Source organism: Drosophila albomicans, chromosome 2R, assembly GCF_009650485.2.
Source record: "Drosophila albomicans strain 15112-1751.03 chromosome 2R, ASM965048v2, whole genome shotgun sequence".
NCBI lineage: Eukaryota > Metazoa > Arthropoda > Insecta > Diptera > Drosophilidae > Drosophila > Drosophila albomicans.
This window is the reverse complement of record NC_047631.2, coordinates 2,129,350-2,269,965: the sequence shown is the minus strand read 5'-3', so window position 1 is coordinate 2,269,965 and position 140,616 is coordinate 2,129,350. Positions and strand designations below refer to the sequence as shown.

Below are 140,616 nucleotides of genomic sequence, written 5' to 3'. Positions count from 1 at the left end.
GTTTGTGTTTATACATATGTATACATGTGTACATATGTACTTAATAGTGTGTTTTTCGCGTATAGCTTTTGCTACGTCGCACGTGCCAACTAAAGAGCCCATATACAAATTAGTATATATGGTTGTATGTATATATGTACATATGCATGTATGTGTAAATCGACTTGCTGATTGTGTGATCAGAAATAGCAGCAAACAATAATAATACCCGTCGCACGAGTATGCATACATATGTACATATGTAAGCACAAATAATTTAAAAAATTAAAAACAACAACTGGAATGTACATACATATGTATGTATGTATGTATGTAACTTATGCAAACCGACTGAAGCGGCCAGCGCCCTATTTGCATTGCGCATTGGACTTAGGCATGTTTGTGACATTACCCGATCGTGCTAGGCAGTGACTTGTTGCTTTGATTTGTTGTGACCTTTGGTATAGTTATAAATAGCTTGTGTTTCTCTGTGTGACTTGAAACCGTGGGTATTCAAATATAATTAAATCTATGGAGAATAATTCAAACTAAAATGCCATATGTATGTACATACATATGTATATACTATGTATGTATGTTTGCCCACACGTAAAGTAAACAAAGAGCTGTGCTGATAGTCAAAACAGAAACACATACACTCTATACATACATACGCATGTATGTATGTATGTGCATATGGACATACTCACATCCATACACACAACTAAAGTATTTGCACAACACGTGACCAACAGCAAAACTGACATTTGTTTTATTATAAATATATACATATGTATGTATGTATGTACGTACACTCATACGACAATGTATGCATACTACATGTGTACTGTATGTGAGAGCCGTGAGCTTGTATGTTTGCGTGAAATGACAGACACGCTCTCGTCGCGTGAGATATTACGTCATGCGCTATGAATTTTTTGCGCTGCCCGTTTTCAACGTGCCTTGATTAAAAAGCTGCTCACGCTTATAATAGAGAGACAGACACAGAAACAGAGCCCAAGAGCGAACAAGAAAATACAAACGTACACTCATATGTACATATTTACAAGTATGTACATACATACATACATACATACATACGTATGTATGTGTAGGGAGAGCATTTTGGTGCGCCAGCAGCTCATGTTTATGATAAACCAACACAGCGTATGATTATTATTTCGATTAATAATACGAAAGCAACTGGGTTGCCGAGAATTATAAAAACAAAATGTCTGCCGACTTGAGTGCTTGCGTTTTGACGGTTTGTACGATTGTGTTGTATGTATGTATGTATGTATGTATGTTCGAATTGTATTTGTATGCTTGTGTTCGTTTTGATGAGACAATCATTTTGTTGCCAAGCAATGCTCTCGTCGCAATTCGCCGCTAAACGTCAACGTTGCGGCGCCGCCGCCCAATGTAACAGCTGCGAATCATTTTGGAATTTGTCACGTTCACGTGTTTTATTATGTGGTGCTACTGTCGCTTTTGCTGGTGACTGTTATTGTTTTTGTTTCGGTTTCTGTTTCTGTTTCCCTTGCCTTGGGTTTCTACGTCGTTTTCTTTTCGTATTTGCGCTTGTATTCAGCTAGAAAGCTGTCAGACAACCAAACACCAACAACTTTAAAGGCGACAAAAGCACGCAACGCACGCCCAAATGGCGACTAGAGCTGTAACAATAATCAGCATGTGTTATATACATATGTACATGTATGTATGAATTATGTACATATGTAGGTGCACGTTTAACACATATACAAATCAGCACTATAGAGTTACGTATTCATACATACATACATACATATGTACATACATATATTTCTTTCAAAGTTTTTTATATATGGATGTATTTATATTTTAATTTTTAGATCAATAAATTTCCTTTTATCAATTATAAATGACTAGAATATATGTATTTTTTAAACCAAAAACATTTTGATTATTTTAATTCAACTTTGTTGAGCTTCAACCACTGTGACAATCACGTTTACCGCGCACGAAATGCGATAACACATACGCAAGCACATTCAAAAGCGAACGCATACCAACACATGTAAGCCTCGACGATATAAATACGAACACAGACGCAACGTACATATGTACATACATACTATCAGCCGCAGCTCAACATGACTTGCCAAGAGGCTTCGTCAGAGAGTGAACCGGCGGGCAAGTTCATTATTGCTCTCTTTTGGCGTATACTTTTTCCTGCAGTGCTCTCTGACTGTCTCATGCACGTCATCAACTCTCACGGTTTGCAAACAGTGCTCAGTCTCGTGTTGTGTGTTCCCATACCCTTTCTAAAGATACCATTTGCAGTTGCATTACTTATAAATTAAGAATAATGAATGCTTAATTTTAATATTAAATAATAATTTCAGTTTGTTCACATTAGTTGCCGTCAATAATAAAAATGAAAAAATATACGCACGATAAAATTATTTTAATATAAATGTAAGTTGAAAAAGAACTAAAATAAATTGAATGAGAAGGGTACTTCAGCGTCGATGTTTCAAATTCAGATTTTTATACCCGATACCCATAGGGTAGATGGGTACTATAACTTTGTGCCGGCTGGAAATGTGTGTAACGGGCAGAAGGAACAATCTCTGATCCCAGAAAAGTATATATATTCTTGATCAGCGTCAACAGCCGATACGATATAGCCATATCGAAGATCTCAGAGAATACAAGAAATAGAGATATATTTTTTTCCGTCTGTACTTGTTATGTTTGACAAAAAAATTAATTACAAGTGTAAATGTCGAAGCTATTAAAGAAAAACTTTTGTATGCAATGTGGTCTTAATTTGCTTAGGCTGACAATAAGGTATATTTTTAATGTAATACTTTATCAATATACCTAAAATATCCTTTGGTATATTTTTAGTATTTTCGCGTTATATAAATTTGTTATGTTATAAAATAAATACCGCAATATCTTTCTTTTATTTAGAATGGATAGCGGGTATCTCACAGTCGAGCATATCGATTGTAGCTTTCTTACTTGTTTTTGTTTTAATTTTAGCACGTTCGTCGTGAATTTTTCATTCATTTCAATTCAGCCGTTCGAAGTGAGCAGTTGTGTTACCAACGTATCGGACTGCGCAAGTGCTTTTTTTTACAAAAATATATAAAAAAATAAAAAAATACATACAACAGCCGAGCAGTAGCAATAATAAATTGTATACACACATACAAATACGAATACGCATACGCATACAAATATACAAAATACAAGTGCTGTGTAGTGGAACGTTCGAATACAAATACAAATACATACTTAGGCATATAGGAGTGTAGTGTACACTCGAATGCTCGGCTGGTTGCTAGTAAAATTCCACTGTTGAGCGAAGGAAGTTGTGTATTAATAAAATAAATACAAAATTAAAAATAAATGGTCTTGCAAAACGTGTAAATCGCGGCCGTGTGACAGGAATCCAAATCACGTTTTAAACAATCAGCCTCATTTATTTTTGTGCTCTGTTGTGCGTGTGTATATTCTCTGAGAGTGGCCGAACCGAGGCGTGACTGCAAAGAAATTTCAAGGTTTCCATCAGTAGTAATATATAAAAAAAAGGAAAAAAAAGCGTGGGCGGTATTGAGTGAACCTATTGAAGTCAGAGAACTAGTCTTTTACAATTATACTTTGAGCCCAACGAATGTGTATGAAGATATATACATCTATAGGCGAATAGTGTGTATAGATAAGCAGTCGTCGTTGCTTCTTATCAACACTATCACATTCACAAACACAATCACAAAAACAAAAGGCAAAAGCTAACGCCACACTGCTGATAAGCCTATAAGAGTCATCACACAACTGTGACCGTAAAAGTGATAGTGATAGATTAATAAAAAAAAAATAAATACGAATACGATATGTTATGCTACACAAACATCGAATAAGAAGAGTGTTGCAGGAGGGCGAAGAGTATTGGATATTCACGTGTGATACAAATTGACAATCAACAGCAATCAAATATTCGAATGGCAAAATTTTTAAACATATACAAAAAGTGAACCCACCAGAAAATACCACCACTGTTGCCGACGCCGTCGCAAACACCATCGTCGTCAACGTCGTGTCTCCGTCTCAAGCAACAATAATTTCAATTCGCCGTATTTGATTTCGCCGTATTCGACAACCTGTTTGCTGACTCGCCCGCCGGCGTTTTATTTCTCTCTTTCGCTCGCTCCGCATTTTGTGCTTTGACGGCGAAAGCAACATCATCACCATTCCACCACAATTGCAAGCAACGTCGACGCAGCAGATTGAGAGGACCGAGCTACGTAGTGAAGCAGCCCTCACAATTTTACACAGGATCATTGTTTCCAGTAGCCAAAATCAAAATCATCACAGCAAAAGTTTAAACAACAGAATCAGCAGCAACAACAGCAATATGGAGCCTTATTGGAGCGAGGCAAATGGGCATGCCGCACATCCGGTTAAGTATGAGAGGTAGGTATAGATGGGAACTTTGCTTTTGGCTCTACCAGCTGCAAAGTATCGTTTACAAATAAAAGCCCAAACCCAATCCACTAAAACAGTGCAGCAGCACTAGAAGAAGAACAACAACGACAACAAGAACAACTACACACTCACTTTCACCTATGCGCATTATAGGTTATGCATATATCACTACTGTATATTTTTAGCCTAGTCTTTAAGTTCAACTTTAAGTTTTTGTTGATTTTGTAACTGCTTATTTTGTGTGTATTTTTCAAAAGAGAGTGCCAATATGTATGTGTGAGTGAATGTGTGTGTATGCAGCTACTTGAAGAACACCAAGATTAGTATTGGGCGTAGATCGAGAAGCTATATTTAGTAGCTGAGTGAGTTAAATAAGAAAATCAAATGAAAAATCGACAAATGAAAACGTGTTCAGGCAGACATTCGTTTGGCGTTTACCTCACGCCTTTAAATCTAAAAATAAAATGGATTTTTAGTTTATGTATTATTTATGCAAACATTTCGAAAAATAACACAAACAAAAATCCGAAACGCGATTAGGCAAACGTGACACTCAGTTTGCGGGGGTTTTTCCCCCGTTTTCTCACCGTATTATATTTGTATTTTGAACTTGAATTTTATTTATCGCGCGAAACCATTGAATTTGTCGACATGTATTATATAAACCAATTTAAATATTATATGTACATGAGTACATAATATGTGTGTAGTACACACTGTGTACATGTTTACTTATACTTATGATTCTGATTGTGGATATAAATACATATAAGAATGAAGTTGGGAGACCGGACTGATTGCTTTATATAAAGCCAGCTTATTCCTACTAAATGTCAACGGCCAAAAGCGTGGCTATAAATAGCAACAACAACAACAAAGTCAGCCAATTGGCTCAGCTCATTTGATTGGCTTTTGTGGGTGTGTTAGCGTGTGCTCACTCCCTATATAATCCCACACGCAGGAGATTGTACACATGTATGTGTATGTGTATGTGTGTGGGCCTATGCTTGCATGTTTCTTTCTATAAGTGTGTGCCAGTTTGTGTCCTTTTGAAGGTCAGCTGAGTTTTGTTGCTAATGGCTCGTCTATTTTCGAACTCGAAGCCATTTCTAATAAATATAAACTTATAAAAATAAAGACCAAATACATTATTTACTAATTAAACAATTAAAATAAGAATAATATATAAGTAATCATAAAATATATCATAGTATATAAGTAATTCAAATCAAGTTCATTGATGTAAATTGTTAATTTACAATCATCATCATTTTCGAGTATTATTGCATTAACTTAATGTTGGGTATTTTAATTTCTAATAACAATCTAATTCCACACATTTTGAACCTAATGCTACTGTAGGTTTACAAACCAATAACAAAAACACATAGTATGTTTTTTATGCGTCGCGTGAGCCATTAATTGAGCACGAGTAGCCCAAAGTGGATGCAATTTTAAAAGGCTTGAAAATGTGGGTTTGAACTTTAGTTACTTGTTGAGTTATAACACACATTTATTATTTGATTTTACTTGGGGATTACTAACAGTTTTAAATTAATTGACGTGTGAAAAGTGTAGAAGATTAGACCATTAGGTACTTAAATCTGGTCGTAAAGTATTACAAACATATTTCATGAATAAAGAATAAATGTTATATTCGAATGCAGACAGTTTTTTTTAAAACTAGATTTCATAGGCATTTTAATAGGCAGCGTCTTATCGGTTATCGTTATCGATAGCGTTATCGTTATCTATATTGTTTCCTTATTCGCGATCGTAGTACTTATTAATCTTTGGCATACCGTTGCCATTCGATTCACTTCTTTGCTCGCTCGTGAAGCAAACACGCGTTTGTTTATAATTTGCAGCTCTAGTAAAAATAAAAAGAAATGGTTGAACTGCAAACAACTCATCCATAAAAGAGATAAGAGCGAGCGATAAAAGCGACAGAGTAGTGACGCACATGTCAGATAACATTCGAGTAAGTTTCAGCAAATATAGTACTTAGTTATACAAATAAACAAGTAAGCATCTGCATATTCACATAATTACAAGTACATATGAATTATAATCGACCGTATTCTAATGATTATGAGTTAAGTAATTAGTTGGAAAGTTGGCTGTCAGAATACTTGTGAGATCTCGGGTTTAATACACGACTAGGCAGCTGTTGCTCCAAAGGCCTAAGATTGAAATGTGCAGTTGTCTGTCGTTGTTTTCGATTATGAGATCTTGACAACGACGTGACCCCAACAATTCCGTCCATGACCACCCAGTGATAAGAAAGTGTCTAATACATTGTGATTTCATTTTACTGATAATGCCGCTTGGGAGAAGTCTGAGAAAGTGTGTTTGTTTGCTGGGTACGTTTGTGTTACATGACGAAATCCGAACAGCTGCCGCAGGTTAGTCATGTATGTAAAGTAATTCACAAATGTTCAGCAAGACAACACGTCAAAGCAAGCCACAAATGATAGCAGATATACATAAACGCCCACACATTTATGTGTATATTTAAATTTAATTATGTATATAAGTTTATAAAATAGGCTATGTTCGTTTAAAACTATCCTTCGATACTTTTGTTGAAAACACAAATCTATGCATATGTACAAATAAGTGATTCTGATTCTGATTTCGATTCCTATTTCCAATTATTTTCGATGGTTTCTCGTGGATTTGTGCTGTCGTCATCGTCATCGTTCGTCCATTAGCATCATAAACGCGGGCACGTAGCCACGATCGTCGATTCCATGCACTTATACTAACAATTGTTTGTGTATTGTAAATATAAACGAGTCTTACATGTATGCAGCGTATTTATAAACATATACACTCTTATGTATAAGTGTGTCGGTGTGGATATGCTCGCTCTATAGAGGTCTACCAACCCCTCGTGCCGTTTGACAAACGTGATGCGAATATTGAGAAATTTAACCAACTTGAAAAACTGATGAGTGTGTGAGTGTCTGTGGGGGGAATCTTGTGTGTATTTCGTCTTTTCTTCGGTGTGATTAATGTACTGTGCCTCTCTGGCCCTGGGCTTTCGTGGAGACATATGAGTCAGTAACGTGTGTCAGTTGGGCACATTGCATTTGATTGCCGCTAAATGATTAAATGATGGACTTTTTTGTCTTTTGACCTAGTTATTAAAAGTGTTCCACTTGTGTGTGCAGGCAAATAGTGATTGTGAAATGTCGAATATTTGGACATTCCGAATTTATGGGCGCGATTGCCAGAGAATAGAAATTTGTTTTTTTTTCGGCTATTTTTACAGCAATAATTAAATGGGATTCAATTCGCTATAGTTCTCATTCAACATTTCGTTGCCACTGTACTCATAAATTGCACTTGCTACAGTTTTGTTTTTGCTGTTATGAACTTACATAAATGTGCACACAAATATATATGTGTATTTGTTGTGCTTGTGTTTGTTGAGTTTTAATATTGTTTGCCAGGTTGGTATTTTGTGGTCAGCTCGCTAATGTTGCTAAACGGACCATTCAACACGTGCCCAAGTCTTGCGTGGTCATCAGTTTGCGGTGTTGTTGCCCAACATAGAAGCTTTGTTAACATTGCTTCGATGGTTAAGTATTCACATTGTCACTCTTTGAACTGCTACGCTTCAGGTTGGCTTTGCCTCTGTCTCATTATATCACGTGTCCAGTTTGCACACTTTGAAATATTTTTAGCGAGAGCACCTACAGCCGGTTGTCGTCGAAATACCTCATTTTCTATACAAACACTTGAGAGAACTCGTTACAAAAAACCTCTCACGTGATCGCAGCTTGATTGTGTGAAACACTCGACACTCGTTTATATTTTCGTCGAGTGTGGTTTCCTAATAGCTTTCGGCAACTGTTTATGACTATTTGCTAACAAGAGTATTTGTTTATATGACATTTATCTTATCAGTAGCGTCGTTGACTGCAGGTGCAGTCAAGGTCATTCCGGCCAACGATCAGTCCAGTCATCAGGCATTATTCGTCAACCACGAAGCAGAATGTTTTAGCTTGTCTTCATTTTTTGTGTCGCAGAAGAACGCTTGTTTTTTTTTTTTTATTTTAGTCAACAAGACAATAATTTATTATATGTTGCTAATTTGTTTACGAAATTGCGTCACCGTTTTATTCAGCTCCCCAATGTGCTCATTTCACAATTTGCAGCACTTATTTCCATTGGCTAATTAAAACGATGCTGGAAATATGCATTTTGAAATTCTGTGAGGCATGGAAGAGTGTCTTTCTCTTCTTTGACTTGACATATGTACACGCATATGTACATATGTTTTGTAACGACACGTGGCGACATTGGAAGAATTGTTTCACAGTACTTACTGTATTTGTGGAGGATCACTTCCGAAAATATTTTAGTTGGAGCTGCCTTAGCGTCGGACAGACTTCATGTTTTGATTCGAGGCTCGATCTAGATAAGAGTAGTTTTAGTACTCGTGTCTAGTAGTCGTATCTGGTACGTATCTGTATGTGTGTGTACTCGTGCAATCTTTAATAAACGTAATCGGTTGTCTATCACGATCACCTGAATTCAACGTGGTTTTTTAGCTGTTGGGTCAAATAACAGGAGAATAACAGGAAACCATAAAGCTGACTGTACGAATTCATCACTGAAATGCGAATAAATTTAGGTTAATGCACGATATCATCTGTAAATAAACATTTGTATATAGTGACAGTACATATTTAGGTTTTTTGTGTGTGTGCTTTGCGAATGCTAGTTAATACGATGTCAAACGTGCGTTCAATGTATGAATGTCGATGTCCGTTCATGCTTTTGGCAAACAGCATACGGGTGATCAACAGTTGGCGTCATTTGGCTTTGTCAGACTGACGACAACCTGTGGCAAATTCGAGGACTCAGAAATACTCGCTCATCCAAATATTTGTGCATGTGAATATATTAGTGAGTATTTTAAGTATATGGTGGCGGTGAGCTGCTCATGTCTAAAATTACACGAACGGTGCTAGATGCCAATTACTTAATAGAACAAAAGTGCGACAACGGTCTGATACATCGCAAATTAGTTGTTCCTCAAATTCACCAAAAGAACAAAATAAAATAAAATAAAAACGGCAATTCGCCAAAGTGTTAGCAAAAGCATTTGCCAGTTAGGGCGGGCGCTAGGGGCGTGTCTTTTGGGTTCAAAGTTCTGTCTTGTTCGCGTCGATACTTCATGAATCAAGAGAGTGATTTGCTATATGACGCTCTTCAAAGAAAAATGTATGAAGAAGGTTGAACTGAAATCAGAATTCGACCGCAGGATTTTGCAAATAGAAATAATAGAATAAATGTTTACGATACCACTTTTTCAATTCAAATAAAGTTATTACGAATTATCCATATACATATGTATTTACGATTGTTATGATGCGATAGATCGAAGAGGTTGCAGATGTGATGTATATTCTAATAAGTACATACATATGTGAAGTGTAGGAATAAACAAATGTACATTGCTAATCTGCAGCGTAAACTCAAATATGTGCGAGCCATTTAAGAATTGTGTACGGCTTAAAAATAATGAAATAAACCGACAAATAGTGCTAAGAAACTGAAACTGTACTGAAAATGTCACCGTGCAAGCCAGTTGCCAGATTTCTCAGGTGATTGCTGGAGATCAATAAGTTGTCGGCGTCATGTAATGCTGTACTATACCACCTATGGCCACCTTCATATGTAGGCACATATCTTAATATATTGCTGTGTGTATATGACTATTAGTGAATACTTACGCAAACATATGTATATAAGCATTCGTAGCGTGTTATCGCTGGATCTACTCGATGCTCGAAGTAGCAAAATTTTTTTTTTTTAGCAATTTCTGCATCGGATTTCGTATTTTTCTTTCGTTGGCGCAATATTTGTTTTGGTCTTGATTCAATATTGTTGGGTATATTTCTGCACTCGTTGTCGAAATTTAATAAAATGGATTAATTCTGACCTATTATCAATGATTTACTGATTCTAAATTCTTTGGATTAGAAATACTTAGACTATCAAAGGTGTCCGAATTATTTTAATTTATTTTATTTAATTTTGACTCTTTCCACTTTCGTGATTTAACACTCGTATTAACGTTTGGTATAGCACGAGGGGGCTAAACAGACGCTTGGCGGAGCGAAGTGAATATTTTTTATTTTCAATTAATTGCAACTTAGCTTATTTCTGCATACAATTTGATTTGAAACAAAATAAAAAGCAATTAAACCAACTCATATCACTACATAATAAAAACTTGTTTAGTCTTAATTATTTATTTTAAGTCAGATTAAGTTATTCGGTCAATAAATGCATTACTAAAACAAAATGATTAAAAATATATACAAAACAACTTGAAAACTATTGAACACGATTTGGACTTATTTGTGTTTCTTATCCTTCCCACTTCTTTTTGCATATGAATCAAAACGCTACGAAATATAGCGAAGCAGCTGTCTCCAGTTTTCCTTATTGCACAGAATCTAGTTTAAATTTTTCAACATCGGCAACGGCATACAGCGAGGACGATGCTGAATATGCCACCGGAAGACGAAATAAAACATCGAGGGTAAATATTACAATTTTAGAGCGACACAAACTCGCGACAAAATCAACTAATCGAATTCGAAAACAAGATCAAAGGATCAAAAGAGAGAGCACCCGAGTTACATGATCAAAAAGATTTTACCCTGATTGATAACGGTTTATCGATTACTGGCAAAAACAATGGCAATGGATGTCGATGACCACGTCCACAAAACGATACGATTACACGGTAACACGCCTCACACAGAACGCCCAGCAGCCCGAGATGTCTCCGCTTTTGACCCTTTTTTATTGAAGTGATGAAGAGAAAGCAATAAGATTATTCATTGAATTGAAAATAAAAAAAAAAAAAAGACGAAATTTAATAAAGAATTTGAAAATCTCTGAATCATTATTTAGTATAATGGTGAATGAGCTCGATGATCTTTTACTTTAGTTGTTACTAAAGCCTTCCCGCAAGCAGTAATTAACCGAAACTCTTCATTTCATTATTCTACAGCAAGATCCATTGTCGCATCGCATCATTGAGAAGCGTCGGCGTGATCGCATGAATTCGTGCTTGGCAGATTTATCCCGCCTCATACCACCGCAATATCAACGCAAGGGACGTGGACGCATTGAGAAGACGGAAATCATTGAGATGGCTATCCGACATTTGAAACACTTGCAGAGTGAGTGCTTGCAAAAGGAGAGCGAGTATCGCAGTGGTTATATGGACTGCATGAAGGAAGCCGCCAAGTTCCTTTACGATAGCCAAATGCAAGACTTTTGCTATCGCCTTTTGGCCCGGCTGCAAGAGCACATTGATGAATTGTTCAAGGGTGAGTAGTATGATTCTATTATCCTTCGATTGTTGTTAGTAATATTAGTTACGCGCTCCTTTTCAGCTGACTGCTACAAGTCAACACGCAGCTGTCACATGCCTGACAATGTTAGTGCATCCAGCGGAAGTCCCCACCAGGCCTATCATCCGCCTTTGTGCCACTTGCGTGATATGCTAGGTGCCTCTGATGTAGAGCATAGCAATGACCACAACGATGTGAAAGACCTCAGTTTTCGCAATCATCTCAATCAGCTGCAGCGTAGCCAACAAGTTGCCGCTGCAGCAGTTGCTGCTGCTGCTGTCACCAATGCATCAAGCGCTTCAAATGCCAGCATCGAGGGCCAGAGCCCCAATAAGCTTGTGGTGGGTAATGGAAATGCCATTACCATTGCCAGTGCCAATGACAGTGTTAGTGATAATGTACCCACGAATTCAGTCGCATCCAACACAGGCAGTAGCAACGCAGCAAGCTCGACTACATCAACATCCTCATGTCTTACTTTGGCAAAGACCTCATCTGCCGCCGTTCCAATCACAGCCCATCCGCAGCCACATCAGGCGCCGGTGATTACTTCGACTGCTCCGCATCATCACACTGATAGCAGCCAGCCTGATTTTGACTCATCACGCGAGCCGATCCTCCATACGGATACTTCCAACATGCATTCGCCCCCGCCCCGCGATGCTTTACAACATCAGCACGCTCATCTCGCTCATAATCCTCACACGACAGATAGCTTGCTGTCTGTACGCATGCGCAACTACTCAGAGTCGTCGCATGAAATAGAGCATAACAATAATTACAAATATAAAAACCACATAAAGGAGCGTTTTGTGCATGAGCTTCACGATGAGGAGACAAGTAGCGAACACGCGCCGCACCTGCAGAACGAGCATTCTCACCTACATGCATTATCCGAGCACTCCAAGGATGGCACGGAACCTGAAATAGCGCCCATCATGGCAAAGAAACGCAAGCTGGCCGAGGCAGCAGCCGCGGCGGCAGCAGCGTGCAATGGCAATTTGCCATTGGACGTGCACAGCGAAGCCAGCAACACTAATCCACCACGATCCATGATGCTACTTCGTGATGATAAGCCCTCCTTTAGTTTTAGTGACATCAAGGATATCAAGTCGGAGATGCACAACTTTAACTCAAACTCTAGTCCGCTGTTAGCGAAGCTGAGCGCTGCTGGCGCTCAGTTAAGCACGCCAAGCAGCACAACAGCACCGATTCATCCGCGACATTCATTTTCCGTGCCAATTTTCGCATTGCACTGCCAAGGCAACTATTATGTGCCGTTAAACGTGGACTATAATGCGTTGGTGCCATATCTTAACGGTGTCGATCTCCTCGAGAAAAGCTATACGAGTATGCCTGTGGTTCATCCTATCAACATAAATGTCAATTTTATGACCAGCTCTACGTCAGCTTCACTACTGGCGGCAGCAGCTGCAGCTGCAACAGTTGCTGCCGGAAAGCAACAGAATGTAGTTGCCACCCACTCCGCAACGGTGGGTGCAAACTCGGCCGCTGCTCAGGATCTGTTAAGATCTGCAGCAGCTGTAACCAAGGCCAAACTAGAGCAAGCTATCAGTAACAGTTGGTAAACATAAGTGGAGTGAATGGCCCACCACAAAAACAAAATGGAAGAAAACAATTCTACCTCACTACTTCTGTGAATAATCATCAAATGATTGATTCCAAATATTGTGTGTAAAATTTATTGGCTGCAACATACAAAAAAATACACATTGTTCGAGTATACTCGAATACATATATTCTGAAAATAGGGGACAGTTTCTCGGATGTTGTCTTTAAGCCACATCCACAACTTCATTAATTAAATAATGGAACACAAATTATTTGTGTACAAGTACATTTATCAAAATGGTTCACATTGTGTGTATTTAGTATACTTATATTACTGTTTGGATAAATTAACATAAATCAATTAAGAGTGTATTGTGTTTTTTTTTTAAATTTTGCACAGTCAAACATGTAAATACATACAATATATGTATATATACATTTATCTACCAGATGTATAAACTTTCTAGTGTGTTGCCAAGGAACCAGCCGACGTTAACAAATCAAAGCAGATAACAATTGAAAGTAATCGTAAATTGTGCATTACTATAAGTATGTATTTTTAGATGAGTAAAAATGTTTTTCAATAGAAGTAATAGTTGTGGTTTCAAATTTACCTTCAAGTTAGTGTTTTATAAATTTATAAATCATTAGTCAAACTAAATATTAAATACTAGTTCATTTCAACCGAATGGTATTTCTGCGAAAAATCATATGTACATATTATTAATGAAATAAATTATACATAATATTATTTGTTACAAATTAAACGATTTAGTGACAAATTAGGATAGGTTTGTAGGGCTCGAGAATTTACAAATATATTGGGCAAATTATAAATACTATTACTACATGTATGAATTTTGAATTAATGTTTGTTAAAGTTTATACCAATTTTCATTTTCGAAATACGGTGTACTATTAAATGTGTAAAATGCATTGATTGACAACTTTGTTCTAAAGCTTAAACGTTGTGACCATGTATTTGATATTTAATCAACAATAATGTAAAAACAATAAAAAAAAACAACAATCCAAATTGTTTTTAAGTGTCTGCTGTTATGAACTAAAAGTTTAATGCACAAAATATTCATGTTGTATGGATTTTAATATGACGATTACGTTTACTACAGTACAATTAATGTAATATTACTGGTTAATATATTTTATATAAATATATATGTATTCTTATTTAATAAAGTTGATAAAATAATACTGATCCAACAAATGTTTTAGAAAGGCAAATCTTTAAAAATGCTTTTGGTGAACTTGACTTTGTGCAGCCGAAGTATAGTAGAACATATTGCTTTTCATACGGTGTAATAATAATATGCGTATTTAGAAACGCGTATAACAGAAAGATCATTGTCGACAAATACATTCTTCTGTCTTCCAATTTACTGTTTAAATCGCAAAAAAATCTATAGAAAACAAAAAAGAAAGAAAGCTTCAAATTGGAGGCCCCGACTGCAATGCACTTTACATTCATTTCGAGTATAAAATAAGCTAAACATTCTACAATATATCGAATGAACAAAAACCCATCCGAGAACATATCGGCGCATTTATACTGTGACAAATCTACTGTGATTTGTTTATTGTTTTAAAAAAAGGAGCTGAAAAGCGGAGCAAGGTTTTCCGTTCCAATCAAACCTGCAGATTTATCCATGCAGAATTCCGAAGAGCATTTCGAATTATTCAGTTTGGAGGATTGTGAAGGATTGCACAGGTTATGGGCTCAGTTCACTAAAATAATAAAAACCGAACATTTTAATCAAAATCATTTTTTTGTGTTTTCTCCTGCATATACGGCAAAGGCAAATCGCAATATAAAACTCTGGTGATGAGGAAATTTGGAATTCGTTCAATTATTTAGTTAAATGTCTTAAGGATGATTGATGAAGGAGAATAAAAGGAATTAGAAGCAGAAAGATGCGCAAACAGCACTCTAATTTAGATGCAATATAAATTATATATACAATTGCTTTCGGGTTGAAATTTGTATGTCTTTTAGATTTTGCATTGGGGGTGGAGGCTTTTTTAGCTGTATTTGTAGAATTATTTTTTTGCATTGTAAGTTGGAGATCATCTAGTCGCTCTGTGCTATTAATATGCAATGTGCGATAATATCTCCAGGTGCTTACTCTCCCCTGGGGTGATTTTTATTTGTTCTTATTATTGTGTTGTGGTTTCTATGTTGTTGTCAATCTATATTAATACGTTCCACAAACTGATTAGATACGATCCCTCGAGCTATTTTAAGTTGATCTGCTCTTGCTTTATGAGCCTAAGCAAGCCTGTTATATTTCTAAGGTTGACAATGTAATCCCTATTCCATATTTTCATATATTCCATACATATCATTTTTATTTGCAATATTTCATTGAGCTCAATATTGACAATCACATTATTTATAAGTATTGGTTTAATTAGGATATTTTCATATTGTTCTTCTTTTAAATTTGGAATTTTAATTACATGATTAAAAGTGTTTTGCAAAATAAAAACGTTCGAAAATTTTAAAATGTCTGCTGTTAAAAGGGATGCCATACGTCTGAATTTGAATATTTTATCTATTTCATATATTTAATTTTCTCCAAATAACAATGTAATTATTAAATTTAACTTGAATACTAATGGAAATCTCGTTACTGAATCTATTGTCCTTTTTTATAGCATTTGATGCTGTTAGTTATTTTCGTTAAATTATTAAATTGGTTATTTATGATAACTTGTCTATTGTTGTTAGAGTTTGCTTTATTAATGTGATTTTCTATTTGGATAATGTCGTCCTGACCGCGACGTGCTCCAGGCTGTTCCTAACCAACTTATGGATCTTGTGTTTCTTTTGTTAAAAGAAGAAGTTATTGTTTATTCTATTTCGTGGTGTATGGTGTGATATAGACTGTTATACTTTAAGTCTTGCTCTGTATGAAATTTGACTTTGTCTAGTATTACCTCAGTTAGGTTTAAGTCAATCATGTGAAATATTCTGGTCATGGACCTATTCCCTGATTTGTTTGAGTAGCTTGTTATGTCCAGTGATCCGTAATCTGCAATTAAATGTTTTTGATAAAACTTTTGTGCACCGTTCTGCTTTTGTAACGATAGTTCTGTGTTGATTTTTTCACAATCTCTCGTTTGTACATACCTATGTGATAGTTTTGATCCTAGACTGTTCAATAACAGACCAACCAGGAGACGAAATATTCGCCAAAAATTGCAGGACGGTGCACAAAAGTAATATAAAAAAAATTCGTCAAAATCAATCTTTGACGAATATTTCGTCTCCTGGTTGGAAGGTTTTGAGAGTTTTCCTGATTATACCCGCTACCCATAGGGTAGAAGCGTATTATAACTTTGTGCCGGCAGGAAATGTATTTAACAGGCAGAAGGAGGCATCTCAGACCCTATAAAGTATATATATTCTTGATCAGCGTCAACAGCCGAGACGATATAGCCATGTCCGTCTGTCCTTCTGTTTGTCTGTCCGTCTGCCCGTATGAACACCTAGATCTCAGAGACTATAAGAGATAGAGCTATCATTTTTTTTCGACAGCATTTGTTATGTTTGCACGCAGATCAAGTTTGTTTCAAATTTTTGCCACGCCCACTTCCGCCCCCGCAAATCAAAAGAATCGAATAACAAGCGTAAATTTAAAGCTAGAGTTGCGAATTATATATCGTATATATAATAATATAATATATAATCGTATATACTATAATTACTATAGTAGTTATGATTCCTGAAAATTTGGTTGCGAACAGATACAAATTGTGGAAGTTATTAAAGAAATACTTTCGTATGGGCAAAAACGCCTACTTACTAGGGGTCTGAGTTGCTTTGGCCGACAATCTGGTACATTGTGCCGTCTATGGTATATTTTGAATGGTGTGCTGTATCGATATACCAAACATACCATTTGGTATATTTTTAGTATTTTTTTTAGTATTTTCAGTATATTTTGAAAATAATACCGCAATATTTTGCTCTTATTAAAAATGGGTAGCGGGTATCTCACAGTCGAGCACACTCGACTGTAACTTTCTTACTTGTTTTCACTAACGTCGTATACAATCCGCTCTTGCACTCACGTCACGTCAATTATATACATATTACAAACTGACATGTGTGCAAGAGCGTTTTGTACACTACGCTACACAGTGGGCGATTTGGTCCCGCTAGCGGCATTTAATTCAAATTTTCAAATTTAAAAATCCGTTAATATTTTTTCACATATCGATAGCAGATGCTTTGATTAGATTTTTAAAAGCTTTTTGAAAGCTCTACGATCAGCTGATCATCAGCTGTGATCGGTCAAACACACCATATATGATTTCGCAAAGAGCTTTACACACAATTTTTTCTCTTTGCGCGCATGGAATTTGAGTTCCTCGGATATTTACAATTTTTGGTGAATTTGTTAGAAGTTTGGTTTTTTATTATATTCAAGGTATGTATTTTCAAAAAAATCAATGTTTGTGACCGGTCTATAAATGTGTAGCTCATAAAACGTAGTGGTAATTCAGTGTATTAACAACTAGCCCGGATTAGCGTACACCTGTCTTTCGTGGAGTAGAACTTAATTTATTCAACTAAGTTCAGTCTAACTCCTTTATTAGCCGAAAGTGTGAATCAGTGGCGTCCAAAATATGTAATATCAACTGCTATTATCTGCTAGCCTTGAAACTATGGTACTTTTTAGACACAGTGTTAGTACCAAAAAGGGATCTTTTTTTAGTATTGCACTCAGAAGTCATCCCATTTTTTTCCATCATCCCATAATTTTTTAGATAAAGTTTATATATGAAATATGTTAATTGAAGTTCAAATAAAATAAAAGTACAACAAAATTTTAAATTAAAAAAAAAAATTTTTTTAAATTAAAAATAAATTAAAAAAAAAATGTTTAACTTAAAATTCTATGATTTTTTTCTGATCAGTGAAAAAAACCCGACTGAAGATATCTATTTTAGTTTATAAGTTATTAATTAAATGCCGCTAGGGGGACCAAATCGCCCACTGTGCGCTAGTGAAAAATAGCCGAGAATCAACGCATAATCGAGTCGCACTTTGAACTGCAATAGTATCAGTACGATCTGTGGTCTATCATCTGACAACCCGTTACCCAGTTGCCCAGAATGAAGGACTGGTCTTGATGGGTCGTTTTTAATTAACTAAGATATCGACAGTCATTATTAAAACAACTTTTGGCACGGAGCACCATAAACTGAACGAGCAGTACGGATGGTAAAATACTTATATACTTCAGTATTATGACGGAAGAGCACCTCGTCGACAAGTTCTCGACGTTAACATGTCGACACCAGCCAAAACCGCCGACAGTACTTAGTTAATAAAGTGAACATAAGAACGCATAGACTAATAGCTACTAATAACTTCTCAAACTCATTTCAGTTGTGACCCAACCCTCCCAGAAAACCTGTCGATTTGTGCGAACTATTATACTCCCGTTTGAGCCTTCGCCGGGGTACCCTTGCGTTGTGGCTATATAATTACGCTTGGTCGACTTACCTAAGACGACGTGGTTGCATGAGATTATGCTTCCACAAAATATTGTTTTTGGTTTGGAATTTAGTATCTAGTAAATTAGTTTTGTTCCAAGTTCTTAGCAAATAGCACGCAAATAATATTTACTCCGACAAACTACGGTAGGGTAAGAAAATCTTTTGATTAAAAAACGGCCGTATAATAACTATCCAGCTAGCCCTACATATTCGAATTTCAATTTCAAGAATTTTATTATTATTATATTACCGCAACTACGATTGTCAAGATCAAGTATGCAGATAAATTTGTTTGAGATTTTTTACCGCGACACATAAAATTGAATTAAATTATTATTCGGGTCTTTGTGGCTTTGGTTGAGTAAATGGTATATTTTGAATTTTATAGCTTATTTCAAACGTCCATATACCAAATATAGTTTTCGGGACATTTCAATATTTTTTCTGTATATTAATTTAAGTTTTTAATACCTCTCTGTTTCGCTTTTATTAAAAATGGGTACGAGGACGGGGATGGGTGCATAACGGTGTGAGTTCTTGAACGAGATGGTTACAAAGAAAGCTTAATAAGGTATATTTGCTTGTGTTCGGATATAATATATCTCTAACTAGGCTGAATATTCAAAAATTCATTAGCATATATACGAAAAATAAATACATTTGCAGACGAAATTACGCTAAGTGTTGGGCTCCTATGTGGTTTTCTAACAACTATTGAAGGAATTGACTTTCTTTTGTATAACATATCAAAAAATTATAAAGCCTGTTTGTATAAAAAATGCATCACTAGAAAAATTTCAACAAAAGGCAACTGGGATTTAGTTTACATAATATACAGTATAAATGCAGACAACAAAGAGAAACACAACCAAGAAAACCAAATGCCCCATTCCGATACTTGGCGCTATGTCAGATGTTAAGACAAGAGTAAGAAATCAAGTGTCAAATATGAATCAATTACACTTGAAAGAGGAGAGCTCCTTAATTTCTTTTGGATATTTAAAAATTTGGTGCATAAAACCAATAGCAATAGAAAAATTCTTAATTCTTGTTGATCTTAATACGAAAGCACATCTGCATCGTCAGAGCGAGATCGCTGCATTGTACTATATTTACACACATACCGACCCGTGTTTTGCCATCATGATGATTTGTACATTCAATTATTTGACGCCTGAATTTTCAGATCATATTTTGAAAAGCTGCTTCTTAGTAAGGGCTAACGGAATTTACTTTAAATTAAATAGTGAAGGAGTAATCTTACTAACTTTTGGAGTTTGGGCTTCGCTTTGATGATCATTTTGTGAAGCCCTAATTTGTGCAAATAACTTTATATTATATAGCCTACAGTATTAAGAATTTTGTGTGCGTATGGTTCTGTTAAGAACCATATATCATATGTTAATAAAAAAGTAAAACATTAATTTTTAGAATTTTTAATGTAAATATAGAAATAATTACATTTGAGTGTGTTAAATTACTTTGGAATAATCCAATACTTATAACTAATTTATAATTTATAAAAACACATACGTAAGTAGAAATGTAAATTCAATTATGTATATTTATACCCGCTACCCATAGGATAGAAGGGTATTATAATTTTGTGCCGGCAGGAAATGTATGTAACAGGAAGAAGGAGGCATCTCCGACCCTATAAAGTATATATATTCTTGATCAGCGTCAACAGCCGAGACGATATAGCCATGTCCGTCTGTCCGTCTGTGTGTCTGTCCGTATGAACACCTAGATCTCAGAGACTATAAGAGACTATATTTGCTTTTCGACAGCATTTGTTATGTTTGCACGCAGATCAAGTTTATTTCAAATTTTTGCCACGCCCACTTCCGCCCCCGCAAATTAAAAAAAATCGAATAACAAGTGTAATTTTAAAGCTAGTAGCTACTGTAGTAGTTATGATTCCTGAAAAGTTGGTTGCGATCAGATAAAAATTGTGGAAGTTATTAAAGAAATACTTTTGTATGGGCAAAAACGCCTACTTACTAGAGGTCTGAGTTGCTTTGGCCGACAATCTGGCACATTGTGCCGTTTATGGTATATTTTGAATGGTGTACTATATCGATATACCAAATATACCATTTGGTATATTTTTAGTATTTTTTAGTATTTTCGGTATATTTTAAAAATGATACCGCGATATTTTGCCTTTATTAAAAATGGGTAGCGGGTATCTCACAGTCGAGCACACTCGACTGTAACTTTCTTACTTGTTATTCATTGCTGAGTTTCGCTCAATGACTTGAATTGAATGAAATTTTTGCGTATGAGCGGAATCAACAAAAATGCGAGTATTGGAGTTCTTTGGTTTGCATGCAGGTCAAGTTTGTTTCAAATTTTTGATACGCCCACTTCCGATCCCGCAAATTGACAAAAATCTAATAACAATCGTAATTTTAATGCTAGAGTAAATATACAATAATACCTATAGTTTTTGTGATCAGTTTGTAAGAGAACGAATAGAAACTAGTGATATTTATCTTAAGTATGTCTGCGTATACCCACAGAAAATAAACTTGCGGATGTCTTTACCAATAGCTAACTTTTTATATCTGCGTGGCAATTTTAGTCTCATAAATAATTGAAGAAGTCCAGCGAATGCTGAGTCATATTTTAAACTTCTCCAGATATGCATACAAACCGAATTGCAAATGTGAAATATAATTTAATCTTCTTATTCGTAATGCTATGTGTGAGAGGACGTGTTGAATTTATGGTAAGCTTGCAAAAATCGGTCTTACAAGTCAATTATAGATCGGTCTCTTCTTTTACAAACTTCGAACTGGCTAATTGTGTGCTCGTGCAGTTATATAAAATTATATGAAACAATTTCTATTTAAGTCGTTGTCTTTATACAGTTATGTTAGATGACTGGACATGATCAAGTTGCTAAACATACGCATTCAAATCTTCAAATACCTGATGATATATGTAAATTGGCAGCTACACAAATAATATGTAAGTTATAGTCGAGTGTGCTCGACGGTAAAAATATAGCCTACCCCTTAGAGTCTCTGAGATCTCCGTGTTCATGTGTATGGACGGAAGTGGCTTTTGACGATGATCAAAAAGATATGTAGTTATTGGGATCGGATATGTCCTTTCTGCTTATTACATGCATTTTCTGTAGGCACAAAGTTATAATATATATAGTAATTTATTCAAGAACCGTAAGTAGGACTGCTTATCCGACATTCTTTATGAAGTTTACATAGTAAGCGTAGCCACACTTCAATAGTATAGGAGAATTCTACAATGGAAATGTGCAGGTCCAGTACTACCCAAGCCATTTTAATATATGTACTTTTAATAAATTGTGACAAGTGTTTGATATATAAATAATAAATAAAGGCACCAACACCGATGTCGAAACCAACGACTATAATGAATATTAGAGTTAAATGGCAACGCTGATTAATGCTCATAACAGGATGTGTAAAATACCACCAATAAATTATAAGGGCGTTTTTATAAATATATAATTCCAATTGAGAAAAAAAACAACACATTTGAAATCAGTTCTTCCAATAATAGTAATTTCTACGCAAAAAGAGAAAAATATTAAATTGCATTAATCCTAATGAAAAAATAATTTATTCTTTGCATATATTACTATTAAAAATTAGGTTGTGTCTCATAGGCATCAAGTAAAATACACTTTTATGTACATGTGTACAATAAATATAAATGATATAGTATAGGTAATATAAATGTAATAAATATTTACTTAATGTGAAACATAAAGCAATTATTTGATTGTTGTCCAAGGAGGTAATACTTTATTCCATATGTACTTTGCGGTTTGAATATAAGTATATTTACATTTGAATACGAATGTATAAAACACTTCTACCCATAGGGTAGAAGGGTAGTATAACTTTGTGCCGGCAGCAAATGTATGTAGCAGGTAGAAGGAGGCATATCCGACCCTATAAAGTATATATATTCTTGATCAGCATCAACAGCCGAGACAATCTAGCCATGTCCGTCTGTCCGTCTGTGTGTCTGTCCGTCCGTCCGTATGAATACCTAAATCTCAGAGACTATAAGAGATAGGGCTATAATTTTTTTCGACAGCATTTGTTATGTTTGCACGCAGATCAAGTTTGTTTTAAAAGTTTTGCCACGCCCATTTCCGCCCCCGCAAATCAATATAATCGAATAACAAGCGTAATTTTCAAGCTACAGCTGCGAATTTTGGTGTATACAATAAATACTATAGTATTTCTGAAAATGTGATTGCGATAAAAATAGTGCAAGTTATTAAAGAAATACTTTTGTATGGGAAAACCCGTCTATGGTAAATTTTGAATGTGGTACTATATCGATATAAAAAATATACAGTTTGATATATTTTTAGTATATTTGAATTTTTGGTATATTTTTTAAAAAATACCGCAATATTTTTATTCAAAATGGGTAGTGGGTATCTCACAGTCGAGCACACTCGACTGTAACTTTCTTACTTGTTAAAAATAAAAGTGTGAGTAATCAATTTTGAAAAACTGTGGAATATTAAGTAAGTAAAGAATTGAATCTCAGTTTATTGTGTTACTTCAATGATTGCATATGGTACTAAAATACGTTGTGCTCACAAAACATTGAACAGTTTATTTCTTGTGGAATTTTGAAAGCTTATCTTCTGTGAAATGAAGAATGTGATACGGGCTTTTGTTATACTCAGTGTATTTATAGCTGAGACATTAGGGCGTATTGAAAAATGTGATTATTTGGATACCGTCGATCTGACATACAGCAGGAAATTTGAAAATGGGTCGTACCTATACGAAGATATAATAATACCAAAGGAAGAAACTGGAGAATACAACTACCAAATTCTATTTAATGGGAAAACTGAAATAATTCCCAACCACATAAGGGGCTGCATTTGCCACATAAAGACCTGCATTCGGTTTTGTTGTAACCCAAATCAAACTCTTGTGCAGGATAAACGAGAATGCGGAAATGTCGACCAGAATTTACATTACAACTCTTTCTTAAACATAACTTATAATGAAACTCAAATTAAACATGTTAATGTCTTGGAGTTTATGGTGCAACAACATCTTCCTGTACCTTGTGACGATCATTTACCCCTTAACCCTGACAATCCAAATCACGAGTGGACTTTGTTTGAGGTATAAGCTTAACAAACTAACTTTAAACCTTTATTTTAATAAGCAAATTTTTCATTAGGATGGCATTCTTCTGAGGCATTTCGATGGCGCTCAACTTTCAAAAGCGGATTATTGCTTACAGCCTCAAAAATTTCAGAATACTTACAGGCTTGTACCGCATCATTGCCTAATTCCCCCTGACCTTACTAACGCATATAGTAAGTATACAATTTATTATCTTTTCAAATGAACGAATTTTCTGTAATACATATGAAAAAAATTTCTTATAACTGAGCTGTCTTTAAAATTCTATTTTTTCCAGTCCAATCTGTATCGATATTCTTCTATATTATGGTTATATTTGTATATCTGCTATTGCCATGTTTTAAAGGTGTTTATCGACAATGCTGCTTATGTTATTTTGGGTGCCTGACTCTAACTTTTATACTTATTGTTATGATAAGATTTGATTGGATAAAGTCAAATCAAGTATTATTGTGCAAACTAACAGGTATGATTGAGGATGAATAATTTTTCATTAATTTAAAATTTTAACTATACCATTAATTTAAAATATTCACTATATCATAGGATATATTGGGTACTACATTACAATTTCCACGTTTCTCTGGCTTTTAATTATAAACTATGATTTATGGAAAACATTTAACAACATTGGGATAAGTCACGGGTCAAAATTTTACAAATATAACATCTTTGTTTGGGGCGTTGCAGCAGTACAACTTTTATTAACACTTTTTGCTGATTTTGTAATTGGAAATTCAAACTGGTCACCTAATGTCGGAGAATATTTTTGTTGGATTGACAGTAAGATACTAATTTAAAAATTGTTTAATTTTTACAATTTTGTTTGTATTAATTATATAGCCTCAGCTTGGTCGTCGATAATCTACTATTATGGTCCAATTAGTATTTACTTAACATTCAACACAACGCTATTTATTATTACCGCCTCTAAGATATTCTTTCAAAATAGGACCAATAGACGTCAGCTAACCCAATCGGACCGTCAACGAAATTTGAGGACTCTGACTAAGTACCCTATTTCTCTTGCTCTTAATTATACCATTCACTTTTTTTTACGTTAGTTTTGGAACATTTTTCCGGCTCTTTGTCATTATGGGCGTCTTCTGGATACTTGAAATCATTTCCTATTTTGGACAAATGTTCGACATATCAATGCAGATTATTGATGTGATTTCTTGTGGTCAAGGTATCATTTTATTTATAGCAACAATTTTGAAAAGAGATGTGTTGAAAGCGTTGGCTAATCGGTGAGTGTTTTTATTAAATGGAAAATGTTGAGTATAATACAATAATTATTTTTATTTTAGACTTCGTATCGGAAATACCAAAGTTAAAAAGTCACAAAGTGGTGTGTCCACAACATCAGCCAGAATGGAAATAGTTTTATCGTCACAACCAATTCTAACTAAAGGCATCGAAGAACCTCATTTATAAGAGAATATACATTGTTAGAAAATTTACTTATTATTTGTTTTATTAATTTTTTTTTTTGTTAATCACTTAATAAAAGAACGAGGCGGAAAATTATTATTTTTATATGCGAAAGAGCAAAAATATATGTATATATATATATAGAATTATAAAAATGATATAGTGCAACCGCTTTATCGGTTTTCTAAATTAGAGCTGAGTTTTATGGTGCAAGTCAGCTATGATATTCTAAAAGCTTAAACCAAAGACGCGATCATTATATTATATTGTATTATATGGTTAGTGGTCAAAGCTAAGGTATGAAATGAAATTATGTTTATGGGTTTGAATATACGCGAAAGAAGCTTTGTCGTAATAAAAATGACTTTCTAATTTATTGTAATTTCGGATAAGAATTCTGCATTTTATATTTGGAGTTCGGTGTTAATATTCTGTTATTAAATAATTTGTGAATTAGCTTTGTTTTTCATACAATAATTTAACAAATAATTTTTATCGAATAGAGTAAGTTCGTACTAATTCCAAAGTCATTAAAAGTAACATTGTGAGTTACTGTAAACCATCTTACTTTAATAGATTAATATTTTGGCACTTATATAGTTAAATCTAGTATAACATGGATTTGTTTATTAGTTAAGGTGGTTTTTGTACAACTTGTAAATATTTTGCTGGAGGTCTATACAACAATTAAAGAAAACAATTATTTTAATTATTTTCAACAAAAATAGTAACAATAATTGGGATATGGCTTTGGTTAATTTAAAATTATATAGCTCATGGTTGGATATTTTATAGGATTTCTAACTAAACCGTGGATTGTACATTTGGTCGAGATCCCTAATGACGCTTCCACAGCAAATTTACAGGCAAGAAGCGTTGCAGCTATTTTTTTATCATAACTTTAGCACTCAAAGGGCTGGCAAAAATCCTCTGCTGAACCCTCCCCGAGGGTGCTGGCTGGGTAGGATCTGTATTACCTCAGTGTCAACGGGTAGCAGATCTCTACTATACGTCGATATTTCAGGAACTGCAGATCCTAGCTGAGGACTCTGTTCCTTATCTTTCGGGCATCTGCCTGAAGATAAGTAGCAGAATCCATGGTACGAGGTGTCTGGCGGTCAGACTGAAAACGCTATGGGGGGCTCCCAAGAACAAAATTAGCCAACTATGGTCTCGGAATGGACTCTTTAAACTATTCAACTCGGGCTGGGATGTCAGCCCAAACGTCGGTGGAAGGCGTGACTGCTACCACCGGCGGGCACGGGGGGGAGAGATCCTCTCTGCGTGTCGCCAGCGGTCACACCTCTGAGGCGGCGGGAGCAGGCCGTATCAGTTGTAACAACACTGCCACCAAAAATTCGAGGTTGGTGCGCGCGGGTGCTGTGGTCTTAACCGACACGGACCAAAAGAGCGCTGCGCCAACTTCTACGGTGGAGGGGGAACGTCTTCCTCTTCAGTCACCCCTGCCTATCGCCAGCACCTCCAAGGTTGCGCAGCGGGGCACGGGGGGCTGAAGGAGAAGGCCAAAAATAGGGCGGCGACCCGTATTCACGCAAGGCTTAGTGGCGTAGCTAACCTGTCCGTCAAGGACCAGGAGAGGCTTGCCTGGGCCAACACGTGGATGCGGGAAAACCAACTTAGCCCCCTTCCAAAAGACAATAAAGTGCAGACCGGTTCTACCGGCCCTGCCAACAACAAGGTGGAGTCCATGGCAAGCAAGCGCCAACGGTCCGCTGAGAGTCCCAAGCAAGGGGCTCCAGTGAGCAAGAAGCTGCGAGCACCTGGCTCCACCAACACGGACTCGAACAGGACGAAACAGAGAGCAACGGTTGCTGAAACTGCCAGGCGGCATCTCGCCGTTGCTCTCATAGACAGAGGGGACCCTAACGGGAAAATGTCTGCAGAGCGGTGGCGGTTGACCCATAGTAAGCTGGTCGACGCACTGTTTGTCAGGATGGAGAATGTCCCAGACAGTCCAATGCCTACATTCGAAGGCACTGGCTGGCTGAATGGTGTCAAGATCCTGACATGCAAGGACGACCCAACATTGCAGTGGCTGCAAGCGACCGTACCCAAACTGGACGGGCTGTGGGAGGGGGCCAAGCTGGACGTGGTGGACAGGAATAATATTCCGTCCATGCCGAAGGCGAAAGTCCTTTTCCCAATAGTTGTCCAGGGAGAGCGGGCGCTTCAGCTGCTTAAAAAAAAGCAGAACCCGGCCATACCGACGAGTGATTTTGGTCCGTGCTGAAGGTTAATGAACCTTTACCCAGTGGTGGGCAGCACGTGATCATTCAGATCAACAAGGAGGCCGAGGATCTGCTATATAAACGCAATGGGAAGATGGCGTGGGGCTTAGGGAGCGTGTACCTTCGCCTCAAGAAACGTCATCCGAACGACAATGACACACACACGCTGAGGTCTGGGGAGGTTGAGGCAGATCTCGGTCTCGAGAGCGTGACCGACGCCACCCAGCACCTCAGCCTGACTGACAAGACGGAGGAGGTGGGGGAGGAACTGTCCATGGAGACGGGCCCCCCCGCGAGTTTGCTAACCTCTAATGAGTGTGCTGCAACTCAACCTCCATAAATCCAAAACGGCTTCGGCGGAGCTACTCCTTGCCCTGGAGGAAGTGTCCGCCTACGCGGCTTTGGTCCAAGAACCGTGGATAGCGTCGGGCAACACGGTGGCTGGACTGAAGTCGCCCAACTATGATTTATACGTCCCGACATTGGTAAGCAGATCGAGAACTGCCATCCTTGTAAAGAAGGGGCTAAAAGCTCATCTACTACCTAATTACAGCAACGACGATCTAACCGTGGTGGTGCTGGAGAGCCGTGAAGGATGTTTGCTGCTGGCATCCTGTTATATGGCCCACGACAAGCCGGCTCCACCTGACGAGCTGCGGAGGCTGGTGGACATGGTCTGCTCCTCCAATAAGCATATTATTATCGGAACGGACGCCAACGCCCACCATAGCGTCTGGGGAAGTCCCGACATCAACGACAGGGTTTCAACTGAGTGTACCAATGTTGAAGAGTGGAGGGTCCTGGACAGACCCTCCTTCTCGGACCATAAGTACATTCAATTTACCATTCCTTTTAACAGGGTACCTGCGGCTCAGCCGTTCAGAAATCCCCGTAACACGAACTGGGCGAAATTCTCTAGCCTTGTTTCCAAGTCTCTTGGTTCGCCGGGTAACATCAACTCGGTGCAGGACCTAGAAACTAATGTCAATGTCCTTTCTGCAGGACTACTTTCAGCGTTTCGCCAATCTTGTAGACTCTCAAGACCGACGAGAAGATTGAAGCCACCCTGGTGGAACCCAGATCTCTCATCGCTACGTGGAGAGCTTACTAGCATGTTTCAACTTGCTAAGAAGGCGGACAACGAATATGTCTGGGACGAGTATAGGTCTCTTCTGAAGTCGTACAAGAAGATGATCCGATCATCCAAAAGGTCTTCATGGAGAACCTTCTGCTCGGACCTGGATAACATCAAAGACACCTCCAGACTGAGGAAGCTGCTGTCCAAGCAGGCTTCCAGTCCTAGTCTGCTCAAGTCGGGCGATGGAGCGTGGACGGAGAGCAGTGCTGAAACTCTTGAAGCACTGCTCTCAACTCATTTCCCGGGATGTATTGGAATAGAGAATAGTGACTGGCAGCTCTTTCCTAGTCTCCCAGTTATGAGACTCCCTGCCAGTCTAATTACAGATAACAAAATAATTTGGGCTATCGACTCCTTTGCGAAGGTCAGGTCGCCCGGTCTCGATGGACTTTCGCCAGCAATGCTGCAAGCCAGCAAGCCCACGATTGTTCCGTGGTTATCGGGTATCTATTCGGCGTGCCTCGCATGGGGTCATATCCCCACTCTTTGGAGGACCTCGAAAGTCATTTTCCTGCCCAAGGCGGGCAAATGCAGTCATGTGGTCCCAAATGACTTTCGGCCTATCAGCCTAACCTCTTTCCTGCTAAAAACATTGGAAAAGCTACTTGATTTGCACATCAGAAGCAACTCAATGCATCTGTTGTCCCCAAATCAGCATGCGTATACAAAGGGCAAGTCCATTCAGACTGCTCTCCATGCTCTAGTAGCCTCCATAGAAAAAGCGGACCACTATAAAGAATATGCCTTGGGTGCATTTCTTGACATTTCAGGCGCCTTCAATAACGTCACCACTGATGCTATTATGAAGGGCCTTACCTCAATTAACACGGCACCAGCGATCCACAGATGGGTCAACCGCCTTCTTTGTGACAGGCGGGTGGTGGCTACGTGGGGCGATGCGGCCATTACAAAGGTAGTGCGAGGTGGCACTCCCCAGGGTGGGGTTCTCTCGCCTCTCCTTTGGAATTTGGTCGTAAATAGCCTACTTCTAAAATTTACTAGACGGGCCCCCAAGTTAATTGCCTATGCTGACGACATAAGCATTTTGATAACTGGGAAATGCCCAACCACCCTTAGTTCCGTAATGGAACTTACTTTGCGGGAAGTTAAAGCATGGGCCGAATCAGCCGGGCTCAGCATTAACGCGGATAAAACGGACCTTATCCTCTTCACGAAGAGGTATAAGGTACCTGCGTGGTCCCCCCCAAAAATAGGCTGCACTATGCTAAAGCCGAGCCTAGCAGTAAAATACCTAGGTGTGGTCCTGGACAGCAAACTGACATGGAAGCTCAATGTGTTAGAAAGGGTGAAGAAGGCCACCGGAGCCTTGTACATGGCGAAAAAGATGCTTAGTTGCACTTGGGGCCTCTCTCCTAATCTAATGCGGTGGATATACATCTCAGTTGTTCGCCCTATCCTCACCTACGGTGTTCTAGTGTGGTGGCAGGCCACTGAAAAAAGGACGTACCTATCCATCATGGAAAGGACACAGCGTCAAGCGCTACTGTGTATCACAGGCGCTCTCAGGTCGACGCCAACTAAAGCCCTCGAGGTTATAGCTGGTGTGGAACCATTACACCTATACGCGCAATCCATAGCCGCAAAATCGTCCCTACGGATTGCCGCAACTGGCAATTTGGGTCTGCTAGGCTATGGTCACAGCGCCATTGGTAGGGAGACTAGTAGAGACTTGGACTATACTATCCCCCTTACCAGTACTGACCATATTAACACTATATTCTTGGAACCGGAGTGCTGGCGGGAAGGGTTATGCATTCCCGAAGCCCTCAACCTCTTCACCGACGGTTCGAAGATGGATGATGGTGTCGGAGCGGCCGTATACTGCCCGGACCCGGTCTCCAAACAATCCTATAAACTCCCAGACCATTGCAGCATCTTCCAGGCGGAAGTTTTTGCCATTGGCAAGGCTGCCGAATTGGCTCGGGGTTTTACAGCGTGATCACACCTCTATTAACATCTTTGTTGACAGCCAGGCTGCAATAAGATCAATGCACTCTGATGTGGTCAAGTCCAAAGTTGTCCTGGACAGCAGAAGAGCAATAGAGTCGCTGAACGCATCTGCGGTCGTGCGAATCTATTGGATCCCAAGCCACCAGGGCATCGATGGCAACGAGATCGCAGATACTCTCGCCAAAGAGGGAGTGGGGCTCGATGTTGGCAACATGTGCAATGTTCCGATATCCCTGCGAACTCTAGGCAGTGAAATTGAGGTGCGCTCTAGACTTCAGTGGGACGCGAGCTGGCGTAATGCCAACTCGTGCAAAACTGCAAGGCTGATGTGTGCCTCTACTAACAAAAACTTAACCAAATTCGTCATGCAGCTTTCAAGGAAAGACTGCAGGCTAATGCTAGGCATTTTAACTGGCCACTGTATGTCAGCTGTCCATGCTGTAAAGATGGGCATCACGAACAGTGATCAGTGCAGGAAATGCAACGAACCCGGGGTTAAGGAAACACTTGAGCATCTTCTCTGTAGATGCCCAGCGTTATCCCGACTCCGGTTGAAATACCTTAATTCGCCGTGCCACAACGATCTTCGGGACGTCTCACGGCTATCTCCTAGGATGCTGCTGGCTTTTGCCAAAAATGCATCCATACTGCGCGATTTCTGAGACGTAGATAAGCTACCGGTTCAGCTACGGACCTCCACTGGTCTATGCTTTGCCCCGTACTGGGGCAGCCGGTCCTACCTAACCTAACCTTAGCACTCAAAGGTAAAAAACCACTGCTCATAATAACCAACAAACAAAGCGAACCGAGTCATCATTAGTGCAATTTATGTACATAGCTTTGCGCATGTGTTTACCGTCACATTGTTGAGTGGCGAGATTTGTTTGGGTCTCTACTCGAAAAACAACGCGTGACTAAAAAAAATATATTGAAAAATGTTGGTCGATATTTTCTCATTTCTTACGCATGTGAAAATATGTTGGTTTTTGTACTCACTATATTCTAACTTTGTGCTTCCAGAAAATGTATGTAACAGGCAGAGAGGCATCCTTTTGAAGTATATATATTCTTTATCAACGTCAACAGTCAAGACGATATAGTCATGTCTGTCTGTCCACCGGTATGAGCAGCTAGACGTAACAGAATATAAGAGATAACATAGAGATTTGATTTTTGATTTGAGTTTTTGATTTTATTTCAAATGGAATAACAAGCGTAATTTTAAAAGCTAAAGTCGATTTTTGGAAAATAAAATAATAACTATAATCTTTTAACTCATTTCTAATGCAATTTTATATGGGTTAATTGTGGTATTTCATATATATTGAGATCAGTATAAATGGAGAAATCCCAAATTTTTGGTGTTGACCCGGCGAACTTTGTTCCGACCTTATGACAATAAATAAGCAGATTGTGTTTTTTTTTTTATTATTTCATTCATTATTATTTCTGTATTTTAGGTTCACCTAAGTACCTTGTGATATATACATTTTTTGTTTTATTATTGTTTTATTAACAAACAACACAGATGGTTTTCCAACCCGAGAAGATGCCACGTATAATTGACCCTGGGAAAAACATGAATGTTCTAGATTTAAACCACAAACTTTTAAGGATTGGCCTTGTGATTTGTTGATGGTCATGGCAATGCAAGATGCAAGAAATTGAATTCTTTTAAATTCAAACGGCATATCGGTTGGGATTATCGGGATCCTCGGAATAAGAACTTCCTCACCTTTGAATTTTCCTATCATTATCGTAGCGTAAATTACTTTGTTCTAACCACCAAACGCGTACCGTTGCAAAGTTTTGGATGGTTGGTTTATGTTTTGAAGCATGATTACTACGGAGCCAACCTTTAGGCGTAAATTGTGCGGTGGTAAGTCAGGCACATACAAAGTGTGGGTTGGTGGCTTCGTCTTCATTTGTGACGCAGTCAATAGATTTGAATGAAAGCATTGTTTCAATGATCTTATTTTTAATTATGTAATTCAGGTCATATGTTATACATCTTTATTCTTAGCCGCTAAAATTGCACTCAACCATTCATAATTTTATTTTATTTTATTTTATTTTATTTTATTTTATTTATTTATATTATTTGTTGGGAAAGATTTGATCGTCTTGCTCGCGGCATTGCTCACTGTAGATAAATGTATAAATACATAATATCGTACATAAATGTATGATACGTTACGCTCACAGCCTACTTATGTTACTGTTATTTATTACTATAAGTGCAGCCATTTCGGTGGAGTATAATTCGCGCTGTCGAACGGGATAAAAAGTATCCTATGTCCGTCTCCTGGCTCTAAGCTACCTCCCTACCAATTTTCACTCAAAATATAACACGACTTTCTTTTAAATATATAGATTTTGAATATAGTATTTTGACATTTGTGAATTGTAATGTAAACAAAATTTAGGCAACGCAATGCTCCAAAACTTAAATATTTAGCGCTAACGTCAACACATTAACTTTTTTGGTACTTCAATTCAACGCTATTCGCTTGCACTCACGTCATGTCAATTATATACATATTACCAACTGACATGAGTATTGTATACTACATGAGTGAAAAATAGCCGAGAATCAACGCATAATCGAGTCGCACTTTGAACTGCAATAGTATCAGTACGATCTGTGGTCTATCATCTGACAACCCGTTACCCAGTTGCCCAGAATGAAGGACTGGTCTTGATGGGTCGTTTTTAATTAACTAAGATATCGACAGTCATTATTAAAACAACTTTTGGCACGGAGCACCATAAACTGAACGAGCAGTACGGATGGTAAAATACTTATATACTTCAGTATTATGACGGAAGAGCACTTCGTCGACAAGTTCTCGACGTTAACATGTCTACACCAGCCAAAACCGCCGACAGTACTTAGTTAATAAAGTGAACATAAGAACGCATAGACTAATAGCTACTAATAACTTCTCAAACTCATTTCAGTTGTGACCCAACCCTCCCAGAAAACCTGTCGATTTGAGCGAACTATTATACTCCCGTTTGAGCCTTCGCTGGGGTACCCTTGCGTTGTGGCAATATAATTACGCTTGGTCGACTTACCTAAGACGACGTGGTTGCATGAGATTATGCTTCCACAAAATATTGTTTTTGGTTTGGCTCTAAGAATTTAGTATCTAGTAAATTAGTTTTGTTCCAAGTTCTTAGCAAATAGCACGCAAATAATATTTACTCCGACAAACGGTAGTGTACCCATAGCATTTAATTCATCCTGCCGTAAAAAAAGTGTCAAACGGTAGGGTAAGAAAATCTTTTGATTAAAAAACGGCCGTATAATAACTATCACGCTTGTCCCACATATTCGAATTTCAATTTCAAGAATTTTATTATTATTATATTACCGCAACTACGATTGTCAAGATCAAGTATGCAGATAAATTTGTTTGAGATTTTTTACCACGACACAAAAAATTGAATTAAATTATTATTCGGGTCTTTGTGGCTTTGGTTGAGTAAATGGTATATTTTGAATTTTATAGCTTATTTCAAACGTCCATATACCAAATATAGTTTTCGGGACATTTCAATATTTTTTCTGTATATTAATTTAAGTTTTTAATACCTCTCTGTTTCGCTTTTATTAAAAATGGGTAACGGGTACGAAGACGGGGATGGGTACATAACGGTGTGAGTTCTTGAACGCGATGGTTACAAAGAAAGCTTAATAAGGTATATTTGCTTGTGTTCGGATATATTACATGTATATCTCTAACTAGGCTGAATATTCAAAGCTCTCTGTATGTTTTTGTTTTGAAGAAACAATGGTGCCCGGTGACAACATCTGTGACTTTGGTTTCTGGATTACATCAAAAGCATTTGCTATTTGTCGTTTCTTCTCAATTAGGAGCCGTCTTACTTAAACATTTTAGTATGCAGTTTTAGCGTTGAAAGGTCAATGGCGGTTTTCTTTTAATTTTAATTGTGTTCTCTTGGCTTTGATATGTCTGCGAAAACTGAGTTTTCCAACTACTTGTACTCAAAAATAAGACTTCACCATTGAGTTTGAGTGGAAACAGTGGACTTGTCATGCGTGCGCAGCAGGCTATACACATTTTAAGTTTGTTAAGATTTAACTTTGTTAAACAAGAAATTCATTAGCATATATACGAAAAATAAATACATTTGCAGACGAAATTACGCTAAGTGTTGGGCTCCTATGTGGTTTTCTAACAACTATTGAAGGAATTGACTTTCTTTTGTATAACATATCAAAAAATTATAAAGCCTGTTTGTATAAAAAATGCATCACTAGAAAAATTTCAACAAAAGGCAACTGGGATTTAGCAAACAACAAAGAGAAACACAACCAAGAAAACCAAATGCCCCATTCCGATACTTGGCGCTATGTCAGATGTTAAGACAAGAGTAAGAAATCAAGTGTCAAATATGAATCAATTACACTTGAAAGAGGAGAGCTCCTTAATTTCTTTTGGATATTTAAAAATTTGGTGCATAAAACCAATAGCAATAGAAAAATTCTTAATTCTTGTTGATCTTAATACGAAAGCACATCTGCATCGTCAGAGCGAGATCGCTGCATTGTACTATATTTACACACATACCGACCCGTGTTTTGCCATCATGATGATTTGTACATTCAATTATTTGACGCCTGAATTTTCAGATCATATTTTGAAAAGCTGCTTCTTAGTGAGCGCTAACGGAATTTACTTTAAATTAAATAGTGAAGGAGTAATCTTTCTAACTTTTGGAGTTTGGGCTTCGCTTTGATGATCATTTTGTGAAGCCCTAATTTGTGCAAAGAACTTTATATTATATAGCCTACAGTATTAAGAATTTTGTGTGTGTATGGTTCTGTTAAGAAAAAAAAAGTAAAACATTAATTTTTAGAATTTTTAATGTAAATAAATAAATAATTACATTTGAATGTGTTAAATTACTTTGGAATAATCCAATACTTATAACTAATTTATAATTTATAAACACACATACGTAAGTAGAAATGTAAATTCAATTATATTTTTATTTTAACAATGTCAATTGTTCCCACAACGTGAAGTATATAAATATAACTCAAATAATTTCTTAATAAATATTTATAATTTAACTTCTAGATAATGAGGAATCAATTAAGAGTCTTCCTTATATGCGGCATATTCCATATAATCAAGGGATGTGATTATTTCGATACCGTTGATCTGACAAACAGCATTAAATTTGAAAATGGATCATATCAGTATGAAGATGTATTGATACCAAAAGAAAAAACGCGGGAATACAATTACCAAATTTTATTTAATGGCTTTTACGAAACGGTCCCCAAACATATAAGGGGTTGTGTATGTCATTTAAAAACGTGTATACGATTTTGCTGTAATCCAAAACAATTACTATTGAACGGTAAACGGACTTGCGGAAATGTTGACGACAATGTACATTATAATACGTTATTAAACATAACATATAATGAACCACTAACGAAAAATATAAGCGACTTGGAATTCATGGTGCAACAGCATCTTCCTGTACCTTGTGATGATCATTTATCAATTGAACCTGACAATGCAAATCTCGTGTGGACTTTATATGAGGTGAGAGTTAAATAATTTAACTATAAATTTGATTTTTATGGCATAAACTATTCATCAGAATGGCACGCTTCTCAGACACAATGACAGCGCACTACTTACAAAACGGGATTATTGTCTACAGCCTCGCAAAATTCAGGATTTATACAAACTTGTTCCTCATCATTGTCCTATTCCTATAGATCGAAGTAACGCTTATAGTAAGTAAATATAATGATATATACAATAATAACAGAGTAATAATCTATAATTTTATAATAAATATTTAAATTGCATAATATTAAATTCCACCATTCTATTAAAGTATAAATCTAGCGCGAGCTCACTCAACTTTAAACATAACATATATCACAACTCTTCTAAAATTCCGTTCTCTTGCAGTTCAATCGGTATCGATATTCTTCATGCTTATGATCATATTTGTGTATTCAATTTTACCGAATTTTAAAGAAGATTATGGTCTATGCAGCCTATGCTATTTCGGTTGCTTGACTCTAAGTTTTATACTCATTATCATAGTAAGATTTGATTGGGTAAAGCCACATCAAATATTATTGTGTCACTTAACAGGTATGATACCAAAATCAAAAACAAAAATATATAGCTTTATTAAAAAATTTGTCGTGTTTCATAGGATATGTTGGTTACTACTCTACCATCGCCACATTTCTCTGGCTTTCGGTTATAAACTACGATTTATGGAAAAGATTTAACATTTTTAACGTTAGTCGCAAGAGAAGATTTTTTAAGTACAATATATTCGTTTGGAGTCTTTCAGCCGTACACCTTTTAATAACATATTTAATTGATTTAGTAATCATTGATTCGAAATGGGCACCTAAGCTCGGAATTACAGCTTGTTGGATTAACAGTATGATATTTATTCCATTTTTATCTTACTATATGCTTACTTTAATATATTTCTTTTATAAATTAAATAGCAACAGATATGTCGGCAATAATCTACTATTATGGTCCAATTTTAATTACCTTAACATACAACACAACACTTTTTGTTATTACCGCCTCTAAAATATTCGTCCAAAATAGGACAAATAGGCTTCAGTTAACCAAATCAGAAAGCCAACGATGTCTAAGGAGTCTGACTAAGTAAATTCTTTCACTTTTTTTATGTAATAAAACCTAATGGATTGTCAGTTTTAGCATGTTTTTCCGTCTTTTTATCATCATGGGCGTCATCTGGATTCTTGATATCATAAATTATATTGCTCAAATATACCAAATTAAAATTCAGATTTTTGATGTGATTACCTGTAGCCAAGGTGTCATATTATTTGTAGCAACCATTTTAAAGAAAGATATTCTCAAATCATTAGCTAATCGGTGAGTTTTTATTTTCGAGAAACTTTAAAGCATATTCATTAGTTTAATTTTAGATTTGGAATTGGAGTAAGAATAACACAAAATATTTAAAATTTCATCCTTGCGCCAATAATGGAAAATACTTATTCATCAACAACTTTGGCTAAAAAAAAGAAAGACCCCAATGATGAGACAATATTTCATATGTTTTAATGATACATCTAGGTAGGTGTATAATTGTCAATTAATTAATTAATTAGTGTCTTAACAAAACCAATAGAATGATCACTGGCAAAATTACCTTAATCGTGGCTCAAAAACAATAATAATGCAAATAAACAAGTAAGAAAGCTACAGTCGAGTGTGCTCGACTGTGAGATACCCGCTACCCATTTCAAAATATACCAAATAACTGCAAAAATACTACAAAAATATACCAAATGGTATATGTATATGGTATATCGATATAGTATCGCATTCAAAATATACCATAGAGGGCTCAATATACCAGATTTTAAGCCAAAGCAACTAAGACCCCTAGTAAGTAGGCGTAAGTAACAAATGCTGTCGAAAAAAAATTATAGCTCTATCTCTCGTAGTCTCTGAGATGTAGGTGTTCATACGGACAGACGGACAGACACACAGACGGACATGGCTAGATTATATTTAATATACTAGTAGCTTCAACATTCTATAAATCAAATAATGGATGGCCTTAATTATACCCGCTACCCAAAGATAATTTTGTGCCTCCAGGAAATGTACATATGGGTAATTCCATGGCGAAATTTGTCCCGTGCGAGACTTTTTACAGTGTACTGCAGTGAAAATAACATAAACTAAAACAATTTTAAAAATAATTGAATGTAATTCTTAAAGCTTTAGATAAGCACTATATTTAGAGCTAAGATTGATTTTAGGAACTTCTTCTGTTTTACGATAAAATAAATAAATTCGTTCAGTTTTTGGTTGTGCGTACGAATGTGTTAATTATTGCAATTATCACAACAGAAAACAAAACAGACAGAAAATTCCAAAACTATTCTTAGCTCTAATTAAAGTACTTATCTAGAGCTATAAAAATAAACTTTTCTTATTTTCAAAATTGTTTCAGTTTATATTATTTTCAATGTGAAGAGTCTCGCACGGAACAAATTCCGTCATGGAATTACCCATATGTAACAGGCAGATCGGAGCTTCTCCGACCTTATAAACTATATATATTATATAATCTTGATAAGCGTTAACAGAAAAGACGATATACACATAACCGTCTATCTGTCTGTCCGTCCAATTGCATAGACAAATATCTCTATAAGAGATAGAGATATAATTTTGTGTCGACAGCATTTGCAGATTAAGTTTGTTTTAAGATTGCAGATGCAGATTGCACGCAAGATCGTGTCGGCTGTTGACGCTGATCAAGAATATATATACTTTATAGGGTCGGAGATGCTTCCTTCTACCTGTTACATACATCTACTGTCGGCACAAAGTTATAATATCCTTCTACCCTATGGGTAGCGGGTATAATTATGAATGTAGAAATAATGTATACGTGTGCAGTAAATTTGTAAATCGTGTTTGTCCAATGCGTTCAAAAGGATTTAACATCTAACCCTCTTTGTTATAAATGTTCCTGAAGATTCATAGTTGTTCTTTGTTTATAAACTCTCATAAACTAAGCAAGATATTTCAAAGCAAACGATCGGAATCTTTAAAATTTATGAATTGACAACCACCATAAATTCTCTTAAGAAGAAAATTATACCACGCATAATTAATGATTTATATTTGGGATATGCGTTTGAGAAAAAAAATGAAGACAAATTAATAATGCAGCTTCGTAACAGGTAAAATAAACTGCTCTTGATGTATGTACATATATTATATTTTTGATTTTTTATTTTAGATTGCCGGTTAATTTAGAGATAATAAAAAGTATTAACGTATAATAATAAGTATTTCGAATATTGATGATGATGAAATCCCATATAAATGGGAAAATATTACTGATACAGTAAAATTTTGGGCAGAGGCAATGGATTATAAGCATGCTAGAGAAAAAAAACCATTTGAGTCCCTTGCCTTATTTGCTATTCAAATGCTTTCCTTATGAATATATTCATGAATATATTAAAAACAACATGCCATACGTACACCTTGCCTGAAAATTACATTATGCTGATAAACAAATTGAAAAATAAGCCTGAAGCGCGATATGCCTCCACGCGGCTCTGTCCTGAGCGCGCCTTCGCCAGTTGGTAACACCAAGTGTGGACAGGGTTTCCATCACCTGGTCCTGCCAACGCGTTCGGGGTCGTCCTCTCCTTCGTGTCCCAACAATCATCGCATCAAACACCTTACGAACCGGAGCATCTTCATCCATACGGGCAACGTGGCCCAGCCAGCGAAGTCTTTGAGATTTCACTCGACTGGCCACGTCAACGTCGCCGTATAGCTCATACAGCTCGTGGTTGTATCTGATGCGATAAACCACGCATCCACGCAGATTGGACCAAAGATTTTGCGAAGAATTTTCCTCTCGAACACTCCAAGAGCAGCTGCATCTGACTGCGTCACAGTCCAGCACTCCGCACCATATAAGAGTACTGGAAGAATGAGCGTCTTGTAGAGTGTGGTTTTTGTGTGTCGAGAGAGAGCTCTACTATTAAGATCTACTAAGATTATTACTATTATAAATTCATCAAATATCACATTTGAATTGATGTTTTTTCTTTGGAAACTTGCGCAATGGAAATTTAAAGACCTAATCGTAGATATAGCCCCTAATGATTTTTGCCACATAAAAACATAATAAGGTTTCATGTTTTCTCTCTTTTGGGTGTAGCTTGTTTTTCAGCATTGTTTTTTTTTGTTGTAAATTTCAGCTTATTTTAGCATTTTTTTTTCAAAAATCTAGCTTATACAGGTGCTCATCACCTGGCGACACTGGATGAACACCACAACAATTACTCGTGTCTTAGACGTTTAGAGTCATACATATATCGTCTTCATAAAGATTGTGATGACTCTGCTTATAGTGTGCAAACCCAACATGTTGCGGTGTGTCGGTTCGATTCCCGGTCGGGACTCATAATTTTTTTTTAAAATGGTATATACAATAATTACTATATTGTGCGAGTTCGAGTCCCTGTCGGGAATACATAGCGCATTAATTTTTCAAAATGGGTAGCGGGTATCTCACAGCGAGCGCACTCGACTGTAGCTTTCTGACTTGTTTCATTTTGCTGATCAAAAATGTAAAGACCACTAAAGATTACAGTCGCTAATAAAAAATTCAAAATTGTTTCTTTGCCTGCTATTGTAATGCTATTATACAATGTAAAGTATATTAGAGTGATGCTTTAAAACATTTGAAAAGAACCGTAGATATACAATCAATGAAAAAGATATTATTCTGGGGAGTTGGATGGTTAAAATATTATTGTAAGTATTTATTTCCACGTTGTATATATATAATAATAAGTAATATTCGAAAATACAACTTGGAAATAAATAATTACCATAACATATGTATATATGTATGTTACATACATTCTTTATCACAATAAAAATAAGAATCAATAATATATGCCTTAATTCCATTATTCGCTGGACAGTGGTTGATTTTTTTAAGATTTGTTGTAAAAATAAATTAGAAATCAATTTTATAACTTTAAAAAACTTTTGTTGTCTGAAATATATATAAATTGTTCTTATGAAGATGTGTTAAGTAATTTAAAAGTAAAAATTTTTGCAACATTTTTTGGTGAAATAAGAATGGCATTATCACCAATCAACAAAAATGCTTGCACTTAGCAGAGTGGGTTTGATTGCATAAAATTTACAATTGTTTAGGACTTTGTGAAGCTTTCATTAACATCATATTATTGAACTGGAATTTTATAGATTAATATAAAAATGTATTGACAAGCTCCACAAAACTGGATTGTTTTAAAACGATTTTGGACTTGCGTTCTTACTTATCAGCAAGCCTTTGAATACATAATATGTACTACATATGTATGTATATAAACACATTAAGAATGCCATATGCATGCATATGTAGAATAATTATGTTATATGCGATAAGAAGTTTATGAGTAAACATAAAATGTATCCAATCGATTTAGCAAATCTTATGAATTGTTGAAGCAATAAATAATTTCAATTCAGTTTATTATACCAGTTCAAGAATAGCACTCGTCCCAGAATACTTAAATTTTCTACATTTATTTCTATTTCCTATTTGATTAGTTCATACTGTAAGAGAATTATATAAATGGAAGTACATATTTGTTAATGTAACATTAATTATGCTCAAAATGTGCAATATAAAAATTGAACATTTTTAATTTCAAATTTATCTTCTAGGCTATGAAGAATCAGTTAAGAGTATTTCTTATATTTGGCATATTTTACATATACCAAGGATGTGATTATTTCGATACCGTTGACCTTACAAACAGCATTAAATTTGAAAATGGATCATTTCAGTACGAAGATGTATTGATACCAAAAGAAAAAACGGGGGAATACAATTACCAAATTTTATTTAATGGCGATTACGAAACGGTGCCCAAGCATATAAGGGGTTGTGTATGTCATTTAAAAACGTGCATACGTTTTTGCTGTAATCCAAAACAATTGCTTTTAAAAGGTAAACGAACTTGCGAAGATATTGACAAAAATATACATTATAATATGTTATTAAACATAACATATAATGAAACACTAACAAAAACTATAAGCGACTTGGAATTCATGGTGCAACAACATCTTCCTGTACCTTGTCGTGATCATAATTATCTTGAACCTGATAATCCAGACCACGCCTGGACTTTGTACGAAGTATGTTTTAGTTTACTAAATACAAACACTTATTTAATTTCTTAAATTTATCATCAGAATGGCACTCTTCTCAGACATTTTGACAGCGCACTACTTACAAAACGGGATTATTGTTTACAGCCTCGAAAATTTCAAGATCTCTACAAGCTTGTGCCGTATCATTGCCTTAAACCTCCAGACTATTCTAACGCTTACAGTAAGTAAATATAATGACCAAGTAGTTGTGACTTTGATGTTACTCTCCTATCCACAAAATAGTTATGAAATATTAAGTTTGACCATAAGTCTAGTATGTCTGTTTAATTATAGGTTTTCACATTATATTTCGTATTTAATCGGAAAAATTGCAATAATCAACCACTGTAGATACACGTGTTTTGTGCTTAGCGCTAAGCATCTACAGTCGAGTGTGCTCGACTGTGAGATACCCGCTACCCATTTTGAATAAAAGCAAAATATTGCTGTATTATTTTCTAAATATACCAAAAATATTAAAAATTTACCAAATTATATATTTTGTATATCGATATAGTGCCACATTTAAAATATACCATAGACGGCAAAGAAGCTAGAAACCCTAGTAAGTAGGCGTTTTTGCCCATACAAAAGTATTTCTTTAATTACTCCCACAACCAATTTTTGAGAATCACAATTACTATAGTTATTATTGTATATACCAAAATTCGCAGCTCTAGTTTTTAAATTACGCTTGTTATTCGATTTTTGTTGATTTGCGGGTGCGAAAGTAGGCGTGGCAAAAATTTTAAACAAACTTGATCTGCGTGCAAACATAAATGCTGTCGAATAATATAGCTCTATCTCCTATAGTCTCAAAGATCCAGTGTTTTATATGGACAGACAGACTGACGGACATGGCTAGATCGTATCGGCTGTTAACGCTGATTAAGACTATATATATTTTATGAGGTCGGAGGTAAAGTGTTTAAGGCATTTGCTCGTGATGAGAAATTAATTAATATTGTGGCGTCGCAACACTATATATGGAATTTAACATCTAAAATTATTGCAACCAAGTTACCATAATATGTGCTTAGGATATTTTCGCCATAGAAATAGGCAATGAATGAGATTTCATCATTTCATTTATTTAATAAGCAAATGGTTCAGTGATGTGTCCAAAGGTTTTCAAAAACGGTCAATCTAAATTTTGTCGAACTTGCGAAATATATTGCTTTTCCGCACGTTGAAAATTTTGCTCATCTGGGAACAGTGATTTAAGAAACTATCATTGGAGTCTATTATAATTTAACTGAACTTATTTAATTTTTTTGCAGTGCAATCGGTATCGATATTCTTCTTACTTATGGTCATAATTGTGTATTTGATATTACCGAATTTTAAAGGAGATTATTTTAAATGCTCTATATGCTACTTCAGTTGTTTGACCCTAAGTTTTATACTTATTGTTATTGTACGTTTTCAATGGATCCAGCCACATCAAAAAGTATTGTGCCAGTTAACAGGTATGATTAAAATTAAAAATTTGTTCCTTATTTAATTCATCTTGTATTTTTTAGGATATATTGGTTACTACTTTATAATATCCACATTTCTTTGGCTTTTAATTATAAACTACGATTTATGGAAAGCATTTAATACTCTTGTCATTACTCGGAGGACAAGATATTTGAATTACAATATATTTGTTTGGGGCCTTGCCGCTTTACAACTTTTAGTAACTTATATTGTTGTGTTGGTAAACACAGACTCAAAATGGGCACCTAATATCGGAATTTATTATTGTTGGATCGATAGTAGGATATTTAATTAACTTTTAATTTACGTTTAATATTAAATATTTATTTTATAATTGATACAGCAACTGCTTGGTCGGCAAGAATCTACTATTATGGTCCAATAGGTATTTACCTAACATTAAGCACAACACTATTTATTAAAACCGCCAGTGATATATTCGTTCAAAATAGGAACAATAGACTTCAGTTAAAAAAATCGGAAAGCCAAAGAAGTCTAAAGAGTCTGACTAAGTAAGCATAATCATAATTTATTTTTTCGTACATAATAAAACTTAATGTATTTTCAGTTTTGGGATGTTTTTAAGGCTTTTTATCATAATGGGCGTTCTTTGGATTTTGGAAATTATATGTTATTTTGGAGAATTTAACGATAAAGGATCTAAAATTTTTGACATTTTCAATTGCAACCAAGGTATCATCTTGTTTGTAGCAACAATTTTAAAAAAAGATGTTTTAAAATCATTAGCTAATCGGTAAGTATTTTTATTGGAGAGCAAAAACAAAGCATATTTAAAATCTTATTATAGCGTTGGAATTGGCGAACAAATATCACAAAGTGGTCCATCTACAACATCACCATGACATATGCAAATAACTGAAATAACGTTGACTAAAGGAATTATGAAGCCGCAAGGAGTGTGTAACTTCTGTTCATCTGACAAAAAATTTGAGGAATTCCATGAAAATGTTCACCGCGATACATCGATACATGAAGCATACACGTCATATTATAATATTTTTATAATTGATATTTCTTCATGTTCATAGTCCCAACATCCAATATTACATTAGCGCTTGCGTGTAAAAATTTTAATTATAAAAGATACCGAACTTATTAATATATGTAAAGTTCATAAATAAACCGATTTTTGGAAAAACAAAATTGTTTACTTGGTCAGACAATGATTGACCATAAAAATACATATATGTACATATATATTCTTAATTAGCGCGCCATGATCTTGACAATTACGTCCGCTTTTGTGATTCCATGAACACTATGAGTTAAAGCTATTAGGTTAAGTTTTCTTAAGAATATGGCGATCTCAAAGCTAAAGTGTTGAATTTTTCAAAAACGTTTTGTTTGCGATAATGTTAATTAGAGTATATTGGGTACCTAAAAAGAAAAATTAACAGTAGTGCAACTAGAGTTAACTGTATTTATTATTTTTTTGTATCAAATGATAAATCAGTGTGTCATCTAGCTGATATTTCAATAAAAACATTTAATTTCATAACTATTCTTTTTTGAAAAAAAAAATCAGAATCAAGAGAAACTATGGAACCACGTCCATTCTAATGAATGATCTAGTCGATGTGTTTATATGGTTATATCGTTTCGTCTCTTGATTCTGATCATGAAAATGTGCATTTGTATATATTTTATACCCGCTACCCATAGAGTAGAAGGGTATTCGGCTACCGAGTACTGGCTACCTCAAGCGTAGAGACCCTACCGTATGAAACCCTAAGCTGAATAAATTCTTAGACCGACTCACTTAAACTTTGAAGCCTTTTTATACCCGCTACCCATAGGGTAGAAGGATATTATAACTTTGTGCCAGCAGGAAATGTATGTAACAGGCATAAGGAGGCATCTCCGACCCTATAAAGTATAGATATTCTTAATCACCGTCAACAGCCGAGACGATCTAGCTATGTCCGTCTGTCTATCAATCCGTATAAACACCTAGATCTCAGAAACTATAAGAGATAGAGCCATAATTTTTTTTGACAGCATTTGTTATGCTTGCACGCAGATCAAGTTTGTTTCAAATTTTTGCCATGCTCACTTCCTCCCTTCATTAAAAATTGAATAATAAGCTTAATTTTAAAGCTTTAGTCGCGAATTGGTATTTACAGATAAATTGGTATTTACAGATATCAGATAAAAATTGTCGAAGTTATTAAAGAAATACTTTTGTATGGGCAAAAACGCCTACTTACTAGAGGGGTCTTAGTTGTTTTCGCTGACAATCTGGTATATTGGGCCGTCTATGGTATATTTTGAATGCGGTACTATATCGATATACCAAATATGTCATTCGGTATATTTTTGAGAATATTACCGCAATATTTTGATTTTTTTCAAAATGGGTAGAGGGTATCTCACAACCGAGCACACTCGACTGTAGCTTTCTTACTTGTTTATTCTGTAATATCAAGACAATCCATTGACGAGCATTAAATAAAATAAAGTAGTTCGACAAAAATTAAACAATTATCGTTTGAAAGTCATACTTAAATAAACTTGTGTTTATTACGTTTCAAAATGAAATTGGGTGTCAAGTATTAGCAATACTACCAGAATATTACTTTTTCAAAATAAGACATAAATTTAAATAAATATTGTACAGTGGACTTGTATATTTAAGCATACTTATTGAGTAGGCGAAATCGAATTAATCTATATTAAATACATATGTTTATTAGTACCATATTCGTAATTTTTACATAATTAATAACTAATTTAACCAAAAGATATCATTTGAGAAATATCAATCTATATACGTTAATCTATGTCGTAGAACTTTTTATAATTTAAACTACTTCAGTCAAAATTAGGACGCATTTTAACCATATGCAATAGTATTTCGTTGCACAAAGGTTTATTCATTTAAAACTAGATACAAAGCCATAAATTGTTTAAAACTGAACTAGAGCAGTTGTATGTGTATATTTTGAGAAAAACAAGAGTGTCCAATGCTATGTGGTTGTAGGGCTTTTCTTGGACTTAGGTCATTTCGTTGTTTGTGCGTTTGAGATGAAACTCTACCATGTTATCTAGATCACATATGGATGATTTTGATTTCTTCATATCCGAATTGAGCACTCGCAAATTAGAATAATAATCGGGTAAACCATTTAAACTGGCTGTCATTTCCTGTGCCGTTTGGCGAGCCAATTGTGCCAGTGTTAAGCGAGACTTCCCCAACCGTTTAAGTGGGCTGAAGAGTTCGTGCATTTCCTTAAGCTCTCCATAATCAAGGACCTGCCATTGCCCGCTATCCATGTTCCAGGTGAAAAGAATACGACATTCATATTGTCGATTATGAAAAACACATCCCATTCGACCTGTGCAGTAGAGGCAATTCGTAGGAGTTGTTGGCATCTGATCTCTAGCCGAAAATTGTGCCATTAGCAAAAAGCTGATTGTATGGCTTATCGGGCATACATTTATGAATTCGTATGCCCAATCATAAAATACGTTGTAGATTTTTTGATGCTTTTGACAGATCATACTAATGACGTAGTATGTGAAAGTTTCGAGATCAAAAGAGTTTTGCGTTACTACGACACTGCTACATCGTAATCGTTGGTATGATGCTTGAGAAATCATTTGCATTTCTGAGTAACAAGAACCGTGCACCTCCATTGGAAGCGACGTGTGATAGCCTGGGGAAATGCAATCGTCTGTGTACGAAAACGATGTTTAGTGTGAGAGCCAAAAAAATAAAAGGTATACGGTATACTTACCCTCTTCACTGGTAATCACTGAGGTCGCATCATCCTCATCAACATAACGACGCTGCAGTTTTTTGGTGCATACCGGCATTTCTGGCATTACACCGCCTTGAACTGGCATTTCTACAATTCTCTGCTCATCACGTCGTGGCGAAAGAAAAGACATCCCCGCGTTGGGGGAAATGGAGCCGCCAATCTCAAAGCGCTTAGCCATGGACACCTGTAGTGGAGATAGTGCTCCCAAAGGTCCAACAGCCTTATAGTTTAGCATCTGTTGAGTTGCTTGGGAAAGAGGTGGTGACTTCTGGTTGTAGATTTGTCCACCCATAGTGGCTGTGTTTGCATTACGATTGGGCGATCGCATTAGATTCGAGCTAGATGGGGGTGAGCGGAATCCAATATGTGGTGCTGCAGGCGGAGTATGAGCAGACTGTGCTGGATGCGGGGAAGAAGAAGGCGAAGCACATGGGGAGTTATGAAAAAAGTGTGCTGTTGGTGAAAATCGATGTATACTGCGTTGAGCCGTGGAACTGGCAGTGGAGGTACTAAATGTACGTCCTGCCGATCTAATTTTGGTAAAAGGTAGAATGTTTTCAGAATTATCTTCGGAAAACTCATACTTTTTATCTGCGAGTCGTCGCTTTCGAAATATTGAAATCTTCTCACACTTCTCGTTATCTTCTGAAAACTCGTACGCATTCGACTTGTCAGTCATGGAGCTCGAAGCTGGTGTATTCTGAGAATTAAATAACTATGTATAATATATAGCAATTGGCATGCTCTCGACGCAATCTTACTTGAACATCAATTGTTGTGATTCCATTGCGGTAAGACTTTGTGACTATACGCTGATTCCGCTTCCTTGATTGGCTGGACTCATTGGAGCCAACTCCATTGCATTGTATTGATACTGGCAGGGTGGTTTCCATCAGAGTCATGCTAGACGCCGTCAAACTACTACTGCAGTTGGATGATAAGATGAGTTTCTCATAACTGGCACTACTCTGTTCTATGTTAATGCGATGTTGATTTTCGTTGTTGTTACTAATGCTATTATTACTTCGCTGAGTATGATCCGTTTCGATATCACTGAAATCCGCAATTATTCGCGCCACCACACTGTGCTCACTATCCGCCTCAGATCCAGTAATTGGCACAGAATTGCGATCTTCCTCATTGGTCAGCGGCGTGCGTGGCAGCAACAAGAACTGATGTTGCGAGGCAGGCAGGTTATATTGATGCAAGCAGTTGTTGTTCATTGTGCTGGATACGACCGGCGTGTCCACATCTATGCGCAGCATATGCATAAAGCCATTCGATATAATCAAAATTCTTTCGGGACACAAAAGATTCAGATGCGGTTCAAATCGGGGATCTGTTTCCGTTGAGGAATATTTAGTGTGTACCGTTAAATGGCAATTCAGGCAATGAGCATTGTAAAAGGAATCTGTAAATACACCATAAATCATAATATATATAATGCAACATAGAATCGCAATGAACTCGGATTTAAATTGCAAGATAATTACAGGGACCGTCGTCGTTTAACTTTTTACACTCCAAACAACCAAGCTTAGGAACTTTTACATATGTTATATAGCTTTCTTCGCTCTCTTCTGTGGCGGCACCATGAACCACCAAAATCTGCTTATCTGCATTCTTCCATTGCGTCATCGTCACTGATTTCAAATTGTCGACCACATGATCATCAAACAGTCGGCGTGAAAAGAAGTATCTCAATTTTTTATGAGGTTGAAAGAGCCAAAAGTAAAGACTAAAAAAATAAGTAAGAGTATATAATATACATATTAAATACTTTTGTAGATGTTGCACACTACGTACGTGTATTTGTATCCCACATTAAAGGAGTAATGATTGAGCGACGTGTTGTCGTTGCACACAACGCGATGACTGATCATATACTGTCCACAGGCAGTCAATCCCATGAATATATGCCTGTAACAATATTCTTAGACCGAGTGTTGAATATTCAGCTCCCTAACCCAACCACGCACTGTGGCCGCTTACCCCTCCACAGCATTGCTAGCCAATACATCCTTGAGATACAGTTTTAATCTATTTGGCACTTTATCATAGGGAAGCTTTTGTTTTTGACCAGCACGCGACGCACCTGAGAAGTATCCTGTTCGCTGTGTTATGTTTAAGCGTAGGTAAGTATCAATTCATATATTTTAACACAAATGTGTGTGTGTGTTCCCACTCACCTCTCTGTCGAACAACATTTGCACCAAATTTCTAGTACGTGACTGCACTTGAATTTGGTGATTGTACATGTTAGTTTTTGGCGACTCCTCATTGTCTACGGCCTCATCGGAACTATCCACCGTGGAGATGTCATCGTCATCCGATGATACTCCGGACAATGACTCGACGTAAAGTTGGTAATCAGTCTCCATTGCCTCAGTCTCGAAAAATCAGACTTAAGAATTTACCGACATCATCGGTAGCAACGGCCTATAAAACTAGCTAGCAATTGAGCAGCAAGCGAACCCGACGCCACAAAAAAGCAGCCACACGCATCGATTTTTTTTTTTAATTTTGTACACAGTCTCTAATTTATTAATATCTACTTGGAAAGTGAAAATTTGCCCGGTCAATACAGATTATTCAGTTTATCGGCCATAAATTGTTGTGACCGCACGATTGCAAGCCCTAATAAGAATTTTATATATAAAATACCGTTTCCTTGAAAAAATATACTTAAAAAAGGCAAAGTGATTGTTTGGTAACACTACTATTTGGTAATATTATGTACATTTTTAATATTGTGTACATTTACACCCAGCGCTTTGAATTATGCGATTCTAAAATAAACAAACTGAGGCAGGAAGAATATCAAATCAACCAGAAATAAGCATTTAATTAATTATTCGAAAAGTATGTTTGTAGAAATGTAACTTAATATTGATAAATTAATTCTACTTATTTCCGTTTTGCATCATATTAAGCAACTCGTTCTGTAAAGTCTTAAGCGGATGTTTGGAAGAGAGGGACGTCTAATGGAGGTAATCATCTAATCCAATCACTAAAGATGCGGCAATGATTCTGAAAATGTAGCTGTATTTAAGATAATATTTTAGTATATTCATCGAACAAAGTGCGACATCGATGGAAATCGGCTGATTATTCCACTTACAAATTTTGGCGCTTGAATATTATTTTAAATTGCTTTGTAATTGCATTAAGAAACAAAGCAAAAAATAAAAGGGAATTACCGGAGATATAAGAAAACAACGATGAAGATGGTCACTTTGTAAAGGAATATTATCATATGATTCTGAGCGAGATGTTTATTACTTATATATTTTGAATGCTTCAGTGTCGCATTGTTTATTAAATTTCTTATATTCGGTTAATTTGTTTCATTTTATTTTTCTTTCTGCCTAAGTTTAATTTATTATTTTGACCACTACAAAGCATTTCGCCTTTATAGCCCATTTCCACTGCTACTCATTTTTTTTTACGTTTTGAAACGTAATATAATATGCGACCTGAACGGAAAAGCCCGATAAAACGAGGCTTTTTGGTGCAGTGGAAATAGTTTATTAGTCTAAGTTGAATATAAACAGTTATAAAGCGGCAACATTTGTATATAAACATCTGTTTACCTTCGATATCGCACTTTTCGATAGGTATACCAAAATTTTAGCGAAGATACGGCCACATTTTTAGAATCATTGTTGCATCATCATTGATGTGATTTTATTAGCAGTTCCTCTCTTACATACAGTCACTTAAGAAATAATCCGGCAGAAGATTGTATTTTTCAGAAATGTTCGATGATGTTGCCAGTATAAACAGACATCTGGTAACTCTTTGGTACGTGCCAAATAGAGTTGAGTTCAAAATATTTACATAGATAATATGTATTAAATATTTATTAAATAAATAGTATCATGCAATAAAGGTGCACACGTCCATAAACTTGTACTAATACATAAATATTCTTAGTTTAATTTGGCATTTCTACTGCTTTTTTTTCAATCTCAATCTCACTAGGTTCATGTTTTAATCCTTTATTTCGTTTTCCATTGTTGAAAGGCGTGGGCACTTCTACTGTTGGCTCTGCACCTATACCAGTGGACACTATTGGTGGCTGTGGTAATAGCGGCTCCTCATTTGTTTTGTTATAAATGACCCAATTATCGGGTCTAAAAAGAAATGCAATTGCATTTATTATCTGAAACTTCGGAAATCTGGTACAATATTAACTCACCTGTCCGGCTTAGTAAGCAAGATTATCGGTGCAAAGGCTACATTGGTGTGTTGTTTATAACGGGCGGACTGCTTTAAGTTTTCAGCCTGTGCGTCATATTCAATAGTCTCTGCTAATATCTTACTGCCTAGCTGCTTGCTTATAGTATCCGGAAAAACGCTAACATTACTGTTAGTGGAGGTGGAAAGTATAGGCTTGGGCATTTCCGTAACGTATGTCATTGGGTTGTTTTCTAGCATGGGAAGTACGTAATTGTCGTCCACATAAGTCCTGTTGTCGTTGTTCGTAGAAATATTTTTCAATACTTCGTCCTTCAATTCCGTTCGTATGTCATTCTGGGAGGAGAGTTTCAGGTTACCTGCTTGTTTGCCTAAGTTTGCGAAGTTAATGATTTTATTTGGCTCATCTTCGTCGTACACGTAATCTTCAGTGGTGTCGTGTAGGTTTTCGTCTTCAGTTATATTTGTCAGCGTTCGGCTTAGATAGTCATAATCTCGTAAGTCTAGTTTGTGATCCGTATTAGATGGATCATTGTTACTATTGCCTATTTCCTTCAGTTCAGGACTGCGATCATAATACTGTGGCTGCGACCAAGGTTTCTGTCCAGCGGCAGTGCCAGTGGAGAAGGGACTCGTATGAGTCTGGCTCAGTTCTCGATCATAAAATAGATGTGGCTGGCTCTGCTGATAAGGTACGTGCGATGCGTAGCCATAACTAGCGCCAAAACTTTGGGGACGTGCATTTGAACTAAAAACAGGATAAGGATTATCATTAGTATGAGGACGTGGCCGTATATTAAAGCTGAATGTACTATCGGCTCCATTTGCACTTGCTACACCTGAAATACTGCCAAAGTGGCCTGAGCTAATTACACTACTAGACGCATGCAGATAGGTTGATGGGGAATTGACGCCCATTTGGGAATTTGTCGAAACGGGAAGTGACTGCCCAGAGGTAGCATATCCAGCTTGTGAGTTACTTCCGCTAAGCGGACTGTTAACCACAGAAGCCTCGTGATAGGGTCGAGGCTTTTGGCCCGCTGAGATCGGACTCAGATCAGTTGCCTCAGTTGGTCGTTTATTTATATTTGGGTTAAGTCCGTTGGTGGCAAAGCTTAAGAAATTTTGGAAGATGTTCGGTGGTCGGGTGGAAGTCCGTCTATCTTCAATGTCGTTCAAGTAGATAATAGTCGGGGGTTTGGTTTTTTGTAGTGGCAAATTGGTGTCCCTATGAGTTGGATAATAGGTGTAGCTAGGCGTTGTACTCGCAAATTTATGCAAATAATTTGGCGCATAACTGTTCTCATAGGTATTGAAGGGCTTGTAATTAGTCGATGTAGTGTATTCGGAATAATCTGATTCCACGGGTCGCGTTACTGGACCTTTATTCGTTTGTCGTATATTAATTTCAATTTCGTATTGATCACTTGTATTAGGACCGTTGACAACAACCTTTTGTGGATAAGGCGGTCGACTTTGATACTGACTACGTAGTTCGACACCACGCTTTGTTGTTCTGGACAATTTGGACGACTTCGTAGTACGACTTGAACGGCCGAGAATCATGCTTGGTGTGGAATCGGAATGTATAATTAATGCCGAGGTAATTTCTGTAATGTTACCCTGAGTATCCAGAAGTCGTTCATTTGCGTCCATGTCTGAGGTTTTGTCGTTTGATGGTTTCATCAATGTTGTCAAACGTCGCAGTTCTCGTTTACTCGTTAAGTTAGTCGGGTTTGTCGGATCGCTTACGACCGTCGCAGCTCGCGAGCTTTCAGTAAGACCTTCCAGGCCTGGGTTATCGTCACTCCGCGATGCTAGGGAAATGTCATTCTTTGGAAGCGATGTAGATGTATTTACACTCACGGCTTTGCGTAACTCTAAGGGTACATTGTTAATTATCACTGTCCTTTTCGGAACTGTTGTAGAAGGATTTCTGGTAATCACGTTTTTTATGTTTATCGTAATTTTGGGGGACTTGTCCAACTTATTATTAACAGATGCTTTGCGTTGGGGATTGTTATTATGACTGTTACTATTTGTCGTCGGTTTTCGTATTAAGTCAAGTTTGTCGCTAACTTTGTTTGTCGTGTTGTCGTTTTTATTGTCAGGTCGCTGAAATCCGTTTGATGAATTAGGGCTGAATTCAATGTGTGGTCGGGCGGGTTTCACTCGATTTGAAAATCCCGCTTTGTCCTCTTTAACGATGGAAGGTGCACTTATTTCGTTAGGGCTAATGATATTAAAAATATGATCAACATCGCCATGGATGGGCCGAGGTGGTGCGAACGGGTCAAGTTCTAGCCATGGACTAAGGTCAATTGGACTAAGGAGTCCAGTGCCACAGTTCTGACGCTCGTTGTCTGTAAACTCAGCTGGAATAAAAATGTGCGGTTGAAAGGTCCCACCCCCAACTGCCCGGCACAGGACTTGCGACAGCGATACCCGTCGGAGGGAGTGCAGCTGGGCTGGTGTAAAAGAACTCTCGAAGCCGCTATTTTCATACCAGAAGCGATCCCCACGGCGCGAGTTACTAAACTGCTGCGCTATGATGCAAGCGAATGTGGGTCCAACTAGGCCTCCGACCACCGGCCTTTCAGCAATTCCGCCAACGAAGAGATCGATGTCGTGTACACTGCGATAGGCATGGCCAATCCGCTTTGAAGATTCCGGTCCGACTACGTTAGCTGAAACAAGAGTGTTGAGGAAATTAGAAGATTTCTAATGCGAGTTAACCCATAGCAGTTTTACCAAATTCATCCCAGTTTTGAATGGGACTCAAACCACATGGCACACGCCATGAAGTGTACGGAGGCAAACCATGATCACGTCCACGTTGTATATTAATGGCAGCCAAATCAAGACCAAAGGGAAATCCTGGCGTTTGAAATAGATGATTAGTCAGCTCAGGCGTAATAAACTCATCGCGCTTCAGAGCTCGCTGTGAAGCCATTCCTCGCAGGAGACGATGCAGGGAACCCGCTGTTCCAATGTCCCCGTTCTGGAACTCCTCATGTAAGCTGACATCTAGAAGAAGAAGAAGAAACTTTTGTGGCTATTTGTTTTGCGTTAGTTATATAGAAGCCTTACTGTTGTTTATTACATTATGATGGCGATCGCATCTGGTGTAGGAATTCTGTACCAAAGAATGACCAAACCGAAAAGCTGCAGAAGAGAATGAATTGGCCACCGAAGGATTAATCTTTGGGTCATAGCCTTCATAGAAACCGGAGCTAAGAAGCTGCAAGTCAAACAACTTGCAAACCTCGTTTCCTAGCACCAAGGGCAAAAACTCCCGATAGGTGATATGTTGAAACATGGCGCCCACAATACGTCGGGTCTCCTGATAGATCTTCTCGTCGCTCCAGTGGGGATTTAGATCATTCAACTCCATTGCTATACGATTGTGCTCTCCTACCCATACATGATGCATTGCTAGTAGCCCGGGCTGCTCTCCACTCCGCCCGTCGCCAGCTCGAATACATTTCGAGGCAATAGCTCCTCGCTGACACACATCGTCTGAGGGATTTCCGCGACCATAGATCAGTAGGCCATTACGGAAGACTCGAGCGTTATCCGAAGACTTGGCGCTGTTCGAGTAAATGGGCGATGCATCAATGTACGACGTGGCTTGGTTGGTTTGCTCCCGCCAAGATAGCACACAGTCACGACGTTGTGCTGGGGCAGAACGCAGAAACTCCAAACAGCGAACGTTGAGTGGCGACAACCATGGATCGTCTAGTGGCACCTTGATGGGAAAGCACGATGGATGAAAGTCCTTGCCGCCGCAACAGCTGGGTATGGAACCGTTAATGGATCTGCAAATAATATATCAACATTTAACCATGGCATGGAAATGCGGTAAATATTATCTTATTACTAACCGAGGCTGTGCCGTTGACGTTATATCGTGATCCAGCAGTTGACCCCATTGAACTATCATCAGAGTGAGTGGAGCTTCACCCTCACGGGCTCCGTGCACCAGGAGGCTGACAAAACGTGACGAGGATAATGTGCTGCCATCCGTCGAGCTCCGAACACTGTCTACGCCATCGCCGTATTCTGGAGGCAAAAAGCGATTGAATGGCATCTGAGCAGCTCCCCAACGAGGCCTTCTCTTATTATTGCAGGTTCCATCATGAGTGCGATATCTATCCGAAGCCGGCATGCAGGGTGGTGCATCTCGGACCGGGCACAACCCCTCTAGAGCTGTGCGACGTAATGAGATCTTTTGTGCATGCGACTGTCGAGCCAGCTCATCGATGTGCTGGAAACTGGAAGAACAGAAGCATCCATTTTTTTGATTAATATGTCCTCATCCTGGCTGTGTCGATGTGAATGTTGTGGTTGTGGTTGCGTTCAAACTTTGTGTCCGAATGGTGTTGGTGGACGATCACGGCATCTATTTATAAAACGTTTAACTTGCATCAAGTTGGAAGTCGGCTGTTGGAAGTCAAAACTCTGACTCAAACAAGTTCGTTATATATTTGTACATAGCGGCTGGCGAGTATGCTTGTGTGTTTATGCAATGTGTGATATGCGTTGAGAAATCGCATCAATAATCACAGCACTATTATAGGGGGCCTTTACTTTTGACACTATGGATTTTCATTTATTGCTTTAATTAATAGCTCATGAAGCTGTTATGACTCGAATATTATTTATTTATTCAAAACTTCTATTTATATATTTTGATATTTTTTAAAACCAGTGAGTGAGAAAATCGAATAACAGAGTCTATTTGTAACAGCAATTATGATTATTTTAAATTTATTTGCGATGACATAAAGATGGTATGATTATTAAAGAAATATTGTTATATTACAACAACAAAAAAAAAAGGCTGCATTCGGGACCACGTTACTTTGATTAAGAATCTGATATATTTTGCATTATATGAAATCTTTTGAATATTCTGAAAATATATGCATATATTCATATATATGGTATATATCCCTGCTGTCCATTTTTAATAAAAGCAAAACAATGCGGTAATAATCTAAAAATATCTAAAAAATAGTTATAAATTCAAATTTTATGTCTAATACATTTGCGAGGCAGAAAGGGTACACTAAAGTTAGTGTAAATCGATCGGTGCTTGCAGTGAAAGTGGAAAGTACTTGATCACACTTTTCACACTTCTTCAATGCCTGTTTTGCTAGTTTTTCATTTCATTAAACTATGAAGTGGATTTAGCCCCATCGCCTTAAACATTTTAAAACGTGAACTGTCGATAACCCACACGTACGCTGAAAAACAAGGCGCAGACGCATACGCAGTTGTGGCCATCGCGTGGGTCAATGACCTCCATACCTCCACCACAAATAATGGATGAAAACGAAAAACAAATACAAACAAAGAGGCAACAAAAAATATATGTACAATATATGTTTATAAATAAATAAATATAAACTTTCCTAGTGCTGAGTGCTTGAGGCCCAACTCGTGCGGGAGCTTAGCTTGGAGCTTGCAGAAAACGAAAGTAGCGTCTTGTTGCTTGTGATTTTTTTTTTTTTTGGTTTTTATTTCTCTTTTATTTTTGTGTGTCTTTCTTTGGCATATCAGCTGAAGCTTGTTTGATATGTGTTGTTGTTGTCGTTGTTTGATGTAATCAAAATGTGAATGATGAGAGAGTCGAGAGACTGCGGCAGAATTGGGGGCTTAAATAACACGGCGCCAAACGTTTTTCTTAATATTTTTGTTGTTTCTGTCATAAAAGCATTTGAGTGTTTGTGTATAAAAGGCTATAATTACAATGCCCTCCATTCACTCACTTTCTTCTATTTTGGCTAAACGGTGCTTTTGGCGAAATTAATAAGCGCTTACGTTTGGTCATATCATCAATGATGATTGCAGCTTTTATTTCATTTTATCGATCGAGTTGATTATTTCTTAATATGATTATAAGCAATCAAAGTGTCAAAGAGATATGCGATTGGGCGAATTGAAATTTTTGAAATCAACAATGGTCATAATTCAATGAATTTTTTTCAGTTAGGAAAATAACGAGACGGGATATGTCTTAATCGAGTTCTCCTCTTTATTATGACGTTACTTTCATTTTTATTTTATAATATAAATTGTGCAAAGTTTTATTAAATTAAATTTATTTCTCAGCATAAGGAAGTACATATTTTTGGTTTTATCAAAAAACTATAAACCGTTTTATTTAAGCGCAACTAGTTCCTCTACAATCTTATTAAATATAACAGACGTGGTGGGTGTAGCCTCGAAAATGAACTACGCTTATTGCATCTACATAAATAAATAGACATAAATGTTTTGTCCTAATTATACATATTGCTATTTATATACTTTGTATACATGTACATACATATGTATTTGACCATCCTCAAGTGAAAGTAAAAGCGGCAAAACATTTATTATTGTGTGTTCCATAACTATGGAGAAAATTGCACGGACATTTTAAGAGGCAACTCAAATACAAAACCGAACACGAATCTGAATTTAAGCTTCATGTTAAACCCCTGCCGAACTCGTTGTGAAAAGTGAAAACTTGCAAACTGGAAAAACTACAAGAGTGGTTGGCCACTTGAATGGCATTTCCGTTGATCAGAGAGGTCGTTTACTCTTGCACTTTTCGACCAGGCGGTCGCCTTTAGTTACCTTCACCTATCATACTAGGTGTATAAGAGTATACTCGTATAATAGTATGGCCTGCTATCTGGCATGTTTCAAACCTCAAGTGTTGCTGTTGATGTTTGTGCGATTGATTGTGCTTGTCTTAAGGCTTGCAATTATATGGTATTTCAATGTCAAAGTGAAAGTTGACTTTCAACAATCATTGCCGCTGCCACAGTCATTGTTGGTCACACTTTGAAGCACTTTTGTCAGCGTATTTCAACTTCAACTCATTAGCCAGCGATGAGTGCCATGGAGCCGTAGAACTTGTTAATCAAGCGAGAAAGTTACCGCTCAGGTGCTATGTGGGCTAAGGAGGCTTTTTGGAGCTGCGAAAAGAATCGCTGAACTATCCATCAAAGTATTGAAAAACTAAATTGTAGTGCGGTATTAATATTTTGATTGTCAACCTTCAATATACAGAAATATTTTATATTTTATGCTAATACTGCGCTTATATTATTGTCTCAATAAATTACGCTTTAGTTGAAACCGAGACCCAAAAGTCTGGGACTTCTATTAGAGCACTCGTCTGTCTCGAATATCGATATTTTAAAACTCAAACATTAGGCATAGTTTTTATACCCGATACCCATTGGGTAGGAGGGTATTTTAAAGCTAGAGTCACTATTTTTAGCGTGTACTTCAGAGTCGAGCACACTCTAAACTTAAATTTGCTTAGATAGTAAAGATAAGGTCGTGGGTTCTTAAATTTTCCCTGATCGGGATTTAAATCGGCTATATTTATTCATTTGTACTATTATTTTTTTAGTCATTTAAAGTTCAAGAATAATTGGTTTTGATTTGAAAGTTTTCACTTTCTGTGCTCAATATGGACATTTTTGCATTTTTATATTTTAATTTTGAATATATGCTTGAATTGATATTGATATTACAATTTCTCAAGCTACCCACGACCACTTTGACTTTTAATTTTGCACAGTTGGCAATAACTTTCACCATATGTCAAGACCATATGAGGGTATTTTGAAGCTACTCATTCTATTCAGATATATACAAATAGACTGATTCACGCATTCATCCTGGGTGGAAGAGGAACTTACTTTTGACGAAAGGCTTTGGCAGCTTCTATGGTTGCATAGGCGGCCATTTCTCGGTGCTCAGTTTCCGTGTTGGGTGCATTGAAGCGTGAGAGTAGGGCGGCTGGATGATTGTGCTGCAGAGTTTGCCCTTGAAGAGGATACCAGCAAAGTTGTAAATATGGTTGGCAGCAATATAAACATAAAATTGCATACCATTGAGAAGCATTTGCGGTTGTATTCGACCATACAGCTCGGCCATGGCATTGAGTCCTTGCTGCACACTCTGCTGTAGTGCCACATCCATCAGCGTGGGGCGACGCGAGCGGGGATTCCTCTCACTTTGGTTCTGATTATCTGGCAGTTCTTCTAACGGCGTTAATGGTCGAGGCAACTCATCTGTGAGTAGCTTGTTATTTCTCTCTATATTTCCTTCATATCCCATCACCATGCCGAACAACAGCAACAACAGCGTCCACATCTGCGGCATTTGAAACTTATACCTCATGTGAATGTCGTGCTAGTGAGGATTCTATTGAGTCTGAAGCAAGTAAAACTTTATAAGGCTGTTGTCGATACTTCATTTGCTATTACTTCAATTTGAGTTGAGTTTTAAAATTCTAAATTAATTGGGCATCCATTGGTAGAAGGCTATTACGTAGAATAAGAATCATCAGTCGAGATGATATAGTCGTGTCCGTCTGCCTAACCTTTAGCGTGATATACTAGACATCAAAAACAATAATAATCAAAGATATTCCAGAAACATTTATAGAGAAAAAATATCTGATTGCAATTGCAGAAGCAAAAACATTCTCGAAGAACGATTACTAACTTTTGAATTGTTTTCATGGCCAATTTTCATTAAAAATCTAAAAATAAAGTATGTATGTAAAAATAATTAGCAGTGGGTGAATCTCAGAGATTTTTAGAGGTAATTACTCAAATTATAGATAAACAACAATATCAACATTTATAAAACAAGTCAGAACTGTAAGTTACCCCCCATTTTGAAATAAAAAGTGCAGTATTATTGCTGAAATATTCCGCATTAATCTACCAAAAATACTGAAATATACCACATAAGATGTTTGGGTATATTTTTATAGAGTCATTCCAAATATACTGTAGATTGCAAAATATACCAGATTGACGGCCAAAACAACTAACTAATGATTTTTATTTATTTTCGGGGCAGAAGTTCTTTCGGAACACAAATAAGAGATGGCTCTTAGAGTCTACGAAATCTAGGAGTTCATACAGACGGAGTGACAGCCAAACAGACGTATGTATATAGCTATATCGCCTTGGCTGTGGACAGTGCCTCCTTTTACCTGTTAGTTACATACATTTATTTCCGGCACAAACTAAAAAAATAACATAGTTCCTTTATATGTATACTCATCTTATAAATAGCTTTATTTATGTTTTTTTCAACTAAATTTCTGTCCCATGTATTGTCAATATAAAATACCACTAACAGAATACAACAACTTTTCTTATTTACATATTTCACAATAAAGCTTAGGTGATGTATCAGAAGTAGCTATGTGAAACAAGCTTAAATGGTTAAAGGGACCACGATTTTTGTGCACCTTGGTTAGCCCCAAATTCATATTTTCAATTCATATTTAAGCTCTAAATCTGAAGCTTTAATTTAGATTTGAGTTTTTTACAGAGTAAATTTGTTAATACAAAAACAAGCAAAAAAGCTAGTGTCGAGTGTCGCGGACTGTGAAATATCTGTTACCCGTTTTTAATAAAAGCAAAACAGTGCGGTATTATACTTAAAATATACCAACTCAAAATACTATATATACATTATATGTATATAATGTATATACATATATATTATTATATATATATATATATGTTTTTTTTTCTTGCCAAATATGTCTTTTCAGTATGATCTCCAGGCATTAGCGTTGAATTTTTTGAATTGAAAAATAATAAATTCTTTTAGAATAAGGCGATCAAATTTGAATGCTAAACAAAAAATAGTTTGGCAACATTATCAGCTGTTAGTAAATTTGCCGACAGCCTGTGAATACACAACTTCATTTACTTTTAAGCAGAATTCAAATAAAATAATTATATATATTGTACATATATATAGTATTATATATTACATATATAAAAATGCATAATTTAGGTAATTTTTCGGAGATTTTTGCTTTGAACGGATTCCGATATAATTATTGTGCAAGAATACTTTTTAGTTTTTGAATGAATTCAAGGAATATGATGACTTGTTGAAATTAAATGTAATTTTGCTTTAATTTTGATGCTTTTTGTTTTTTTCATTCATATTATAGACTTTACATATAGTACCACCTTTCTTAACTATCTTAAATTAACAATAAACTGATTACTACGAAGGCCTGCGATATTGCCAATAATTTCTACATATTTTTTTTGTTTGTTTAACATAAACAATATCAAGAAATATGAAAGTCCAATAAGAAAATCTTCTAAGATTCTAAACCTACCGCAATTATATTGATTCCTTATGATTCCCGAAAACTGTGATGTGATTAGAGAAATAATTGTATATATTTATTACTGATATATTTTGGATCTTTGTGTCAAGCAGAACAAGCCTTCTGTGAGTCTCATAAAGTATATTTATTCGTGATCAAAGTTAAAAGACAAGAAGTTGTATCCATAATATATTTCGGCGTATTTACATGTTAATACCGCACAATTTTGCTTTTATTGAGAACAGATAGAAGTGCATGATGTCCTCTTATATCAGTTCGTTTTTCCCTTGAAATGAATCACAAAACTTAATTGACATCAATTTTATAGAATGGACAAAGTTCATTTACCAGAAGCACTATTTCCAATCAAAATGAATTACACCTGATACAATTATTAAGAAACGTATTTTGACTGTTTACTAAATAATAAAAGGAATAGTTTAAAATAAATAATGCTCCTGTTGTTGCTTTCTGGTTACTTGACACTGAATTTTTTAAATGCTATGCGCAGCACAAAATAGAAACTTTTCGCGTTTGTATCTTTGATCACCGTAAACCGAACTAAATCGATTCTCAGCTTACAGCTGGCATTAGAAGCCAAAAGACACCGATGAGACGACATACTGAAGCCAGTCAGAAACAGAGCCACAAACGTAGCTTGAGTCAAAGACATGCCCCAGCTTCCACAACTCACGGCGTCGCTCACCGAAAAAAAAATCAACGCCAAGAGCTCCAGACGAGCGACCAGTTCTCGCTGTTCAATGAGACTAGCACCGTCGCTGCCATCTAGTAGAAACAGCGGTTTTTTCCACTCTTCTATATTTTTATTATTTATTTTAAGTTTGGCGCTTATCTCCGCCGTTGACTCCGCCGCCAACTGAGTTATCCATCGTCAATAAGCTGTGATTTTTTGAATCTTCACTTTTTTAATTGAGATATAAAATAGCCCGGGGCTGCAAAAGTCATTCATTCGACGATCGTCAATCTTCGAATCAAAAGAGACCTATTTGGATACTTAGCCCCATCCCCATTCATAGTCTTCTTCCCAAGATATTGCGACCATGCTCTTGCTCTTGACCGTGCTTCGTCTCAGTAACAAGCTTGAGCTCTTGTCTGCATCGCAACTTGCTTATCGTCCGTCACATCGAACTGCTTTCAATTAGAAGAGAAAGTTCTTGCCACAGGAAAAAGTAAAAACAAGTAAGAAAGCTACTGTTAAGTGTATTCGACTGCGAGATACTCGCTACCTAATGTTAGAGAACATTAAATATTTAGATTTATCAAAAGAGATAATTAACCTTAATAATCAGTTTAATTTACGTGTGTAGAACGAGAAGCAATTGTGTCACCAAATTTCGAAGTGCATTTCACAACTGATTGATGGTACTCAAGCTAATAATTCGAATGCTAAGTAACTCAAATGTTATACCCTGGTCACCCGATTAATCACATGGAGCAAAGATGCTTTTACTTTTAACTATCGATTCACCAGTCGAGGCAGGAGAACGAAAACAGCGATTTTTAAAAGTACACCTCATAAATTAAACAGTAAATGTCTCATTATAATCGTGTACAAAGGTCTCGATTTAAATGAACTCTGTCTGTAATTGGCGTATGTATGTGCCTAGTAATATGTAAATACTAGCAATATTTTGACTATTGTACTACAACTTACATCTATATGTAACCCCCATTTTGATCTACACCAACTGATCGCAACTGCTACATCAAACAAAACAAATTGAAGTGCCTCGATCAAGAGTTCTAAGCCTTTGCCTTGTATTTATAGTATGTAAAATATATACATATATACATACTAGTATGTACATACATACATATGTATGTCCGAGTATTCTTCTTAAATTAAGTATACGTAAGCAAATAAATGTGCATGGCATACGCCACGCATTTGTGTGATTGGATTCAATTGAACTGAGTGCGCTATCAGGAAGGGGAAAAGAGAAAAAATGAGCAATGCGAGCAACAACAAAAACATCTGTCTTTGGTCCATAAAATGAGCACAGAGAGAATGCAAGAGGAAACAGACTACGTAGGCGTAAACTAAACAACCCGAAACGAAATCAAATATTGCAGGCACGACTGTGGATCCAACTACAGATACGAATTGGACAATACAAATACATACATACATACATACATACATACATACATCTATGTAGATATATTAAGGCGACAGCTGGCTCTACGAATGCCGCTGGATCTATAGTACATCTACATCGCGCTGGTTGAAGTCTGAAATAGTAGAGTTGGCGCAGTAGAAACTGAAATCAAAGAAGAAGAGGGTAGTAGAGAAGCAAAAGAGCAGACAAAAGCAGACTGTAAAGAACAAATGAGACTGGGTCACTGTTACGAGCACAAGCGTAAGAATCAGTGAGTACTAACACACTAACGCACTCGCATTTATCCATGCTTGTTCGTCACCTGAGAAGCAGCTAGTATAATGGAGTCATAATTATGTTAGATGGGACGCCAACGTAGAGTGAGAGCCACGACAGTGGGTTGAATAAAGAATCGATTGATTCAATACCTTTGCATTTGACAGACTGCGAATGAGATTGAGATTGAGTTCGAGATTAAGATAGCTTTTGAGACTTCGCTTTCATTTCGCATCTTTTTTTTTTTGTATTGTAATTTATAATTTATGCTTTTTATGTTTTGTTTTTTTTTTTTTTTCTGGTCTGCTGTGCGGTTTTTACTTTCACACTCGACAAAAAGGTTTGCACCATTCAACAACCACAATGGAAATCGAAACGGTCGGCTATGGACTTGGACAACACCCACGATTTATTTCTCGATTCTATTTTTTTTGCTTTTACCCGTTTTTGTGTGTACAATGTTAATTGATTTTCTCAAAGACGAATAATTTTTATATGACTCAAACGTTGAAATTTTATTTGCATATCTTGTGATTCTTATGTTTTGCGTAAATTTTAACGGTATAAATAAGTAGACTTTACTCACAAATACAGTAGTATTATAAATTATAATGAATACAATATACAAATGTAGATATCAGATATAAGTATGTACATACATACATTATATGCACTCACTTTCCAAGTTCCTGCTAAATTTTCTGCTCAGTGAGTAAGCCATTTAAACTCCATGAACAATGAAATAAGGAAATTGTTTCAAATTTTAGTAAAAGTCCCTTAAGCAACGTAGTATGTGATTTGCTTTATAATTATTGTTTTCCATTTCATTTATTAAGACGAATTCAGTTGGCTGTGCCTTAAGTAATAAAAGTATAACAGATGATCAATTTGTAGAGTTTATAAAGTGCTTGATTGTGTGTACGAAAGAGATAGTGCCCACATATTGGGCACTTGCTTTAACATCAACATCTGTGGAAGTTTCTAGAGATGCAGCCCCAAAAAAAGTGACGAAGCACACTCGAAAATTTGTTGTAAATTATATGAAAGAGAGCAACGTACTTAAATGTAAAATTAACTTAAAGCTAAGCATAACTGCGAGTATGTGTGTGGGAGTGATAGTGTCCAGAATGTACGTGTAGATTCATGTTGAATATGTGTGTATGTATAGTATAGCTAAAGTATTGCACTAAAAAATATTTTGTGGGTGTATGTGTACATATGTATATATAAATAACATAAACAATTTATAAATATAATATTTCAAATATAATTTCATTCTCATTGCATTGAGACTTATAGCAATATTCTCTCCCGAAAATGATCAGGAAAGTGATCGAAGCTTATGTAAGTGAAAGTCATGGGTAATCAGTGTATAATAACAAAATAAGGATTTACATATTGAAAAAGATGCAGATGACACATGGTTTGTTTTATTGTAAACTTCGACTTGGACATGACAAGGATACGAGTTCTATTTTTTTTTTGTATTTAAATTGAAATAACTAACGTAGAGCACGGAATGTGATTCGTGAATTGCTTTATGGTAACTTATTTAAAATCTTTCTTCACACTTGTCTAACAATTGCGTTGCCCCTTAAACTCTTTGAAGCCTCTAACATGAGCCCTGGGCTGGGCCCAAGACCGCGACCGCGGTAGGCAGGCGACATAATTGTACAATCCAAAATTTATTGTACTTTTGTGAATTCAGAAATATTGTGAATTTTCGCACAGCACTTAGATCACACAACCGTCGACCGTCTAACCGCCTGACTGTCTGCTTTCCTGGCGGATAATATTAACTGTTGCAGCCACGTCCACGCCAGATTAGCATCCTAGTCCTCTCACTATTAGTTGCGTCGTTCGCTGGCCCGAGTCGCCGCATGCCGGGTTTGTTGTTGTTCCTTATCGCGAAGCTCCTTGATAGCGCCCACTGTGCCGAACATCACCTTGGCCGTCAGCTGTGTGTGATGTGAGGCGCTGTTTTTGTTGCTAGTGTTTGCATTCGAGTCCCGGTCAAGTCCCGCATTTGCATTGGCGTATGCACTCGTATAGGACACGTAGTTGTTGTTGAGATCGCGACCGCAGCTGCACTGATGTGACATATTGCACGTGTTCGTGTTCGTGTTCGTGACTGTGGTCGTGTTTGTGTTTGTGTTCCAGTTCCAGTTATTGAATCAGACGGTCGATCTTTAGCTATACGAGTTTATCGACGGATATATTTTCGCTATTTTCAGTGGTTAGACCGTTTTATCTTTATGAAGTTTAGCTGCTGAGGTCACTTGCAGCATTTGCACTAAATTAATCGTAGTTTATGAAGTCTTTGTGCCCAGTCGGTCGATCTTTGAAATCCGCTCAACTCATCCACTTGTTGAGTGCTGTGTTTTGAATGTGGGTTGGATTGGATTGCTTAGGTGAACGCGCGATTGTGCATGAAACAAAGTAAAGTCAATTCTGCTCCTCGTTGTTGTGTTGTACTCGCCGCCGTCCTTGTCGTTGCCGTTGCCGTCGTCCGATAGTCGCTCACACTTTCACAGACTCACTAGAACTAATTTCGAAAAACTGTGGTGTTGTTTTTGTGGCGTTACCAGTTAGCAGCAGCGGCGGCGGCGGCGGCGACGACGACAACGACGACGGCAACGGCGATGAGCACAGCACTGAGTATCAAAGAGAGCGTGTGCAGAGCACGAACGACAGTCTAGACTTCAGCTGAGCTGGTGTGAGCCACATAGGAGCCAACTGAGCGCTAAAATACACACACAGACACAACAAAAATAAATGAAAAAACAAGTCAAAGTGCTCTTGTAGTGCGAGAGAGAGAAAGAGGGGAGAGAGCGAGAAAGAGAGAGAGAGAGAGGAGAGAGAGACCTCGGTTACGAGATACCCTGTTGCTAGAAATCTCTTTATTATTCTTTTTAGTTGATTTAGTTAATTGGTCTCCTTCGATTGCTTTAATGCTTAACAACTTCTACTTGCATATGTATAAAATTTATAAATACTAACTAAATAAAGGGTTAAACAAGACTACCCGCTTCTGCTGCGATCATAGCTGTTCACCACTAATACTGATGCAGCTGTTGCCACTGCTGCGCCTCAGTTAGGAAATATTAAATTTCTCTACACTTTGCAGTTGATCCACACTGGTTAGCATACTCTCAAGAACTATTGCATTTAATAATTCTACAGTAGTTTAATACGATATATAAATTGAAAAAGTAAGAATACTAAATTAAAATAAAATGATGACACGTAATTCATATGCCAATGCCACCCACCTACTTAAGTTTAATATTACAATACATACATATATAATATTAAGTAGAGACATCAATAATTTGAATAATTTAATTTATCGTTAAGGTAAAAAATGTAAATTTCTAGTGATACAATTGAGCATTGAGCTTGCTTCATTAAAGCCGGATACATAGATTTAGATTAGTAATAATATGTCTTAAGATAATAAAATAGTACTATAACATATTATACGATAATCAATTCTTATATTTATATTACTTCGGATTATAAAGTTGTACAACTATTGAAAAATTATGATGTGTTTTCTTTTGTTAAAATTTAATTGAAAATGAATATTGGTACACTGTGCCAAGATGCAGATCGTGCGTTAGGAAGCTGCTCTTGCTGCGGCGGTGACGTTGCTTGATATAGCGTCGCGACGAGGTGAAGCGTCGGCGAGAGCATACACTTGGCGAGCTTCAACTTCGGCTGGAAGCTGGGCAAGAGAGCTTTCTTGATTGCTGTATAGTTTCTAATGGACTCCCGTCTCGTCCCGGCCTTAGTTGGTTTCCCCTTGCTAACTCACCACCATAAGCTCTCTGAATGTAATTTGCGCTGCTAGCGTCGTCGCTGTGCTTGTGTAATCTCTTCGCTTGTAGTTGCTTGTTTTTTGTGTGGCGGCAAATTGTGTTGTACTCTTGTGATTTTATATATTTGTTTTTGTTTATATCAATTTGCGAATTCCGAGCGCATAAGGAAAGCACAACAGCAAACTATAAAAGCACGCACTTGAGACTTGCCGCTTACCGCTTGCTTCTCAAGACACCCAACTCACCGCCAGGTGAAAATCACTGAATACTGAAACAACTCACCTGTTGATTGTTGTTTTTGTTTTTGCTGGCATTCATCAAGTTTCATTCACCTTTCAGCATCAGCACAAATAGCCATAAAGGCATTATATAAACAGTATACATACATACCGTGCATGCATATTATTATTTTGGAATGAGAAAAACTTGTATCTATGTGTGTGCTGGAGTTGTTTAATTTACATAATTGATTTTGATAGTTGATCCTTGCCCATAATACACATGCTCCGTTTATGGAACATTGTGCGGCGGAAACCCTAAAATGAATTGGAGTATTGAACCTGACCTCTTTTCAATTAAGCGAAGAACGAAACGATTCTATGATCACAACTAGCAATATGAATGCATGACATAAACATGGCTAATGAATGCGACGCTGACGGGAGACGAAGTAATCGGGGACGTGTATTTGAAATAGAGGTGGGCACGGGCCGGGCTTTTTTTCGTGGCCCGCGGGCTTACACAGGCCCGGAGCGGGTTCGGGCGGGCCCGGGCCTTAAAATTAAGATTCGTACGGGCTTCGTCGCCTTAGCAAAAAGGCCCGCCCGTAAAAACCCAGCCCGAAAAAAATTTTGATTTGATCGAATTAGAACCGCATTTGTCGATTGCTTATCGATGCTACTATTAAGCTTATACAATATTTTATCACTAATTCAAAATTGGCGGCGTCTGTGAAAAATAAAAATGTCGCGACAAACAATTCAGGACGCTGTAAAATTTATACAAAATGAAAAAGGCAGGAGTGAAGTGTGGAAGCTTTTCGATTGCGTTAATTATAAATGGCAATAATGTTTTCTTATAGTAAATAAGTTTCGTGCCGGGCCGGCCGGGCCCGGGCCTTGATGAAAATGTTTCGTGTTCGGCCGGGCCGGGCCTCTTAAAAAAGAGTTTGTTTTCGTGCGTGCCCGGGCCTCAAAATACAGGCCCGCGCCCACCTCTAATTTGAAACGCTTCGCTAGCAGCAGCGCATTCGCTTTCGACCGACCAAGTAGCTATATCACTTTCGTCCATTTGTGGACTGTAGAGCGGCATTACCAGTTTTCTCCAAGAACTTCAAGTTGACCCATATAATACACTTCAGCACGCACACACACATTTGTAGCTTCCCCTTCGGTGGGTGGCAGAAGCACAGAAAGAGAGTGTCGAGAGCAGTCGCCATGTACTGGAAAGAGAGAACGAGAGATGGCGAGAGGGAGGGAGGTATGTAGATCGACATTCAGACAGCTGAAATGAGAAAGACTAAGAGCGCCAATTACAGAAGAGAAATACTACTTACAGAGCGCTTGCGAGAGAAAGAAGCAGAGAGGGAAAGAGAGATTGAGAGAGCGAGTGAGTAACTGTGGTTGTTGACTCTTTGTGGAGTTCGAAAAGAAAGCGAAAAAGAAATTTCAATGCAGCGAAGCGAAGAATGGATAACGGATTGGTGTACGTAATCGTATATGCATATAAATACAAACATATGTACAGACATATATACATACATACATACATGCATTAACAAACATTGGAGCAAACGCAGATGCTGAAGTCGACGCAGCCGTTGCCGCTGGAAGCTCACCTACTTCTGACGTCGACTCTACTAGCAGCCCATTCTCAAAAAGTGTGTCACTGAGAAGAAACCAGCAGCAACGCCGCAGTGTGCATAAAAGAGAGCACCAAAAAACATTCTTTTCTTACTTTCCGACACACACATACTTAAGTAACACTTACACTCCCAAACACTTGTACTTTGTACTTGCTACATACATATGTACATACATATGTATGTACTAAGTGTTCACGTATAGACAAATATAGTCAGCCTTTGGTGTTCTAATTATAATTTACAATTACTATTAATATATTGACATATACACACAGATATTGACTTTTTGTAAGTATGTTTTGGATATCTAACACCAGCATAAGTTCATCTGGATCTCAAGTACATTTTGCATAGTTTGCTATGTTTCTCATGCGCCAAATCAATTAAAATCCAGCAGAACTTGTTGTGGGAAAAATTGCCGAACGCTGCAATAAAATCGTGATTTCAATTTGCTGTTGTTGTTCTTTGTCATCTTACAACTACAAAAAATGTTTTCTATGACGTTTATTTTTCTGCTTATGCATTTTTGTTTCAATTTTTGGTGGGAAGTCTACTGTCTGCATGTGCAGAAGTGAGTCTCTCATGGAGTGTGAGTCTCTGTGTGTGTCTGTGTGTGGAGTAGGTGTGGGCTAAACTGGTTGGACGCCTGCCGCTGAATTGCTCTGGTGCAGGTTTGTTGGTCCCAGCCGTAGCTGGTGCTGAAAATTATGATTTATTGCTGAACTTGTCTTGTGGAACAGTAAATTCAATTGAAATTTCTCGAGAGCTGACCACGAAGGCCTACAGTTCTTTTGGGCAACTGCCACTACATATTATATACATATCATATATGTACATATGTATATTACGGATAGTCAGATATCCTCGATTTGTAGACAATGCCATATGCCACGGGACTGAGACCATATCGCAAATGAGTCGAACGCACAGGCGCAGGCCAAGTGGGAAATTTATGAACCTGTCCCGGTGTGCAGAACACCGCACTGCGACCTTTGAGATAAGCCCTGAGGTCTGACTGTAATCTGTGATCTGTAATCTGGATATGCATATGACTATGGATATAATATGGATACGCGTATGTGAACACTCCTGCCCACTCGCAGTTCATCATGAGCTCAGCACTCACAATCAACACCAAGATTTACGACCAACTTGATTTGGCGTCGTGAATGAGCAAAATGCAGCACCTGCTGCTAAAACATGAAGCTAACACTGCCCATCAACCTCAAAGAGTTCAGTGGGAGCCTAACGGTCTGATAGCATTTGACGTCATGACGTTGCTGCTTTACATACTCGTATTGTTTTTTTTTAATGAAAGAAAAATGCATCTTACATTAGCATTTGGTATTTGGTATGTGTACTAAGTGCTCACTACTATATGGCACACGCCCCGCAAATCTCAATGCAATTTCAATGTTCATCATGATTTGAACCAATAATTTCAAGCTGTGAGCTTCACCATCAATTAGCGATGGTGGCGCACATTCACACCAACACCACAACATGTTCAGCCCTCAGCATCGAGTCCCTCCTGCAAAGTCGGTCCCTTTCCAAACTTGCATCGTTATTTTCTCAATATTTCGCAATTAGCTGGCGATTTTTCTATTACGCTGTTAAACTATTTACTGTTAAGCGCTCTACGGGTGGTTGCCAATGGCTGATGGCTGATAGCTGATATCTTATGGCTTCTATACGGTAATTTGGACCCACTGAATTGACGTTCAGTATTACTTCGATATACTTTGAAATGTATGGTATGGTGAAGGAAGCAAATTTATGTTTGCATCTTAAGTGGCTTCCACGTTTCGTTTAGTTTTCCAATTATACTTATACTTTTTTTTTATTTAGCCCCAAAAAGCAGTCCATAACGACAAAAATAATACATATCTTACAATATTGCTGAGACATTATTATTTACCTTAATAAAGGTAGATCATTTATATTGTATAAGAATAAAAGCTATCCTCAATTAAAAACTATATCAATTTTTTGACTTCAGCTATAGATGAGATCTTCCTTCTTAGGTGGCGCACGATAGGAATTGCTTTAAACCTAAAATAAATATTTCAGAGAAAATCCAGTCCACTCGACTTAGACCTTAGGAGTACGCCAAAATTTCGCAAATCAATATGAAAAGAACTAGTGGGAAATGGATATATGTATGTAGCTTTTAAGGTTGTTTCATAATATCGCAAAACACTGCAAATTTCTTTTCAGATTTGGCATTTAACTATTTATAGAATTAATGAATGTCATTCGCAAATATTTTCGCTGTATTTTCAGATTTTTGTTTTGGCTTTGGGGTTTTCCCCACTTCCATCTACACCAATGGAAAACAAGTCAGAAAGCTAAAATCGAGTGTGCTCGAATTGCTACCTATTTTGAATAACCACAATCACAGAAACGAAAGGTATTATTGTATATATCAAACATTTGAAACAAACTTCATCTGTTTGCAAACATAACAAGTGCTATAAAAAAAATATATACCTCTGTCTCTTATAGTCTCTGAGATCTAGCAGCTTATACGGAAGGACAGACAGATATGGTTATATCGTATCGGCTGTTAACGCTGATCACGAATATATATACTTTATAGGGTCGGAGATGCCTCATTTTGCTTGTTATATGCATTTCCTGCCGGAACAAAGTTACCCATAGCGGGTATAAAAATCGAAAAGCAAGCATAATTTTGAGGCTAGAATCGTATCATTTTTGGTGCATTTAATAATAATACCTACATTATTTATGATTCATAAAAATTAGCGATTTGTATTGCATAAAACTCCTACTGCATTCCTATGGAATATTTTGAATCTAGAACTACAGATATCGATATTTCAAAAATCGCCTACGGTATATTTGGATCTTCCGAACAGTCCATATATCAAAATTGATCGCTCCTGTAAGCTATAGTATCAAATGTCTTACAAAGACGAAAAACATGAGTGCGTTTCCATATGACATATGACAGCTCAAAATTTTATAGTTTACTACAAAAATATCGCATAACAGTAAACAGCCAGTGTAGGGTGCTTAAGGTCAATAAGCAGAATTGATTTTATGTGGATATATTCAAGACCTATTAATTTGGCGAAATGCAACCCACCTCTCTTCTTACCTTACCTACTCACAATAATGTTAAACTACTAATTAAATTCCTAGATATCAACAACTTATTAAACAACATATAGATTAACTCTCGAGTCGATGGCCTTAGTTGCTACCACTCCCTTCTTTTAGTTATTATACTATATTGTATAATAATTAACATGTAAATAAATAATAATATTCAAGACCTCCTACAGTTTTATAAAACCAATATATCATTTAAGGTCTATTGAATTCACTGGTAAACTCAAAATCAGCAAGTAAGCGCGAAGCATTCAATAGTAAAGTTTCATCGTGAAAATGGCAACATGCTTAAGGTGACTAGAGAGCAGGCTAAAGTCAACCACGAAACGATTCCGGTCCTGTAACGTAGGGAAATAAATAATCGGAGGCATGCCGCACAAAATTCCGTGACGTTACGTGGCTTTTGAAATGTTACAGATACAGTTAAAAGATGCGCATATCGGGATAGGATAGAACGAAGAAAGCACATGCCGACCAACAAATAACATGCATGTCATTTAAACTGTCAGATGGTTGCCTGCCACAAAGCAACGCAACTGAACAGAACGCATAAACAAAGAAATAAAAAAAAGTAAACCTAAAGCAAAGGCTGCCAGGCAAAAGGCAAACGACAAACGGCAAGTTCGCAGCATTTGACTAATGCGCAGCTCGGCTAGTTGACAATTTTTCAATGATATTGAGAAATAGTTGTTCACATACTCGTATGCATAATGTACGAGTCTAAAAGTATGCAACACCCACACAATCGCCGCATTTGACTTGTGCTTAGTGTTGTGTAGTACTTGCGTACAATATGGGAGCGGTGTTGTTCTAATGAAGTTTAACTTCAAATTTTCGTTATTTGTATACACTTTTGGACTTAATCACTTGTGCCAAAATTCATTTTAGTTATTTAACCGTATTACGTATTAAGTAGCTGCTAGCCGTTATCCGTTCAATATACATAAGCATGTATGCACAAGGCTAAGAAACCAAATCGCAACATGGCCATGACCACTTGTTACACGCAGCCATGACTCGTGTCGTGTTAGTAAGGACGAAACGTGGTGAGATACCGCCCGCCTCACCACAAACTCACCACTGATTGTCGTCATTCGTCGTTGTCTGTTGCTGTTTCTGTTGCTTTTGGGTTTGGCTTTGGCTTTGGCTTTGTTCGTGGGCGTAACACTGATAACGACGCGCGAAAAACCCTCGGCTCGCTCATATAAAAACGAACGCATCAGCGCCTGTGGATTCAAAAGTTAACCGACATTTCATCTGTCAACGTGCAGCAGTAACAACGACAAGGAAAGTTCCTGTTTCGGCAAATAATATTTTACTCATTTTTGAGAATTTGTGCCCGTGTTTGTGTTCCTGTGTTTCTCAGTGCATAAATCATAATTGCCTTGGCGGTAATTTGAGTGTAATCCGCGAATAGTTGCAAACACTTTTCTGTTCCAAAGAGTAAGTCATACATTTTGTGTATTCATTTGTGATTTATTGTTCATTTTCACGCCTACAGCTAATCTAAATTATTAAGAAAAACAACATTTTATATGATTTTTTAAAAATAATTTATCTTTTTAGTATGTCCTAAGTTATTTTTATTAATACATAATAAATTAGACTTGAACAAATTCTTGTTTCATGTCACTCTTATGTACTATATATGCATTCATGCATTTTTAAGAAGATATAGTATGTATGGTACACATATGAAATGAAATGAGAAAAGATATGCATAAATTTTGTAGAAAATCACAAATTACACAATTAAAATGAATATTTTGTTAATGACAAAAGCATTAATATGCATATTTTGAGATTTCAGGATATTATTGTAAGAACCGATAAAAACTATACTCGCATGTTTTTGGTTTTCTTTTAAATGAATTTCAATTCATGGTGACTACAATAACTTTAGAAATTAAAGAAAGTGATTTAAATGACTCAAGCGTGTAAATACTAATTTGTATCACATTTCATTCAATTTTAAATTCATATGAAAATGAAACTGCATTGAACTACAACTAAAACCACTTCAGCATATAAATGTTAGTTATATGGCAATGTAGATGAATTTGTAATGCTGCACTTAGAGACCAAGCAAAATACGTCTAAAACAAGTAAGAAAACTAGTCGAGTTTGCTCGTCTGTAAGATAAGCGATGCCTGTTTTCAACTATATTCTAAAAATATACCAACTTAATATACCGATAAAAATATACCTATGACAATATTTGGTATGTCGGTATAGTACTACGTTCATAATATATAGAGTACATAGAGTTCAAAATATACCAGATTGTTCACCAAAGAAGATGCCTCCTTCTGCTTGTTTCATACTCGTACATTTCCTGAGGCATCAACTTATAATACCATTCTACCTTATGGATATATAAATATAAATATAATTTTAGTTTTTAATATTGAGTTTTTAAAAGCATTCAATCTAAAAACCGCTGACAATATTGTGCATAGCCCTGATAAGTATGCAATTTTCTTTCAATCAAAGTAAAAATTTGGTAGAAAACAGCGCACAAAAAAGATCTGAAGAAAACAAACGAAATCTAATGTAATTTCAATGGTAAGGCATGTAAAAATAAAATTGATTATGGCAATCGCTCGCAGCGTCTAATAACAATATGGGGTAAAGATTCAAATGGGAACGTTGCGAATGGAGACGAACTTGTCATGTGAAAGCATTCGCAAGACACACAACAAGGACGAAGAAAAAAAAGGCAAGACGAAGACAAGGCTCAATCAAAATTTAATTAAATAAATATCAAGAAAAATAGTCAAAGAGCTAGATACAAAACATTAAACAAACAAACTTCGTTTTGGGAATCCGATGGATATGAAAGTATAATTTGAAGCCGCGGGCAAGATGTGCAGTAAACATATTGTTTATTTATCCTGTATCCTGTATAGTATAGTATCAGATAAATAGAAATACAACTTGATGTTATTATAGAACAGTTGTTACTTAACCGTTGGTCTTTTCATTAAAGGTTCAGTGTTTAACCTCCATAATTTGACGTAAAGAAGTTAGCCACTTCATTACCTGAACGTAACTTAATTAAGTAGCTTACCAAGGGCCATGTTACTTTGCCGCTTTCAATTTACAGAAAATATGCACGAATTGCGTGTGTTTCAATTGTGCACAGCTAATTTTTGCCTTATTTGCGAAGCTTCACCCGGGGCTAAGCATGTAACGTAAAGGAAGAACAGACTCGTATATTTCAAATAAAATTGCCTATTTGGCATTCTCTTTTGCGCAACAATGCTGCTCATATCCTTTTCGTTAGTTGACTTTCTTTCACCTTTTTTTTTGCGCCTTGCCGCTTTAGCCAATTTGCCAGACATTGCAATTTTTGTAGCCATAGCGGTGACCGCAAAGTTTTCAAACTTAATTAGAAAACAACGAAGCATTTTGAATATCCGCTGCATTTTTGCTTGCGGACAATCTAATCGTCGTGACGGATATGAGAAAGCCAGACCAGGCCACAAAAGTTATGACGATAAATTCATAAAGAGATAATGCTGTCTTGCCGGCGGCGGCAGCAACGAGTAAAGTCTCATTTGCACTGAGCGAAGAAGGGTTTATTGTTTTCAATATGGTGTGGCGACAAACAAACAAGGTTTTATTGCTGGAGATGATGCGTTCAAAAAGAAGTTACGCTTTTCAGATTTACGATTGTGTTTTGTCCACATTCACGTTCCTGGCCATGGCCACTGCCATGTCCATGTCCATGTACTCATTCATGATGCCGCATGATAAAGTCCAACGAATGTGACGATTTTCCGCCTATTATCAACAGAGCTCGTGGAAAATGCGCAGCTGTTGCCGCTGCCATGATTGTAAATCATGGCATGAAAGGTGGCATTTGAACTTGAACGCTTTGCTTTGCGGTGGTTAGTGTAGTGTGTGTAACCTGTTGCATGATTTGTTGCTGCGTTGCACATGCAAGCAATAATTTATGACAGCCAACATTGCGTATACGCAATATATGACATGAAGCGCATATGAGGTGTTGAGTGTGCAAGTGTGTTACTATTCGACTAATAAGGATCGTGTAATTGATTTTTTTTTTGTTTGCATCTTATTAAATGTGAAAACGGGATCTGCAAATTTATAATGGCATCAATTGGCTTTCGAAATAAAGCTTCATAAGTCCATTTGGTATTAAAACACTAATGGAAAATGCTGCATGCTTCGCGCGGCAACGGCAGCGACAGCGACAGCGGCGACTTAATTTGCCTGAGAAAACACCAAGTGGTTTGTCTAAGAAAACTTTAAAAGCGCTTCAGTTAGTCGCAGTTGCTTGAATGGGCGCTACGTGGTCTAAGTCTACTTGACTTGGCCATTGCACCAAATACGGTCAGGAAGTGGAAATGCAGTCAGCGCTTTTGCAAACATAACAATAAAGGGTGTCATTATTATTTCTCTTATCTTCTTTCAATTAACGTCCGTCTTTGAAGCGACACATTGACGGCAATGACAATGCTTGACAGTCCGCTACAAGAGTCAAAGCCCTGAGATGCCGTGGCTGGGACTGAATTCCACCTCCAAATGAAGCCTGCAGAGTAGTATTTACTTGTTGAAATTTAAAGCTTGTTGTAAACTTAACAGTGGCATTATTCTCGGATTAAGTCCACTATAGCACAAACTTAGCAACTCAGCAATTTCAATGACACTAGCACTGTAAAGATGACAACTACCATCAACAGTCAAGCAATAGAGCGATGGCAAATTTCACGGCACGGGTCAAAACTCAATTTTTAGGAATTTAAGCAAGGGGTAATTACAGATTGCAAGGCTAGCAGAAAATTCGTCTGCTGCATGTGAAAGTTTAAAGTCGAAAGCCTGAGTGTCGAATTCGTGTTGTGCTAACTGTAAAGCCAGACCACATTTTTAAACATTCCAATGCGTTTCTCTTTTCTATTTTTTGTCTGTCAAAGCTCGGAAATTTGTTGTCGTTTGACATATGTATGTATGCGTCACGAGTACACATGTCTATGTATATATGTATATATTTATATGTATATATTTCGTTTGTTTAAGTAAGAATTCCTTGAAGAGCGTGGAGTCATGGAAGGGTGTATCAGTTAAGTAATGTTAATGTGTGACTTACAAAAATTAATGCATTTCAAAAAATTTGTTTAAATTGAAACATTTAAATTTTGGTCAATCGAATATTATTATTATTATATTTTTAAATTTTGGTCAGGTCTGCTGAAATCTTTTTTCTCATTATTTAGCTTCGCACTAAATAAAAGGTCAAAGCTCAAAGATTGTCAATTTGATATATGTACTATGTAGATAAGTCGATAGACTTTCTCTAGAGCTTATCGTTGACTCTTATCCGAAATGGAGACAATATCGAGAATATGAGATGCCTTTATAAAAGTAGGATAGATCGAATAAAATAATATATTGTGTCAAACCAACTAAATAAATGAACAATTTTTAAATTTATTTCACAAAATTATTTTACTCGCAACTTAACTTTAATAAACGATCATCGCAAATAGATATTCTGTAGTCGGTCTATTATTTAATTTTGTTTCTCATTTAATACGTATTTTGAGACTAATAAATACAAACTGCCAGTTGACAACTGGTCGCCGTTTCTTCAACTTACAGACACAAGTCACAGAAAAAAGGAGGCACGTGCCCGCGACACGTCTAAGACAATGAATATGCTAAATACTCAAATGCTCCTGCTGGCGCTATACTGCCTAGGATACGTTTGCTGTTCACCGGCCATCGGGGCGCAAGAACCCAGCAGTCAAATTGGAAATGATGGCGATGGCGAAAACGATATGCTGATGAGTGCCGTCGAGGATGGACCAGAGAATGGTGGTGATATCGATAAAAGGGTGGAACGCTATGCCTTTGGGTTGGGACGACGTGCCTATATGTACACCAATGGAGGCGCTGGAATGAAACGTCTGCCAGTGTATAACTTTGGACTGGGCAAGCGATCAAGACCATACTCTTTCGGTCTAGGCAAACGCAATGATTATGACTACGATCAGGATAATGAGATTGACTATAGAGCGCAGCCATTAAGCTTTATGGGTGCTGCAGGTGAGTAATGGGTAGAGGGTAGAGAGATCTGAATTTGATGGTGGATACATTCATACATTAATTTTTGCAGGTAGGAGCGGCCGACAGTACAAGCGAACAACGCGTCCACAACCCTTCAACTTTGGTTTGGGTAGGCGTTAAGGCTCCTCACACCAAAACACAAAAACAGAACACAGATGATATACAAATCACTATTCCAGCAGTATGCCATTTGTGACGGTCAAAGTAAGCTTTGACCATTACTGAAAATTGTTGTTACATGGCTTTGAATTGCACCACAGTCAACCATAAATTGAATTCGAAAACTAAGGTACAACAAAAAAGATATCTTTAAATCCAGTATATTAATATGAAAGAATACCAATTTAATTCAATTCAGTTTATTAGTATGAACGAATACCGATTAAAGCAAGTTCTTCATTTGACGCGTTAATCTGCGCAGTATTCTTGTTTTAGATGCAAGAGATGGAGCCAAGAAAATTGAAAAACAAAAAAATTAGAAAAAAAGCAAAAAAAAAAAAAACATAAATAAACAAAAACAATTGGCATGTGCAATTAAATGATGACAGAATATATAAACGTACATAACTATTCAATTATATACTACATATTCGATCTAATCATATTTTAATAAATACATTTTAATGGGGCATAATTATACTTAAAAAAAAAACAATTATACATACATTCATATGTACACGTTTATAGTATAATACCAAATAAAATATGTGTACTTTTTGGGGCCCTGAGTCCCCTTACTATTTCGAGCATTCGAGTGAACACGCAGCCGTAGGAGAATAATTCGTTGTACCCGCACGAAGCGCTCAAAACATAATATTTACCATAGCTAAAAGTATAAGTATATACCAACCTGTTGAAACAAAGTGATTATTTTAATTTAAATACATGTATGTAATTGTTTTGTGAATATATTTTAATAAACAGTAATCTGGGCACTGCAAAACTGTGCAAGCAAAAATACAAAACCAAAACTTTTCGTTGCAATAAAACATAATCACTTAATAAACATTGAACAGTACATTAAATTACATCATTACGAAACATCAATCAACATTAAATTACATCATATCATTACGAAACATCAATCAAAACAATTGTAACAATTAACTACAGATTTATAATGAGCTCTTCTACTCGTACAGGTAACTTATTCATTTAAAATATATCAAATTAAATCAATCCTCAACTTGCTTAAAATAGTATCAAATGCAAACACTGACGATATAAATGTATAAGGACTACTTCGTATAATTCCAAAATCCGGCTCTAAGCTGGGCAAAGATCTTGGTTGAAAAGTCGGTGTTTGTTGTTCATAACGACTAAACGCACTGACCAATGGCTTTCGAGCATTCTGCTTCATCTTTTCCTTGCGGGCAACAAGCTTTTTCGTTTCACGGACCATGTAGATTGCTTCTGTATTGGTCATGTAGTTGTGAATAATCTGTGGTTTTTAAGATTATATTATATTACTCACATTTTTGAAATGTAACTGAAATCAGACTTACCTTTCGCTTTTTTGGACAGTGGGCAAATACCCAAATAAGCGTACATAAGGTGTTAAAAATTTCACTGTCTTTATCGCACCAGCGCAAAAGCATCTGGGCAATGGTAACTAAACCGCCCTCCTGAAAAGTATTCACTGTGGTGCTATTATAGCGTGCTAAATTGAGAATAATACGACTACAACGCTCGATCAGTTGCTTATCAACCTCTGAACGTATAGCCTGTGCCATGATGCCGTAACAGAAGTGGGACATAAATTCTGAACACCACATTAGTAGATGAGGTACTGTTCGAGACAGACGATCTAAAATGAAATACAAAATTAGATCAGAAAATGTTTAATGACAATTCAGTCGACATATTTACCTAGCTGATTTAAAACGGGTAGAGCATCCGAGGCAATAAATCGGCCACGCAAAATTCGAACTGAGTCCTGAATCTTAGACCGTACCGAATTAATAGCTGTAGCCTGCTGACGAAGCTGCAATAGACGCTGTCGAATAACTAAAAGACCGGCATGTCGTTGTTTTCGACGAGTAAGATATCCCCGCCAGTAACATTGAATAACTTTCGCCGCTCGCTTTTGACGCAGAAGCTCCTTCATTTCCGTAGTCATTAGAGCCTGGAAACGCTTTCGGGCAAGAAAACCACGTGCATGCGCTTGGAAATTGCCAGTGCATTGGGTCAAGAGGCGGAATTGCTTTTGTAGAACCAATACCAAACGTTTCCCACGGAACTTTTGTTGCAGGTGAATTGCAGTCTTTCGAAGTTGCAAGAACTCATTGCGCTTCTTAATCATACATTGTCTGGCACGGAACTTTAACTGAATACTAATGGTAACCGATCTTAGTCTCTGATATTGAATCCTTGTAGTGATCATAGCTAGACGAGCCCGATAATGACGTTGGATTACAACGGCAGCCTCTCTCTGCCTCTGGTACTGAGCACGCTGCTGTCTCATTAGCATTAAGGACCGCACCCAACCTTGTAGTAATCTCGCTTTTTGAATAGTTGCCAAGAACATCTGTCTGTGTACACGTGCTTGTATAGTAGCTCGCCATTTACGCTGCAATGTTATTGTACTTGTGCGAACCCGTTGATAGTTTCCACGATACAATCGCATAGCTAGAAAACTTCGCCACCAGACCTGTATACGGACTGCAGCCTGCCTTTCTCTTTGATAATTGTTCTTTACTGATATCATAGCCAACTTAGCGCGTATTCTCTGTTGCATTTGCATAATAAGTGCTCTCTCATATTCATATGTGGCACGTTGCACTCGCATGGACAGCTGAGCACGATAGCGATGTTGTACTTGAATTGTAATTTGTTTTAGATGCTGGTAACTGTCTCTATCTTTGCGCATAGCCAAATGAGCACGGTAGTGTCTCTGAATGGTTATGGCTGCATCACGAAGATGTAAATAAGTGCGACGCTGTCTTTTGGTCAGCAAATAGTTGCGCCAGTGCATCTGGAGACAAGAAATAGCAGCTCGGGTGCCGCGATACTTGGCACTTATGTATCGCATTTGTCTAAAGGATCGGAAGCGTTGCTGAATAAGTACAACTGACTGTTGAAGGCGCACGAACTGCGCTCTCTGTGTCCTCATCAATTGTCGAGCGCGATATAATCTCTGGATTTTTATAACGGAGTTCTTCATCTTAGTGAAATCATCTCGCTGCCGCCGCATCTGCACTCGTGCCCGAAATTTGTTTTGCAGCACGATGCTGTGAAATCTCAGCTGTTGATAAGAGCGATACTGTCGTCGCATCTCAAGCGTTGCTCTCCATCGTTGTTGCAAGTTAACAATACATTGTCGATCCTTCACAAAAGTACGTCGCACCTGTTGCATTTCCAGACGAGCTAGATATAGCGTCTGCAGGAAAACTGCAGCATTTCTCAGTCGCAAATACTCCTGTCGTTGCCGGCGCATTTGAAATCGAGCCCTGTACTTTATCTGAAGCACCCTCACAGCGGTTTTGAGTTTATGATAGCTTTCATGCTGTTTACGCATCTTGATTGTAGCCCTCCAATAACGCTGCAATATTATAGCACTACGACGTTGAAGATTATAACGTTGATAGCACCTAAGCATCTCCAAACGAGCACGATATCGATTTTGCAAAATTACAGCCGCCTCTCGAAGAATCAAAAAATCTTTGCGTTTTTGCTGAGCGAGTCTCTTACCTCGCCATCTATTCTGTACGAAGATTATCAATTGCCTTTGATGAACGTAAGTTTTTCGCTGTTCCCTCGCACAGCGAAGAGCACGCCAATGCAGTTGGATGCAAGAAGCAGCAGCTTGATGTATTTGATCACGTTGCAAGCGTTCTCTAGCCGCATACGCCAGCAGTTTCTTCGAGAACATGCGGCGACGGAAAATCCTTTGAAGGAATATTGTAGATTCTCTCAGATGGAAGAACTCTTGACGCACCAGGCGACCCAGGCGCTGCGCACGCCACCAAGCCTGAATGCTAACGATTTTCTGATACATTTCAAACAAATGTTTCTGGGCCAAGTAGCGACGAGTGTATTTCTGTAGAACGATTGTAGCTTGTAGGCGCTCTACACGATACAATTTAACGAACTTGCGCATTTGATGACCCCTGAAGGCGGCTTGTATGCGAATCGCAGCTCTATCACGAATGCGACGTCTAATAAAAACATGCAGCCAGCGACGTCGCCACCACAGCTGCAGAACACGAGCAGCAGCATTAAATTTGGGCGATCGAAACTTGTAGCACAATTGCCAGAGCAGCGACAATGTCTTCTCCCGATAGCCATCAACGATGTCAGCTGCGGTGATGTCCCCACCGAGCTGGAAATTGGCATTTTGCAAGGCCCCTAAAGCGAGCTTAACGTTGAATATACGCTGCAAGCGAGAAATCGCTGGAACCCGTAACTGCTGGGTGAGATCATCGCGCAGCAGGATGACCTCCATGACCCGTGTTAGACGCACACCATCTCGCAGATCGATGGCCAGATTGTTGAAGGCATAATCGAACTCGTCAAGGAATGTCTGCTTATGCTGCAATACATATCCCATGCGGCGTAATTCACGTGTGATGTCGCCTAGGTTCGCCAGCAGCTCAGATGAAAAGCGTAGAAGAATATCTTTTGTTTCCTTGTGTGGCGATTTCTTGACAAACAAGCATGGATTATGCTTGATAATGCGTCGTTGTTTAGCTTGATCCAGGAACAACAGAAGAAACAAAGTCTTTTGTAGCGTGTGCTTCTTTATGGTCTCCGCGTACTCTTCGGTTAAAGTATACGCCTTGCTGTACTTCTGCTCCTCGAACTTGTTGCGAAACAGACGATTCAGAATGAATGTACTGAGGCCGACAATATCGCGATTCGATTGCAGATGAAGCTTTTCTCCAAACACTACTTCTAGGCCCAGACGCAGCCACAGCGGATTGAAGCAGAGCAATAGCTCGAGTATTGTGCGCTGCATGACCACATCTAGGTGGAGGTTGCGATCACTTCGAATGCGCAACGCCTGTTTTTGGACGTAAACGGCAACTTTGGAGCACGGTAAGCGCATTTGTTCGCTGAAGAACAGTTCAACTGCAGCGCGACGCAGTGTTTCCAGACGAAACGTGGTTAAGTAATTCATCGATTGCACCTCCTTGGTGGGCGCCAATGACAACTCCTTATTACGCACCTCGTTGAATAGCTTGCCCACATCGATTTTACTATTGTTATCTGCATCTAAATCTGCTGGTATGCTAACTAAAGCGTTTAGCCACTTTTTAAAGTCTGTTTGGTGACGTTCTACAGCCTCCTCATCTAAATACATAGTTGAAGCCAAAAATGGATCGACAGTGGTACTTGCAGCAAAAGGATCTGGATTAATATATGACTGCATGTACAGATCGGAATCGTAAAGTTTAACGGAAGTTTGCTGTCGTGTCTTGCGCGGTTCAACCGGCTTTTTCAACAGCGACATCGTTTGAGACAATTTAAACTTTTTGGACTGCGCATGCGGCCATGCTTTGGAGTTACGCGCAGAGGCATTGGTTGGTGTATAACAACTGGGTTCATATCTTTGTCGCTTCGGTGGTGAAATGGCCATAGTTTCATTACGATGAATTGATTCGCTGCTGGGGGCATCCGAGAAGCTCAATTCATGTGAGCGACGCTTGTGGCCGCTGCTTACTTTTGTTTCCTTGCTACGACGCTGCTGAATATGGGTCAGTGCCAAGTGATCGATCTTGTGCGTTTTCTTTACTGCTTCGTGTAAATTACAGTGGCTCGATTGTGCCAGAATCTCGCACTGATTGAACAGCACATCTTGCTGGGAAACAACGCTTATCTCGCTGGAATCTGAATTATCGAGGAACGTGTTCGCTGACGAGGGTATCTGTTGCGATTGCTGATAATAACGATTCTGTTCAATGGAACGAAGCGGCAACATTTCATTAAGATTGGGCATCGAACCTTGTATGGCAATCTTTGATTGTGGGGATAGCAGCGATAGATTCTTCATAGATTCACTGTACTTGCGCAACGGTGAGCCCACAACATGAATATCTCGCTTCAAATCACGTATTTTCGACGGCATCTGGCCTGCCATATTTGGTGGACTTGAGTCCTCTTCTCGTATGCATGCCAAAGCACGCATTTGCATGGCTGGCACAATTGTCGTGGTCTTGTTAAGCGTAATCGATGGTGTCTGCTGCAACAGATCGTTGCGTGAACCATCTAAAGTGTCTGCAGAGATATTCATTGTTTCGGACAGTTTTACATCAAATGTCCGGTTAGAAATGGTTTGTTCCTCATCCATTGAGGAGGGCAGACGACGTGGGTGCAACTCCTCTGCGTTATGTGCTGCAGTTTGTCCAGGTAAGTTCAATGTGGGAGTGGGCCAGTTAACAAGATTGTCAGGCAATGATTTTGCGTCATGTGACACTTCGACAATAGGTGTGAATTGCATCTTATCAATTAAATTGATGACACTGCCAGGAGTCTTCGGACTAACATTCTCTTTCAGATTACGCCCCTGAGGAGAAATATTTGATGCAGCTCTATACACATTCCGCTCGCTTAGAGGCGCTTGAGCTGTCACTGTAGATGTGGATGTCTTTGTACGTGCAGCAGCAGCGCTGTTGCGCCACGACTGCTTTACTGCTGTTGCTGTGGCAACTGCTGAACTGGAATTGCAACTGGACACACGTTTCTTTTGTTGCACAGCTGCTGCTGCCGTACTATTCTTGAGCATCTTAGTACTGCTAGTCGGAGACTTGAGCTGCAGCGTCTTGCCAATTGTAGGAAACTTACGAGTTGTCTTCAGAAAACAAGCAAAAATAGGGGTTGGAGTTAGCAATCTTTTTCGTTATCAATTAGTGACACTCACCCTTGATGGTTGCATGCTTTTGGACTTCAGAATAATCATAACGTCTTTGCGAAAATTGCGATTGTCGAGTAACTGCAGTGTTTCTTTACAGGCAACATCAATCTGTGGATTCCACACTAATTCCATGACAACCTCGTCGCGAGCTGGAACACTACGTTCCATCCATTCCAGGCTGAGATTGTGGTCCTCTTTGATGGGCCTTGTTACTCTGACCTAGGAACGCGTAGCAAATTAGGTTAATGCCACATTGACAAAATAAATGGAAGGTGCCATGTTGCCAAGCCGACGACAGTTGTAGTCGGATTGGGATTGCGATTAAGTGACCAACTAACCTCAATATCCTCGTCACTGGGATTCATAATACGCACAATACGCTTTGCTGTTTTTCCGATGGGAACATCTTCGAACTGCACAATTGCCTTGGCTGAGAATGGAGCCATTACCACGATAGCCGGTTCGCGGCCTTCGACTCGCTTCTTTTGCTTAATACGCGATGGCGTTACAGTAATCTTTAAATTTGGATAAACACAATATATGTTTGTGCATAAATTAGCTGCAATATATCTCACCTCAAAGGCGCTCATTTTAATTAGCGCGTTAACGGTTCAATACCAATCAACAATATCAAATTACAAGCCACAGAACTGAATAAACTTAAAACTCTGACGCCACAATTAACACTATTAACCAGATTTAGCGCCGAACACAAATTAAAAACGTAGACTCGAAACAAAGCGCCGCTCACGCCGTTGCCATTTTGAAAATAGATTGCAAGGGTTGCTTCGGTGACCAAGCGATTTGGTATAATTTAGCGCATTTCGCACTAATAAGTGGCAGCGCCGCTGCGCTGTGAATGGCAATTTTATGAAACGAGTGGTAAATTTGAATTTTAATAAATTTACTTTTTATTTTTGTTTTGTTTTTTATTTACAAGCCAAACAACAAAATTGAATTACAAGTCACATTAGTCTACTGTGTGGAAAGATATGTGCTAGTCACTGCCCTCCGCCATCTCTGCATACATATTTCTGAAGTAGCCAGGAAATGGAGTCACCGCCGCATCCAAATCTTCGCCAGTATCATTGTCTGGTGGTTCAACGGCAATAAAAGATATAGCAAAGCCGCGTAAAGAATTGTCATAATCCGTTTGGAACTTTAACAGTAGAGTGTCTGAGTTGGAAACAATCACTGGTGGTTTCCTTTTCCCGCAAAAGCGACCATGTATAGTATTCATAGCGTTGCCCTCCTCAGTGACCTCGAGGAAGTCATACTCGCATCGCTCCGAATACTCGATTTCGAATTGAAGAAATTTGATTTTGACACTACTTTCCGGATCGGACTCAATACGCCAATCGCAGTACATATTCCGCTCATACGGCCTAATGCCATAGCGAGGATGTGAGTAGAAAATTTGGGTGTTATTCGTGGCACGCAAATAGCCGCCACACTCTGACAGAAAGGTTGCGTTAAAGCCCTTACGTTGTAGTCCCGCATCCGTCTTGAGCACCATAAACATTTCATTGCTGGATGCAATTACCGCATAAGGTTCGCGGCCACCACAATAGACGCCTAGTGTCGAACTATTCTCCGAGCGACCATCATAGATGGCCACGTAGTCATAAATGCATTCCTGATGGCTTTCCACATCGAAATCATTGAAAGTCAGCTTGATGCGATGTCCCAGAACCGTCTGGAAATGCCAGTAGCAAAATATATTGCGTGCATAGTCGTTGGGATAGTTGGGACTGTGGAGGACCCCTTTGGAGGAGGTGATCTCAAACTTGCACTTTGTCTCCGTGCAATTGTGGCCATTTTTGTGGAGTGTGTAACCATTCCTACAGCTGCATTGGTAGCTACCATATGTGTTGCGGCATCTGTGCTGGCAGCCACCATTGTTCAGTGCGCACTCGTCGATATCTGCATAGCAATAAAGTTTGATGAGGATTAGAATGCATTAGTAACATACGTCAAATAAGGTTAGAAAACTCAGGGACTCTTAATGCTTACCTACAATAAATTCAGCCACAAATCCGTTGCGTTGAATCGTTCGATCCGAATAAAACTCGAGCCGCAGAATATTCTGCTCGGAATTAACGATTGGTGGCAACTCGTTTCCACAAAATATGCCGATCTTCTTAAGCCTATTGTCCCGCAGCTTTGAATATATGATCAGGTAGTCATAACTGCATTTCGTATACTGCAGCTTAGTGCCCTCCAGATCGAAAGCCGTGAAGTTCAAGAAGACAGAATGATTTGGAGGCGCAACCACTTCCCAGACACATTGCTTGGCATTTGGATAGAGATCAGGATATGAAGGAGAATACAAGGTGCCATTGGACATAGTTGCATTCACAACACCCCCACATGCGTCTGCAAGGAGGTAAATATGTATATTTAACTTTGAGATCATTGAAATTGCATCCAACAATTCCTAAACAAACCTTCACAGGTTCTGCCATTGGACTGCAACTCATAGCCGGCGTGACATCCACACTGATAGCTGCCCAAGGTATTGATGCAAATGTGCTGACAGCCGTGCTCCATAAACTTGCATTCGTCCACATCCAACATCAGAGCTGCGGAGAAGCCCAACCTTGTAACAGAGCCATCCGACACGAATTTGATAAACATTTGATTGCTATGCGTTCTATAAATAAATTTTATTAATATAATTGTAGTACCGGCTAAGGACCCAGACGTCATAATCACTCACTTGATATTAGGTGGCAGCTTGTCGCCGCAAAAGCGCCCAATTAGCTTAGAGTCGCTGCGAGCGCCGTCTCTGATCTCAATATAGTCGTAAATGCATCGATCATGCTTCTCTATAAAGAAAGACTGAAACTTTATGGCAACATGATGATTAGCCGGCGCTGTGATGCGCCAAATACACTCTTTGTTGGGCATATACTCCAGGGGATAGTTCGGAGAGTCGATGGACTGATCCTTGGTCAGGTAGATATCTCCGCCGCAGACCACTAGAAAAATCGAAAAGAATAACTTTTAGGATTATAAAAGTTCACATTTAAGGTAAACACAGTTAATGACTTACCTTCAAAACGCGCTTTGAATCCTCTATATCCAAGTGCTGCATTGTTGTTGACATACTTAATTAGCATGCGACTTGTCTCCGTGGTGATCATCTCGCTCTCGTTGATGTTCCTTCCGCATATGCGACGCACAAGTGGCGAGCGATGCCAGTAGCCATCGCGAATCTCAACATAGTCCTGCGTACAGTTGCTCGAATGCAACAGCTGCAGCTCCTGCAGATGGAGTATGATACGTTCACCATTTGTAGCCGTTATTCGCCACTCGCAGACGTTCAACGATGGAGCATTATGGCTAGCACCAACGTGCTGCGGTTCATCACCTACGTCGCCACTTCCCTCTACATTGCTAAGTAGACTGTTGTCAGTATAGATGTAATGGGGAGACACGATCTGTCCGGAATTTTGTTGAAAGGTGCGTCCACATGCGGCACACTTGTAAAGCAAATTGGCCTGCAGAATGTCGCCTTGACTCAGGCGACGACGTTGACCTAATTCAATTTGCACACCAGGATGCAGACCGATGGGTGTGATGGTATCCAGATAAGAGCTCTTAGAAAATGAGTTTTTGGCGTAGTGCATGATAGAGTTATAGTCATATGGTAAGAGTGGCTCGTCGAATTCTTCGGGAGACAACACATCAAAATTGTACGCCTGACCCCGCATAATATTAGCCTTATTGATAATGATGTGCTTGTCTCGATCGCCACGGGCATGCTCATGATGGAAGCCAATTGTGTGGCCCAACTCGTGTATGATGATGCCAAATTTTTCACAGTTTCTCCCTATGGAAATTGCTTGTCGTCCGTTCCCATTCTTTCCAAGAAAAGAGCAGCATCTGTCGAAGCGGAAACAAAATTATGGTTATGCTTTCAGATGTATGTATGTCAAAACGGGAAAATGCAACTAACCCGCAACTCTTGACTGTGAAATAGATATAGTTTGAATGCAGCTTAACATCCCGTTCCACAAACTTAATACATGTGAAGTTCTCCCAGTAACGCATGGCCTGCTTAAAGAGAGCCTTGTGGGCACCACTAAAGATGGAGTCAATCTCGTAAGGTATTACACCATAGTCCCATGTTCGGTCCTTCCGTACTGTAACGGCACGACGCATTCGTTGTGAAAGCTGTGCATTCGCGGATGCGTCAGTCCAAATCATGGGAGGAGCAGGTGGTACCTTTATCAGTGTAGATGGCAAGTTATACGATGACTTGGAACGCTTTCCTCGTTGACTTCTTCTAAAAGAAAGAGGACACACAGTAAAGCTTATGTTCTATTGTGCGCAATTCGACTTCAAATTGCAGATCGGATAGAAGAATCACGTTAAATCTATTTTAACACTTCAAGCTTACCTCAAGATATTTGTGTTGCCCTTCTGCCATATTTTTGTTTTGATGCTGGTGTGCTTAGAGTTCAAGTGTGCATCGTATTTTGTCCGAGTGTTGAAATTCCCTTGCTCAGATGTCTGAAATTCATTTAGTCAGAAATGAAATTGATTAAATCGTACTATACACACATACCTTGAATATTTCAAAATCTTCGGACTGTTCGTTGAAATTGAAATTACAGTTATCAGCATCCTTATTAGCACGAGAAAGGTGGGGCAACAATGCAATTATTAGTAATCCAATACATAATGAAATCAATTTAACTTTGAATAGCATGGAATGTATTTTGTGTCCCATTGTGATTATAGTCTCGCAGTCTCTCTCTGTCTCTCTCTCTCTGTCTGTGAAGGTGTGTCAGACGACCGTGCAGGGCCAGCTTAAAGTTATGACTGAACTCCCGAATGTTCGAATTGCCGAATTATATTTGCTCAGGTCCACACACATTCGTAAGGGTTTTGGGATTTAACAGGTATAAGAGATGAAACAGCAAGAAAGAAGGTGAGAGGTAGAGAGAATCACAGGCAGGAGGATCGCCATGGCAACACCACGCGATCTGTCTTCACCGACAAAACACTAACAACAATAGCCTGTCGACGAGTCGTGAGCGACTAGAACTGTTTGAGAGCCCTTCTTATTTTATTTTGCAAGCTGCACATTATCTGGCTGTCTGCCTGCTGTTACTTGCTTGCATTCAATGAGTTTTATTTGGGTATCCCTACAACTTGATATTGTATTTCATCTACCTGGAACTGGAGCTCAACAGTGTTCGGTATGTTAGCGATTTTAAGTATCGGATCAGGTGTGGTATAAGCAGGTCATAAGTCCCGCGAGTGAACAAAACTTTTCGAGGTAATTCTAAAACCAATTCAAAATACAGATGGCTTCGCAATGATGCAAGGATTTGCAAAACTGAATATATGTTTTACGAGTGCATTTTACAGGCATTTAATTATTTCTCATTCTTAAAATGTCGTTAAGTTTATTTTTAAACATACTAATTATTGGTTCATATCAGTTACGTATTATGTTGATTAAAAAATTACATAATTATTGATTTTCGGGTGATATTGTGTTTGTTTTTTGTTATGTCTAAATCGAAAGAGAAAATGCACTAGGAATATAAGTAGTATTACATAACATTGAAATTAGAATAAAAGTTGTTTACAAAAATTGCACATTGAGATTGGAGTAAGTATAAAAATAGTTGTAGACTAAAATAGATACAATTAATAAAAGAAATCCAGAAAATGCTTTATTTGAAATATCAATGTATATTATATGATATTTATGATATCATACAATTCACATATTTATCATTGATATTTGATCGAGTACTTTTAAATAGTAACATTTTTGGTATTCAGATCTATGTATTTCATCTGAATACCGAACTGTGAATGTTTACTTATTATTACATCATGGTTGAAAAACGAAATGTATGATTATGTTACGAGAGCAAAAATTTTGCTATATGTACGCCACGATATGCCTAAATAGTTAAATAAATTCCGTTGTAATTATATTGTCATGATTTTTGTGCGTCTCTAGCAAATCTAGGGTTTGTTTTCACTTTGGCTTCTGTTTTTGTCTAAGATGTCCAAAATGGATATCTTATGGGTGCAACTCTGCTTCCCCTATGCTGACCAATTTCTAACTGGTTCTCGCTGAAGTCACTGTAGTCGTCCGTCTCCTCAGAATCCTCCTTATAAATGCTTTTAAGCGAGCCTGGAAATGGAGTGACCATCTCTGAGCTATACGAGTTTTCCGCATCCTCGTCACTATTTTCAAATGGATCAACAGCCACATACGATGCTGAGAATCCCTTCATGGGCACCGAGCTATCTGTTTTAAAACGCACCAACAGAGAGTCCGTCATCGAAATGATGTCAGTTGGTCGCTGATTAAGAGAGATCAAAAGAGAGTTTACAGAAAAATATTAAAATGATGCATTCATAATCATTTCAGACTTACCATATAATTACAGTACTGGCCATACATAGGTCCACTGGTGTCCTCCATGCCAGAGAAGACTTGAACATAGTCGTAAGTGCAGTTCTCACTACTTTCAATATCAAAAGTAAGGAAGATTAACTGCACGTTGCTGTTGGGCGGTGCTTGAATTGTCCACTCGCAGTCCATGTTATCATTATAATCCTGATTACTGAATCGAGCATGAGAGTAGAACTGCTGTATGTGGCTAGTAGCACGAAGATATCCTCCGCACGCTGCAAATGGCGAGTACGCGTACATTTTTAAGACGAGACAACTAATGTAAAAATAACAGTACTCACAAGTCGAATGCATTGCCATAAATCCATTCATCTGTTTATTTTTATCCGTTTTTAGCACCATGTAGAGTTGATTCGTAGTAGACGATATGGGGTATGGTATTTTATCGCCACAGAACCTTCCCAATAAGGAGCTAAGCTCCGAATCGCCATCGTAAATTGCCACATTATCATATGTGCATTCCTATATATTTGATAAAACAATAAATAAATACATATCGAGTGTAGCATTGGAAAAATTGAAACTGTATTTTAACCTGGTGCGATTCCACATTGAATTCATTAAAAATGAGCTTGATACGATGGCCCGGCGTGGTTGAGAAATGCCACACACAGTCCGCGTTTGGAGGATAGTTATCCGGATAGTTGGGACTGTAAATAGTTCCAAAGGCAGCCGATATTTCGTACTTGCATTCACCCTCCTTACAGTCATGACCATTCTCGTGCAACGAGTAGCCATTATGACAGAAGCACATGTATGAGCCAATAGTATTTCGGCACTCATGCTGACAACCTCCATTGTTAACAGCGCACTCGTCAATGTCCGTGAAAAAGACAGCCGCAAAACCGGAGCCCTGAATTGAGATATCTGAGTGAAACTCAACGCGCAAAGCGTTACTGTCGGATGTTGCCGTGGGGGGTATGGAGGTTCCGCAGAAAGTACCAATACGTTTGAGTCGATTTTCAGTGAGTTTGGAGTAAATAGTCACCGAATCGTAGCCGCAGTCCGATTGCTGACGATCCGTGCCTTCCAGATCAAAGTGCGTAAAGTTCAAAGAGATTTTGTGCTTGGGTGGAGCAATAATTTCCCAAACGCACTCTTTCGACACCGGATACTTTTCGGGGAAGGAGGGAGAGGTAATGGTGCCATTTGGATACTCAATGCGACCACCACAGGCATCTAGCCAAGTAAGATCATAAAAGATAATTATAATCATTGATTTTCAGTTGTAGATGAAAGCGCTCACTTACCCTCGCAATGTTTTTTATCACTGTGCAGTTCGTACCCAATGTGACAGCTGCATTCGTAGCCTCCGAGAGTGTTAATGCACTCGTGCTCGCATCCGTGATTTAGAGTATCGCACTCGTCCACCTCCTTCATGAATACCGCTGAGAAGCCTGCTTTCTGCACTGAAAGGTCCGACACAAATTTCACGTACATCGAATTGCCACTTGACCTGAAAATGACGATGAACAAAGCAGAGTTGTTTTTTTTTTTAGTGAGTGTTGTTGGGTGTCCTCGGGATGTATGTTAGATACCCGCTACCCGAGTATACTGGGTACAGGTTACGGTCTGCAGTTTGAGCACTTGTCGGATGTTGGCACTCACTTCATGTTTGGTGGCGGCTTATAGCCACAGAAAACGCCAATTAGCGCAGCATCCTGTGTGGGCCCGTCTCGCACCTCGACATAGTCATAGACACAGCTGTCATGGTTCTCGACCTCAAACGACTGAAATTTCAACGCCACTTGGAAGCCCTTTGGCACCGTAATTTTCCATACGCATTCCTTGTTGGGCAAATAATCGAGTGGATAGTTTGGTGACTCCAAGCGACCCTCCGCGTCATCCACAGATAAATCACCACCGCAAACAACTGGAGGAAAAGAAAAGAAAGAAGAAAAGGATATAAAACCACTACACTATACTTAACGAGTTTCGCTTACCATCAAACTCAGCTTTAAAGCCTCGATAGCCCTCGCTACGATGGGTGTTCATATAGGTCAACAGCATTCGGCTGGTTTGCGAGGTGATCAGTTCGTTTGCGACTTTACCACAAAAGCGCCCAATTAACGGTGACTTGAAGTAGTATCCATCGCGGATCTCCAGATAGTCAGTGTCGCAGTTATTGGATTTGAAGATATTCTACACAGCATAGAGTTTAAAGTACTGAACGCAATTAACCACATATTCATTTTGCATAGATGGAATTCGTATAATGAATGCCATACCATATTCTCAAGTCGAAGGGCCACACGTTCGCCGTGTGTAGCCGTAATTCGCCACTCGCAGTGCTCCGTTTCGTTGCTGACCGCACCGGCCGTGTAATAAATGGGACTCGCAAAGACGCCAGTGCTCTCCTGGAATGTACGTCCACATTTAGGACATTTGTAAAGGAGATTCGCCTGTGCAATATCCCCTTGGCTTAGGCGCAGACGTTGGCCAATCTCCGGTCGCTTGCGACCCTTGACTTCGATAGGCAGTATTGTATCCAAATACGTTCCTTTTGAGAACGTGTTGCGTGCATAGTGCATTATTGAATCGTAGTCATAAGCCATCCCCAGCGAGTTCACCTCATCCACAGACAACATATTGAAATTATAGTCCTGACCCTTCATAATGTTGTTGTGCTCGATAACGACATGCTTCTCACGATCTGGACGCGTGTGCTCATGCCAAAAGCCCACAACGTGTCCCAACTCATGCACCACAATCCCAAACTTGTCGCAATTGCGTCCAATTGATATGGCCTGTGGTCCATTGCCTCGTTTACCAACAAATGAGCAGCACCTAGAATCCGTAGACCATATAGAGTGTATGAAAATTGAATACATTTCCAAATAATATTTATCCTTGGTATCTGATGCATTTATTAGTTTATATTTTATAATTCAAGGTAAAAATTTGAGCTTTGAAAATATAATTTTTTCATGGTTTATGTAATGTTTTAATGTCAGACGCGGATCTGTCCAATTGTTGGTTTTGGATTCTCTATTTTTACCATGTAAGCAAGCTAGATTCTATTGAGATCTAAGTTCATTTAAGTAGACAATATCGTTTTTAAACATGAAAATGACGTATAACTTACCCGCAGTTCCGTACGGTAAAAACAATATAATTGGGATGGATTTCAGCATCGCGCTCTACAAATTTAATGCACGTTGAGTTTTCCCAGTGGCGCATTGCTTGCTTGAATAGAGCTTTGTGTAGGCCACTGAAATTGCCATCGATCTCATAAGGAATAACCCCATAGTCCCAAATGCGTTCCTTTTTAGCAGTTACGGCACGAGCCACCCGATGATGCTGTTCCATCTTCTTGTTCCTTTTGTAAGGATGGAAAAAGCAGGAAACAGTCAGAATTGTGGTTTTATTAAAATTGTTATGCAAAAATTGTGGAAAAACGACACAAAAAGTTTTACATATCCGGCCGTTATTTTAATTGCTACCAGTTTTTCGAACTATTTATTTTGCAAGCTGTTGAAACTTTGTCTCGCGAATTTCGCTTAACATTTTCAACAGCATACACGCTACTTAGTACTATTTTTTATGTGTGTGCTTGTATGTGTTGCAGCACACAGTTTGCGTACTGGTACAGTTAATGGGAACGCCAATGAATTGAATAGCTAGTAATTTTCAGCAGGCAGGAAATGGCAACGGATGCGAATGAACGGACAGAGGTTTGTGGAAAGATGTGTGGTATACTGTAAAAACTTACTCTGCATTTGGCCATGTCGAGCTATGAATTTCAACATTTGATACATCTGTTACTCCTTCTTTCTCCAGAAATACATCCGTTGATGATTTCGGCGAAGAGGTGTGAAGAGGCGATGCGGTTGATCGGTTTTGACCTCGACGCCAATGTTGTCGGTTCTTTTGCTTGTGGTGATGAATGTGTTGCTGCTGGCGGTTCATTGGGTGATGACCATGTGGTCGATTCAGTTCCTCCCGGAGTCGATCTACTTTCCTTGCATACTCCGTATAGTGAGTGTTCCTACGAATATAACCATGTATTGAAAATGTTGAGCCAACTGTTAGTAATGTTAGTCACAAATTTGTACTCTTCCACTTTCACGGACAATTTTCTTTTATTCCCGCTATACATAGCGTAGAAGGGTATAACTTTGTACCGGCAGGAAATGTATGTAAGGACAGAAAGTATATACATATATTCTTGATCAGAATCTGTATGAACACCTAGATCTCAGAGACTATAAGAGGTAGTGATATATTTTTTTCGACAGCACTTGTTATGTTTGCAGAAAGATCAAGTTTGTTGAATTTTTTTGACACGCCCACTTCTGCCACTGCGAATTTTGGTGCTTACAATAATATCAATAGTTTTTATGATTCCTAAGAGTTTGGCTACGATTAGATAAAAAATGTCGAAAATACACTTTTTTATTAGGAAAAGACCTACTAGTTGCTTTGGCTACCAGGTTGAATTTTGAATGTAGTACTGTAAATATCCGTTGGTATATTTTCAGGTTTATGTAGTATATTAATTTGGTATAGTATAAAATAAATATCGCAATTTTTACTTTTATTCAAAATGGATATTGGGTATCTCACAGTCGAGCACTTGTTATCATAAATATTGTCATCACAACATATTTTATAACCATATTATATAATATATCATATTACTTGCTATCATAAATATGATAAATTTTGGCTATTAAATCGTTTGTTCTTAATGTCACTTAAAGCTGAATTAAATCACTTTAATTTAAAACAAACTTTATTTGCGCGCAAATATAATAGGATAGAACGTATCTAAAAAAATTATATACTTAGTCTCTGAGCTCTAGGTGTTCAAACGAACGGACGGTCATGATGCTGATAAAACATTTGATGTACATTTGCTACCCTATGTATAGTGTGTATAAAAACAAAAATGAAGAATATTCAAGGAGGCAATAATAAACGATTTGTAACGACCCATTTGAGACTGTTGGTCGTCATACACATAGGTGTAGTATTATATATATGTTTTTTGTAAACGTAAAATGTAAGCAGTGGTTTTCGGACTCATCAATTATGCTGTGTATATGATAATAAAGAAATTTGTCTGACTTACCGATGCTTTGGTCGCCGTCTGTGTCTCCTTCGTACCACACCTTGGGCATGCAGAAAGTCCACATCATCGATGTCCAAGTGCATGCCATTGCCTCCTGCATTGCTATAGACGTTTCGCATTGTCGATCTCTGCGTAGGCAAGGATGTGGGCACAATGTGCTGCCGCCGCTGTGCAACGAAATTATTGCCCGAATCGTCCTCGATATCCTTATTGTTTGACTGTATCTTTCGCGCATCCACATTGCGATGTGGGGTTTGTGATTTATTTAATAGTAGCAGTGCTGCAGGAACTCTCAACTCTTGTAAATGTAGTGGGCGACGTCGCTGATTGACTATGGCCACTTGCGGCGTCAATACTTCATTCTTGAAGTTGGGCGGATAAGCAATGTCAGATGGCGTGTGCGCATTGGGCTTTAATGGTTCTTTGCCTCTGTGCTGCACAGGATATATGACAGGGCAACAGATAAAGAGCGCGCGCCAGAAAGAAAGGGAAATGAAAAAGATAATGCTTAGAGATTTTATTTGTTGGCGGACAGTTAGCTTACCAGGTTGGCTTCATTGTTACGAATGTTGCTAGATCCGATAGGGGGTTGCCCAGTTGTTTGGCTGACAATATCCGTGCGCTCGTTAGGTAGTTTCGTCTTTTTCCGAATTATATCCGTAAGACCCTCTTCCTCCACCTGCAGTCCTTCGTTATAGACTTCCTGCTTGAGCTTCTCTAGGTCCAGTTGAAAGCTTGAATTATATTTGCCATCCGTCGCAGGAGCATCCGCTGGCATCTGTTCGGTGGCCATTTGTGACAAAAGTTTCTCGTCCTGTTCATCGTCATCATCATGGACTGGCGTGTGTGCTACGATTGGACCCGCGTCACCGTCGGGTAATGCAATGTCGCCCATGAAGCCACCTGCAAAATAAATTACCATTCATTTAAATTCGGAATTCAGATGCTCGTGCCATAAAACTAATATATTGTTTTAATTATAAATGACAAGACAAGCAGAGCACACATTTTTATTTGCACACCACAACGAATGGTTGCCTGCCAGTTGATTACACATTGCATATCCATTTAATCAATGCAAATGCATCAACTGCTTTTCCCGCCATTCCCCACTGTATGCACTAGATGAGAAGAGATACGAGGGTTGAGCCGCATCTGCCCAGTCTGGATACAAATGTGAACAGAAACCCGGCAACAATAAAAGTCAATTTGCAATATATGAAAATGTTGCATGTTGTTAAATAAAAATGATTAGATAATATTCGTAGCTCAAAAACTTGTTAAAAATTTTTGTTTTAGTATAACCTTCAAGTAATTTATCGACAGTTGCCGAGTTATTTAAGAAATTGTATATTGCAAAAACGGGTGCTTGTTATTTTTGTTGAACATTTTATATTTTTTTTATATATTTTGTACTCCATGGTACATGGCTATTTTGCTTTTATTGAAAATGGGTAGCGGATATCTCATAGTCGAGTTACTTGTTTTGATGCTTACAAAACTCGCTAAAAATAATTTACCATTCTTAAGCTCTTGTTTTCTACAGAGACAATAACCCTTTACAGCATCGTGAACGTTCTAGTGGCAACAAATAAGAAAGCTACTGTGAGATACCCGGTACTCATTTTGAATAAAAGCAAAATAATGCGGTATTATTTTTAAAATATACCAAAGTAACATACCCCAACCTCCTAAAAATATACTAAAAGCTTATAGAGTCCTACATACAAAATATACCATAGCATGTAAAATATACCAGATTGTTAGCCAAAGCAACAAAGACCCGTTACTGTTTAGTTTTAAATAGAAAAAAACCAACAAATCACTTTAAGCTGTATTGGATGGGTATTTAAGAAACTAATATTTATTTAGCATAGATATCAATAGCGGTGTTTTTCAATAAACAAAAACAAGTAAGAAAGCTACAGTAGAGTGTGATCGAGTGTGAGATACCCGCTACCCATTTTTAATAAAATCAAAATATTGCGCTATTATTCTCAAAATACCAAATGGTATATTTGGTATATTGATGTTGTACTACAGTCAAGATATAGAGTGCAATATTTATCAGATGGTCAGCCAAAGCAACTAAGACCCCTCTAGTAAGTAGGCGTTTTTGCCCATTCCAAAGTATTTATTTAATAACTTCGACAATTTTTATATGTTCGTAACCAAATTTTTTCAGGAATCACAAAGACTATAGTTATTATTGTACATACATATATACCAAAATTCGCTTTAGCTTCAAAATTATTCTTTTTTATTTCAATTTTGTCGATTTGCGGGGTGGAAGTGGGCGTGAAACAAACTTGATCTGCCTGCAAACATAACAAGTGATGTCGAACAAAATTTATAGCTGTTTCTCTAAGATGTGGACAGACAGACATGGCTACATCGTCTCGGCTGTTGACGCTGATCAAGAATATATATACTTTATAGGGTCGGAGATGCCTCCTTATGCTTGTTACATACATTTCCTGCCGGCACAAAGTTATAATATCCTTCTACCCTATATATGGGTAGCGCGTGTAATAATACTTCTTTGTTCACAGCGATAAGAACGTACTTTTGTGATAACATAAATGATTACTTATTTATATTACCTACATGACAACAGGGCGTATGTACAATATGCAGTACTTTAAATTTCTCAAGTATAATTTACATCTACATATGTATATGATAAACCACATTCATTACTGTACAGTTCAGTGCATTACACTCAATCGTCACAGCCGCTATATTCACAAATAATATGGATGATCAAGTTAAGTTAAAGTAAATTTCGATAAACTATACTTGTATATGAATGTGTGCTATTCTCCGTAAAATCGCGTTGATCTTAAAGAGCTACCAAACAATATATAATACTAGAGGCATTTAAGCATTTTATCTTGAGAAAATAATGTACAAATATAGTATTTGGACGAAATTGCAACTCCTGACAAAGATATCGGTTATCCTTTTTTAGTCAGTATTGGCATTGTTCAGTTGAACATCTGGCCTATTTCGGTTGGCCTATGGGTAAATAACAAATCGGTCTGAAAAAATCAAAGTTTAAATTGCTAAAAAAACCGAAAAACTGAAGTATACGGAAATGTATATTTGATATAATGATATAACAAGTGTAATTAACAAAAATGGTTATCTCTATTTCTTATAGTTTCTGAGACCTGGGCAGACGGACATGGCTATTTCATGTTAACTGTCGACGCTCATCAAGAATATAACATATATTCTTTATGGGGTTGGCGATGCTTCCAAATGCCTATTACATTTCCTGTCGGCGCTAAGACACAATTCCCTCCTTACCTTTGGGTAGCTGGTATACAAAATTGAATTTCAGAAAGTCAGTAGCATTACATTTTTTCCTTTTTTGTGATTTAACACCTGAAAATCTTTGATAGCCTGTTTAAAAAAAATACCCAACAAACTTGCAGTTTTTACTTTAAACCATAAAAGGTGTATGTTATACCCACTGCATTCTACACGAGGAACGATAAAACCTAACACACAATGCGTCAAAAGTCCGACAGATGGTTCGGATTGCCGGAAACGAAATGCTGCCGACTCAAATGAAGCGCAGTAGAATGGGAAAGGCTAACAAAGAGAGATAAAGAGAAAGAAAAAGAGAGAGAAACGAAGAAATAATATGAACGAACTCAAAACAAAAAAGGAAACGTGCGTATCTTGAGGTTCGTGTAAAATTTGATTACATTTAAGTTAAACGCCTTTAGCTGCTGTTTTAGCTGGGCATGCTGTCCAGCCTGATACGAAGGGAATGGACGCGCCAGTCTTACTGGCTCATCTGACAGAAGTGAAAGTAATTAAATTTTTGAGCGACTCCCCTCAAACTCCTTCAAGCCCGCATCATTCACACTAACGAACTTAGGCAGGGACGTGCCGCATAGGGGTAGGTGGCGAATACGGTATGAAGTGTGGCAGTGCGTACTTGGTCCAGTCTGCAAAAAGTCCCTTTTTATAGCGACCACAAACATGTTAACGCATTTGCCAAGTTGCAGTTTTGGAGCGTTGTGTTGTTATTTCGTGTTTGCTCTCATTTCAGTACCCATGTGGCGTATGCGTAACGTGATTCCTCTCTACCCTTTTATGAGTCTTCGTGTCGTGTTGTGAACTGCGTTTAATTAAAAATAAACCAGCTGGTGCGTCCAGCCGCTACACAACTGATTAGGAGATTTATCATCCCTGAACCAAATTCGAAACTACAATAACAACGACAACACTAATGGACAGTCTATACCAAAATGCTATTGCTAGTATTTGTACAGCAAAGACAATTCCGGGAGTTAATCTAAAGTAATGACTTTTGGAGTATTTATTCAGCTTGAATTTATTGAAAACCATAAAAATAAAATGTTAGGTAGCATAGGAAATCGACACGTGTGTATTGCATTCAATTATGTATTGTATGCAATAATAATACAATATGTTCTCGTACAAAAGTAATGGCTTTTATATAATTCATTTTATATTCATTCATTCATTCATTAACATCAGTAACATCATGAATAGGTGTGTGTGTGTGATTATGGAGACACGCTGTACAAATTTAACTTAGAAATTGGTTACAATTTGCTATTTGTTTAAGTCTTTTTATACCCGCTACCCATAGGGTAGAAGGGTATTATAACTTTGTGCAGACAGGAAATGTATGTAACAGGTAGAAGAAGGCATCTACGACCCTATATATAAAGTATATATATTCTTGATCAACGTCAACAGCCGAGACGATCTAGCCATGTCCGTCTGTCCGTCTGTGTGTCTGTCCGTTCTTTGGTTGCGATCAGATAATAATTGTCGATGTTATTAAAGAAATACTTTTGTATGGGCAAAAACGCCTACTTACTAGGGGTCTTAGTTGCTTTGGCTGACAATCTGGTATATTGTGCCGTCTATTGTATATTTTGAATGCAATACTATATCCATATACCACATATACCATTTGGTACATTTTTAGTATTTTTGCAGTATATTTGGTATATTTTGAGAATAATACTGCAAAATATATTGCTTTTATTCAAAATGGGTAGCGGGTATCTCACAGTCGAGTACACTCGACTGTAGCTTTCTTACTTGTTTCATTATGCTTTCTGCAAGCATACGAATATATTTTACTTTTTAATTAAATAATAATAAAGATGCACAAAATGGGTTTAAAGTTTAGTTCTATAACCAAAAAAAAATGTTTTCTATAAATGCCTGTACACAATTTTAAATTATAGTTGTTTCCAGGAATAAAAATATACTTATCTGTTTCAGAAAAAACCTATTTACATATTTTTGCGAAAGTATATCGTTCGCATAATTACTTTACATAATTAATTTTTTAAACAGGATACGCCTCGAGGTATACAGTAAAAAAGCTGATAATTACGTTTTAGTTTTGAGTAATGGTAAAAATAATTGGTACACTAGCACAGCTTATATATTTGAATAAAAACTAGTTTCAGTTTTTTTTTTTAATTGATGTGGAATGGATTATCGAAATTTGAGTAATGTAATAAATAATCAATTGTACACAATTTAACTATAAAAAGAAGACAAAGCAACATTAAATGCAAAAATGATCGAATTTTGTGGTTCAATGTGGGTTATATTGTGTATCAAGTAGGCTACAATCTATGAATTAAATGCTAAATAAACTAATATAACTCTTCTAAGTTAAATTCAAATATTACAAGATCACTAAAATACATTGAGAACCAGATTATAAGTATGTATGGACACATCTCATTATAGTTTGCAACTAATATACTATATTCACATGCACAAATATAAATCATCACTCACAATAGCAAGGACCCAATCTATTGACTCGTACATAAACAGCGTTGCAATTATTTGTCAGTCAGTAGGATTATGTTTTGCCTCTGTGCATGTGCGTAATAATTGTACATAAGCCACACCTTCCGTACCCGCCCCAGGTGATGTTCACAACAAACATATATATGAATATAGCTGCTCACGCTAACGTGAAAGCACAGTACGAACATAAGATGCTGGCATTCATTAGTTAATTATGCAAACAGTTTAAATGAAGTTTATTTTATTTACACATGTTTGAAAGTATTGTTGGAGTCAACTCTACATGCCAAATTTCGTATTATGTAGTCAGTACTCGTTGTCAGTATAATGACACCTAAGATTAAATGAGTATTAGAATTTCGTCTAAGCCTATATTATACAATGAAATACCTATAAATTAGAACAATGTATGAACTTGCATGAAGAAATTAACTTCTGGAGAACATTAAGTTTGATAAGTTTCATTTGCATGCATAACAAATAAAAAAGCGACAATCGAGTGTGTTCAACTGTAAGATACCCGCTATCTGTTCTCAATAAAAGCCAAATAGTGCGGTTTTATTCAGACGTTGACGCACTAGCGGCAGTACCATCAAGTGACCGGACAGCATGCATTAATCGGAACACTTAATAAGACATTGGACAACTATCAAAAAAAGACTAATAATACTATACTAATAGAAAAAGGAAAAATATTTGTATATATATACAAAGAAAACAAGTAAGAAAGTTACAGTCGAGTGTGCTCGAATGTGAGATACCCGCTACCCATTTTTAATAAAGGCAAAATATTGCGGTATTATTTTCAAAATATACCGAAAATACTAAAAAAATACTAAAAATATACCAAATGGTATGTTTGATATATCGATATAGTACACCATTCATTAATAACTTCCACAATTTTTATCTGATCGCAACCAAATAACGAATCATAACTACTGTAGTAATTATTGTATATACCAAAATTCGCATCTCTAACTTTACAATTACGCTTGTTATTCGATTTTTAGATTTGCGGGGGCGGAAGTGGGCGTGGTAAAAATTTGAAACAAACTTGATCTGTTTGTAAACATAAAAAATGCTGTCAAAAAAAAATTATAGCTCTATCTCTTTTAGTCTCTAAGATCCAGTATTTCATATGGACAGTCGGACAGACGGACATGGCTAGATAGTCTCGGCTGTTGACGCTGATCAAGAATATATATACTTTATAGGGTCGGAGATGCCTCGTTCTACCTCTTACATACATTTCCTGCCGACACAAAGTTATAATACCCTTCTACCCTATGGGTAGCGGGTATAAAAATAACTAAGTAATCTATAAATATTGTTGTATTAAGTGATAATAGCAAGCATATTTAGTAGTTCTACGTGGAATAAAAAGAGGAAGAAAATTCCTAGTGATCCTAACTGGAACAGCAAAACTAATTTGGCTTAATAGCTCCGAAGAATCTATTTCACCAATAATTAGTCTCTAAATAAAAACAACACCCTGCATGGTTCTTCGGTCAGTAAGAGATGGAACATTTATTAATAAAAGTCTACTATGGTGAGATGGTAATCTAATATTAAAAATCAAAAATTGTTTCTGCATTGACTCAATCATATATTATTTATAAACTAAAAAGTATTGCTCAACCAAGTGATCAACTAAGTATTATTGTTGAGGGATTCTACGTCCACGAATTCTGATCTCATAAGTGATTGATAAATACAATTAAATAAATTTTGCACAAATTTAATATCTGCACGTTCCCCAGAAAAAAACTGTTTTAGGAACTTATTTTGTGCATTATTGCATTCGTTCACAATCATCTGGTTGAGTCTTCCATAATAGGAATTTGAGCAACCACAAAAGGTGAGAGATGCAATGAATAATTATATATTCATGTACTCGTATACCTATTTTCAAGGCTAACTTTTTCTTTCTAAGGCTGTTTAATTTTAATAATATCATCTAGGCATGAGATTTTGTAGTATGCATGGGTTTGCTATCTGCGTACGGCACACAGTATCAGGTGGGTTGCATATGGGAGTATCGGAATTGAATATTTTTTACCCTAATATGGCAAGCAGGTGGCAGTGGCATGCCAGCAATTCAGACTGAACAGTTGCTTTTGTGGGTTATCTCTCTGTTGGTCTTGATATTGCATTTGTTAGTTTTTGACTGTAAGGATGTAGATAACTTTTCCTTTTTGCTGCTTACAAATTATAGGCTTTAAACGGCACGTTTAGTTATATGCAGCATATAACATACAATTTTAGCGTCTATAATGTCAATCTAATTTCGTGTCGAAAGTAGAATCTTTCTATTTTAAATACTCATATTCAATTGCATTGCTCGCTTCTCTGTTTTAAATTGCCACATTAAATATTTCTCATATAATATTATAAATTCAAATAATTCTACCAAATTATAGTAAACAGAATACTTTCAATTGATGTTCTTTGAACTAAAATAAGGTAGACGACATTCTCATACATTTTAAATATCATATATTGAAAATTATTACATTAAGTCTTTGCTGGCTCTTTGATTTTTGTAGATTTATTTCCATTTTGAATAAATAGTTAAGTAAAAAACTAATTAAAGAAACTTGATTTGCTTAGAAGAATAACAAGTACTTAAAAAAAAAAAGATAGCTCTAGCTCTTATAGTCTCTGAGCTTGACACATAGACGGACATGCCTATACCGGTTGTATACATACATATGTAGTATATAATTGCTTGGATATAAAAACTGATAATAAATAAATAAAGTTATAAAACTTTGCAGGAATGCCTGGAATAACGTAAGAGAAATTTAGCGAAGTCAATAAAGTCCATTATACATAAAATGTTCTATGATTTTGGAGTTGGAATATGTGTATTTAATAGTTTTCCTCAGTTTTTTCAATTGAACAATAAAAATAAATTGAAAATCAAAGTGCTTTAACAAATTTGAAAGCACAAATAATAAAACAATTAAAAACACAAAAAGAATTTCAATCTTAATAGTTTTGCTATTGTAGCAAAGTAATTGAAATGAAGAGCATTGTCGACACCACATGACTCAGAACATTCCATTGATACAACTTCTTTTCAATTGAGACGTGCAAATGCTTATGAGTTAAAGCTACTCACAGACATTCTTCCCCAAAAGCAACTTGACTGTGTGGGGGTTTGGGGGGTGGGAAATACGTCAAAGCATGGTACGACGTAACTGGCGACAGACAAATTGCAGTACAAGTATACGCACACATACAGTTACAGTTACAGATACAGATATAGAGGAAAGTATTGATATTTCATTTCTGAAAGCATCGCACAGTCAATATCGTTCTCCAACCGAGGTAAATTCAATTGAGCTGAGCAGTCGCACAAGTCGGTCAGGAGGAAGTAAATGGACGTCAAAATTGACAATAGCGCTTAGTTTTCAACGGTGCAATTTACAATACCACCGGATGCATTCAGGGCAGGCGGTAAAATGTGCTTTAGAGACTATGCCATGTTTCAAGTGAAAAGACATTTTGTGCGCATCTGAATCAAGTTTACAACAAACTTTAGCTTTTACTTAAACTTAAGATATTGGGACACAATTTTCAAAGCGCTGCTCAAAAGAACATTAGTAAAGAGCTGTGCTTACTCCGACATAATTTTACTCATCACGCTTTCAGATTAAATTACAGCTAAAGCGGATTTATACCGAAGCAGTAAATATGCGAAACCGCATAAAACAAACAATGTGACTGAGTCCTTCATATCGGCGTCAACGCCAACCCAATTTTAGTTTGAAGGTGCGAACAATGAAAGAGTTCTTTACTCACCCGACTTGCAGGGATCCATGTCGATGTCATTTGACATCTGTCGAGGTACCTCCAAGTGCAGCAACTGCTCGATGGTGTACTTGCTGTGGTAAGTCCGGTGATGTTGATGTTGCTTACGTTTGTGCTGTTGACCGTGATGGTGATAATGCTGGCCGTGAACATACTCGTGATAAGGATGGCTGGAAGTTGTTTGCTCGATGTTAATGGTGGGGCTGACGCCGTTATTGTCACGCCCGAGCTTGACAACGTGATCTGCGGACGTGGTCTTCGATGCATGTAACGGCGGCTCGAGTAGTTTGTCGTGCAGTTTAATGCTTTTGACATGTGCCGAGATTAAGACCAACAGCACGGTAGCCACAAAAAGGGCATAGTTAGTTGTGCAGCTCATGCCTCGGACACCGCGTCCAGATGCAAGCGTAGTTGACAGCATCGAAGAGCACAGTTTGTGCTAGTCGCTTTGCACGTTCGTCCGATGGACTGCCTATTGTTTTTTTTTTTTTTATACTTTATTTCAATTATTTTTTGTAGCTGAATGCGATATTTTGCCGTCTGGCTTTGATTCGTGTCCGCTTATCGCCTAAGCTCGCTCTCAAATGAGATGCATTCTCTTAACGAACGTGGCCTGCAATGAGCCAAATCAATTCTATTCAAAATTAAATATTACTTATACTCCAAGTACTTATGAACTAATATTAGTAACTGATTCCGGCGACATATTGTTAAACATCTAATTTGAACCCGACTGTACAAACACGCATACAATGCAGTATTGTATTTAAGTGTCGCCGCCTTTGTTGGTGTTCTATTGATAACCCTCAGCCCTCGTTTGAAAAATTATTAATCAGAGGTCGCCTGTCGTTTGGGAAGAATGTTGTAAAACAGAAAATAAATAAGAAAGTCACATTTGGGTGGGCTAGACTTATTGTTTTCATATATATTGCTCAGTTTATCCAATTTCAAACATTTTAAACACTATTCTTATTTAATTTAAACAGGAACTGGAACATATGTTGAAATTTAACATATTTGGTTACAGCAACTTTGGAATGGCTTTTGTAAGCATTTACTTTTCTTCATATTCATATTAAATTGAAAAGAATTTTTAAATACTAAAAATAAGTAAATTGGGGAACCGGTTGATACAGTCGCTATCAGCTTAGCACTCAATTAACTTGAGACGAAAGCGCCACACAAGGACTGACTCCAGGTACGTGACCCATTAATTCAGAAGGTCTGGTAATTAAAAATCACTTAAAGCAACTTCCTCTCACTTCTCTCCAGCGCAGATCAACAATTGTTGTCAATTGAAAATAGGAAACCTTTTAATTAACTGAAGTACTGGAGCAGCTATTGTATCCCCGTTATTGATTTAGGTCTTTTTCGAGAGCCGTGTGAGCAAGAGTGCGGATTTTCACGTAATTTCCGGAGTGCACGACCAATTACAATTACAACACCAATCAAAATACAACAAAGCAAATCAAGTGCCACACTAAATTTCTATGGAAAATTAAGTTTGCGTAAGTTGGTAGCTGAATGAGGGATGAAAATGCTTGAAAAAGCTGCCTACGGGTTAGCTTGAAATACTATAGATGTAGCGAGAAAGTAACCACTGAAAGTCAACTACACCCAAATAGTTGCTAAAGTCTTCGCAGCAAATATTTAATACAATACTCGACAATCTCTGTAGTAAGCTTATAGCTGAAAGTGCAACATATTTTCGTAATGTCGTTTCATATTCGTTTTGTTTTATGCGCAGCCATGAAGACGAAGAACAATTAGGATTCGTCACAGCAGCCGCCACTTTAGTTATTACTCGCGTAATTCTGGCATACGCGTAATTGCGTATTCAGCCCATTTTTCGAATGCGAATGGTAATGCCAGATTACAGTGCTGCTTGCAACACACGTAACTCAAAGGTATATTATTGATTCATTTTTAAATTACGAGTAATGCGTTGAATCTCCGCTTTGCAAATAATATGTAGAATGAACACAAGTACTTGTACCCACATTTGTTTTGGGCAGCAGCTTATCACTAAAGGAGCACCCACAATGATGATTCCACGCTTATCTATGTGCGGTTGGTGTGTGAAGAGTTCTGGGTCAGGGTCCTCGGCCCGAAAAAGCTTTAAAGTAAACAAATTAAAATTTCAGCGCATAATATTATTGAACAAGTAAGAGCTCGACAAAATTCATTAATATTCTATTACGTATTGCACAACAAAGCTATCGCTTGGCAATACAAGTAGCCTAAATTCCTGAAACACCACCAGGAGGGTCTGATTTACTTTTGCGGCGTCAATCAAGATTGTCAAGAAAGCACCAGTTTCAAACTACATTAACTACAGAAAATCACAAGTGGAAAATGGCGAGGGAATTGTCGGCAAATGTCTTGCTTATCCTACTATCGTAATACTAATACTGTTTTGTCTGCTGTCTCATATCGTTTTTGTTGCTTTTAGTGTTTTACCAGTGCAGCAGCCCCCTGCTGAACTTCAGACTGCCTCCCGGTTATTATTTGACTCAATTTTGAATTGTACTGTCTTACTGACAGTTGACACTCCAAGTTACAAACTATTTCTGAACTGACAAATAATATAAATTTCGTACCCTTGTCAAGAAGTAGACAGAGGCAAAAGAAATGAAAATGGTTTAAAAAATGCATGACGAAATTCATAAATGAAACTTAATGAGAGAACCATCTGAAATCTCACAAACTATTTATATTTATTATTACAATTATCTTATCTGATACGAACTTTTAATATCATTACCCAGATTTCGTAATCTGTTAGAGAGCTTAATAAAAAGACCGGTATACGATTATGTTAAGTGCATTTAATATCATGGTAAGGAATGAAGTATGAAAGGAATTTAATTGAATATGAATGAAAACTTGGAAGTGACAATTATTTTAATTATTTGAAGTCGAAATGATACTCTGAAATAAACAGTCGTTTTCCCTGTGGCTTAAACACTTTACAAGCCTGACATAAAAAAACGAACGATAAACAAACTGAGAACTGATAGACTGACTGCCAAGCGACAACACTGCAAGGGAGTAAAAGTCCGTAGCCAGTCGACCTGGACATGACGATGCCAAAGCTAACGGCAAATAATTAAACTTGACCAGCAGGCGGCACCTGTGGCCTCGCTGGCAGCTTTAAGCCAATGCATGTAGTAGCAACTATGGTCGAAATGCACAAAGCATTCATGCAGAGTTGGTTGGCAAGGATACTTTCTGACCCGTCCAGGGTCTTTTAGGAACCCCATGTGAATGTAAATACTGTTTAACCATTAAATATACCGAAAACAGAAAGGTGAACCACGGCCTGTGATCCGTAATCTGTGACTGAGAGAGGATTCTGTGAAATGCCAAAGGCGTGATATGCATGCCGACAAAGTACAGAGAGTAAAGCCATGGGACTACGTGTTAGTGTTCATAAACATACATTGATTCCCTTATTAACATGAACTATGTAATATTAGAATTTGTACAGCAACGGTAAGTCATGATTTATATAGGACTATTCATATCAGAGATAGGAATACATTTTTATGTCCGCTAAAATGGGTAGCGGGTATCTCACAGTCGAGCACACTCGTCTGTAGCTTTCTTACTTGTTTAAGATATGTTAGAAAATTAGCTTCAAGTCGCCATTCAGCTGTATTTTAAAGTCAAGTGAACGAAAATGTGCGCATTCATTTTCATGAAAATTGAATATTTTACCAAACAAAATAAAGTTATATCTTCTAGTTCCAGAATTATTTTTTATCTAACGTAGGTATTTTTACAATACAACAGGAGGAAAAAGTTTAAATTGTGTATCTTCGATGCATGAAGTACAAGCAAAGTTCTTGGAAATTATGAATACAGTTCTAGAGCTTTATTCAACATATTTATTAAGCAAAATTCAGACCTTTTATGAAGATGAGGAATACTTGAATCCTTAATTACGAAAGTCGTTGGGTAAGTAAAAATGAGCTAGGGCTAAAGATTACCAGTGGACAAGGTTTGCGACTCACTCGAATGGAAGAGCACTTCAAAAAGTACAACAGGGATACATTCAAGCCGTACATATTGTGACAAGCCAAACATCTCCTCTCAACCACAAACATTCAAACTCACTCTCGCACGGCATATCATTAACTTTACTTGATGGAAACAAGAACAATCAGCACGATGCGAAATACAAAAATTGGTTCAACTACGAAGATGCTTTCGTCAGTTTTCGGCTCAACCACACCGATAGGGAATGAATGTAAATTCGAGACATTTTAAAAGTTTTTTTTAACAAGTCGAGGGTGCTCGGCTGTCAAATACCAGCTATCCATTTCGGTGCGGTGTTATACTGAAATATACTTAGTACTTACAAATATACCATAATACTCTATACATATCAAACATATATTACCCGATAGCAACGGCTCTTTTTTGTCATTTAGAATTATATCTTCAAAATTACGATGGCTTTTTGATCGGAAGTAATTCAAAAACAACAAGTAAGAAAGTTACAGTCGAATGTGCTCGACTGTGAGATACCCGCTACCCAAATTTAATAAAGCCAAAATATTGCGGTATCATTTTCAAAATATACCGAAAATACTAAAAAAATAATATAAATATACCGAATGATATGTTTGGTATATCGATATAGTACACCATTCAGAATATACCATAGACGGCACAATGTACCAGATTGGCGGCCAAAGCAACTAAGAGCCCTAGTAAGTAGGCGTTTTTGCCCATACAAAAGTATTTCTTTAATAACTTCCAAAAATTTTACCAAATTTTCAGGAATCATAACTACTATAGTAATTATTATACAAACCAAAATTCGCAACTCTAGCTTTAAAATTACGCTTGTTATTCGATTTTTTTGATTTGCGGGGGCGGAAGTGGGCGTGGCAAAAATTTGAAACAAACTTGATCTGCGTGCAAACATTGCAAATGCTGTCGAAAAAAAATTATAGCTCTATCTCTTATAGTCTCTGAGATCTAGGTATTCATACGGACGGACGGACAGACACACAGACACACAGACGGACAGACGGACATGGCTATATCGTCTCGGCTGTTGACGCTGATCAAGAATATATATACTTTATAGGGTCGGAGATGCCTCCTTCTACCTGTTACATACATTTCCTGCCGTCACAAAGTTATAATACCCTTCTACCCTATGGGTAGCGGGTATAAAAATAAATTGTTGAAAATAATAATTGTGTAAAGTGTGTCTCTTTTAGTCTCTGAGATATACATACATAGCTATATTGCCTCGGATGTTGACGCTAATTAAGTATATTTATACTTTATAGGATTGGATATGCTTCCTTCTACCTGTTACATGAATTTCCTGTAGGCACAAAGTTGTAATATCCTTGATACTGGGTATAAGAAAAACACGACAATTCGTCTCACCTACCCTGCTCTAACATAAATTTATAGCTCTTTAAGTCAATGCAAGCATAAAACACTCATAGTCAAAAAAACAATACTGACATGCAATACATAATTCGCATTTAGTTTTTGCCCAACTGCTGCGACAGCAACTTTTGATAATTTAGCATAAGAAGATGGATAAGGGGATGAGGGTTAGATAGAGACAGCAAATAAGCTCGACAATACAGGAAAATGTGTTAAGGCACGCTCCCATCTCTGATGCTGAAGTGGAAAAAGATTACGAAGTCGAAGCAGAAGTGCGTGCAAAGCGCAAAAAATAAGAGAGATGATTTAGAAGCAAAGCAAAGAACCACAAAAGCGTAGTTGGCAAAAATATGATATGAAACAAAATGTCGCAAAAACGAAAAATATTGTGGAGAATTGCATACGCGTTCCATTTTTCGAAACGGGAAGTGTAAAGGAAGAAGTAGAGCGTACAACAATTGACGACACTTAATAGCGTTGGCAGTCAATAAGCTGGCGAAGATGCCATTAAATGGTTGCCGATGGAAGCCAAAGGGCAAGGGACATAAACAGTCGCAGCCAGTGAAGCAAAAGTGAGCAGTTTATTTTATATTGTATATATAATATGTATGTATGAATGTGTTCATGAATATGCCTGTGTGTGCATATGCGTGTTAGCTGCCAGGCAATATCAATATGCGTCTCTTGTGCTGCATTCACTACAACACCAGAGCTGTTAGCGTCGAAGTCAGCGTCTACGCTCAATGGTAGCATCAAAATCAGAGCACGTTTTAAGGCGCCACCCACCGCTGACAATTGTTTGCTGGCGGAAGTTGATTTTCTGTGAAAACGGAAGTGTTGACGAGCTGGAGTAGACGACAGATAGACATTGAGACAGACAGGCGGAAGACAGCAGCCATCAACGAGAATGCACTTTGGGTTTTATATTCATTTGTGTTTTCGGTTTTTGAAAACAAGCATGTATCAAACAAACAAAGGAACAGGCAAGAAGTATATAATTATATACATACACAGATACATATTTATGTAACATAATACAGTGAAGACAGCTATCGTAACAAAGTTGCCTTACTGCAGCTCGAAAAAGGAGCATCAAGAACCCCAGACAGTGCCAATTAAGTCTAATGCCTCTGAGACGGCTGCTGTTGGCCACTGGCTCCGTTTTTAATATGCCCCTTTTGTGTTCTTACCTTTAATTGCACGATTGCAACTAAATGTCTGGCGGCAGTCGCAAAGATCGTGTTGCAAACTGCGAAAAAAGACAAACGGACGAACAAAAAATAAAGATTGCTACAGTCGAATGTGCTCGACTGTCAATACCCGCTACCCATTGAGAATAAAAACAAAACAATACAGTATTTAATTTAAAATATACCGAATTATGTGGTAGATTGTCAACCAAGCACGTAAGACCCCATTAAAGTAAAGGCTTTTCCCCAGTATTTCTTAAATAACTTCTGCAATTTTTATCTGATCTCAACCAAACTTTCGCGAATACTTAATACTATGGTTATTATTGTAATTGTATGTTCCAAATCATTGCTCTATCTTTGAAATTATGCTTATTATTCGATTTTTGTTTATTTGAGTGGGCTGAAGACGACGAGGCAAAATTTGAAACAAACGTGCAAACATAACAAATGATGTCGATGTATAGCTCTATCATATCTCTTATAGTCTCCAGTGTTTTATACGTCTTAACTATTGACGCTGATCAACAATACCCTTCTACCCTATGGGTAGCGGGTATAAAAAGATTAATGTGATCCTGTTGCCATCGAATCCGTTTGTCTGCGAATGAGTTTAAAAAAATAAATAACATCAGTCGCCGGTTCGTTGTTGTCTGTGCTGCTGACTTTGTTACTGGTTAGGCCTTAGCCCCTGCTGATCGAGACGCAACGTTCGATACCTTGACTCTCGGTATTGGCATTGTTGGCATTGTCGCAAAAACCTGCGCAATATACAATAAGTGCGAACATTTCCTGTTCTACATACATATCAACAGAAAAACATACATATTATGTAAACACACAAACGCACGCACAACAACAACAGATTCTATTTTAATTACGTTGGCGGTTTTTAAAATGCAGCCGTTCGTTGACTATTGGTGTGTTTGTCGAGACGCTAAGCAGTTTTATGGTGCAGGGACATTTTACTGATTGTTCAGAACATATTTTGTAGTTCGGAATCTGTTGAATTAATTGTAGAAAATTCATAGAGAATATATGTTCGTCGTATCTAGTCGAACAAGTTAACATATTGAATAATTTTCTCAACGTATTTTTTGATTATTTAAAAAAAGGGTATCTTTAATTCAATTAAAAATCAATATGTACATATATTTCGAACATTTATAGGCATTACTCTTGACTTCGATTATTTTGCTGAATAATCTGATATATTCCGACTTATTTATTGATTAGATAGGAAAGACTTACTACTTAATTGAGTAACACGTAGTTAAAAAATAAGACTTATTGAGAAAATTGAACAGCAGCTGAATAGAAGACTGAGAAAGCTATATTCATTCTCTGCAAAACACCCAAAGCGTAAAATACCGGTGATGTCGTTGTCGTTATTGCTTTTGTTGCCTTCGGCCGAGTTCGTGGTACGAATTATTGTAGGCGTAGGTGGTGCAATGCGAAGCGGTGCGGTGCAAAATGCGCAATGCAACGTGTACAGTGCACACGGAGACAGCCGCGTGCCGTTTGTTATTTATAGACGCTGTAAAGCTGACGCTGCTTCCTCTTCACTGCTTCTTTGTCTCCTGTTTCTCCGGGGGCAGCGTCAACAAAAAATAAAAGCAGTAATAGCAAAAGCTGATTCTGATGCGACAGAGAAATGTTTTTATTCACACTTATTATTTTTTCGTTGTTTGTTCAGGGGAAGAATGAACACACAAAGAACACAGAAACTAACGCACAGCCGACAACAGACACTGATAAGGAAGCGCATATAACGATCGATCGATAGGTGAGTGCAAAGATCGCCGTAATTCGATAACAGACTGACTGATTGACCGACCGACCACCGAGCACAGTATAGGAATAAACTGGGAATTGCTTGAATCCTGGATCAAGATATTTATCTCACATTTAACACTTCATTGCATGCGAATCACTTATGTATATCTACGATATTTTTGGCTTTAGATTCACCTGTAGCTACCCAATGGATGCTATTTCTTTAATATTGATGTTAACTCACAATGAAACATATATGTTTATTTGTATTGTAATTCACTGAATACTCTTAACACTCACAAAGAATAGTATAATATAATGGGCATCCTGTTGGCCCTTTTTGGAATATGTATTTTACTTGTGTGCCATTTAAACGAGACAGTAGCTAAAGTTCTCCCGTTTAGCTTTAACTTAACGCATTAACGATGCGCACGTCCGCTCGCGACGAAAGGTTCTCACGTTTTAAAAGATTCAAACATAAACAAAGCAAAAACACAAAAGATAGAAAGATAGAGACAGCTGTCCGCACAGCATCCGAGCATCGAGCATGCGCATACAACAAAAAAGGCTAATAATAACATCTGCCGTTGAGTCGCTTAACAGTTTTTGAATTCGCCTCAATTCAGAACAATTCAAAGTACTAGGTTGAAAATCTAAAATACTGAGCTTTGCAAAAAGTAATCAACTTAACAGACTTCTTATGTATTTTATATAATCGAAATAAATATTTGGGTTTCAAATAAAGAATTAAATAAACCAGCTAGCAATTAAAATAAAAAACATTGAAGCCTACTTCGCGAATAGAATTTCTTTTTGATTTAGTATATGCCAACGGTAACTAATGAGGAAACATCCATGACACTATTGATGTAACTATTTTAAAAATTTAAAAATACGGAACAGCTGGCTAGTAGTGTGACCGCAAACTTATTTTAAAAATATGCCAAATGAGTTTTGCGTCGCATTCCCCGTTTCCACAGCCACTCAGTTCTTTTACGTTATTTCAAGTCCCGTTTTGCCTTTTCCACAGCTACGAAGTTCGTAGTACGAAAATAATGGGCAGTGTGACCGCTCTGAAATACCAGCTGTTCAAATGTAATCAAAAGTTGGCGAACAATTTAAAAAACAGTACGCCCATTTGTAAAATGGAAAACTTTTTTAAATTTCAATATATTCACAAATATTTGGAGAAGGTAGAACAAGATATAATTTAATATAGGCCATTTGTAAGTAGAATTGCTGGCGGCTAATATTTACTTTTCACATTATGTGTGTAAGTTTTTTTTAGCAGACCTCAACGCCGTCAAATTTTCCCCACACAACTCAAACAACATTTCTTCGTGAATGCTACTCCACGATTTGGAGATTTGTTCTAAAATGAAAAATACATTTTTTTATTTCTATTTTTATACCTTGGCGCACTTAATTGTTAGCAGTTTGTTGATTGGTGAGCTCTTTTCAGATGTCATATCGATAAAAATATCGCGGGATTACCCAAAAAGTGCGTTCGATATTTCTACGTTCATTATCGATACTTTCATGTAGCTCGCGCACGTAGAAGAACCGAGTTTTTTTTATGGGTTCTTACATGGGGCGAACGTAACACTCGACCTGAACAGAAAAAACCGAGGTGGAAACGGGACATTATAGGGTTTTACATGGGGCGAACGTAATATAATACTTTCAAGTAATTGCATAAAATCAAAGTAGGTATCGATATTTAAATTAAATATCGATAAGCTGCTATCAAAGTAGGTTTTATATTTATTTAACGCCGTTGTTGCATGTGCGTTGCCTTCGAATTTCTAAATTTGGAACTTTTTTTAAGAAAATTTGTTCAGCAGCTGAAATGACTCAAAAATGCGAATCAACGAATTGCGATAAGGAGGCGACACTTCAGTGCCCCACTTGCCTCAAGTTGGGCATCAAGGGCTCCTTTTTCTGTTCGCAGGCATGCTTCAAAGGGTTTTGGAAAGAACACAAAGCGATCCATGCTCTGGCCAGTAAGTTGATTCTCAGTGCATTACCCATGTAATCAGAGCATAACCGTGAAGAATGTATATTTCAGCTGGCGTGGGAAAGCCAAGAGTCGAGGATAATGGCGTCTATAATCCGTGGCCTCATTTCCGTTTCACCGGTAATCTGCGACCCTTCCAACAGACCCCTAAGAGGATTGTACCCGATGCCATACAGCGACCCGATTACGCCGATCACCCATCTGGAAGGTCACTGTCGGAGGAGGCGTTGCGTGGAACGACAATCAAGGTGCTGGATGACGATGAAATCGAAGCAATGCGAGTCGCTGGACGCCTGGGACGGGAGTGTCTGGATGAGGGCGCCAAAGGCATTGAGGTGGGCACTACAACGGATGAGTTAGATCGCTTAGTCCACGAGGCTGCTATTGAGCGGGATTGCTACCCGTCGCCCCTCAACTATTACAACTTTCCCAAGTCGTGTTGCACGAGTGTTAACGAGGTGATTTGCCACGGCATACCCGACAAACGGCCGCTGCAGAATGGCGATATCTGCAACATCGATGTGACCGTTTACCACCACGGCTTTCATGGCGATCTCAACGAAACGTTCTTTGTGGGCGATGTCTCCGAGAAGCATAAGAAACTAGTGCGTATTACGTACGAATCGTTGGCCAAGGCGATTGAGCTAGTGCGTCCCGGCGTCCGCTATCGTGAGATCGGAAATGTTATTCAGAAATATGTGGCGCCTCACGGATTCAGCGTGGTGCGTAGCTACTGTGGCCATGGAATCCATCGTGTCTTCCACACTGCACCCAATGTGCCACACTATGCTAGTAAGTGTAGTTGTTACTAAATAATATATTGTATTAAAGCACTATTCTCGTAGAGAACTCGGCCGTTGGCGTCATGGCAGCTGGACACTGCTTTACCATCGAACCTATGATATCCGAGGGTGTTCAGAAGGCTGAATCTTGGCCGGACGATTGGACCGCCGTTACAGCCGATGGCCTTTACTCGGCCCAATTCGAGCAGACATTGTTGGTTACCAATAATGGCTGTGAGATTCTCACTAAACGTCGCAACAACAATGGACAACCATGGTTTATGGACAATTTGTAGTTGTGACTTGTTATGAAGCCTTTATTTTTCTTAAAATATAAAACTCTAAATCGAAGTCATTACTCTCTCAAGGGGTGCGTAGTTCAATAGCTTCTCGATGAGATCCACGTGCCCGAGCAGCATGCGTCGACAACAATAACGTTTCAAGCCCAAGGCGTCTAGAGCATCACTGAAAATTTATAAAATTGGTTTCATGATTTACGATTGACTAACAATTCAATTTACCCTTCCGTGTACTCGGCCTGCAGCAAACCGAGATAGGACTCCCATTTGTTTCCAATCACTTTTCCACATGTAAAGCATCGAATTGGTATAATCATTTCGGCATAAATTTGTTTTAATTATAGTAAATCAGAGGTATAGTAAGTATATCTTTTACTGTTGTGTGCTACTTGCATGCCGTGTGCTAGCTAGAGATGGGCATGCATCGATATAATGTTATCGATATTTTTGTCATATGCATCGATATCTCTTAACAGACCATTTTTCATATGAATGAGTTATTAGAAAAAATGAGTTCCTTAAATTTTTATTTTATTTTACAAAATTAACAATAATACAAAATAATATTAAAGCTAATTATCGCGGCGAGCACTAGCAACAAGGCCTTCAGCTTTCCTTAAATAATTTATATCATACCTATGTTTTTGTTTGATAAGCAAATACACGGAAATGCAAAAATTTCAGATGGTCAACGGATGAATGCGTGGCAACATACATACATACAAACACCTTGCCATCTCTTGTTGACATGTTTCACAGGGACAGTTGTAGCAAACGTTATTTTGTTCGCCTGTGCAAAAGCAGATGGCTGCCTTCGCATGTGCTTGCAAAGCGCAAAATTTTGCGTTAATGCTTCCAATATACATATGCAAAAACATTTTTCATTATCCGCTGCATCTAAAGTTAATCAATATTTAAATGCCGGATCTTGCATCCAGGAATGACGCTGTTTTTGCTTATAAAATTTTACCATTGTATATCTCACACGCATTCGATTTGAAAATTGTGAAATACCCCGTTGGTGATGGTATAGACTAGATTCATTTGTTTTCAGAGTAAAAATCGATAAGAATGCAAAACTCTTTTGACATATCGATGTTTTTCTTACCTGTCAAATGAAAAAAAAACGACAAATTATTAAAGTGGTATATTTATCGAAAAAAGTGTAATATCGATGGAAACCACCGGACTACTCCTCTTGCCAATTTTGGCGCATTGAATTATTTCAAATTGTTTTACAATTCTTAAAAAAAAATAGTCGAAAAATTTAAAAAAATGTTTAGAAATATGATTGTTGCAGTGCGAATTGCTTAAACAGAAATAAGTAGAGTCAATTGATGAATAATAAATAACATTTATATACATACATACATATGTATATATTTTTTGAATGTCGTTAGTGTAGCATAATTTATCAAATGGTTAATTTTTTATTGATTTCTTTCTATTGCTTTTGATATTTTTCTTCCTGCCTTAGTTTGTTTACTTTTCACCCCTAAACAGATGTTCGCGTGATGCAGATGACGCTATTCTGGTGTCGCAATAATGGTGTTGCGAAGGATATGTTTTTGTTTCAAGAGTTGGTGTATCCTATGTATTGTATGGTCAGTGGTAAAGTAACAGTAGTTTAAAACTCAAATACCCAAAAAGCAGTTCTTAAACTTTTGATTATTGATTATTAAAGTACTTTTCTTAAATTTTTTAAAATTTAATTATTTAATACTCTCCTTAAAACTCCTTATTGTAATGAAATGTTGGCTTATAAAATTGAAAACCCATTCATAAAAAACTGTACGGAATCATAAAAATACTTAATCTGACGTGATTCAACCGTTCATACTTTGTTGCTTTACCATTAACTCGATGTGTCATTGAAAATCACTTTTAACCCCATAATTCCTTCAAATTAGAGAATGTAATAAATAATTTTTTATTATACTATCGACTGGTTGCTTTAAGATTACATTGGTTTTGTATAACAAATATTTTAAAACCAAACAACTATTTACTGTTGGCTTCTGCAATTTCGACGGAAGTTGAAACAGGAATTAAATCCCTTAAGCCATCATCTTCATGGGACACATCCTTAACGGTTCCTTTATTAAGATCATCTGAGCGCTTTTGAAGACGCTGTTAAATAGAATATTATATTAAAGTTAATGGCGTAAATAGACACATGTGGGCATATGGTATAAAGCTATCAATAGATTACCGTTTCAGGCGTTTCTTCATCTGGGACAAATATGCGCAGTGGTGTGTTGCTACCGAGTTGCTGTTGCACCAAACGTTGATGTTCTTCGAAAGCTGACGAGGCTGGATCCTGCTGCGTTTGCTGGAATTCAAGTTGTTGCTGTTGCTGTTGTTCTTGAAGGTATTGCTGTCGCTGCAGCTCTTGTAACCGCTGATCTTGCTGTTGTAATTGAGCCTGAGCCTGAGCTTGAGCCTGAGCCTGAGCCTGAGCATTAAGCTCTTCCAAATGATATTGCTGTTCTTGCTGCTTCTGCAGCTCAATTGCGGCTTGTTGAGTCTCTAGCTGCTGACGTCTTCCTTCCTCCTCGGCGTAAGCTTGCAACAGTTGCGATGAATCGTGTGCGTTGCCGTAGTAGTTAGATACTATAAATCCACCCTCTGATGCTGATGATGATGCGACTGCAGGAGCGTTATTAGGTAAATGGAATGGCGCAGTCTCATAGTACGACTCGGAAGGCTCCCCTAGTGATGGAGCTGCGATTAGAGCTGCGTATTGTGGTGCGGTATCCAACACAGGATGAATGTTGTGATGCGGATCCTTGGCAGCCTGCAAGATTTGTCCATTGCTGGCCACTTCCTGTGTCAAGTCAGCATTTATATAGCCCGTCTCAATGACGTGCTCTGTGCTGGGCTTGAAGAGCTGCTGTTTGTGTTGCGTATACAACTGATTGGACTGAGTGACCAAGTATGTGGGATTGTAAATGGGAATATGTGCAGCAGGAACGGCGGCGGCTATGAAGGGTTGTGTCGCCTGCTGAGCCAACTGTATGGGATAAATGGGCACTGTTTGTGCAGCTGCTTGGGCTCCAACAATCTGGACCAGAGGTTGAGCGGGCAGTTGACTGATCTGCACATCCGTAGGGAGCGGCTTGTTGTTGCTAGGGGTATTGAAGGCTTCCGTTGCGATCTTGACCTTGTTGGTTGGCAACGACGGATCTGGATCTGGAGCAAATAACTTCTGCGAGCCCGAAATGGGATCACGAATAGTTTGGTCATTTGTTTCGTCCTCATGCCCATTGTCGGGTGGTCCGTAAACCTCCGCGGGTGGATTTTGGGATGGTTGGGGGGGTAGGTAAGCGGTATCGAGACCATCGTCCAGCTGATTGTTATGGTGCAGTGCGAGGTTCGGGGCCGGAACCGTGTAAATAGGTGCAAAGAACTCGTTGTTGTAATTGTTGGTGTGCGAATCCAGCTGGGGGATGCGTGTTGCAGGTTGCATGTGATGGGAGTTATCGTGTCATAAGTGTGATTGTAAAGGGCGCTAATAGATCAGACTTACCGGCAAGTGCTGTAGTTCGGTGTGGGAGTTCGCAGTTGGCTTCTCGTACCTAAAGGGCTTCTCGTATCCAAAGACGGGCTTCGAGTGGGGCTTCGAGTTGTTGAGCTTAATCTTGAGTGGTTTGCGACTGCCAACAGACGAAGGCTTCAGATAGACAGGAGCGCTGAGCTTCAAGGGACGCGACCCGCGCACCAAATTTACATGACTCAATGGAAGAGAAGGAGAATGCGAATGGGAGTGCAAGTGCGATTGCTGCAAGTACGCATGTGAGTGCGAATGGGATGGTAAATGTACGTGCTGATGGGGCAGCACATGCTGATGGGCATGGCTGTGGACTCCAGCACGACCCTTTAGCACCAGGGGCACCGGATGATCACTTCGAATTTGCACAACCAATGTGCGCTGCTTGCCGCCCTTAGAATTAGCTGCTGCAATAGGCGCAGGACGTCCCAATTGCTGGACCCGCTTGGGCGGCCAATTGCTGCTGCTGAAAACTAAGGGACCTTTGACCACGGGTGGCTCACAGATCGCCAGACCCAGCAAAAAAGAAAGCAGGAGCAACGTCTGTCGGTGGAAAAGTGTTGTTTAGGAAATTTAATGGATTTCATAATATATCTATATAACGAATATTCAATTAAAACTTTCTAAGCTATGTAGGGAAGCAAAGGGGCACAGTCAACGGGGTAGGGAGAAAGAATGAAAGGAGGGAGGGTAAAGTAGTCGAGTTTAATCACCGACAAAAATGGCCAAAATTTTTATAAATTGACAGTTTTCTAAAATTTTATCACGTCGCGTGGTCTGCTGTTTATTGGTTAAGTGCTTATATGTTACATTACACCTGAACATGTGTGTGCGTTGTGTTTGTCTAATTAATTGAGTTGACCATTCAATGCAGTCTTTAGCAGGAAAGTAAAGAGTCGAATTCGTTTCATTCTTTGAAGTCTTGTTTTTTGGTTTCTTTCCGTTTTGTTGTGATTTTGAGCTGTGCGGTACATTACTCGGGATGCCAACAATTTGGCTTCGTAATTGTTACAATAATCAATTTCACTAGCCAAAGTGACGCAGATATAGACTGAGTCAAAAACAGACTGGCTCTGACAATGGGAATGTTGTGCCGTTACCTCGCCAGCCAGTTAGCCAGTCAGCCAGACAGACAGGCAGCAATCAAGCGTTCGATGCCTACAAGTGAAATTGGTGGCATACCGTGGCGAGGAACAATGCGGTTAGCGTACTCTCAGTATGCAGAGTGCTCTTTGATTACGTGCTGCATTTGCATTTGCTTAATCGAGTGAGTAGACGACTACGAGTATGTAGGTATGTGTATAATTGAGACTAAATTACTGGACGGTTTGCTATCGTTGCTGTCATTGCAGGCGTTATGAAGAGACTAGTGGCCAATGGTTAGTGGCTAACGGTTAGTTGTTAGTGGTTAATGGTAAGTAGCCATTGCAAAATAACTATTAACAGTCCAAGCTGGTGACTGAACTTATGCGGTTACAAATAATTGACACATGTTTAAAGAAAGTGCAATGCGGACGTAATTAATATAATTTATACACATATGTATTTTTATTTTATTTTTTGATCAATTCAAGATTTGAATTTTTTCAATCATCAATAAAATTTGCTGTTGTTGTAATGAAATACAAGATCAAAGTCAACTACTAAACTATGATGGTGCGCTTCGTAAACTAGCGCTTCTAACCCAATTTTTTCTCCCACTTTGCCAGCTGGAAAAGCAACTTTATAGAAGCTTTCAACCAATTGTTTATTTGTGTTGCAGTTCAATATTTTGTTTTCAGCTCATCCCGCCACACTATGTTGCACATTGAGGTAAACTTAACGGCATGGCATCGTCTAATAAGTAGACTTTGCTCGGCTTGGTGAATGCCACAGAAATCATTTGTCGTTGTGCTGCAAATAAGCTGCATGCAACCAACGAAAACAGAGTGACTCAAGTGTTCCCATTGTAATTTGCTGCCGTTACAATTGAATCCGTAAATGAAAGTGCACGCAATTGCAATTGACCGTCAATTGCAATTTAACAAGTATTCAAAAAAAAAAAAAAAAACGCTCGCTGTAAATTGCTACTTCATTGAATAGAAAAAGACGAGATGCGGCATTGTCTTTATAATACTCCACATTGAAATGAAAAATGAATGTGAAAATGACAATGAAAAATTAATGTAATGAATGTTGAGGGTTGAGAGTTGACTGTCGGTGGGCGGGTATCGAATTTGTAGAGTGAAAAGTGCAACAATGCATGCCGCGAAAACACTAACGAATTTTCAACTAGTTCGGTTCCCACAGGGAGCACTGCTTTAATGTATTAATGTTAATGTCCGATAAATGAAACCACTAAACTCAACATGGGATTTGCTTACCTTCATATTGTTTCAGTTTGTTGCAATTTAAAAGCACACAATCGTTTGGATGAGTGGTTAAATGATGGACGGCTTTTATAAGCAGAAAGAAAGCTTCGACGGGCTGTGTCAGCAGGTCTACTCCAACAGCAAGTAGATGAAGACTAAAATTGCAATTAAGTATATAATCACATCAATTAACTTCATGTCCACGTGCGCTATTGCGCTTTCCTTTATCAAAAATAAACAGTACGCTCAAATCAAAGAGGCTACTCTGCCAAGTCTGCACTGGTTCAAGTCGCGTAGATAACTGAGACCTGACAACTTTAACCGACTTTGATAGTTAATTTTGCCAGAGCTGAAGCTTGTGCTTGGAAGCGTACGCAGAAATGTTGTCGCTCACTGGAAGCGCAGACCATCCACAAAGAAAGTGATCGGCTTTTCTTTCACGTTGCGTCGCGGCGGCTTCGTAGTCGCTGGCCGACGCGCCGTTTGAGAAACTTGTTCAGCTCGCAATGAGCACGCGATCACTACATGAAACGCCGATGTTGTTGCCGATGCCGATGCCGATGTCTATTCCGTTGCAAGTTCACTGTCTCAATTTTGGCATTGGTAATGCCAGACATATACACACGCACGCATAGTCTGATCGAAAGTGTTTTCAATTCTTGATCAGTTTTACTTGTCTTTATAGTACTCGCACCTTCCATTTTTTAAAAAGCTATGTCCACAATTGTCGCACAGAACAATTATTGCCTCTGGTCTGAAGTTATGCAGTTTTAAAAGGGGCCTAAAGCATTTCGTGGCATCGCGAGGCAAATACTCATATATTATCGGCTCAATGCATATTAAGTAAATCTTTATTAAAATGCATGTAAATAATTCGGATTTTTGCAACCTGAAGCAATATCTACCACTGTAACAATTTGTTTAAATAACACAATTTTTATTAGAGGATATGATTAATGAAAACAAATTTCTGATATGGATACTAAATGAAGTCTATTTAAATTGCCAAGATATTTGAATTTAATCAAGCATTTGAACTGAGTTAAAGGTTAAACAGAGTGTTCCTCTAGGTTGCAGATCCCTCACATTAAAAAAATAAAAATACCTAATATTACTATTTATTTAAGCCATTGAAATTAAATAATTTAAAAAGCAATAACATTTGCATGCAAGTAAATTTATTAAAGTAAATAAAATTCTAAGTCCTCACAGATTGAAACGCTTAAACGCTTAATGATAGGGTACACAAATTTTTAAATAATCTTGCGACGTTTATAGATTTTCAAAACTTAAAATTTCAAGTAATACCCTACTATATTGAAGTCGTATTTTTCTGGAATATATAATATATTACTATAATACTATATAACAACAAAAGGTGACAATCAACCAAAACATTTTGTTGTGCCTTGTACAAAAATTGTGTAGTACGAATGTATACAACTAGATTAGCTTACTTTTTTTTATTCAAATACATATGCCCTAAATGTAATTTCATGTACAATTGTGTATTCACACACGTGCGCACAAAAAACTTGTCAGCACCCATTATATTATATATATTAAATTTGATTGCGTCATGGCGTACTTTTGAATTACATCCAAATGGCAGAAGAATTAAATACTTCAACTATTAAACACATAGTGTTTTCTAATATCAGTATGTAACATTTATAAATATATAACTCTATATTAGTCAGCTGAGATTATAGCGAGTTAATGATTTATGCAGGTCGACGTTCACGCTTATGAAACTTGTCCATTAATGCGCATCGAGTGCGTAATTGGGTGTGTTTTATGCGGGTCATGATTGTAAATTTCTAAACTCAGTTGGTCGATGGAATGTTTAGCACTGGCTTACCATATGTAGGTAAATTTTTGGACAGATTGACGTAACTCAAAATTTCACTTTTAATAAGGAAAAGGTTTCAGCCAAGTCGTTATTTAAATTTGTATATTTATTTGAAATATTATTTTTAACAAGTTTCTTTTAACATTAACAACATATTATTATTACACCATTTATTTAATTACATTTATCTGTTGTCTTTAATGTTTATTATATTTTTTATTTTATCTTATTCTAAGACAATTATTTAAAATGTGATTTTCTGATTATTCTTTTATTTTACCATTGTTATGGATAATTTAATTTTATTTAATGCGCACTTGTCTGTAATTGTGAGTAAAACGAAAAAACATACAAAAAAAAAAACAAAGCTAATTACAGTAATCTTGTCTATATGATAACTTTGTTAGGTTTATGTTTGGTTTTGTTTTAATTTATACATTGTGTAATGAAAATAATTCCTAGATATAGTATGCATGTGTATGTATGTGATGTAGATGTAGGTTTGATTTATATGAATGTGATTGGTTTTTACTGTGCTCCAAAATTATATGTAAATTTTATTTTCATTTTCGCCTTTTATAAATATAATAACATTTTTAACTTGCATCATTAAAACATTATTTTTTTGCACTGCTATAAATTGTAGTTTGTTATTTCTAGCTGCAAGTGTTGATTCCTGTACAGAGTACTATATGTATGTTTCTAGCTACTATAAAATGAATTTACATTTAAAATTATGATTCTTTTACATATTCTGATTTTTTTTCTTTTTTGGGAAATTTTCTACAAAATGTTGTATTTAAATATATGGTATTGAGTATTAGTTTAGTCGAAATAGTGTTATGTTTATATTGTTTTATCTTTGTTTATGTAAAGCTGGATCGTCTCAGAGATCAGATTAAGAGTTTGGTATATTAAGAATGCTTAAAGAATTTTTAAAAGCCTAACTTGCTGTTATGAAAAAATGTCTTTAATATGAATTGCAGGCAATTGGGTACAAAGAAACGAGCGCAGCTTTTTTCGACACTATGACCTTTTCAATTAATATTTTATTAGCTTTATATCGTAAACATGATTTTATCAAGTTTCACAACATCGAGAGTTCGTTTTGTTGTAGCTCTTGTTTTATTTTAAATGTAGGTTTTCGCTGTTGTATCTAATCGTGCGTGCGGTTTTGTGTATTTGAATGTATTTAAGTCTGAGTCTTTATATTCCTAAAAATGTTAAAACTATGGTATTCATTTAAAAAATATGTTTAACTTTTGGGTATCCTCTACGTCTTTTGCAGATGCTTGCAGATGTTTTTCATGGATTTTCATTGTCCATTTGCATGTTTCAAATTGCACTAACAATTAGTGAAATGACTGTATTAGATCTAATTTGTTTAATGTTCAATCATTACTTATAATTATGTTTTCTAAGCTATGTTAAGCTAAGATTTCATTGCGCTATTCATATTACAAATCTACACACATGCATATATTTGTGTTTTGCTATTCTTATTTTTATTTTTATCTTTGAAGGCGCATTCTAAATATTCACAATTTTCATCCCTTTCCATTTTATTTTAAAATGTTATTTATTATGTTTCTGTTTGAGTACCTCTAAAACTATATTAATTTTATGAAAACACAATGAACGAAAATATAACTTAGAATATTTTTACTCTCTATCGATGACCTACTTGTTTGTATTATATTAAAAGCTCGAATTCGATTAACTGTACTTGTGTTTTTACGCTTAACTTATATTTCAAAATTTAAATGAATACAATAAAATCAAAACAATTGTACTACTCCTATTCGTTTAAGTGTTTTTAAATACGCGGTTACTTTTATGTATGTGTGTTATTAATTATTTAGTTTATGAAAATATAAAATTTAAAAATGATTTGAATGTTGTGGTGTGACCTAAGTAGATATTACATGATTTCTATACGCTTTGGCAGTGTTTCTTATTTGAACAAATCATAAATAAATAAATAAATAAAAGAAAATGTGTGAAATGAGCATTGAATAATTAAGTAAAAGCTATATTGTTACGTTATTTGATGAGAAGTAGCATAAATACTTATGTACAAAAACAGAGAGCATACCATGCGAGCATGTACAAAATTTGAGGATGAGAGAAACGGGCTGAAAGTTTTTTGGTCTTTCGATCGACTCATATGTGTACATATTTGCAATAAATTATTCTAAAAAAAATTGTTTAGAACACCACAGCTGCTGCTCGTAAATCGCAATAGGCACGCACGTAAAAAGCGCATACGCGTGCATCACACACTAAAAATATTACTAGCTACATTTTGTCAACTGCTCAGCATATTCATAGATAGTTACATTTGTCTATCTATCTTGGGTGTTAGTAACATACTTATACATACATAAGTATGTACGTATTTTGAATATCTTCAGCAGCTTTACACTAGAAATATAATCATATGTATCATATTGAATAGCATTGACATGAATGCGCAACTTACATTTAATATTTACTTACATTACATTAATATTTATTTTGTAAGTTATTTTGTTGTTGATATTAATGTATTTTTTATGGCAGCTTTACTGTGGAATATCCTTGAATTCACTAAATCCTCTTGTAAACAAAATATTTGTAAGTTTATTCCCTTCTGCCCATTCATTTGTTTTTAAACTAAGTTAGCTCAGGGAGAAATGAAAATACCTCCTTTTTTTTTGTGTTTGACGTCTGTATGTAATTTTGAAGTTCATATTCTTATTTTGGATCGATGTCCACATGGCTTTTTATGTATATACAAACATACCTTAAATAATGCTTTAAGAAGGTAAAAAGTGTATTTTGTTGATATAACCATTTTTTATATAAAATTCCAAAGATTTTATTAAGATAATCAAGATGTAGCTGATTGCTGTTCGTGTTGCACTTTTGTTTTTGCTCCATTTTTGTTTTCATTAAGAATAACTTGTGTCTTGACTGACATTATAGTTAAATTAATATAATATGCTTATATAAATCGTGTTTTGCGCATGCTCAGAAACATCTAAATGCAATTTTTGAACTTGAATGCTGACATACTTCCAGGCTTTTCTGTTTTGCCAATTATCCATTTCACAATTTCACAGTTTCTCAATTTTCATTACTTCATGACTTTCACATTCGAAAAGTGTATATCTACATATGTCAGGCATTTCTTCTTCTGTGTCTGTATATCTTTGTCTTAATCTGTGTGGTGTATCTGTATTTGTTTTTATGTTAGTATATGTAAGTGTTTCTCAATGTGTATCTGTATCATTGTCTGTCTTTGTTCTTGTAGTAATAATTGATGACAGTTTAAGCATTAATAATATCGGTGTCGAAAGCTTTTTAAACCGATACATAGCCCATGTTATGTGTTATTATAGCACAAGCATTACAGCTAGTTCGATTTCAATTGAATACACTGAGAAGCCATCTATAAATACTGAAACTTTGGTTCCATCGGTAGTTGGCAGTTTATGGATGCCAACTCTTGCGCAATTTATAGCTTCTTTGCTCGTTTTATATCGCTTTCAAAATACTTGTCAACATTTGCAAAAGCATTGTGCATATGTAGGTTTGCGGTAAATTCATGAGCCAATTCGTAGAAGTGCATATACATATATTTGCATATTTGCGTACATACTACATTCTCATATTTAGTTGCACAAGCTAGAATCATAGGTTTTATCTTATTAAGATTGTTAGTGAAATGGTACACATAGTTCATATAGTTTGTCATTCCACTTTGAAATTGAACCTTAATGTTTTTTTTCTTTTATCAGTTGTTGCTTAATGTGTAGCTTACCTTACTAATGGTTCCAAATTGCTTTCGTCACACCATTGAGATGAATTTTCATTTCGATTCGTTCATTTGATTTGTTGTTATGCAATGATAGCACCATGAACTGAACTCATTGAAGAATATAAATGATAAAATTAGAATTAACGATGTCGAAACAATAAGATATGAGTGCATGGATATAACTAATTGATACATAATAATACATATACGAATAACTAATGATTATTTCATTAACACTAAGTGCACCAAAATATCAAAAAATCAAGATTGATAATCGAATTAGTGTATATTTATTTTGCAGTACTAAAATATGATAACAAAAGGAAAATATAATGGATACAGAAAATAGATAATAGATAATAGATTATGTAATCATAAAATACAAAACATTCAAAATTAAACGTGTAAATTGAATTTCAAGGTTCTAAAAGGCATACGGAATGGTGTGGGAAGCAATCAGCTGATACTTGAACGGTGGATGTTAAAGAAGTTGGTCTTTTTTACTTAGACTTGTGGCGTTTAAATTTGTGGAATCATCTGAAACAGAATGGTCTTTTGTAGTTCTCCCTAGTGGTCGGTTGTTGATTGAGAGATTATCTAAGATTCCACAAACTTAAAAATACAGAATATTACATTTGCAGCACATGCATCGAAAATCTAATTGAATTAAACAGTTTTGATTTGTTCACGTCTTCTCGTGGTACAATTAAGTATGCATTTTTCATATGGCCTACAAGTATAACTATAACTGAATGTGCCAATTGCGTCGCAGTCCGAAAGAAATGTGATGCCAATGTCTGTGCCACAACTGCAATATTCTGTCCACAATTAACTTCTCCATCGTTCAAATATACGAATAAGGACCATCAGTTAAGGCGCTACACAGTAACAATCAAGAGTTATCATCCTTGTTAGAGCCGCCTCCACCGACCCCAGAGCCTTGTGTGTTTGTGCCGCGTCCGCCAGCTGGTACACGAACCGCTGGCGGTTTGTACTCCAGACCCGGATCAAATTGCATTAATACGAATACCTTTAAGAATGATTTAAGTGAACATGAGTGCTGATTAATTGGGAACTTATTAATTTAGATTACCTGATCTGTTGGCAGTAAAGAAAAGTCATCGGGTGGGTTGGTAATTACATATCGTTTGCTGCTCGCATCACAGCTAGAACTGGTGTCCCTGAATCGATATAGTCCGATACACAACATTCCATACGACTTGAGAGCGGCAACGAATAAATCCCCATACTTGCCACATTCGCCAAACTGGGCAAGTGGCCCATCGTATAGGGATATTTGACCAACACGGCACCTAAGAGTTTCATACAGACTCAATTAGTGTGTTGCATGGAAGACAAAAAATCTTATTATATTTGATTTACCTGTCACGATTGCTCAGACTGTCGACGGTACTGTATCCTCCCCTTAAGCCCGCTCCCTCGGCCAAGATTAGTTCTAGTTCAGGCGTCGCCCCGCCAGTTATTAACGAGCGGATCAGCGTTAAGGCATTTTGATTGAAGTATGTCTGTATCAAATGTCAAATAAAAATGTAAGAAATTACCATTTAATCTAGCTAAAGTGCTGGTCTAGCCTTTGAGTTAGGAGCTTCACTTTACCGTTGACATTAGCGAGTCTAACACGCTCACAGCGAATGCAGTTCCGCAGGCAAATGGCTGCGTTAGATAGAGCTCTGTATCTGGATCATCATCGTCGTCTTGATCGAGAAACTGCACGTTACTATCATTGACCAGTTCTTTAAACGACAACCAACAATAGAGGACAGTGTTCAATTAGTGACACGCCTTCTTTCGCATATTGGAAAGCATGACAGTGTATGAGGCTGATCAGTGCAAAATAAAAAACCCTTAAACCAACTGAAATGCCTGCCTGATCAGCCTCATATGCACGCCATGGAAACGTAAGCATTTCATTCGGTCGTTCGTAAACTCGGCCAACTTAGTGCAATGCAGTTTACCTGTTATCATCGGCACATTTGCACCATACACAGAGCCACGGCGCTGTAGAACAATGGGGCTGCCGGCGGTTGCGCTCAGATTATCGAATTCCGGACCCCGTTGACTGAGCACACCAATCGTATCATCAAAGGTCATCGCCTTGATGTTAAGCGAGGCCAGAATGGCCTCCTTGTCGGCCAATGTGGGATCATCATTACTAGGAACTTTAGCAGATAATATGCAACACATATCACACAAATTGACATTCACCGCGCGTAGATCTGCTCGACTCAGCGGCGAGCCATTAAGTACCGATATCTTAGGCAGATTCTGTAACATCTTCCACTCTCTCCGGATATAGTCGACTGAGCCAACAATTACCACATGCTTGAGTTCGTGGTAATGGAAATTGGATGCTCGCAGTGGCATCACCAGATTCCGCAGTCCAATTAAAGGTGAATCCGGATCAGCAAACAGACAAACCACCACATGGCCATTCAGTACCGTCATGGCCGCCTGATTGCGATCCTATGAAACAAAGAGTCGAGCGTCAGATATATCATTTTTGTTAAGTCCTTAATGACTTACCAATATGCAGTCTTCTAAACTCTTAGCCGGACTCCAGTGAAACATGCCTGTCGAATCGTACTTCATTTCCGTCTTCTCGAAATCAAAGTCCTTTGACTGATCGTCCGCGATACCGGCTGGCAACGACACTCCGCCGTTTTGATTTTGTGTTCCTGTGCCCGAGCTGCGACTCGTTGGCCTAGAGGCGAAAAAATCGATAGCTTTTATTAACCGTGCAACATATGCAATGCTTCTTTCTAATTTTTTGGGATATTTCGTGACATATCAGATTATCGAACTAATCAAAATAAACGCTACATCCAAATGCAAAGTGATCTTCGTAACTACGAGTACAAGTTTCGTTCAAAGAATAAATGAGTACTTAAATGCGAGTACTTGAATCTTAATTTATAATTGTGTCTTTGATACGTTAGATAAAAATATACATATTGATAGATAGATTGATAGATATAGATAGATACAGCTAGAGAGATAGTAAGTACAAGTAGTGGTAAGTAATTATTAGACAGAGAGAATAAGGAGAGCTTGTGCTAATAGCAACACTTGTGAAATTGCAAATACTGATACACAAATATCAATACGAATATACAAAAAAAAAAAAAATCAATTCATGAAACAAAGTGATGTAAAGTGATGTAATATGAATTCGACTTCTTAACAACCGACGACGAAGGCAAATTAGTATAGAGTCCATATGCCCAACCATTTTGAAATTTGGTATTTCGAAAATTTAATGTTGGACATGCATAAGCTCACATGCGACAAGTAATAAGTTTATCAAAAAATATTTTAAAGGTGGAATTGATGGAAACCATTATAACTTCTTTTTCAATTAGAAGTTGTACTTAGAGGATAAAGGAAAAAATATTTTCTTTGTTTTCTTCGTTTAAAAACAAAGTTTATCCGCTCTTCTTCTTGAAATGAAAAAAAAAATCTTAAAATTTGTATTTACTTCGAATAATATTGAAAGTTAATTCATTTATATAAATATAATAAAATAATCACACAACATTCTATGGAATTGTCGGACAATTTAAAAGTGTAAACGGAATAATGCGACTAAAACATTATGAAATCATAAAATATATTGTAATATCACAGCTTAGTTTGGTGTAAAGATAGACAAGCTAATTATAGCAAAGAGAAAGAGAGACAGAGAGTGAAAGACAGTAAAAAACATTCAAAAGCAATCTTGTTAAAAGGGATTTTCGCACACGTGATACAATTTTCATTACGAATATTGTAAAAATCTTAAGTCTATGCAATCAAAAAAGAGGTATGAAAAAACATGTACATATAAATGCGTTTCAAATCATTTTTTTATTTAATGGCAACTGCAAAAAGACGATTATAAAAAAAGCTTGGATACGTTCACGAACATTTACACTTGCACACACACGCATACACAAAAATATACACATACATTAATAAACACACACATACATTTAAAGAAACACGCACAGCAATGTTATACAATATTACTCATATGGAGAGTTATGAGTAGTAATGATTTAATAATAATTGACATTAATTATTGATGTATGGAACAGCTTTCAATCAACCAATTAATTAAGTGAGTTTAAAAAATGCGCAAAATTTGAAAAAGTATTTACGAATACTAAGATAAATACGTTTGGATTTTGTCTCTTGCAATTTGGTTTTAAGTAAAATTTCTAAGAAATTATGGACGCATACATGAGCTTTTTAACTTCGTAAGCAAGTTGATAGCCCGCATAAGGGTTAGCATCATTTTCTGGTGGCCTGAAACAAAATGTTGTTCGTTGGATTTTATACATTTAGACTGGTAAAATTGTTTTTAATTGTTTTGTGTACTTTTTTTTTTTATCTAATCTGTTTTTTTAACATATGAATGAGACAGTTCTTATGAGGTGTAAGAGTATTTAAAGAGGTCATAGTTTTTAATAATGTGTACATTGTTAAAGACCATTTACATATGTATGTATGTATGTACGAGGCGTGGCCATCATTGAAGGCCATCACATTGTGAGTCTTTGTATTATGTTAGGTGTATAGTAGGAGAAAAAACACAAATAAAAAATGAAACTGTGATTGTAGTTCTTAAATAATAGTTTTGTAACGTTTTCTTTTATGTTGTTGTATTGCAAAGAAGGAATTACATAAGAATCATAAAATGCAGTTGAATAAGTAGCGACGACCTAAAGTGTTGTTCTTTTGCTGAATTACCGATTTATCGTGGTTCACTTATGTGTACTTGTACTTTGTAATTGAAACCGCGTGCGTTCTGTTGTGTGTGGTAAGAATGGTTACTTCCGTGCTTCCAACCATCGTATGCTATCGGACTATGTTAAGTCTGCTATATAAATTTGAGTCACTCACCTGTTGTACTGTGATGGCGATATAACTTGTCCCTCCACCTGTCGGTTCACATTCACCGTAGGCTTTACCTTGTTCACTTGCTTGACCGCTGCTGCGGCGACTGCCGCAGCACTAGCCGTATTATTCATGTGATGCATGCCACCTGCTCCGTTACCTGTGCCATTCGGACGACGCACATTACGATTAAGTACTGCAAAATAGACGAGGAATGAAGAGAGGCATTGAGCGATTGAGTTACAGCTGCAGCTATAGTTCAATGACCAACATAAGTGAGAAAATCAAGGTGTAGACATACTTATGATATTTATGATATTATATATATACATATATATATATGTATGTATAACTATTTTGTAGATGACTAAGCTTAGACTATGTATGAGAAACTTACGATTTGTGTCTTCTCTGTCACGTGTAATGTCACCTATGTTAATTACAGTTGAATTTTTGATAACGAAGGCATTGCATTTAGCGTTGGCATTGGCATTGTCATTGGCATTGGTATTGGCAGTTGCGATTGTTTTTTATTGGCGTTTATAGCAAAATACGGATATAAAGAAATAGCAGATACATTTAATTAGTATTGTTTGTACTAAGATCAAACGCTTAGATATAACATTTTATTGGCAAAGTAATCAAGAAAGTTATTTTCGATCCGCATGGAGAATAATCTATAGTTCTTTAGCGTTAGGTATTAGTCTAGTGTTAGTTTTGAATTGGAATTTGGAATTTTAAATGTGATTTGTATCTGGTCACAAGAAATTAAAAGGAGTAATTAACAAGCAAATATTTAAGCAAAACACAACACACACGCATACACAAATTTTTACAAAAATCCATTTAAGTTAAAACACTCCAAAGTAAGTAGACATCGATAGTAAATATGAAATTTAATGATTGTTAACAGCAGAGACGACAATTCAGTAAATATATTGTTATACTTTAGACATTTACAGTATTAGGATTATTTCAAATATCAATTGGGGTTTCCTTTCATAGTTCGGATCTAACGGAAATATCTTATCAAATGACACTTGTTCACGTTGTCGTGAATAGAACTGTAAAATTAAATAAGGACGTACACACATATTACAAATTATATTAAGTAATGTACACTATTGATCAATTGATTCAGCTTTTTAATTTCAAAGCGTAAATTGCCTTTTCAAAATGTCAAGCATACTCAGTTGACCGCCAGTGTGTATGTATGCGTGTGTGTTAAAAATGAAAAAAATTATAGCACACTTTTAGGATCAAAAGTGCTGTGTGGTTGGTCGAAACCTCTTTCTCTTGTGTTGATAGATGTTTGTAGACTTAATGGTAATCGTTTTTTTCTGATGTATTATAGATTTTACACAAGCTGATTTTGAGACATTACCCGATACAGATCCACGCACATGCACCCGCTTGGGTAGATCTGGTGGCGTAAATGTGGGTGCAGGATGGTGTTCATCTGTAAGATATTTTTGGTATTGTTATCGCACAGCTTAAGGTAATCATATTATAAGGTTTTTTTAATTGTGTGTAAAAGGCAATACTTTTTGGTGAGGTTTATAATTGTTTTGGTTTTTTTTTAAGTTAAGCTGCATATGTAAATTTAGTGTTTGAAATTAATTTAATTTTGAGTTTAATTATTGCAATTTGCTTTGCAATATTCGATTCCATTGTAAGCACAAAATTTTGCAAAAGCAATTTATGAAATTTTTAAGGCTTTTAGGATTTTTACATCCCCAAGAAATTTAAAAAGTGCTTTTCGAACTAAAGTCAACCAAAGAAAAGTCAGGATAAACTTCAGGAAGTTTTGTAATGGTTGCTAAGCATTCATAAGAAATTAGCAAATTTGTAAGTAGAGAATTAAGGCTCATGCAAATAAGAATAAACTACAACATCAGCGGCTATAAGAATAAGTTGATAGTAAGTAAATTTCAATATACTACAGAGATGAAAAAGCAGGCTTTCAAACTAGAATATAACATTATTATGTCTTATTTTGCTTTAATATAATAATATTGTACTATTAACTGCAAATTTTATATGCATATGTATATGTATTATACTTAATATCTTAAATGATAAGTATACAACAATGAAGTGTATTTTACGCATATATATGTTATATTATTGATAGCTTCGACTTGTTAGCAAGATTTCTTGACTTAAAAAGCAATTAGTTTTAATTTTACTTTTTCCTGAAATCTAAACCCATTTTTAAGCCTTTTCTCCCTAAATATATTTCATAAATAATTATCAGCTCCACTATATAACATCACTTTAAAAACTTGGACTCTTCAATGATTATTTAATTTAAGAAATTAAAATTGATGTGTTTGCTGCATATTTCTAAACTTTGTGATTTGATAAATGACGAAAGGGCTGTAGTAGACAAGGATTGGGGTTTGCAAGAATTTTTGCTTCAATGAAAATTATGTTTCGAGTAAGAAATGGATTCTCATAAAATTTACAATTTGTTTTATATTTTTAAAGAATCTTAAAAAAAATGTCAAAAAACCGAGTTGAATAAATAGAAAAGTCAGTAAAGTTTTTAAAACCGAATACATTTAAAGAAAACACATACAAAAGGAAAAAACGTGCATTAGCACACTAAAAAAGTACTAGGGAAATGTCATAAATTCTAAAATGGAAATCCTAATAAATGTTTTTATGATAAATACAAATGCTGACTTAATTTATTTATTTGTTTAGTATATGAGATCACTTAAATTAATTGACTTACTTGACAACGAGTATTCATCGTCTTCTACACACACACACACACAGACATATAAATACACAGTACGAGTGTTGTAGAAGTTGAAGAAGTTGGAACAAATGAATAGATATACAAGTAGGAAAGTATAAGGAAGCCGCAGAGTGAGAAATTTGTATAGTTTTGTATAATTCTGTTAAATTGAATATTACATGTGTTTCAATACTATCATTTTATAACAAATGAATATTTCCTGAATTTCTAAATACTTTTTAATTTGAATAAGTTTGTTTTTTTAATATAAAAATAAATAATACAAAAAGTATTCTTCCTTCGATATTAATACAATGATAAATATTGGGGTAGTAGTTATATGAAACATATGTATGTACAGTACAATATACCATGAGTATATTCAAGTAGGTATGATGCATGTATGAGGTATAATTATGCCAAATATTGATTTAAATATTTAATGCTAAGATTATTGGTCACATTGTAGAATGGAATAATTAAGAAGAATACTTCATCAACAATATATAAGAATAATTCTTGAATTATTTATTTCAGATAAGTAGTGAACAAATACAAAATTTGAATTTGAATTTATCTTTTCGACATTACTACACACACACGCACACACTCACTAAATAGGTAAGATAATATGTTATGAAACGTACACAAATCCGAGAAGAAACAAGTAGAATCGATTACGTGTAAATATGTGTATGATTTACTTTCAATATTATTTGTGTTTCATGTTCTTATATTTAAGTGTGTGTGTATTAGATTGTGACGTGTGTACTGTTCGTATAATGTTAAATATTCTCACTTTCATTACTACTTGTGATTTCAGATTGAATAAGTCAGACAAGGTGTTGACTGACTTATCGACGGCCAAAACTGCTATTTGCGAATAACAGCATATTATGATAATTTAATTAGAAGATTAGTCGATATTACAAGTAGTACAATGTGATGAAATATTGTTTCTGATCTGGGAGGAATAACGTTTGTTTTTGTGAAGTCTTTCGTTTTAAAATATGTTTTCTTATAGAGTAACGGAAGAGCAGAAACATGGAAGAGTTATATGTATGTAAGTATGTAATATAGCGACAGAGAGCTAGAGAGAAACACAGAGAGCGCGAGAGAGAAAGAGAGAGACAGAGAGATAGAGAGAGAGAGTAGGAAAGTTATACGTACTTGCACGCCCAACCATTTGTACGGCTCGGACGCCTTTCCGGAAGGTGGCCACTGTTATGTTTCATGAAAACAGAATTGTATAGGATATGTGTGAATAGGTAAATGATGGTAAGGTAATGATATTTGGTTTTCATATTCTCTTTCATTTAACAAATTAACATAAGAAAATAATTGAAGTACAAAATAATGTCATTATTATATAACACATATAATAATGAAACTGAAAATTCTTCAGAAATAAATATATCAGAATATCACGCCACACTCTGTACTTCACCTTTACTTTCATTTAACATACGTATATGGTATATAGTAATATATGATTGCAAGTACAAGTATGTATAGAATATTTACTAGTTATGAATATTTGATGTCTTTATGCACACGAGAGGCAGAACCAAACCAGAAATCTTTGCAAACTAATAGAACTCTAGGTTTTTATGTTATATTTATACTGAGCATACGATAGGTAAAATACAAGAGAAACAACGAACGAGAGTTTTAATAATAGACCGATAGTGATAGCATCTGAAATATTAATGAGTTCTCTGCCTGGTGTTTTTCGGATTTAAGACGAAACCCCCTACGCCTCTTAAGCCCACTAAACTGATCATTTTCTTGCTATTCACAATTAATTTCACATTTCGGGGACTTTTATGTTCCTCAAATTAAGCAGGTCGTTGGGTTGGATACGTTATATAATATAAGTTATGGAGTTATTTTTAGTGCATTTTTTAATAAAGGTACTTAGCATATTGGCTCTTGTAGCATAAATAAAAATATCACAGAAACACTTGTACGTTTAATAAACTGTAAGAAGGCTCCTGATTAACATTATTATTATTATTAATGACATTTATGATTCTTGTTTATTAATTTAAAAAGCATGTATTTGTTTAACTTTTATTTTAATTAAATTACTTTGCTTTTAGAAATGGTTTAAGTTCTTTTGAAAAGAAAATCAGGTTACCGAATTTTCAATTAACTCTCCAAAAACAATTTTAGCACAGATGTGGAAAGGGCACATTGTTTAAATATTTTTGGAGTTAAGCAAATTTAAAACAGTAGTACAGTATGCAGTTCAATACTTTAGTAGCAACAAATAAATAGCTTTCATTA

The 140,616-nt window shown here is 37.0% G+C and overlaps 16 protein-coding genes and 2 long non-coding RNA genes across 68 annotated transcripts in view; 8 read left to right on the top strand and 10 right to left on the bottom strand.

The window, feature by feature from the left end:
- Positions 1–3,042: 3,042 nt before the first annotated feature.
- Positions 3,043–14,627, top strand: LOC117573462 (transcription factor cwo). Of its 4 annotated transcripts, none has more exons than XM_034256685.2 (4): positions 3,043–4,443; positions 10,897–11,020; positions 11,498–11,819; positions 11,868–14,627. In XM_034256685.2, exons 1-4 carry the CDS (start codon positions 4,385–4,387, stop codon positions 13,430–13,432), a joined length of 2,070 nt encoding a protein of 689 aa, XP_034112576.1. In that variant the 5' UTR covers positions 3,043–4,384; the 3' UTR covers positions 13,433–14,627. The 4 variants fall into 4 exon arrangements, with proteins under 4 accessions (XP_034112576.1, XP_034112578.1, XP_034112577.1 ...); XM_034256686.2 differs by having other exon boundaries at positions 3,045–4,443; positions 11,886–14,627; XM_052006324.1 differs by lacking the exon at positions 3,043–4,443 and adding an exon at positions 5,733–6,436.
- An 8,873-nt stretch (positions 14,628–23,500) lies between these two features.
- On the top strand, positions 23,501–25,637 carry LOC117574701 (probable G-protein coupled receptor Mth-like 11). The gene is made up of 7 exons (XM_034258614.2): positions 23,501–24,097; positions 24,156–24,294; positions 24,399–24,587; positions 24,668–24,904; positions 24,965–25,133; positions 25,186–25,371; positions 25,432–25,637. Exons 1-7 carry the CDS (start codon positions 23,609–23,611, stop codon positions 25,556–25,558), a joined length of 1,536 nt encoding a protein of 511 aa, XP_034114505.1. The 5' UTR covers positions 23,501–23,608; the 3' UTR covers positions 25,559–25,637.
- Positions 25,638–36,107: 10,470 nt separating this feature from the next.
- LOC127565797 (probable G-protein coupled receptor Mth-like 11) lies at positions 36,108–37,074 on the top strand. Its single transcript, XM_052006337.1, has 4 exons — positions 36,108–36,501; positions 36,560–36,698; positions 36,880–37,016; positions 37,069–37,074. Exons 1-4 carry the CDS (start codon positions 36,415–36,417, stop codon positions 37,072–37,074), a joined length of 369 nt encoding a protein of 122 aa, XP_051862297.1. The 5' UTR covers positions 36,108–36,414.
- Positions 37,075–37,448: 374 nt separating this feature from the next.
- On the top strand, positions 37,449–37,974 carry LOC127565850 (uncharacterized). The gene is made up of 3 exons (XR_007955252.1): positions 37,449–37,608; positions 37,657–37,842; positions 37,896–37,974. It is a non-coding gene; the product is annotated as an uncharacterized LOC127565850 (long non-coding RNA).
- Positions 37,975–42,020: 4,046 nt separating this feature from the next.
- LOC117574879 (probable G-protein coupled receptor Mth-like 11) lies at positions 42,021–45,302 on the top strand. 2 transcript variants are annotated; one of them, XM_034258909.2, is made up of 8 exons: positions 42,021–42,089; positions 42,199–42,675; positions 42,733–42,871; positions 43,971–44,159; positions 44,214–44,450; positions 44,516–44,684; positions 44,741–44,926; positions 44,981–45,302. In XM_034258909.2, exons 2-8 carry the CDS (start codon positions 42,202–42,204, stop codon positions 45,033–45,035), a joined length of 1,449 nt encoding a protein of 482 aa, XP_034114800.1. In that variant the 5' UTR covers positions 42,021–42,089; positions 42,199–42,201; the 3' UTR covers positions 45,036–45,302. The 2 variants fall into 2 exon arrangements, with proteins under 2 accessions (XP_034114800.1, XP_034114801.1); XM_034258910.2 differs by lacking the exon at positions 44,981–45,302 and having other exon boundaries at positions 44,516–44,557; positions 44,625–44,684; positions 44,741–44,831.
- A 1,722-nt stretch (positions 45,303–47,024) lies between these two features.
- LOC117574961 (uncharacterized) lies at positions 47,025–50,599 on the bottom strand. 3 transcript variants are annotated; one of them, XM_034259023.2, is made up of 7 exons: positions 50,144–50,599; positions 49,947–50,068; positions 49,761–49,874; positions 49,448–49,692; positions 48,716–49,365; positions 47,931–48,654; positions 47,025–47,867 (listed from the first exon to the last, which is right to left on the bottom strand). In XM_034259023.2, exons 1-7 carry the CDS (start codon positions 50,333–50,335, stop codon positions 47,188–47,190), a joined length of 2,727 nt encoding a protein of 908 aa, XP_034114914.1. In that variant the 5' UTR covers positions 50,336–50,599; the 3' UTR covers positions 47,025–47,187. The 3 variants fall into 3 exon arrangements, with proteins under 3 accessions (XP_034114914.1, XP_034114915.1, XP_034114916.1); XM_034259024.2 differs by lacking the exon at positions 50,144–50,599 and having other exon boundaries at positions 49,761–49,887; positions 49,947–50,054; XM_034259025.2 differs by lacking the exon at positions 50,144–50,599 and having other exon boundaries at positions 49,934–49,974.
- A 1,200-nt stretch (positions 50,600–51,799) lies between these two features.
- LOC117576021 (uncharacterized) lies at positions 51,800–56,512 on the bottom strand. Its single transcript, XM_052008094.1, has 5 exons — positions 56,039–56,512; positions 55,245–55,972; positions 54,906–55,181; positions 52,156–54,841; positions 51,800–52,090 (listed from the first exon to the last, which is right to left on the bottom strand). Exons 1-5 carry the CDS (start codon positions 56,320–56,322, stop codon positions 51,892–51,894), a joined length of 4,173 nt encoding a protein of 1,390 aa, XP_051864054.1. The 5' UTR covers positions 56,323–56,512; the 3' UTR covers positions 51,800–51,891.
- Positions 56,513–59,611: 3,099 nt separating this feature from the next.
- LOC117576023 (uncharacterized) lies at positions 59,612–62,898 on the bottom strand. The gene is made up of 3 exons (XM_034260529.2): positions 62,665–62,898; positions 60,053–60,377; positions 59,612–59,987 (listed from the first exon to the last, which is right to left on the bottom strand). Exons 2-3 carry the CDS (start codon positions 60,342–60,344, stop codon positions 59,857–59,859), a joined length of 423 nt encoding a protein of 140 aa, XP_034116420.1. The 5' UTR covers positions 60,345–60,377; positions 62,665–62,898; the 3' UTR covers positions 59,612–59,856.
- A 2,318-nt stretch (positions 62,899–65,216) lies between these two features.
- Positions 65,217–67,273, bottom strand: LOC117575556 (uncharacterized). The gene has a single exon (XM_034259816.2). It carries the CDS (start codon positions 66,812–66,814, stop codon positions 66,560–66,562), a length of 255 nt encoding a protein of 84 aa, XP_034115707.1. The 5' UTR covers positions 66,815–67,273; the 3' UTR covers positions 65,217–66,559.
- Positions 67,274–74,713: 7,440 nt separating this feature from the next.
- Positions 74,714–80,775, top strand: LOC117576224 (allatostatin-A). Of its 2 annotated transcripts, none has more exons than XM_034260836.2 (3): positions 74,714–74,975; positions 79,158–79,604; positions 79,675–80,775. In XM_034260836.2, the coding sequence occupies exons 2-3, from the start codon at positions 79,208–79,210 to the stop codon at positions 79,743–79,745; spliced, it is 468 nt and encodes a 155-aa protein (XP_034116727.1). In that variant the 5' UTR covers positions 74,714–74,975; positions 79,158–79,207; the 3' UTR covers positions 79,746–80,775. The 2 variants fall into 2 exon arrangements, with proteins under 2 accessions (XP_034116727.1, XP_034116726.1); XM_034260835.2 differs by having other exon boundaries at positions 74,715–74,975; positions 79,125–79,604.
- Positions 80,518–87,358, bottom strand: LOC117576221 (protein abnormal spindle). Its single transcript, XM_034260830.2, has 6 exons — positions 87,054–87,358; positions 86,817–86,993; positions 86,485–86,697; positions 81,495–86,415; positions 81,131–81,432; positions 80,518–81,066 (listed from the first exon to the last, which is right to left on the bottom strand). The coding sequence occupies exons 1-6, from the start codon at positions 87,066–87,068 to the stop codon at positions 80,791–80,793; spliced, it is 5,904 nt and encodes a 1,967-aa protein (XP_034116721.1). The 5' UTR covers positions 87,069–87,358; the 3' UTR covers positions 80,518–80,790.
- Positions 87,359–87,440: 82 nt separating this feature from the next.
- Positions 87,441–91,244, bottom strand: LOC117576223 (dorsal-ventral patterning protein tolloid). Its single transcript, XM_034260834.2, has 8 exons — positions 91,052–91,244; positions 90,884–90,996; positions 90,440–90,769; positions 89,534–90,366; positions 89,198–89,459; positions 88,926–89,131; positions 88,492–88,854; positions 87,441–88,401 (listed from the first exon to the last, which is right to left on the bottom strand). The coding sequence occupies exons 1-8, from the start codon at positions 91,214–91,216 to the stop codon at positions 87,476–87,478; spliced, it is 3,198 nt and encodes a 1,065-aa protein (XP_034116725.1). The 5' UTR covers positions 91,217–91,244; the 3' UTR covers positions 87,441–87,475.
- Positions 91,245–91,832: 588 nt separating this feature from the next.
- On the bottom strand, positions 91,833–116,501 carry LOC117576222 (dorsal-ventral patterning protein tolloid). Of its 4 annotated transcripts, none has more exons than XM_034260832.2 (14): positions 116,277–116,501; positions 107,640–108,261; positions 98,548–98,906; positions 98,004–98,437; positions 96,642–96,917; positions 96,015–96,248; positions 95,158–95,716; positions 94,873–95,071; positions 94,538–94,802; positions 94,180–94,385; positions 93,465–94,108; positions 93,211–93,391; positions 92,891–93,144; positions 91,833–92,816 (listed from the first exon to the last, which is right to left on the bottom strand). In XM_034260832.2, exons 2-14 carry the CDS (start codon positions 108,067–108,069, stop codon positions 92,508–92,510), a joined length of 4,350 nt encoding a protein of 1,449 aa, XP_034116723.1. In that variant the 5' UTR covers positions 108,070–108,261; positions 116,277–116,501; the 3' UTR covers positions 91,833–92,507. The 4 variants fall into 4 exon arrangements, with proteins under 4 accessions (XP_034116723.1, XP_034116724.1, XP_034116722.1 ...); XM_034260833.2 differs by having other exon boundaries at positions 107,640–108,282; positions 116,333–116,501; XM_034260831.2 differs by having other exon boundaries at positions 116,333–116,501.
- On the top strand, positions 107,121–109,534 carry LOC127566208 (uncharacterized). Of its 2 annotated transcripts, none has more exons than XR_007955492.1 (3): positions 107,121–107,294; positions 108,635–108,846; positions 108,921–109,534. It is a non-coding gene; the product is annotated as an uncharacterized LOC127566208 (long non-coding RNA). The 2 variants fall into 2 exon arrangements; XR_007955493.1 differs by lacking the exon at positions 107,121–107,294 and having other exon boundaries at positions 108,261–108,694; positions 108,760–108,846.
- A 1,302-nt stretch (positions 116,502–117,803) lies between the features above and the next one.
- Positions 117,804–119,127, top strand: LOC117575550 (methionine aminopeptidase 1). Its single transcript, XM_034259811.2, has 3 exons — positions 117,804–118,035; positions 118,101–118,841; positions 118,895–119,127. The coding sequence occupies exons 1-3, from the start codon at positions 117,882–117,884 to the stop codon at positions 119,125–119,127; spliced, it is 1,128 nt and encodes a 375-aa protein (XP_034115702.1). The 5' UTR covers positions 117,804–117,881.
- On the bottom strand, positions 119,110–119,537 carry LOC117575551 (DNA-directed RNA polymerases I, II, and III subunit RPABC5). The gene is made up of 2 exons (XM_034259812.2): positions 119,353–119,537; positions 119,110–119,296 (listed from the first exon to the last, which is right to left on the bottom strand). The coding sequence occupies exons 1-2, from the start codon at positions 119,445–119,447 to the stop codon at positions 119,173–119,175; spliced, it is 219 nt and encodes a 72-aa protein (XP_034115703.1). The 5' UTR covers positions 119,448–119,537; the 3' UTR covers positions 119,110–119,172.
- Positions 119,538–121,050: 1,513 nt separating this feature from the next.
- On the bottom strand, positions 121,051–125,337 carry LOC117576217 (putative uncharacterized protein DDB_G0271606). Of its 2 annotated transcripts, none has more exons than XM_052008118.1 (4): positions 125,044–125,337; positions 122,660–123,223; positions 121,343–122,338; positions 121,051–121,260 (listed from the first exon to the last, which is right to left on the bottom strand). In XM_052008118.1, the coding sequence occupies exons 1-4, from the start codon at positions 125,047–125,049 to the stop codon at positions 121,132–121,134; spliced, it is 1,695 nt and encodes a 564-aa protein (XP_051864078.1). In that variant the 5' UTR covers positions 125,050–125,337; the 3' UTR covers positions 121,051–121,131. The 2 variants fall into 2 exon arrangements, with proteins under 2 accessions (XP_051864078.1, XP_034116714.1); XM_034260823.2 differs by having other exon boundaries at positions 121,052–121,260; positions 121,343–122,572; positions 125,044–125,336.
- A 5,615-nt stretch (positions 125,338–130,952) lies between these two features.
- LOC117574290 (calcium-activated potassium channel slowpoke) overlaps positions 130,953–140,616 on the bottom strand; it is a 47,901-nt gene continuing 38,237 nt past the window's right edge. For 8 of the 39 annotated variants that reach the window (XM_052008102.1, XM_052008095.1, XM_052008097.1 and 5 more), the window contains exons 15-26: positions 139,498–139,548; positions 138,322–138,345; positions 136,966–137,040; positions 135,979–136,011; positions 135,588–135,777; positions 134,925–134,990; positions 133,230–133,407; positions 132,662–133,169; positions 132,303–132,439; positions 132,069–132,211; positions 131,779–131,998; positions 130,953–131,715 (exon numbers count right to left, since the gene is read on the bottom strand). In XM_052008102.1, the coding sequence (XP_051864062.1) occupies positions 131,578–131,715; positions 131,779–131,998; positions 132,069–132,211; positions 132,303–132,439; positions 132,662–133,169; positions 133,230–133,407; positions 134,925–134,990; positions 135,588–135,777; positions 135,979–136,011; positions 136,966–137,040; positions 138,322–138,345; positions 139,498–139,548 (1,763 nt within the window). In that variant the 3' untranslated portion in view covers positions 130,953–131,577. The remainder of the gene's footprint in view (positions 131,716–131,778; positions 131,999–132,068; positions 132,212–132,302; positions 132,440–132,661; positions 133,170–133,229; positions 133,408–134,924; positions 134,991–135,587; positions 135,778–135,978; positions 136,012–136,965; positions 137,041–138,321; positions 138,346–139,497; positions 139,549–140,616) is intronic. The other 31 variants (XM_034258083.2, XM_034258085.2, XM_034258081.2 and 28 more) reach the window with 11 other exon arrangements.

Excerpts from the sequence above, each read along its gene's own strand:
- LOC117573462 (XM_034256685.2), top strand. The coding sequence starts at position 4,385 with ATGGAGCCTTATTGGAGCGAGGCAAATGGGCATGCCGCACATCCGGTT. Across the intron at positions 4,444-10,896 it reads CATCCGGTTAAGTATGAGAG|CGAAGCAGCTGTCTCCAGTT; the intron begins GTAGGTATAGAT and ends TACGAAATATAG. Across the intron at positions 11,021-11,497 it reads GACGAAATAAAACATCGAGG|CAAGATCCATTGTCGCATCG; the intron begins GTAAATATTACA and ends ATTATTCTACAG.
- LOC117574701 (XM_034258614.2), top strand. The coding sequence starts at position 23,609 with ATGAAGAATGTGATACGGGCTTTTGTTATACTCAGTGTATTTATAGCT. Across the intron at positions 24,588-24,667 it reads ATTATTGTGCAAACTAACAG|GATATATTGGGTACTACATT; the intron begins GTATGATTGAGG and ends ACTATATCATAG. Across the intron at positions 25,134-25,185 it reads AATTTGAGGACTCTGACTAA|TTTTGGAACATTTTTCCGGC; the intron begins GTACCCTATTTC and ends TTTTTACGTTAG.
- LOC127565797 (XM_052006337.1), top strand. The coding sequence starts at position 36,415 with ATGGTGCAACAGCATCTTCCTGTACCTTGTGATGATCATTTATCAATT. Across the intron at positions 36,502-36,559 it reads TCGTGTGGACTTTATATGAG|AATGGCACGCTTCTCAGACA; the intron begins GTGAGAGTTAAA and ends ACTATTCATCAG. Across the intron at positions 36,699-36,879 it reads AGATCGAAGTAACGCTTATA|TTCAATCGGTATCGATATTC; the intron begins GTAAGTAAATAT and ends GTTCTCTTGCAG.
- LOC117574879 (XM_034258909.2), top strand. The coding sequence starts at position 42,202 with ATGAAGAATCAGTTAAGAGTATTTCTTATATTTGGCATATTTTACATA. Across the intron at positions 42,676-42,732 it reads ACGCCTGGACTTTGTACGAA|AATGGCACTCTTCTCAGACA; the intron begins GTATGTTTTAGT and ends ATTTATCATCAG. Across the intron at positions 42,872-43,970 it reads AGACTATTCTAACGCTTACA|TGCAATCGGTATCGATATTC; the intron begins GTAAGTAAATAT and ends ATTTTTTTGCAG.
- LOC117574961 (XM_034259023.2), bottom strand. The coding sequence starts at position 50,335 with ATGGAGACTGATTACCAACTTTACGTCGAGTCATTGTCCGGAGTATCA. Across the intron at positions 49,875-49,946 it reads GCTAGCAATGCTGTGGAGGG|GCATATATTCATGGGATTGA; the intron begins GTAAGCGGCCAC and ends ATATTGTTACAG. Across the intron at positions 49,693-49,760 it reads AATGTGGGATACAAATACAC|TCTTTACTTTTGGCTCTTTC; the intron begins GTACGTAGTGTG and ends TTATTTTTTTAG.
- LOC117576021 (XM_052008094.1), bottom strand. The coding sequence starts at position 56,322 with ATGCCGGCTTCGGATAGATATCGCACTCATGATGGAACCTGCAATAAT. Across the intron at positions 55,182-55,244 it reads TCATAATGTAATAAACAACA|ATGTCAGCTTACATGAGGAG; the intron begins GTAAGGCTTCTA and ends TTCTTCTTCTAG. Across the intron at positions 54,842-54,905 it reads TCAAAACTGGGATGAATTTG|CTAACGTAGTCGGACCGGAA; the intron begins GTAAAACTGCTA and ends CTCTTGTTTCAG.
- LOC117576023 (XM_034260529.2), bottom strand. The coding sequence starts at position 60,344 with ATGAGGTATAAGTTTCAAATGCCGCAGATGTGGACGCTGTTGTTGCTG. Across the intron at positions 59,988-60,052 it reads ACCGCAAATGCTTCTCAATG|GGCAAACTCTGCAGCACAAT; the intron begins GTATGCAATTTT and ends ATCCTCTTCAAG.
- LOC117575556 (XM_034259816.2), bottom strand. The coding sequence starts at position 66,814 with ATGTCACATCAGTGCAGCTGCGGTCGCGATCTCAACAACAACTACGTG.
- LOC117576224 (XM_034260836.2), top strand. The coding sequence starts at position 79,208 with ATGAATATGCTAAATACTCAAATGCTCCTGCTGGCGCTATACTGCCTA. Across the intron at positions 79,605-79,674 it reads AAGCTTTATGGGTGCTGCAG|GTAGGAGCGGCCGACAGTAC; the intron begins GTGAGTAATGGG and ends TAATTTTTGCAG.
- LOC117576221 (XM_034260830.2), bottom strand. Across the intron at positions 86,416-86,484 it reads AAAGCATGCAACCATCAAGG|ACAACTCGTAAGTTTCCTAC; the intron begins GTGAGTGTCACT and ends TGTTTTCTGAAG. Across the intron at positions 81,433-81,494 it reads ACCCGTTTTAAATCAGCTAG|ATCGTCTGTCTCGAACAGTA; the intron begins GTAAATATGTCG and ends ATTTCATTTTAG.
- LOC117576223 (XM_034260834.2), bottom strand. The coding sequence starts at position 91,216 with ATGGGACACAAAATACATTCCATGCTATTCAAAGTTAAATTGATTTCA. Across the intron at positions 90,770-90,883 it reads GGCAACACAAATATCTTGAG|AAGAAGTCAACGAGGAAAGC; the intron begins GTAAGCTTGAAG and ends TCTTTCTTTTAG. Across the intron at positions 88,402-88,491 it reads TGTGGCTGAATTTATTGTAG|ATATCGACGAGTGCGCACTG; the intron begins GTAAGCATTAAG and ends ATTGCTATGCAG.
- LOC117576222 (XM_034260832.2), bottom strand. The coding sequence starts at position 108,069 with ATGCTGTCAACTACGCTTGCATCTGGACGCGGTGTCCGAGGCATGAGC. Across the intron at positions 95,072-95,157 it reads CCCTTCGACTTGAGAATATG|AATATCTTCAAATCCAATAA; the intron begins GTATGGCATTCA and ends TATGCTGTGTAG. Across the intron at positions 94,803-94,872 it reads CTTTAAAGCTGAGTTTGATG|TTGTTTGCGGTGGTGATTTA; the intron begins GTAAGCGAAACT and ends CTTTTCCTCCAG.
- LOC117575550 (XM_034259811.2), top strand. The coding sequence starts at position 117,882 with ATGACTCAAAAATGCGAATCAACGAATTGCGATAAGGAGGCGACACTT. Across the intron at positions 118,036-118,100 it reads AGCGATCCATGCTCTGGCCA|CTGGCGTGGGAAAGCCAAGA; the intron begins GTAAGTTGATTC and ends TGTATATTTCAG. Across the intron at positions 118,842-118,894 it reads CAATGTGCCACACTATGCTA|AGAACTCGGCCGTTGGCGTC; the intron begins GTAAGTGTAGTT and ends CTATTCTCGTAG.
- LOC117575551 (XM_034259812.2), bottom strand. The coding sequence starts at position 119,447 with ATGATTATACCAATTCGATGCTTTACATGTGGAAAAGTGATTGGAAAC. Across the intron at positions 119,297-119,352 it reads CAGGCCGAGTACACGGAAGG|TGATGCTCTAGACGCCTTGG; the intron begins GTAAATTGAATT and ends ATAAATTTTCAG.
- LOC117576217 (XM_034260823.2), bottom strand. Across the intron at positions 122,573-122,659 it reads CCGAACTACAGCACTTGCCG|CTGGATTCGCACACCAACAA; the intron begins GTAAGTCTGATC and ends CGCATCCCCCAG. Across the intron at positions 121,261-121,342 it reads ATGAAGAAACGCCTGAAACG|CGTCTTCAAAAGCGCTCAGA; the intron begins GTAATCTATTGA and ends TCTATTTAACAG.